Source organism: Pelodiscus sinensis, chromosome 1 (genome assembly GCF_052426305.1).
Source record: "Pelodiscus sinensis isolate ZL-2025 chromosome 1, ASM5242630v1, whole genome shotgun sequence".
NCBI lineage: Eukaryota > Metazoa > Chordata > Testudines > Trionychidae > Pelodiscus > Pelodiscus sinensis.
In genome coordinates this window covers 292,027,029-292,171,207 of record NC_143052.1, presented here as the reverse complement: position 1 = coordinate 292,171,207, position 144,179 = coordinate 292,027,029, and the positions used below count along the sequence as shown (strand labels likewise).

The window sequence follows — 144,179 nt, the reverse complement described above, 5'->3', positions numbered from 1 at the left end:
GTTGAAAGGAAGCAGATATTATCTCCTAATGCTCCCATAGACAGTACCAGGCAGGTGGTAATGCATGGTGCCAGGCCTAACCTGTAGAAAGAAAAGCAGTACTACAGCAGCAGGCATCAGATTTGTGTTCACTTTGAGATCTACTTTTTTATTTTGGTTGTTGTTACCCTAAGAGCTGGAGACCAACTATTCCACATTATGAACGATTTATTTGACTCCTTTCCTGAGTTTCAGGTCATAATGGAGCTTTGTTATCTTTAATAGATTCGTGTAGTCCTTCCCCAGTGCCTTGTCAAATAACAACACATGCAAAGCAATAAAAGGAGAAAGAGAGGGGGGAAAAAACCAAACTCAAATATCTAATATGTCCAGATTGGAGTGGAGATGCAGAGGAGGGAAAGTGTTTATTGCCCTGTCCTGAGCAGAATGAAATAATTTATGTACCATCTACATGCAAATGCATTTTTCATTTAGGTAATAAACTGCATCCTTGTATAATTTAGCCAAACAATGGAGCTGGAAGGACAACACTGCTAATCTTCAAAAATCAACCGTGCCTTTTCAAAAGGGATTTTGTCTTTCTGCGAATTGATCAAACTTGACAAGTAATTTCAACCTAATGTTCACGGCCACCCTCCTCCCTCCTCACCATCTGTAGGTGAGAAATCCTATTTTCTGGTAGTGACAAGGTAATGGAGGAGGCTGCAGACATCTGTAAAAGAGGGAAGAAGTAGTTTTCTCAGCTCTACAGAAAAAAACAAAATGTATTCAGAAGGAAATGAGTGGATTTATTTTAAAAGGAATGATAAATCCCCTTCTCCTTTGTCTGTCCATTAGGTCTCTGACTTTTGTAGCTGTCAGGCTAACAAAAAGTAGTACAAAATTAAAATGTCTCTGGATTTAAAATACAATGGTGGAAATGCTCCAGTGGCATTTCCTTGTTCTCATTAACAAATACAGTAAAAGCCTTCAGAATACATCCATTCTACCAACTGACTGCGTCAATGAAAACTGAATTACAGGCAAAGAGACTGAATTTAAACTCAATTTGCTTCAAGATTTATTATAAAAACAGCTTTGACTGAATATGATTCTGTCCTATACCAAACAATGGCTAAGAAATTGGAAAAAAGGTGAGTTATCGCCTTTCATCCAGGGTCACAAATGTGAGTGATTTTAAGCAAAAGCAATTGCACAGTTGCAAGGCTCTCTAGTGAATTCTGTTTTCTTTGAGAAAGTATGTTGCTAACCTTTTAGGGCCCAATGACACCCATTGCTCTGAGGCTGCTGCAGACTGCTCTAGTGAGGCAAAGCAGCCAATGAATCGGGTTCCTAAAATCCACTAGCCGGGGTTATGCCATACCTCAATGAGTACAGTCAATATAAACAGCCAAATCCAGAGGCCTTTACTCCCTTTCTATGTGAACACACTACTTGTAGATGTTGTGGCCTCCTCCTTGCCCACCCCTACCTCTACTCCCCAGAGATAAGACATAGGAATTTTTTCAATGGGAGGTAGGGGTTGCACACAGATCAGCAGGGACACCAGAGGTGAAATAATTGTTTCCTATGTCCATTCTGTGCTTGGAGTGTGAAGGGACTGGAATCTGGCCACTGGTCAGGCTCTATCGGACTGGGAGCTTGCTTTTCTGTGTACTTTTGGCCCTTTTTGATTTTGCAGTCCCATTATTTTTATTATTTACAATTATTTATGCAAAAGATGCTAATGGCTGGTACATCAAGTGGTCTGATGTACTGAATCCTAGAATGCTCCAGGAAAGCTGCAGATATCTGTGCCACTAGCAATTATCTTTAACAGTCATCGAAAGATGGGAGAAATCCCAGAGGACGGGAAAATGGCAAATAAAGTGCCCATCTATAAACTTGGGAATAAGGACAACCTGGGGAATTACAGACCAGTCATCTTAACTTCAGTCTCTGAAAAGATAATGGAGCAAATAATTAAGCAATCAATTTGCAAAAACCTAGAAGATAATAAGATGATAAGTAACAGTCAGCATGGATTTGTAAAGAACACATTATGTCAAACCAACTTAATAAAAATCTGCCTAGTTCCAAAATCTGATACTACTCGACAAAGGGGCAACAATGCATATTGTACAGTAGCTCCAAAGGGTTATATTTAGGCCCAGGGCTCCACTGTGTTAGGTGCAGTACAAACACATAAGAAAACACAATCCCTGTAGGTTACAGCTTTCGATGCATTTCTACCTAACCTCAGGTGTGCAGCAGAGATGCAGTTTTGCTCCAGCACTATTCTGTCAAGCCATCCACTGTCTGTGAGGACTTGTCACTCCTTACATTGGAATCAAAGTTATTCAAGAAGTGTTTACCAAACAAGACTACACAGATGACAATATCCTGTTTGTGGAGACGTCAGAACAATTCAGCCCCACTCTCCAAGTCGCTGGGGTTGAACATCTGGTATTAGAAGTCCAAGGACCAGAACCTTAGAGCTGGACGACCAGAATTTTCACTGCAGGTGGGTTCAAGTACCATGGAAACCAGTGACCTACCTAGGCTGCAAGCTTAACTCAAGCAGTGACAGCAAACGGGACATTCTTTGATGAATAGGTTTGAGCCTCTAAAGTGGGGAGCATGCTCAGTTCTCGCTGAGATGACTGGGAGTACGCTGTTATAAAATAAAATAAAAAAGTACAACAGAAATTTCTAGAAATACATTTCTACCTTATGATCTACCTCTTTTTCTTCTTTAATCACATTGGGACAGGATTAGAACAGCACATATTTTGTGATGTTCCAGATTTATGGAGGGTTTATAGCCAGAAATTGGCTTCCGCTATTATATGAGGATGGCGGGTTTCAGTGCAATCTTGTTCAGGCTTGTAGCTGAGGTTTGGACAGATATGAGTAATTAACACATGGAGGGAAGCTTTATTTGTGCAAGACAGAATTGGGGATATGAATGAATCATCAGATTGAAAACAGAATGTTTGTGCTAAATAAGATAAGTAAATAAGTCAATAGGCTAAGAAGGCAGAATGTCTAAGCCAACTAAGACAAGAGGAAGAACATGCCGGGAACTATTTACTATGACCTAGATAACAAGGAATAAACTACATTAGAAATGTAGAGATGATGTAAAGGGGAAGTCGAACCATGGTCAGTGTGTGGACAGCACGAGCTGCACAGGGATTGGTTCCTGCAAATAACTAAGCCAATCCAAAAATGCACGATGCAATGTATAGTAAAAGCAATGAGATACTTAACGTGCATAAAAGGAGAGTCTCTGAGTAACTTTGGAGCTGTGATGTACCCTGCATCCATCCCCACTGCATTTAAATCAGATCAACACACGTTCCATGGCTGTATGCCTAATAAAGATACGTTAATGAGGAAGGCTGGAGTTAGATTGAGTTCCTAGGATGGTGAACATCTGATATCTGGGAAAGAAGTCTGGGAGAGAATTCCAAGCAGGCTTTCATCCTGGTGAATGAAAATTTCTTTGATACTGTAAGTGCATGGGGTGGGGAACCTCTTTGGGGCCAGGGGCTACTGACCCACAAAAAAATCAGTTGGGGGCTGCACACAAGTGAGAAGAAAAAAAAAACCAAACCCAAAAAACTACCCCTCACTGATGTGGCCACAGTCTATGACAAGACTGTTTGCTGGTCACTCAGAAAAGGAATTGAACCAGGAATGCAATCTTAAGTATTTAGATCAGATTAGACTAGAACAGCAGTCCCAATGCTCCATAGAAAATCTTCCTTCATTAAATCTCAAAATCCTCTGGTATATTGTGAGGAGAAACTATCATAGAATCGTAGAGTTGGAAGAGAATGTAGGAGGTCATGGAGTCCAACCCCCTGCCCAAAGCAGGACCAATCCCAACTAAATAATCCCAGCCAGGGCTTTGTCAAGATGGGACTTAAAAACCTCTAGGGATGGAGATTCTACCACTTCCCTAGGGAACCCATTCCAGTGCTTCACCACCCTCCTAGTGAAATAGTTGCTCCTTGTTCTGCCATCCGTCTCTACTGAGAACAGCCTCTCTCCAGCCTCTTTAGAACCCCCCTTCAGGAAGTTGTAGGCTGCTATCAAATCCCCCCTCATTCTTCTCTTCTGTAGACTACACAAGCCTTTATTATGTTCTGAGCTAAGAGTCAGCATCTGAAATTACTGCAGATTTGCATAAAGTCATAAAGTCCTAAAAGCCTGGAAGTATCAGTGAGATGGGATTCAATCAAAATGCTCATAATTATTCTGAGGGATAGGGGCACATGGAGTGGCCGGAATAATCCAAAATAGATGATGAAATTTCCAGTGGCTCCTCTGATTAAAACTGTAAATCCGTAACTCCAGCCCTAATCCCTCTGTGCAAAATTAAGATTAGAAGGGGTTTCAGAACCAATAACGCTGTCTTCCTCTCAGGTTACATGTTAAATTTCTGTCTCCTCCCAGGAGACAGACACATGGATATTGCTTTTGCCCTCATGCTACTTAGAAAGGTATGGGAAAGTAAACATTACTGATTGTACAATAATTTGAATAATAGAACAGGCTTCCTTTGTGTTCCTGGATTATTGTATTAGTTTACTGGATGCACTTACACATCTTGAAAGGATGGATGAATGAGGCTATTTGAAGTTCTCAGGGTCACTACCTTTTTCCATTATGTTAAGACAGTGGATGAAACTCTGCTTTCATTTACATCAATGTAAATCTCTGTGTAATTCCGCTGACCACACTAGATTAGCTCTAGATTCACGTCAGTGTTGGTACAAATGTAGTTTGGCTCAGTAACTCCCTACATTGTGCAACATTTTTCTCCCTCAGCCCCCCACACTTTTATCAGTGGGAGCATGTTCAAAATGGAAGCGCTTCTTTCAATAGCTAAACACATTGGGCCTGAGGGTATGTCTACACTACAGCACTAATTCGAACTAACTTAATTCGAATTATTTAATTCGAACTAAACTAATTCGAACTAGTGCATCTAGACCTAAAAACTAGTTCGAATTAGCATTTTGCTAATTCGAACTAGCATGTCCACATTGAGTGGACCCTGAACCGGGGTTAAGGATGGCCGGAAGCAGTGCCGGCAGGGTATCAGATTAGGACTTAGAGCGTGGATCTGTGGTCTCAGGCTAGCCGAGGGCTGTGCTTAAAGGGACCCCACCCCCACCCCGGACAGACAGTTCTCAGGGGTTCCCCGCTTGCAAAGCAGTCCTGGCTTGGAGTGCCCTGAGTGCCCACACTCGGCACATCACAGCACTCGGCCATCAGCCCGGCTGCACTTGCTGCAGGCTGCCATCCGGGGGGGGGGGGTTAATCGGGGGGCTGCAGGAGAGTTTCCACCCCGAGGAGACCGCAGAGCCACTCCAGTCCTCCCCATCGGGGCTCGTACCCCATTCCTCCCTCACCTTCTTCCACTTACCCCTCCCTAGCCCCCCTTCCTGATGTACAAAATAAAGGACACGTGTGGTCAAAAATAGAAACTCTCTTTATTTAACAAAACTCGAGGAGACTGGGGAAAGGAGGTGGGAGGGGGGAAGAGAGAGGGTGGAAGAGGGGAGGGCAACTAAAATGATCAGGGGTTTGGAACAGGTCCCATATGAAGAGAGGCTAAAGAGACTGGGACTTTTCAGCTTAGAAAAGAGGAGACTGAGGGGGGATATGATAGAGGTCTATAAAATCATGAGTGGTGTAGAGAGGGTGCATAAAGAAAAGTTCTTCATTAGTTCCCATAATAGAAGGACTAGAGGACACCAACTGAAATGAATGGGTAGCAGGCTTCAAACTAATAACACAAAGAAAATAGTCAACCTGTGGGACTCCTTGCTGCAGGAGGCTGTGAAGGCTAGAACTATGACAGAGTTTAAAGAGAAGTTAGATAAATTCATGGAGGTTGGGTCCATGGAGTGCTATTAGTCATGGGGTAGGAACGGTGTCCCTGGTCTCTGTTTGTGGAAGGCTGGAGATGGATGGCACGAGACAAATGGCTTGGTCATTGTCTTTGGTCCACCCCCGCCAGTGTACCTAGTGTTGGCCGCTGTTGGCAGACAGGCTACTGGGCTAGATGGACCTTTGGTCTGACCCCGTATGGCCATTCTTATGTTCTTATGTTCTAAGCTCAGGGTCGGGGGTCTCACTGGACCACCTTGATTTTCATGCAAATCTGCTCCTGGGTGGCCAGGCTGCCAGCTATCCTGCCCTAGATGGCCACTTTCCTGTGTCTAGTGTGGAGGTCGTGGACGTTGGAGGCTTCCCCCCAAACCTCGATGAGGTCCACCATCTCTGCATTAGACCAGGCCGGTGCCCGCCTCTTGCAGCCCCGGGCAGGCTTCTGGGAGCCACCAGCCTGGTCCTGGGAAGAGGCGGAGGGCTGGGTGGCAGCGGGTGGCTGGTTCATGCCGTGCCAGGTGCAGGGTCTGCTGGCTGGGTGTTGGCAGAATTGCACCTGGCATGGGCACCATAGCCAGACCGTGGCCCTTTAAGGGCGCCGGGGCCGGGAGGGGGGCAGACAAGTTTCCCTGGTGGTGCCCAGAGTGGCCACCAGGGCAAGCTGGGAAGGGCTAGCCTCCCACTAGTTCGAATTAAGTGGCTACACAGTCCTTAATTCGAACTACTTAATTTGAACTATGCGTTAGTCCTCGTGGAATGAGGTTCACCTAGTTCGAATTAAGCGCTCTGCTAGTTCGAATTAAGTTCGAACTAGCAGTTTGTATGTGTAGCGCCTATTAAAGTTAATTCGAACTAACAGCTGTTAGTTTGAATTAACTTTGTAGTGTAGACATACCCTGAGACAGATGTTGTTCTAGCCTTGATGGAGCAAGATGTAAGCATGTGAGAAGCCCCATTGATTTCAGAGTGAGTAATCACATGCTTAAAGTTAAGTACATGCCTACATGGTTTGCTTGAGTGGAGTCTTATCATGGTTTTACACTGGCATAATTCAAGTAATGAAATTACTTCTGGTTTGCAATGGACTGAGATCAGAACCAGGCCTATAAGGTTTCTTTAGGCAACCAACAACATAATTAAATAAGTGAATAAAATTTAAGAAACAGGCCTGACTCAACTTTCATTGATGTCAATGAGTTTTTTTCTTGAACTTTACCAGGAATTGGATTATACCCTTTAAGATGTGCACTGAGGGGACATTTCTCCTGTTTCACAATTCAAACTGTTTCATTCACTCTGCAGCGCTGCAGGATGGAGCTGTCATTACGAAGAGAGAAACTGAGTTTCAGAGGGGTATACTGGGATTTGGGAGGGAGCCTGTTCATCAAGCAGAGGATTGCATGTCACAGAGTTGATGTGATCAATGTCTAGGGGCAGAGGGTCTTAGCTGCATTGCCCTTTTAGAAACCTCTGCCGACAGGTCTACCAAACAAGTTCCAAAGAGAGTCACTCGCATGAACGCCTGTCCTACCAGCTGATGAAAGGTACTGCAATGGGCAGCTCCCAGTGGAACAGGGAAAAAGATGAGAAAACAAAGGAGAGAGAGAGGAGAAATAGCCATTTGACTGCATCCACTTAGTACATTTTTTTTGTCAGCCAAATCCTGATTGTGCTCAATAATAGTGTCTTAGTGCTATTTTGTTTCCAAACAAGTGAGAACTTTGAAAACAGGTCAGAATCCTGCTGATATCTTTACGGTATGCTTCTGGGAAGAATACAAAGCATATTAATGCCTACTTAGTTTGCACAGCAGAGCTGTGTTTTTGGATTATTTTTCTCATTAACAGCACAGACGTACTAGTGCGTATTTCAGAGCTATTTATATGATGGGCAATGTTAATGGAAATATAATAGAGTGAGATGCTTTTAAAAATACCAGATTTAGCAGAGTCAGAAAAAAGACATTAATGAAATTTTAATGAAGTCAGCTTGCAGGAATCTTGCAAGTAATGATTATTCTTATTCCATAGTCAGGCTAAATAACTTTGTCACTACTGTTTTGTGTTTGCCAGGTGTTTATTAATAGGATGAGCAATGCACTGGAGGATGATTTTCCAGAAGGAGAAACAAACATTGTGGGCTATTAACTGTCTGCTTTGACTAAGATCTTACACACACATAATGCATGGGCACACAAATATTCAGACACATATGTGAGTAGGTTTCGAGTTTGCTATTAAATGATCTATACATCAAATCTCTGACATGCTGACACAAGCAAGGGAGATCTTCATAGCTTTTAAAAAGTAAGGATTGAACTATACTAATAACACTTACCTGGAGTTTGTCTAGCTGTTTTACAAACAGTAATTAACAAATTCTCACAACATCCCTATGAGGTGGACAGGTATTGTAATGAAGTAGCTCAGCGTGTGCATATATCACTTCTCTCTACTGGACAGTAGTCCTATGCTGTCAAGCTCTCCTTTAACTCAACTGATAAAGGAATATGTTTTAGAGTAGGAGGATCTGAGTTCTCTCACTATAGCTCCTGTAAAGTTCTCAATGCCCATGCAGCATAATGAAAGGGTTTGCTATCATATTATTACCTGTGAGTTATATGGGAGGAAACTGAGGAAGAAAGATTTCACTGAACCAAGGCCAAAGCGGGAATCACTGTCACTGTGTAGGTTTGCAGTTCAGAAGTTCCTGTCTGCCGGTCCTCTGTCAGTTCACACTTCCGTTGGGCCCACTGTACTACCTTTCAAATCTGTAACGCATTGATCAAAAAATTGCATCACAATAGTTTATAGTAGCGAAAACAATGGAAATCTTATAAGAGGCAGCTTGAAAAGAGAGAGATTTCTAGTGATTCCTTAACCTGAAGATGCCTAAAGATCTTCCCACACTGGTCCAGTCTTGTAACCCTTTTATACAAACATAATTTCTACTGAAGTCAATAAGGGCCAGGTTTTCTGATCTGCCAATGATACTTGGCACCACTGGAGAAGTCCAGTAAAGAATTCCCGTGTGCAGGAGATCTCTTGGTAGACATAAAGCCACCTGCACCAGCCACCCCATCACCCCTGTATTAGATTAATAGATTAGTAGATTTTAAAGCCAGAAAGGACCAGTATATTCATCCAGTCTGAGCTCCTGGGGGAGAAAAAAAAGGCCATGCAATTTCACCCAGTAATTCTTGCATCAAGCCCCAAACTCCTTGCTGAGCTGGAGCGTATCTTTCAGAAAGACATCCAATCACTCAGAGTTTTGCCAGCGAGACGATGAAGTACTCAGGTGTGGTGTTGCTATGGGGATCTGCTTTCATTATAGGTCATTCTTGCTAGTATACATAAGCGCTGTCAAACTTTAATGTATTAATTTCATGCTCAGTATTTTCCCACATTGTTACTGCTTATTCAGAGAAATGATACAAGTTTAGGTATATTTTGTGTGTGTGTACTTTGGCAGACTAAAGCTCAGACAATATGCTTACATTTTACAGGTTATTGCTTGATTTTTTTTTCCATGTTTTGCAGTATGGGATTTCAAAGGGTTAATGTGAAAATTGGAAGAGAGATCTGGCCACATAGAGTTTGTAACACACATGAAATCAAGTGGACCTCTCTGACATGTGGAAGTCCAGCTAGAGACTGTCATTTTATTTCCCCTCCTCCCCTGATTTATATTGTCATTTGTTTGTTTTTTGTTTTGTTTTTTTGTTTTTTTGTTCTCCAATATACTGTGAAATTTAAAATTAAAATTCCATTCTGAGGGGAAAGGGAAGATACCATAATTTAGCCAAGCTGCTGGGGCAGCAGAGAATCCCCCAGCAAAGAGACTGTTTGAATCTGCCCTTTAAACTAGACTATGTTATTCCAAAAGGTGTACAGTATTGTAAGTAACCTCTAGTGCCATTTGCAATATTGCTTCAGGCTTGGTTGCATGCAGCTTAATTTCACCAGCTACTTCTAGCTAAAAGCAAATTGCATATTAGGAAATAACACTGCAGACATGGATCACAAAGAAAATATTTTCCTTGTCAGCTGTAGCCTCATATACAGAAGTTGATTAAAACTATGGGGTCCTGTTGGATGACTACTTATCAATGCATGCAATAGCAAAAGCTGGTTAAGCATATATCATTGTATTACAATGATTTTCATGCTGTTTCCCGTCATAGTTTTGTTTTTACTAAATCTGATAGGCTTTCATTTTAGCCAAATGATATCATTCTCTTAGGTAATGCAAATGAAATGGATTAATTTAAATCCTCATTACATTGAATTTCCCTAGCTGAGTTCTCTGTGGTTCTTGGACTAGTTTGCTTTGGGTCCCAATTCAGCAAAGCACTCAAATATTTGCTAAAAAGATTTAAAAAAATAGTATGGGCTGAGCATAAAACTTGTGGCCAGGAGAACATGTGTTTCTGTCAGCAGTTACCTGTAAGTTTTCAACTCTGATTTTAAGATATTTTCAAGCTGGGGTGTATTTCCCTGATGTAAAGCCAATTACTCTTTCTGCAGCCTTCTCCAAGGCATAGAATATGGGATGATTGGCAATTCTGTGACAATTTTTACCCCAGAATTGAGGGTTTCAACTAATCAAAAAGCCCAGTAATTGTCTTCTCTCCTCAAACATCTTCAGGTCTTCCTGGAGAAGCTGAAAATTTTCATTCACAAACCAAATTATTTTAATTGTTTTCATTAAAAGTCAAAATTTCTCTCACATTAAGCAAATCAGCCAACCATTGTCTGACCTGCTCTATATGCCACCTTGCTGTTTCTGTTCTCCCCTGAAAAAAAAGAAGATAATAATGCTAACTTGGCTATTTCACGGGATTAATTACCATCTTTAACATGCTGGGCAGGAGGAAAAAGTTCTGTGTCAGTGTTATTAAGCACAATGTTTAAAAGACTGTTCTTCATCAAAAGCCTAATGGCTGCACTTTGGCTAATAGGAATCACATAATGAGTCATGGTATCGTTCTGTCCTGTGTAACCTCCGTGAAAATTGCTCTTTAAGAAGGCATGCATTGTTCACTCGGAGAGACCTTAAACAAGGAATTTCATGCTGGAATAAACTTGGGGAAAGTTAAACAAGAGAATTAACTTGAGCATTAATTGTCCCTCTTCCCCTTTCTCTTACTTCAGATAAGTGTTTGAATCAGAATACTTTCATTGCCAGTTTCTCCACCTTGATCCAGCAGTGAATTCATATGTCCGTCATTGTAGAATGGCAGTCTGTTGCCATGTGAGTGATCTTGATGTCACAATGTTAGCAGTAAGTTCAATGTAAGGTCAGAGAGGAAAGGGAGAGTTTCTGATTGTAATTAATATATATATATTAATATATATAATCACCAAATAGTGATCTTTAAAGCACTGCCCAGATATAAAATTTGTATCTGCATCAACAAAAATGAGCTGTGGACATCTGCATCCGTATTGGTGGAGGTGGTTACCCATGGATATAAAGTGGATATCTGCTGATTTGCAGGGCTCTAGAGAAATTACATTGGTGGCCTGAGGATCAAGGTCGACTGAAGGACAGGAGGCTGATCTGTAATTTATGAGTACCGTATGTGTCCAGGTTATTGGGATAGTTACTGTTCGGTTATATTGCATCATTGGGATGTTTATTGTATGCACACATTGATTTAGTTAGCAGCAGAGCTGTTAGGAAAGTAGGAAGGCAACACAACAGCTCCACATAAGCAGCCTCCTGGGAAACATGGCGTATGTGGAGAGGATCACATAGTGCCTGGACTATTAACTTGGGAGACTGATATTTCCGGGCTCCAGCCAAAAGTTGCAGGATTTATTTTACCACAGCTGGGAGCCAGATGCTCAAAAGTATACGAGGCAGTGAAAATGTTACTCTGTAGAGAGAAGGGCGAGGCAGTCACTGGGGTGCTGTTTGCAGAGAACAGACTGACAGAGAGAGATACAGACAATCTGTCTATATGTATATGTTGTTCCTTGGTGTTGCAATCTCTTTTGGTAGAACTTAAAAAACAACAAATAGACTAGTAGCACCTTAAAGACTAACACTAAAGGTGCTACTAGTCTAGTTGTTTTTTAAGTTTTTCCTGTTACAGACTAACTTGGCTACTCCTCTGAATCTTTTGGTAAAGTCCATCTTTTTTTGTATGGCACGTAGTAGAGTGATATCATAAGTAAATAAATAAGTACATACATTAATAATAATACTATGATGGATGGTCTGAAGAAGCAACACCTGCCATGCCCAGTTCCTCCGGATGGTTGAGTTTAAGGTAAGATAGACACCAGCGTAAACCTATAGTTGTGTTAAAATTATTTTTTCCATTATGTTATGCTGTGCATTCCTCACCTACAGACAACCCCCTAAACTGAAACAAATTATTTCCAACAACTATGCAACACACCTCAAACATACTCACCCAGGAACTCACCCCCGCAATAAACTTCAGTGCCAACTCTGTCCATACATCTACACAAGCAGCATTGTCACAAGACCTAACATATAAGCCACCACGTCAGACTCATACAACTGCACATTCACTAATGTGATCTGTGCCACCAAGTGCCAGCAATGCCCCTCTGCCATGTATATTGGCCAAACTGGACAATCTTTATGACGAAGGAATCATGGACACAATTCAGATGTTCAAAAGGGTAACACACAGAAACCTGCTGGAGAACATTTTAACTTGCCCGGCACTCATTAGTGGATTTAAAAATGGCTCTCCTCTTACAAAGCAATTTCAGGAATCAACTAGAGAGAGAGAGACTGTGGAACTGACCTTCATATGCGAATTTGAAACATTTAACCAGGGATTGAATAAAGTCATTTATATTCAACACCCAAATGACATCAAAAGCTAAATATTGGGCACTTGCAGCCCATTCTGTTAGCTTCATTTAGCACGGACACTTCAATTGACTTGGGTTTTTTTTTCTTTCCCTCCTCCTCTCCATTCTTTTTCTGTTATTTATTTATACCTCTGAACCTCTTGCTCCATTCATCTGAAGAAGTGGGTTGTGCCCATGAAAGCTCATGATACCATCTACGTTTTTTGTTAGTCTCTAAGGCTATGTCTAGACTGCAGGCTTCTTTCGAAAGAGGCTCTTTCGAAAGTATCTTTCGAAAGAGCCTCTTTCAAAAGAGAGCGTCTAGACTGCACGTTGAAATTTCGAAAAAGCGGCTTGCTTTTTCGAAAGAAAGCATCCAGTGAGTCTGGATGCTCTCTTTTGAAGAAGCCCTATTTACATTGAAGAACGCCTTCTTTCGAAAGAGGAACTTTCGAAAGAAGGCGTTCTTCCTCGTAAATTGAGGTTTACCGCCATCGAAAGAAAAGCCGCATTCTTTCGAATTAATTTCAAAAGAACGCGGCTTGAGTCTGGACGCAGGGGAAGTTTTTTCGGGAAAAGGCTACTTTTCCCGAAAAAACCCCTGAGTCTGGACACAGCCTAAGGTGCTACAGGACCATTCATGGTTTTTAAAGATTTTTTTTGGTTTAAGGAGGTTATCTGGCCACTGTATTCACCATTGGTCAGAAGCACCCAAAGGAAAGAACAGCAATACTTAACCAAGTTGAGCTTGCTGAGTAGTCATGGTTGGTACCCAGAACACTCTAACACTGGGCCCAGGCTAAGAGTGGGAGAATTCTGGGATTCCACCTCAGAAGAGATGAAGGCATGAGGCTTGACCCATGGAGGGAATATACCAGAGGCCAGAAGCATTAGTGAACAGAAATAGCAAACAGGAGTTTTGCAACGGAGTTTAGCGATGGAGAATGAAAACCAGATACACCTAATAAATGTTCTCCAGATGTAGGCCTGAGCAGCACACCTGACCATGAATTCTAAGGGTTGCAGATGAGTACCAGCATAGAGCATGCAGGAGATCCTTCAATACTGTGTGGGGAGAGAAATTTGTTCTTAGAAAACTATGAACGAGCAAAAGGCATGCAGATATCTATATCGCAAAGCACATGGAGGAGAAAGGATGCACCAGGGATGCCCAGCAGCGCCATGTGAAAATAAAGGAGCTGAGGCAGTTGTGCCAGAAGACAAAGGAGGCAAATGGATGCTCTGGATCCTCGCCACAAACATGCCACTTCTATGAGCAGCTGCATGCAATCATTGCTGGGGAATCCGACCAACTTCCCTAGCCAGTCTGTGGATTCCTCCCAAGACACTCCTCTGGCAGCCTCAACCAGCAGTGTGGAGGATCGCATGGATGAGTAAGAGGAGGAGGAAGTGGTCAGCAGGCAAGTAAGGCAACCGATGTCATCAACAGACCAGACCTTTTATAACTTTGGTGACAATGCCATCCTCTTAGGATGTCTCACAGCCGTGCACTGATACCGGGGAGGGAACTTGGGGTGAGCTCACATTTTTTATCATGCTACAAGTTGGTTAAGAGATTTGGGTGTGATCTATGGTGGCCACTGGGCCTACACAGTGTGTGTGGGGGGGTGTCCACAAAACAGTTTATTATCGTGTCTGGAAACAATGTAGGAATCCTCCCAGCACATCATAAAGGAACTCTTTAATCTTTCTCACAAGGTTCCTGGGGAGCTGTGCCTTCTTCCATCCTCCACGGTAGGATACCTTTCCACTCCAAGCCAGCCGTAAGTGGTCTGGATTCATTGCAGCACAGGGCATTGCAGCATAAAGTCCAGGTCTGGCCACAATCAGTCAGTATCTGCTCCCTATCTCTGTGTGTGATCTGGAGAAGACTGAAACCTATATGGAGCAGGGGAAGCTATTAGCAAACCTGTTTGCTCATCTCCAAGAAAGCATGGGTTGAGCCCCTGCCCTGCCACACTTGAAACCCCTCCTCCCTTGCACCCGCCTGCTTCTGTGGGAAGGGAACATTGCACTCTCCTGGCAAATGGGAGGTTTCTCAACTCCTGGGCGCTGCGTGAGCACCTGCTTTGCCCGGCTGCCACTCACAGACTCCTCCCCACATCACACATGCTCCTGTGGGAAGAGAAAGTTGTACTCTCCTAGAAAATCAGGAGGTGCTAAACACATGGTGACTGTGTGAGCCCCCGTCCTGTTGCCATTCCCTGGTTCCCTCCCACCAGCAGGCTTGAGCACTGGCTTTTCATTACCATGCCTGCCACCAAACCAGGTTCAGCTGCTTCCCTAAGAACTCTGCTGCATAGTGGCTGCATAAAAGCATAACGGTGGCCTTGTCCATAACACATCTCTATTGTTTCTAGACAGACTTTCCTTTTTGGCTAACAGATTAGGTTTTATGCTCTACAATGTATCCCCTGTAGAGACTGCCCTTCACTTTTCATTGCAGTGGGAACAGCAGTGAGACTACTGTACACGTCCCTGGCTCTGCCAGCTCCCCGGTAGCACAAATCTACAGGTGAAAATGGACAAGGAGCAAATGCAATCCGCCCACTTGGACAAGGAATGCTTAAGCAAGTGGAGGAATACACTGCTGCTGGAGATATGAACAGAGTGTGAGGAAAGCGTGCAGGGAACTTCAAGTGAAGAACCAGGAGAGAGTCTTGAAGACCATGGTAGATGTGATGAATCACCTGGTGGCCTTTCAGGCTAGCTACGTGCACAGGCCACCCCCTCCAGCCCTTGCGGAACCACATTCCCTCCTCACCAAGTTCCACTGCTTCCTCTTCTAGGGGCCTGAGAATGTGTATGTGGGGGGGGGGGAGAATCAAGGGCAGCTTCACACTCAACCTCCAGGGACTGCAGCATAAAGCAAAAGGCTGTTCTTCTCACAATTGTGATCACCCTCCCAATCAAGGTCCCTTCTACAGTGCGCGGCAGCACCAGCATGGCCCCTCCCAGGGGCTCCGGGCTGCTGTGCACGGATCTGTCTGGCTGAGGGAGTGGCTCTTCTCCCTCATCTACAGCAGCAGCTCCCAGATGAGGACAGAACCTCTAGTCTCTCCCAGTGTTGATAAATGCACAATAATTCACCCTGGAAACCATAATCCCAATGATACATACAAAGTGATAGGATCTAAATTAGCTGTGAGCACTCAAGAAATGGTCCAAAAAGCTAATAGAATATTAGCAATTATTCTGAAAGGGAAAGACAATAAGAGAGAAAATATCATAATACCACTGTATAAATCCATGCTATGTCCACGCCCTGAATAATGCATGCAGTTCTGGTCACCCCATCTCAAAACAGATATATTAGAATTGGAAAAAGTACAAAGAAAGACAACAAAAATTTAGGGAATGGAATAGCTTTTATATGAAGACAGATGAAAAAGAATAGGGTTCTTTATCTTGGAAAAGAGACAGTTCAGGAGGAATATGACAGAGGTCTAGGAAATCATAAATGATGCACAGAAAGTGAATAAGGAAGTGATACTTACCCTTTCACAAAACACGTAAACCAGAGGTCACCCAATGAAGTTAATTGGTGGCAGACTGAAAAACAAACATAAGGGCAGTATTTCTTCACTCACACAGTTAACCTATGAAACTTGTTGCCAGGGGATGTTGTGAAGTCTAAGATTATAATGGTGTTCAAAAATAATTAGATAAGTTCATGAAGGATAGGTCCATTACTGGCTATTAGCCAAGATGGTCACAGATGCAAAACCATGCCCTGGGTGTCCTAAATTGCTTACTGCAAGAAGCTGGAAGTGGACAACAGTCACTTGATAATTAGAATCATAGAATCATAGAAATTTAGGGTTAGAAGAGACCTCAAGAATCATCTAATCCAACCCTCTGCTTAAAGTAGGACCAATCCCAACTAAATCACCCCAGCCAGGGCTTTGTCAAGCCTGACCTTAAAAACCTCTAAGAATGATAATTCCACCACTTCACTTCACAATTGCCCTGTTCTGTTATCTCCCTCTGAATCACCTGGAACTTGCCATTGGTGCAAGACAGGATACTGGGCCATTGGTCTGAACCAGTATGGCTATCGGAGAGGACAATGATACAGCTAACTCTCAAATGGTGACATTGACAACCTTGAAACCGTAGCTTCTAATCATAATTGGATTAACTTCGAAGTTACTTCTGAAGAAATAGATAAAACGGGTATTGTGTATGATACTTCTGTCTTCTGTTTTGTGATTTCTCAGCATGCCCTTGACCAATAAAAATTAAACACTTACTCTTAAACTTTAAGTTAAACATTTAACTTCCTTAAATGGAAGAGTAAGCCTACTATACATTACAACAGCAAAAATCAAGGGTTAATTTTTTTTAAAGGCTGGGGTCTGACTTATTAAAGGTAAAATTTTTGCCTCCAAAATTTGCATCTAGACTTTTGCACTTGCAAAATAAAATGTGGGTGCATATCTGAGTATATGAGCTTCTAACTATGTGATTTACTCCTGCAACTTGTCAGAAGATTTATTACTCTGATTTGTGCCTGCAATTCAATTCCACGTGCAAAGTGTACATCCAAAATTAGAGGCTAACTTTCTGACTATTAGGTCCTAAATTATTTCCTGCTTCTCTTGCATTTATTTTCAGATTTATGATAAGATAGATATGAAACTCTGCTCATTACTATAATATATAATCATGGATAACTCACCCCTTTAGATCTCTGAAAAAACTGACATGTAGTCTTTCTGCGTTCCAGCTTAATGGCATCTTCATCATTATACAAGGAGAGGAGGGAGAGATGACCAGTCTAGCCAACCAAATCAAGAAAAGCAACCTGCAGAGTAGAGTGCTTTCTATCTAATGCAGTGGTCCCCAACGCAGTGCCCCCGGGTACACGGTGCAAGGGCTGTGCCGGCCCTGGACATGCGGCATATGGGCGGTGCCAGCCCTGGGCGCGTGGCACAGGGGCGGCACCAGCACCGAGAGGGCACCATATGGGTGGCCCCACTCCCAGGCATGTGCACAGCCCCACCCCTGGGTGTGTGTGTGTGGCCCCGCCCCCAGGTGCCTGGCACGTGAGCAGCCCCACCCCCGGGCGCCCAACAGCCCCAAAAAGTTGGGGACTGCTGATCTAATGCATTTAAGTCATACTCAAAGCTTGCCAAGGATCCCTGTCCTTTGTGCTGAAAGATCACAGCAGCATCTGATTAGAATACTATCTATCTCCTGAAATCCTATTTTGGAAGGATGTTTATTCTAAACAACCAAGATCAGGGTATGGTTTTTGAAAGGCACTGTGGGATGTCACTGGTGTCACAGCTGCTTATAAGGTGAGTCAGAAAATAATCAACCAGTCTAGAAAACTTGTCAGAGTGACATAGACCCAAAAACACCTGATATTGCTTTATAAGCAATATTTGACTGTGAAACTTCAAGGATATGTTGTACAAGAAGGCCCAACATCTGCAATACACACTCCAACAAGTAATTCTTACTCATGTTAGTAATTCTACTTGCCTAACAAGACCTTTTGATGGAGTAAGAATTACAGATGTTAAATTGAGATTAATCAACTAATTGAATAGACGATGTAATTTGCATCGACTATTTGATTAGTTGATAAGGGGCCTGCTCGCTCTTGCTACATTTCAAAGGCAGAAGCACCGTGGGGATCACGGCCAGCAAGGGACTCAAGCAGTTCTCTGCTGACTCGCGATCCCTGCTTGTACATTTCAAAAGTAAGGAGCACGGGGCTAGCGAGGGACTTTTTGAGTCCCCAAGCTTCCCATAGCACTTCTGCTTTTGAAATGTAGCAAGAGCCAGCTTGCATTTCAAAGGCGGAAGCATCGCCAGTTCCTTGCTGCGCCCCGCCCCTTTTCCCCATGAATAAGTATTTGCTTATTGGATAGTTGCCTAGTCGCTTACATCCCTAGTAAGAATGAACCACTGTTAATTATTTATTTCCAAGAGGAAGTTTGATTTCTTACCAACTTTAGTAGCTCATGTCCATGTCAACAAGCAATATTCTGTATTTACAGCTCAGGCAAAGCTAAAATTGCAGTGAACACATGGAAGCTGTCTGGCAAAATTGGTGAATTAGCTCAGTCTTTTTGCTTTCTTTTACCATGGCTTATCAGCTCTAATAATGGGGCAAATGAGGTGAGAAGAATCCAGGAGAGGGATTTTGCTCATGTGTTGTATTTTACATGTGGTATGTCATGCTGCTAGAAAGATGAAGACACTCAGGTCCTTTCAGCCTATGGGAGAAAGCTCGTTCTGGAGGTTGGAGCCCTGCCCATAGCCTCAGACATGTAAATCTGGGGAAAAACACCCCAGCTGACCCCAACTACCAAGCACAGACTTCTCTATAGTAGTACCGTATGAATGTTAATGAAGTAAATGGGCCCAGAGAATCAGAGGTAACATGAGCTCGTCAGTGTACATTAATAGTTTAAAACATGATTTGGAGTTCCAAGTACAGAAACCTCAGCCTACTTAGTATGATAGCAAACACCATTAAAAATACTTTTAACCTTTTATTAAAGATAAAGAAAGAGAAGGGAAGCCAGTTTAAACGTCTCTTGCACCTAGCTGTGCTGAGTTTTTAGAAGCCAAACGTCCTTTTGACGGTCGTTTAGATGGCATTAAAGACCACAGAATCGTAGAATCACAAAAATGGAAGAAACCTTGAGAGGTCATCAAGCCCAGTCCCCTCCCTCACCATCTATACCAGTGTTTCTGAAAGTGTACCGTGGAAACACTTTCAGAAACACTTAAACTGTCCGCCCCTGTTTGTTTATGTACCGGCACCGCAGCCACGTAGCCTCACTGCTCCCATTGGCTCCGTTTTGTCCTTTGCAGCCAAGGGGAACTGCGGGAAACAGCGTAGGTCAGGCCACCACTTCCCATGGCTCCCTTTGGCTGCAAAGGATGAAATGGAGCCAATGGGAGCTGCGAGGCTTCATGGCGACGGTGCCGGTACATAAACAAACCAGAGCAGCCAGTTAAAGTGTTTCTGAAAGTATTTCTGCAGTATGCTTTCAGAAACACTGATCTAGATCATCCCTTACAGGTGTTTGTCTAACCTGCTCTTAAAAATCTGCAGCGATGGAGTTTCCACAACCTCCCTAGGCAATTTATTCCTGTGTTTAACCACCCTGACAGTTAGGAAGTTTTTGCTAAAGTCCAGCCTAAACCTCCCTTGCTGCAATTTAAGCCCATTGCTTCTTGTCCTATCCTCAGAGGTTAAGGAGAATAATTTTTCTCCCTCCTCCTTGTAAAAACCTTTTATGTACTTGAAAGCTATGTCATGTCCCTCTTTTTCCAGATGAAGCAAGCCCAGTTCTTTCAATCTTGCCTCATCTGCCATGTTTTCTAAACATTTAATCATTTTGTTGCTCTTCTTTTCATTTCTTCCAGTTTGTCCACATCTTTCCTGAAATGTGGTGCCCAGAACTGGACACAATACTCCAACTGAGGCCTGATCAGAGCAGAAGAATGATTTCTCATGTCCTCCTTAGAACACTCCTGCTAATACATCCCAGGACAAAGTTTGTTTTGCAACAGTATTACACAGTTGACACCTATTTAGCTTGTGGTTCACTGTGACCCCTAGATCCCTTTCTGCAGTGCTCCTCCCTAGATGGTCATTTCTCATTTTGAATCTGTTCCTTCCTAAGTGGACTTCTTTGGATTCTGCTTATTGAATTTCATCCTGTTTACCTCAGATCATTTCTCTAGTCTATCCAGATCATTTTGCATTATGACCCTATCCTGCAAAGTATAACCTTTGCATGGACTACACTTCACTGTTCTTCTCCAGTGTCTTTAAAAAAAAAAAGAAGAAGAAAAAACAAAACCCTTCAACTCCATTTAAAGTAGCTGGAGACCCAGAGTTCAGTCTCTCAAGGAATTTTAGCAAGGTTTGCACATTGTCAGACTCCCTATATTCAAATTATTATTATTATTATTATTATTAATTAATCCCCTTCACTCCTAATGGAGCATAAGGCGCCAATGAATCTTCTCCAGCATTCACAGTCCTGAGAAAACCAGCTGACTTTTTCCCAGGTCATGCCCTTCCTTTTCATGTCCTCCTCCACAGTCTTCCTCCAGGTGCCTAACGATCTCCGTCTTTTACGCTTTCCAGGTGGAGTCCATCTGAGTGCCATATGAGGGAGTCTTGTTTCGCTCATACAAAGGACATGCCCCAGCCATCTCCAGTGTCTTTGCTTGATCTCGTCCACAACATTGTTGATGCCAGTGCGTTGGCTTATCCCCTTATTGGTGACATGCTGTTTCCAGAGGACTCTGATGATAAGATGAAGGCACCGTCCTTCAAAGCCTCTGAGTCTGCTCTCAATCTTCTTGTTAGGCCTCCAAGTCTCTACAACATACAGCAGGACTGAGCGCACATTCGACCTATAGATCTTCAGTTTAGTCCTGGTCTGCAACAGTGACGACTTCCAAAATATTCAAATTAGGGTTGTAAAATTTTGATTATTTGGCTAATCGAATAGTCGATGCAATTTGCATTGACTATTCGATTAGTCGATAATGGCACTTCGAAAGGCGAAAGCGCTGCAGGGAGCATGGAGCCAGCGGGGGACTCAAACAGTCATCCCTTGGTCCTGTGTTCCCTGTGGCATTTCAAAGTGGCAGCGCCGCATGGAGCCTGGGGTCAACTGGAGACTCCCCCACTGACCCCAGGCTCCATGTGGCACTGCTGCTTTGACAATGCCATGTGGAGTCCCCAGCTGGCCTCAGGCTGCAGTGGCATTTCAAAGCAGCAACACCACGTGGAGCCTGGGGTCAGCTGGGAACTGACCCCAGGCTTCAGGAAGCACTGACACTTTGAAACACCCCCCACCCTTGCTGCCTCTTTCTGCTAGAGGCAGCAAGGGGTGGGGAAGCGACTAGTTTACTAGCCTGTTGACTATCTGATAAGCATTTGCTTCTAGTCATTCACATCCTTAATTCAAATCCCGAAAGAAATGAATTTAATTAGATAACTTTTTAAAATCTTATGATGAAGAAACAAGTAATATTTTTACAACATAACATAACCATTTTATTACCCACAGACATTGTCTTCACTATTACAACAAACATAAGTAAAGAGAAAACCAAAAGTAAAATATGAAGAGTTCAATCCACGCAAAACACAGTGGCTGTGTCTACATTGGCACCCTTTTCCGGAAAAGGGATGCTAATGAGACAAGTCGGAATTGCAAATGCCGCGGAGGCCACTGAAGAGTTTTTAAGTCAAAACTGTTTTTTGTTTAGAAAATGTTCATTTCAAATATTATTTATTTTGAACTGAAGGTAGGTATGTTTACCAAAAAATTAACATGGTAAAAAACACCCAAAAATGTAAAAGAAAAAAATGTTTTGAGTCAAACAAATTGTTTTGTTCAATGGAAATTAATATTTTTAAGTGTGTGTGTATATATACATATTGATATGCATATATAATGAAAAATTGAAAAGTGAGTTTGGGATTGATCTGAAAAGATTTTATTTGTTTTCAGTTCAGCCTCTGAAAGAAAAACTCAGTTATTTGCTATTCCTGCTTTCTAGCCCAATTATGAAAATGATTTCTCTGTGGCCCCTCAGGCAATCACTTAAGCAGTTTATGCCTCAGTTTCTTCATCTATAAAATGGGATCAATATTTCCCCATGGAGAATTTGTTAAGATAAGTTAATTCAAGTTTTCAAAGCCGCTTAGAAACATTAGGGAACTAAATACACCATGTGGATTTACCCTCGTGTTACTGGGGATCAGAATCTGGAACACAGTATGATATAGATTCTTATTGGACCAACAGTTATACCTTATAATTCACATACTTTTTAGTCCTAAAATTAGCCTGCTTCAAGTGATGCTGGCTTGCATAAAGGGCACAGATTTCATAAAGGTAAGATCTGGCATGTTTACTACGATTTAAGAGGTTTATATTGTAAAGCAGGGCATGGGAAAGTTGTAACGAAGTCTGATGGTCATTGATAGAGCTGACAGCTGAAAGTCAAAATTCCTTTCCTGGATTGCTCTCTCACAGCTATGCATTTCCTTTTACTGTGCACTAGGAGCAATGCCTCAATGTAGACCTTGATAATATGCTGCTCTTCTATATTGCATAAAGAATTAAAATAGCACCACGAGAACATACCTCATGATATTAAAGTAAAACTTCAGGCGCCTATTTCTGATCTCAGCTGAGGTAAATCCAAAGTAATTCCACTGATATAAAGTCTCTGAGGGGTAGCAGCGTTAGTCTGTAACTTTAAAAACAATAAACAATCTTGTGGCACCTCAGACACTAACATGACCTAGTAAATTTGTTAGTCTCTAAGGTGCCACAAGCACTGTCTACTGATTCAGTGTAAATGTAACAAAGTCTAGCCCAGATAATCTCTGTTGCCAAATGCTCATTTGTGGAGTTCATAAACTTCTTTGTTATTTAAAATTAAGATAAGAATAGCTCTGGGTTATGGGTTCTTGAACCTTTTTTTCTCCTCCAAGTGTATTTAGGAAACATAATACGGTTCATCATTTTATTCCCGATCTACATAATCTTTTCCAATTTTGGCAGTGGAAAGTCAAACAGACCAGAAAAAGATTCTACTCAGACGTAAACTGTGGAAATAAAATGCCTTTAAACAAAAAGCTTGCAGATAATTTAGTGCTGACCTCTTCATCAGCTGAATTTTTTTTTAATCTTTAAGCGAATTCACAAACTATAATTATTGATCTGTGACAGCAATCAGAGAAAGCATTTTGTGCTATACAAACAGCTAGGCCACAAATAGCATCATTCCCTGTCTTAAATAATCAGAAAGATTTCTGTTAAAAATAAATGTTATAGCCTTTTGTCTATTTTAAGAATTTGCTTCATGCTTTGTACTTTGACATGGTAATATCACCTCCCTTTCCCTCTTCATGGTACATTCACATCCGCCACAACAATGTAGTTTTTGAAAATGTCTTACCTGACTTTTAACAGATGGATGTTAATGGGATATTTATTTACAGAATAAAATTAAATCAAAGCTGAATCTCAATGTGTAATTTACATAATCAGCTTTGTTCTAAGCTGATGAGCTGTTTTCCCCAACACTTGGGAATCTTCAGTCACAGCTGCATCAAAGAAACAGCCACTGAGAATGAAGATTAAACAATTTCCTTGAGCTAGAAGTCTTGATGAGAATCTATTATTCCATATTAGAATCCCATAATTTCTCCAAACACTGCCACAGGATCAGAGATGTATGTTAGAGCTTTAGCATAGCCCAGATCAAAAGGAAGAGATGTTCAATTTACATTTTAAAAACATTTCTGTCATTTATAATTTTCTAGAAATGTACCATTGAGTGTTGGCATTATAACACCTTTGCCCCAACATCACCATCACCACTTATTAACCCAGAGGCTCAGAAGCTTTAAAAGGTCTACCATGAATATGTTTGCAATTGTTTTAAGATTTGTTCCCATGTTTAGGCATATACAAACACGCAGCCCAATCACGTGCCCATTGAAATCAGAGGGAATTTTGTGATTGATTTCAGTGGGAGCAAGATTAAACAAATAGGCCTGAGTATATAAACACAGAATCAAAGCACAGACACCCCAGGGGGATGAACGTGGGGGCACATGCACCCATATGTGCCCCTTCCAAGGTGGGAGGGGCTGATGCCGGTGGCAGGAGTCCACAGTGTAGTGTGGCCCCTCCTCTTTCCACTCACTGGAAGCAGCTGCAGGAAAGGCTCAGGCCGGGTGGCTCCAGCCCACATGGCACTGCTCCTCGACGTGCCGCTCTGGGGAGTGCTGGGAAGAGGTGGGTGGGGAGCAACAGAACAAGGGCAGGGCAGGGGCAGAGCAAGAAGGCAGAGAGCGGTAGGGCCGGTGCCTCCCCTCTTCTCCTGCAACACGTTGCCATTGAATCATAGAACATTAAAACTGGAAGGGACCTTGAGAGGTCCAGTCCCCGGCCCTTACAGCAGGACCAAGTATAACCCACACAGCTAGTGTGGTTCACTGTCCCATGTAGTGGCACTTAGACCACTTACAGCAAGAGATAAGAAGAAGGGAGTTCCGCAGTGTGAGCTGAAAAGCAGCTGGCTTTATAGCACAAGCTGCAGAGGCTCCTAGACTAAGCTTTAAAGATCCCAAGTTCAAATCCATCTACCCATGGTTACACAAGCACTGACTAGATCAAGGCTACCTAAAACATGGGCAGCTTGCAGCTGGTGCTACAATTTGGGTTTACATAGGGCTCAACAGGTGGCCTGTGGGTGGGATTCTTTGAACATGGCCTCTGTTGGGAACATGTTCCACAATGGCAAGGCATTTCCTAGGTGGGGTGAGCACTGAAAGATGCAAGTGAATGGACTGGCTGGAACAGATGGGTGCAGGGTGTTGGCATTACTAGCCCCCAGGGAGAAGGTGCTGGGTCATTGTGGGAAGTGCTTGGTATTCATGCCATGCCCATTAGTGTGAAAGAAGCCATTTGCATGTTCGTGCAACCACACTTAAGTTGCAGCCCTTGGCATGTGCTGGTGAGTATCATTGTGGCCCCTGGGGCTTCCAAAGTTGAGTACCCCAGTATAGATCATCTCTAATAGATATCTATCCAACCTGTTCTTAAATATCTCCAGTGATGGAAATTCCACAACTTCTCTAAGGAATGTATTCCAGTGTTTAGAGCCACCCTGACAGAAAGTTTTTCCTAATGGCCAACCTAAACCTCCCTTGTTGCAGTTTAAATCCATTGCTTCTTGTCCTATCATCAGAGATCAAGGAGAATAATTTTTCTCTCTCTTCCTTGTAACACCCTTTTAACTAACGGGTTTCAATAGGGCATATCTATAATCCCACAGATGGGGGGGGGGATGAGTATATGCACTTCTATAAACATTTTGGGCCAGATTCTGATCTAAAAGGGTGGTAACTTCATTAGCTACAGTAAAGTTATGCTGAATGTGCACTAGAGCACCTTGTATCAGAATCATCAGTCTATGTGAGGCACATTGAATGTTTGAAGTTGTGGTACGTTACCTACTAGGGTGAGAAGAATAATCTAGCGGGGAGGACCCCGGGTTTAGCTATCAGGAGACCTGCATTCACTTCCTGGCTTAGGCACAGGCATCCAGTGTGATCCTGGGTCATTTAATTGCCATTGAGCTTCAATTCCTCATTTGTAAAAAGAGATGCACACTTCCCTACCTTGCAACGGTTTTGTCAGGATAAATACTTTCAAGATGGACAGGTGCTCAAAAGCTAGAGTAATGGGGCCCACATAAGCAGATAAATAACTGTTTAAAACAGTGATCAGTCTCTCTCGATCCATTTTATACAAATATTTTATAATTAAGAATTCCTGACTCACCTTCTCTGCATTTGTCTGGACATTACCCCTGTATGGGAATAGTATCATGAATACCATGGAATAGGGAAGTCTGCTTTAGAACCAGAATGTCACAGACAGAGCAAAGTTATCAGTGACACCACCCCCTTCAGCAAGATACTTAAGTACATTCATAGCTTTAAGAACATCAATAGTTGCACTGAAATCAACAGGCCTGTTCACATCCTTAAGTATCTTGTGGAATCAGGATCTTTGTTAGGAGCATTGAAATGAGTGACTCAGACTTTGAGACCGTACAATAGAGGGAGATGATGGATTGTCTCTAGTGACCAGAGATCAGCATTTATTTCATAGAGCCTGCTCCTGCTCCCATTTAAATCAATGGCAAAACTCTTCTTTACTTCAATGAGAGCAGACAGAAGGAGACCGGTCAAAAGGGGAGAGTCAAAGAGCCCTGGCCACACTTTTACTTGTCATTTTCCCTCTATTATGGTGTAATTGGAAAGGAGATGTATGTGGGTTTTCACAAAAGAGGTGTACAAAGAAGACCTGAGTGTCATCGGCATGAAGAATCCATGGCAGCCCGCCCAATAAGAACGCGAAAGCCAGGACTCACACCTAGCCCTGCTTTAGTCAGTTTACAAAAAGCCAAGAGGGTGCTGATGACCTGCCTGTCTTCGGGCTTTCCAAAAGTATTGCACAAGATGAAAAGTGGAAAAAACAAGGTGCTAATGAGCTACAATATGAACAGGCAGACAAATATATTATCTCTCTGTAAAGGGTAAATTGCGTAGGCAAATATCAGCACACTTCAGGAAAGGACAGCTCTTTTATCATCTTCCAGGAACATTTAAATCAATAAACAACTTGAACATCATTAAAATGTTTTAAAAAATCCTTAGCCTGCCTTAGTTTTTTCAAAGAGCTGCTCCTGCAAATATCTGTCTCTACATGGACCACTGCAATGTTCTTCCATTCACATGACCAGCAGACTAAAAGCATTGCAGCGCATGCATCTTTCTCAGCCTTCCCTACCTTATGGTGAACAAAAGAGAGACAAGATGGGGCCTTGTGGAACACACAACAGACTCAGCACCAAGAGATGAAGGGCAATTGCTTAGCATCTCTAGCTGCGAACAGTCAGCCTGGCAGCAATGGGCACCCTCCAAGAGTTGCCTCACCCACTCCTCTTGCTGCAGGAAAATCAGCAAAATCACATAGTTAACAAAACTGATGGCCACTGATAGACCCACTTGCATAAACTCTGATCTCTGCCCATTGGCAGGAAGAGACATTCTGGGGAAGCTTGCATACTGAACCCCTCATCTCCAGCCCCACCCCAGAACAATGATTTAAAAGACAAAAAACAAAACTTATTTGAATTAAGGATCCGAGCAACAGTGGGTAAATCTTCTAGAACTAAATAAATAATTAAAAATATGAGAGAGAGAGAGAGTCTCTGAGGAGATATAGACATAAACATGACCCACAGCATGAAAACGAGGTGTTTAACTACATGCTCCCCACTTTAGCTATGCTACTGTCACTAGGCAAGAGCAAACGTGTGTCTGTGAGTGCTCTCATTATAGTAGGATAATTTTCCAGTCCCTCACTTTTTTACTCTGTAATTAGAGATGTAATACTATATATCTGCATTCTGTAGAGCCAAATCCTGTATCTTCAGCAAACTTTCCCCTCAACATTTAGATGAACAAAAAGCAAAAACTGATGCTCTATCCTTAGTACTTTGAAATAAGCAGTTATTATTGGTATTTGGCCAGATGTTATCTGAGTGAAATACGAGGTGAAAGATAATTCATCCTTTCGGTAACGTGATGCTTAATCATTTAGATACTTATAAACTGTAGTGACAAGATGTTTCTCAGGCCACCCTGCAAGATGTAACTCTCACTGTGACCTTTCCTTTTCTCTATAATGATGCTCCCTTCAATTACATTGCAGAAACCTTCTTGTCGCTGTCTTGTTAGATTATCTAAAGGTTTCATTGTTCTGTCTGAAAGATTTTGCCAAATTACTCTGCATCACAGTAGTCCAAGACAGAGAGAGGTTTTCAGATCATACCAATTGGGAGACTAGGTTCAGTTTCCAAACGTGGAAGCTTTGTTAGGATACCCAGATCCTATATGTGGATAACTCAAATTGGCAAGTGGATACATAAAAGGGGCATTTACATACCAAAAGGCCAGTTTGAGCAATAAGATGTTGGATTTGAATGAGATGTTGGAGATGTTGAATGAGATGTTTTAGGGACCAGCTCTCACCGAGTCTGCCACCTTCTTCCATCAGTTACTTAGCTGTGTGGCCCTCCCCCCTTTCACAATTCAGGGTGTTCCCACTTCCCATAGACTCAATTCTATGGACAGTCACTATAGAGTGCTGGGATTACCAAATCTCTCTAGACCAGTAGGTATCTCCAGTGTTCCTGTGCCATTTTTCAATGGCTGGTAGGGGAACCCAGACCCATCCTCTACACTGGGCTCTAGCCGCAGAACCCTATAGCAAGCAGCCAATGTCTCCACAGTCCTACCGCTTGCTACTGTTTCCTTGGGTGGGCTTCTTTCTAATTAGTTCTCTTGGGCTTCCTTTCCCCACCACTCCTCTTTCTTCCAGGGCTAGAATCTCAAGGATTATTCTCCCTCTTAGGTTTTCTCCTCCCTTCCTCTCAGGTGTCAGAGAGTGAGTACAGGCACTCTCCCTGCAGCTCTTTTCTGCAGCAAACCATGGCTTTATGAACCAGCCTACCCCTACCCAGCTGGGTTTCTTGTTCAGTTAGGCGTAGCTAGCCCTCTGCATGCAGTACCCTAATTTGCCCCACAGTCCCAATTCAATCCCTGTGCAGAGACACACACCATGTTACAGGTGGTTACATGTTTACTTCTTTGCAAAAAATATGTTTATTCATCAACAATCTTATTTATAGTAGGATATATACTTACTATTGAATCGCTAGTGACTTGGGGTATGTCTACACTACAAAGTTAGTTCGAACTAACGGACGTTAGTTCGAACTAACTTTCACAGGCGCTACACTAGCGCTCCTTTAGTTCGAACTTAATTCGAACTAACGGAGCGCTTAGTTCGAACTAGGTAATCCTCATTCCACGAGGATTAAGCCTAGTTCGAACTTACTAGTTCGAATTAAGGGTTGTGTAGACCCTTAATTCAAACTAGTGGGAGGCTAGCCCTCCCCAGGTTTCCCTGGTGGCCACTCTGGCCAACACCAGGGAAACTCGTCTGCCCCCCTCCCGGCCCCGGATCCCTTAAAGGGGCATGGGCTGGCTACGGTGCCCGTGCCAGGTGCAAGCCTGCCAGCACCCAGCCAGCAGACCCTGCACCTGGCACAGCACAGAGCCACCCGCCCGATGCCCCCCAGCCCTCCCCCTCTTCCCGGGACCAGGCTGGCGGCTCCTGGGAGCTTGCCCCGGACCGCAAGAGGCGGGCACCCGCCTGGGCTAGTGCAGACATCGTGGACCTCGTCCACGATCTCTGCACTAGGCACAGGAAAGTGGCCAGCTAGGGCAGGAGAGCTGCCAGCCTGGCCACCCAGGAGCAGGTATGCATGAAAATCAAGGGGGTCCACTGAGACCCCCGACCCTGGGCCCTGAGCTTACAATGGCCGTCCTGGGTCAGACCAAAGGTCCATCTAGCCCAGTAGCCTGTCTGCCGACAGCGGCCAACACTAGGGACCCTGGAGGGGATGGACCGAAGACAGTGACCAAGCCATTTGTCTCGTGCCATCCCTCTCCAGCCTTCCACAAACTTTGGGCAGGGACACCACTCCTACCCCCTGGCTAATAGCACTCCATGGACCCAACCTCCATGACTTGATCTCACGTCCCTTTAAACTCTGTTCTAGTTGTAGCCTTCACAGCCTCCTGCAGCAAGGAGTTCCACAGGTTGACTCTTTGCTTTGTGAAGAACAACTTTCTGTTACTAGTTTGAAGCCTGCTACCCAATCCTTTCCTTTGGTGTCCTCTAGTCCTTCTTTATGGGAACTAATGAAGACCTTTTCTGTATGCACCCTCTCCACCCAACTCCTGCTTTTATATACCTCCATCCTGTCCCCCCTCCGTCTCCTCTTTTCTAAGCTGAAAAGTCCCAGTCTCTTTAGCCTCTCTTCATATGGGACCTGTTCCCAACCCCTGATCATTGTAGTTGCCCTCCCCTCTCCCACCCTCTCTCTTCCCCTCTCCCACTTCCTTTTCCCAGTCTCCCCCAGTTTTGTTCAATAAAGACAGATTCCATTTTTGAACACAATTGTCCTTTATTTTGTACATCAAGAAAAGGGGCTAGGGAAGGGTAAGTAGAAGGAGGTGAGGGAGGAATGGGGTACGAGCCCCCGATGGGGAGGACTGGGCTGGCTCTGCGGGCTTCTGGGGGTGGAAGCTCTCCTGCAGCCCCCCAATTGCCCCCTCTCCCCAGATGGCAGCCTGCGGCAAGTGCAGCCGGGCTGATGGCCGAGTGGTGTGATGTGCCCAGTGTGGGTACTCCGGGCACTCCAAGCCAGGACTGCTTTGCAAGCGGGGCACCCCTGAGAACTGTCTGTCCGGGGTGGGGGTCGGAACCCTTTAAGCACAGCCCTCGGCTAGCCTGAGACAGCATCTCCACGCTCTAAGTCCTCATCTGATGCCCTGCCGGCACTGCTTCCGGCCAGCCTTAAGCCCGGTTCAGGGTCCACTTAATGTGGACATGCTAGTTCGAATTAGCAAAACGCTAATTCGAACTAGTTTTTAGTTCTAGACGCGTTAGTTCGAATTAGCTTAGTTCGAATTAACTAATTCGAACTAAGTTAGTTCGAATTAGCGCTGTAGTGTAGACGTACCCTTGGATACTTGCCCATTCAAGGGAATTGGAAGGGACAAAAGCTCCCTTAATGCCCTAAGGAAGCTATCTAGACCTTACATCTGGGCACATAAGAATAAGTGAAAATGTTGTGTCTCCCCTTACACTCAGGCAAGCCTCTGAGGGTGTGTCTACACTACAGAGTTTTGTCCGAAAAGCAGCCTTATTTCCGACAAAACCTGCGTGACGTCCACACAGCAATTGTGTTCTTCCGAAAGTAAATCAAAAGAACAGAGAGATTTTTCTGGCATTGGTAATCCTCTTTTTACAAGGAAGAAGCCTTTTTCTGAAAGAACATTTTCGAAACAAGGCATGTGTGGACGGGGAGGATGGTTTTTTTGGGAGGGTTTTTTTTGAAAGAGGAGGCCTCCAGGAAATAACACAGGTGCCCTGCTGGACACTCCATCCAAATTAATCAGGACTCTATAGTTCCTGTCTCCTGGCCCCTCTTAAAGCTGCAGGCACCCTGGACAAGCCTTGTGGCAGGAAGCCGGCCTGAGAGCAGCACTTCACCGCCACAGGCCTTGCTACACATAGAAGAGGCTCAAGCCCTCCGCAACCCTCCTGGCCCTCACAGGGAGCAGCCCCAGAGGTTCCAGGACCCACCCAGAGGGACCAAGAGGTGAGCACCCTCCTGGTCCGGAGTAGAGCTCCTGCCCCTCCTCGAGCTGTGGAGCGAGAAGGAGACATTGCAGGATCTCCGCTCCAAGCACGGAAATGCTGACATATTCAAGCACATGGCCGAGTCCCTGGCGGAGCATGGACACCCACCCTGGACCCTGGAACAGGTCCGGAGTAAGGTTAAGCAGGGATATGTCCTGGCCAGAGAGCACAGCTTGCGCTCAGGGGCAGGACCCCACACCTGCCCCTATTACAAGGAGCTGCACCAAATTCTGGGGGGTAGGGAAACGTCTTCCCCACCCATCATCATGGACTCCAGCCTCGAGACCCCCGTCGTCGCCCAGCTGGAGGTCATGGTGGAGGAGGAGCAAGAGGATTAGGGCCAGCTGGAGCAGGAGAAGGAGACGGAGACCATGACCCTGTCCCTGGAGCCGGTGCCTGTGAGCCAGGATGTCTTTCAGGCTTTGTTGGGCGCTGGGGAGGGATCTTCAGGTGAGTGGTCTTAGCTTTTCACACACACAGGGCAGAGGAGGCTGACCCATAAGGGGTGGGGGGCAAGTGTGGTTCGGGCTGCTCGGGCTGGACATCGTGCTGCATTCTGCACATGTGAAACCACATGCAGCATTAGTGTGCGCCACGTGGATACAGCAGGCAGCCCCTGAGCATGGGTGGGATCCAGCTGCCAGGCTCAGGGGAGGCCACACACGTCCTGTCCCTGGAGCCAGTGCCTGTGAGCCAGGATGTGTTCCAGGCCTTGTTGGATGCCAGGGAGGAATCTTCAGGAGCGTGGTCTTAGTTTTTCTCTTAGGCTGTGTCTAGACTACATGCCTCTGTCGGCAGAGGCATGTAGATTAGACACATAGGCAAAGGCAAATGAAGCCGCGATTTAAATGGTCGCGGCTTCATTTACATTTACATGGCTGCCGCGCTGAGCCGACAAACAGCTGATCAGCTGTTTGTCGGCTCGCGCGCTAGTCTGGACGCTCCCCTGCCGACATCAAAGCCCTTTGTCGGCAGCCCCGTTATTCCTCGTGGAATGAGGTTTACCGGGGCTGCCGACAAAGGGCTTTGATGTCGACAGGGGGAACGTCCAGACTAGCGCGCGAGCCGACAAACAGCTGATCAGCTGTTTGTCGGCTCAGCGCGGCAGCCATGTAAATGTAAATGAAGCCGCGACCATTTAAATCACGGCTTCATTTGCCTTTGCCAAAACAACAAATCTACATGGCTCCGTCGACGGAGCCATGTAGTCTAGACGTACCCTTAGTGATCTCTTCTGAAAAAAAGCTTCTTCTGAAAGAAGCCTGCAGTCTAGATGTAGCCTGGATCTCACAGGCTACTCCTAGAGAATCACATCTTGTACACCACAATCTAGCACCAAACCAATAGTGCAACTGACATCCGGATCGAGCCCATTGTGAATATTTATATAGCTCTATAAATATGCATGGCCCTTTTCAGGCAAATAAAAGATAACATACTTGTCTCAAGATCTTTCAATAAAAGTCTGATCCAAAGTGCAGCAAAGTCAATAGGAGTCTTTCTACTGGCTCCACTGGGTTTGCCACAAACATGTGTTAGCTTTCTGATTGTTGTTGTTGCATGATTTGCTAAATGTAAATGTTAGCTTATACACGGTGAACAGCTCATTCCGCTTTAGACAGAGATTTTCTTCACTTCTTGTCCTGAGCTATTAAGATAGTTTGAGAGCCCTTCTCCTCCAGCTCTTCACAGAACATTGCATCAGAGACAAGGTTCATTTACCACGTCAATTCTTATGAAACGTTTCCTTCTAAAGAATCACAACATTCCAATACAGCTTTGTTTTGTCATTCAAGAACAGAATAAACCATGACCTGTACCTACAGATTTTAAAATGTTTAACTTTAGTTGTTCCTGTTTAACTTCCTCCCAAGATACTAATGGAATAGAAAGAGTGTTATCATAACAGCTGCTTTTTTCTAAACACAGAACAGAAATATGTATTGAAGACTTGTGCCTTTTCTGCATTATTATTGATAATTCTGTAATTTCCATTAAATAAAGAACTAATATAATTTTCAGGATTCTTTTTGTTCCAAACACTTTAAAAATGCCTCCTGATTGTCCTTAAATCTGTTGGCCATTGATTTCTCCTAGTTTCTCCTGGCTTTCCTTATCAATATTTTATAATTCCTAGATTGTGATATACATTCATTACTATCAACTACCATTTCTTTCTTTTTTTTAATTTTTATAGCTACCTTTACTTCCCCTCTAAATTAGATCATTTTTTACCAGTTCAACCTACTTCCTTGATTATGAGATTGTGGCTTTTTGAGCATCTAGTAAATTGTTATTACTGATTCTCAAATATAATTTACATTTTTCTGATTAATTTTTTTCTCCCAGCTGATCTGACATTTTTTTTTCAGTTTTGTGAAAATGGCCACTTTACAGTAATATCGATTGTGAAATTAGCTGATGAAAGTATAACCATATAGATCGCAGTTGCAACCACCATTGTGTATTTGCAGCTAATCTTGAACAAAGTGTACCAAGCGAAGTGTCTATGAAAAACCTATAATTCACCAGTCATGATTATGCCATTTGCATGCCTGTATCATTTTTGTATTTGAAGCTATCAGTGTTGGCTATGTACTTGTATTTCAATAGTTTTGACTCTGAGTAGCACTAGTGAAGCTTTTGGTGTACATATTGTGAAGGGACTGTTCAATTTGGATGGCCTATTGAAGAATAATTGACTCACTTTGGGGATTGCCGATCCACATTGCATAAGCCTCCCTGAGAAAGTTCAGACTAGCATGGGGGCAATGTCATTCACCAGCAAAGAACTGACTTGCCCAGCTGCCTCCAAACACTGTCTTGTTGCTGTTCTTTTCTACCACAAGAACCATGGGATTCCCTCCATATGGCAGAATATATAAAGGTCCTAGAAACCCCTCCTTTTTGTCTCCAATCCTGCTTTTTACCTCTGGAGGATTTTTGCTACAAACTGAAGCTCTAAACAAAGGACTAAATGACCCATTCATGCTGTGGTTATACTCCAGGGTATGTCTACACTACAAAGTTAATTCGAACTAATAGACGTTAGGTCGAATTAACTTTGACAGGCGCTACACACGTGAACCGCTAGTTCGAACTTAATTCGAACTAGCGGAACGCTTAATTCAAACTAGGTAAACCTCATTCTATGAGGACTAATGCCTAGTTCGAATTAAGTAGTTCGAATTAAGGGCTGTGTAGCCACTTAATTCGAACTAGTGGGAGGCTAGCCCTCCCCAGCTTTCCCTGGTGGCCACTCTGGGCACTACCAGGGAAACTCTTCTGCCCTCCTCCCGGCCCCGGAGCCCTTAAAGGGGCACGGTCTGGCTACAGTGCCCGTGCCAGGTGCAAGCCTGCCAGCACCCAGCCAGCAGACCCTGCACCTGGCATGGCACGAACCAGCCACCCGCTGCCACCCAGCCCTCCGCCTCTTCCCGGGACCAGGCTGGCAGCTCCCAGGAGCCTGCCCGGGGCCGCAAGAGGCGGGCGCCCGCCTGATCTAGTGCGGACATCGTGGACCTCATCCACAACCTCTGCACTAGGCACAGGAAAGTGGCCGGCTAGGGCAGGATAGCTGCCAGCCTGGCCACCCAGGAGCAGGTTTGCATGAAAATCAAGGTGGTCCAGTGAGACCCCTGACCCTGAGCCCTGAGCTTAGAACGGCCATACTGGGTCAGACCAAAGGTCCATCTACTCCAGTAGCCTGTCTGCCGACAGCAGCCAACACCAGCTACCCCAGAGGGGATGCACCGAAGACAATGACCAAGCCATTTGTCTCGTGCCATCCATCTCCAGCCTTCCAAAACAGAGGCCAGGGACACCATTTCTATCCCCTGGATAATACCACTCCATGGACCCAACCTCCATGAATTGATCTCACTTCTCTTTAAACTCTGTTCTAGTTCTAGCCTTCACAGCCTCCTGCAGCAAGGAGTTCCACAGGCTGACTATTTGCTTTGTGAAGAAGAACTTTCTGTTATTAGTTTGAAGCCTGCTACCCATTCATTTCAGTTGGTGTCCTCTAGTCCTTCTATTATGGGAACTAATGAAGAACTTTTCTTTATGCACCCTCTCCACAGCACTCATGCTTTTATAGACCTCTATCATATCCCCCCTCAGTCTCTTCTTTTCTAAGCTGAGAAGTCCCAGTCTCTTTAACCTCTCTTCATATGGGACCTGTTCCAAACCCCTGATCATTTTAGTTGCCCTCCCCTCTCCCACCTCCTTTTCCCAGTCTCCCCGAGTTTTGTTCAATAAAGAGAGTTTCTATTTTTGAACACACGTGTCCTTTATTTTGTACATCAGGAAGGTGGGCTAGGGAGGGATAAGTGGAAGGAGGTGAGGGAGGAATGGGGTACGAGCCCCCGATGGGGAGGACTGGGCTGGCTCTCGGGCTCCTCGGGGTGGAAGCTCTCCTGAAGCCCCTTGATTGACCCCGCCTCTGGATGGCAGCCTGCGGCAAGTGCAGCCGGTCTGATGGCCGAGTGCTGTGATGTGCTGAGTGTGGGCACTCAGGGCACTCCAAGCCAGGACTGCTTTGCAACTGGGAAACCCCTGAGAACTGTCTGTCCGGGGTGGGGGTTGGGTCCCTTTAAGCACAGCCCTCGGCTAGCCTGAGACAGCAGCTCCACGCTCTAAATCCTAATCTGATGCCCTGCCGGCACTGCTTCCGGCCATATTTAACCCCGGTTCAGGGTCCACTCAGTGTGGACATGCTAGTTCGAATTAGCAAAACGCTAATTCGAACTAGTGTTTAAGTCTAGATGCGCTAATTCGAATTAGCTTAGTTCAAATTAGTTCGAATTAGTGCTGTAGTGTAGACATACCCCCAGAGACTTGACTTAACCAGCAGTTTATTCCACCTCTGCTACAAGCCTGAACCAAAGAACTTTGTAATTGTGTCTATTTGATTCCTATAATCATTTCTAACACTCACTTTTCTTTCTTTTGTGAATAAACCTTTAGATTTTAGATGCTAAATGATTGGCAACAGCATGATTTTTGGGTAAGAGTCTAAATTAGGGTATGTCTACACTACCCTCCTAGTTCGAACTAGGAGGGTAATGTAGGCATACCGAACTTGCAAATGAAGCCCGGGATTTGAATTTCCCGGGCTTCATTTTCATAAGCGGGGAGCCGCCATTTTTAAAACCCCGCTGGTTCGAACCCCGTGTAGCCGCGCTGCACGGGGTTCGAACCAGCAGGGTTTTAAAAATGGTGGCTCCCCGCTATGCAAATGAAGCCCGGGAAATTCAAATCCCGGGCTTCATTTGCAAGTGCGGTATGCATACATTACCCTCCTAGTTCGAACTAGGAGGGTAGTGTAGACATACCCTTATATATTAATCTGGAGGGAGGTTGGTCCTTTGGGATCGGTTGAGATGAGATTGTTATTGGATGAGACTGGCTTTCATAACCAAATGTCCCTGTAAGACAGGGGTTCCCAACCTTTTTCAGTCCCCGTACCTCTTGGCTTTTAGTAAACATTCCCATACCCACTATTCAATATGAAAGGAAATAAATTCTAGACTCCAGAATCCGCAACTTTTTTCACTAACACTACTACTTTTGGAATATTTCAATTAGGATAATCTAGTTATTTACCAAATATTCCCCGTACCCCCTTGACAAGCTTCTCATACCCCCTGGGTGTGTGCGTACCCCAGCTTGGGAACCCCTGCTGTAAGAAGTAGTACTATTGATGATGCAGGAGAACTAGAGTGTTTGAGGGAATTGCTTGTATGACTTCTTGTTAGTAAGTGTGGTGAGACAGAAGTTCTCTTTTGGTCTGGTTTGGAGTACCTCGTAAGTGAAGGATCCCCATGTAGGACTGTAGGAGCCCTGTTTCTAAGCAGTTTTTCTTGAATTAGATACTCTCAGTAGTGTCCCATGAGAGCACGCTATTTTCTGATTTTTTTTCTCCCAGCTAATTTGGCCCACAATTGTTTTCATCTTTGTTACAATACCCCTTTAATTTATATATAAAAATAAACTGGTTTGAACTTTATTTCTGTTTGAACATTACAAATGTGAGTAAGTCATGATCACTTATACTTATGTTGCCATTCATTTTTAGTACCATGATCCATTCTTCGGCTATGAAAATGAGATCTGAGATAAAATTCCCTTATGCTAAATGAAATACTTGAGTTAGGACATTATCAACTATATTTAGAAATTCGTGGAAGAGCCCTGATTTTCAGAAAGTGGTGAGCAGCCATCCTCTGAAAAACAAGATTCTTTAAGGCATCTTATATTTAGTGCCAAAGCACATGCCACTTTTCAAAGTTTAGGCCTTATTATTTATCCTTAGAGTTACAATTAAAACAGCACTTGGTTGGTAATCCCATGAGCTCCTCAGAGCTAAAAATCTATCATCAGATAAAATTTTTGCTCATGTGAATCTAGAAAATATAGCTGACAGGGCAACTTCATGACACATACGAATATGCATGGTCTCACGGGAGGACACAAGAAGATAAAGCATTACATGCAAGCCTCAGAATAAATCAATACCCCCATCTGTTTGTTTGTTTGTTTTTTTCTGAATCCCTCCCAGGACTTTATTGGAAACAAGGAGAGAGCTTTTTCATCAAATGTTAACTAGCAGGCCTTTCGTACCATGCTGCATATTTCTCCTGGTTGATATTCATTTACCAGCACCTGTCTGGCTTCCTCATCTCATTATGCTGTACAGGAGAAAGGGAATTGAGCTCCTTCTGCAATATTTCCATCCGGGCCATAATCTCTGACACTGTGCCTTTCATTACAGTTAGCTGCAGCTTTAACTGATTGTTCTCGTCCCAGAAGACTTTATTCTCTTCCTGAAGAATCTGGATTGCCTTTTTCTCTTCCAGAAGGGCCTGGTTCTCTTTTAGCAGAGCTTGTAGGGTTTGGTTTAGCTTCTGGACAGCCTGGAGGGCCACATTTTCCTCCTGACTGCCTGGGGCAACATTGTTCTCCTCCTGGCCTGGGACAGCTTTGCTTTCCTCCCAGATGTCCTGGACAGCATTACTCTTCATTTGGAAGGATGGACTAGCCTTGATATCATTTTGGACCAGGTTGGCTTTGCTGTCCTCCTGGAAGGCAGGGACATCGTCCTTGCTCTCCTCCTCAATTGGGGTGGCTTTGGTCTGCTTCTGGAAGACTGGGACAGGTTTGGTCTCCCTCTGGAAGAATGGGAAAGCTTCAGCCTCCTTCTGAAATACTGGGACAGCTTTGGTCTCCTTCTGAAAGAGTGGAAGAGCTTCAGCCTCCTTCTGAAAGATTGGGACAGCTTTGGTCTCCTTCTGAAAGACTGGAAGAGCTTTGTTCTCCTTTTGAAAGACTGGGACAGCTTTGTTCTCCTTGTGGAGTATCTGTAAAGCCATATTCTTTTCCTGAACAACCTGAAGGGCCTTGTTCTCTTGGAAGCCTATGTTCCTTTCTTGGAAGACTGGGAAAGGATTGTGCTCCTTCTGGAGAACCTGCTGGAGGGTGTCATCATAAATAACCTGGATGGCTTTGTTCTGTGTCCGTAGGCACTGGAGAGCTTTGTTCTCCTCCCGGAGGGCTTTGTTTTCAATCCGAAGGGCCTTGTTCTCCTCCCAGAGTGCTTTGTTCTCCTCCCAGAGAGTCCAGTCTTTCTGCATCTTCTTGCTGAAATGTTTCTGTTGGTAAGCAAAGGGTGGCTGATTGTAGGTCTCACTCACCCATTTGCCATCTACAAAGACAAATGTCTCGTCACTTAGCTTGACACGAGGGGCAATATAATCCATGTCAGGCTCTGCCTGTTGCATAAAGTGATTCATTGGATCAAAAGCAAATGTAGGGATGACTTAGCAAAGTGAAGAAGTCTGTGTGAAAAGACTCTCTTCAGAAGTTATGCAGGCAATTGCTGTTCTTGGTGAGGAGTAGCTAGTGAGGGGTCTGCAGAGACACTCACTCAGAACTGCTGGAATAGGGAACACAAATAAATAGGATTAGTTATGAAGTTCAAAGACAGAACTAAACTCAATTGGACAAGAAACCAGCAAATAAATCTATTTTCCAAAGTCTGTTCTGTGATAAGCCTCCGATTGAATGGATATGTTGGATGAAAATGATTTTACAGACATTATCTAAACTAAAACAACCTATATCTACTAGCTTTTTAATGTACAATACAGATTCATCCAACACCTCTATCCTCATTTTCTCCTGAAGCTCCTCTGTTGGTGCATTCCTCCCAGTCTGCTTCGTCTTTCTCCTTTCCTCTCCTTCTCTCAGTCTCTCCTTTGCATCTTATAAAAGGTTGTCTCTTCTACTGCCAATCCAAGCAGTCCCTCTCATGGCACCTTCAAAATTCACTAGTAAACCTCATCTTCTTCTACTCTCCAGATCCTGTGTACCTCCTCTTGATGAACTCTGTCTTATCTTATGAGCCCTTTAGAGCAGGGAACATCTCTCATTATAAGTTTGTAAGTCACAGTGTAGGTTTATGGCAATAAAGTGTGATTTTATATCTGTAGCAAGAACTCATTCTGCCCAGCTTAAGGTTTCTTCTCCGCATTACTTTTCCTTTCATTTCACAGTAGAGCTCTGAATGATACAGATTTCACAAAGAACGTTGTCAAGATTTTCAAAAGTGGGAGTCTAGAAATGGGTAAAACCCTACATAGGCATCTTAATATAAATGGCCTCGTTTTCAGAATTGTTCTGCTCTCACAAATGCCACCACACACAGTGAGTGCTAGGGCTGCTCAGCACCTCTGAAAACATGGATCACCTATATTTAGGTGCCAGCATGTGGATTTAAGAACCTAATTTTAAACATCCAAAATGTTTAAAAATGTTGGCCTTTCCCAGAAAGTTCCAAAAATCACACGTAGCACACTGAGTTCTCTTTGCACTCAAGAAAAAGAAAATATGCTCATTTTTAACTTTTCAGTGGTCTGTATTGCTGCTTCCAGTGGGAACTGAGATCAGCATAATTGCCTCTGTCAGCAGCAGAACAAGCTTGTCTTTTGAGAATGAGCCCAGAGCATCACTGTGGTCAAGCTGGAGCTGTGGGATTAGTAATGTCTGGCTATTGCAAGCAAATTCTCAGCACAACCTTTCATAATTTTTATTTATGTCTAGGGTAAGTTAAACCCTTTTTAGGGCCAGATATTATTGTAGGCTTTAAAACCTTTTCCTCAGCTAATTCTAACATAATTCTACTAGACTTTACATTACTGTTAACTGAATCAATATAGTCAAGTGCTTGTGATGATATCTGGGAATGAAAAGATCCCAATAATTTAGCATCTTTCACATAATCTCTTTTATCTCCTTTTCCCCCCATAGGTTTCTCCTTCACTAAGACTATCAACAGTTACCACATAAATTACAGGAATTTCTTTGACTTCTAAGGTTGTTTAATCTTTTTTCTAATAAATGCTTGATTCTAAATCTGTGACTAATGCATGTTTCATTTCTATACATTATTTCTTTTTCTTAATTTTGTATAGGCCTCAGCTTTCTTATTTGACCCCTTGTGTGTATCAGCTAAGAGTTGAGTCTTGGCTTTTTGTCTAATGGATCATTTAATAAGATGATCTCAATATCAGAGGAAAGATAGGGGGTTGAATTCTGACTAATTTTCGATAGCGTAGCATAAACACATTACCAAAGATCAGAGTGGATTCCCCATTGCTGATGCTTTTTAAATCAAGATTGGATATTTTTCTAAAAGATCTATTCCAGGAATTATCTGGGGAAAATTCCATGGCCTGAGTTATACTGGCGGGCATCTTAGATTATTACAGTTGTCCATTCTGGCTTTGGGATCTAAGAATCTATGAATCTTCTGTATATACTAAATGTCCATGTCAAATTTACTGCTATTATCTCTGTGTCTCTCTGTCTCACTGATTCTCCATCTCTTTTCAAATCTCATTTAACATGGGATTGAATTATTACTGGGTTACTCCAGTTTTACACTGATTTCCATGGTATTACATCAATGTAAAACCTGAATAATGTCAAGTGGTGAACCATACCCATCTTTTCTCCCTTGCAGAAGCCTTTTAATTTCTCTTAATCTCAGTTATCATTTTCTTTCAGATCTGTATTAAACAGTCCTTATGCAGTTTGGGGCTACAGATTACATGAGCAAAGCTAGCTAAAAATCAAGTTGACTAGTATTCTACAGTAATAGTGGGTACATCTGCTCACCTCTGTTTAAAATATAATTCTAGTGATGTCCTGTTTCTTTTGTCTTTATCTTCTCCAAACTCTCAGCTGGTTTATAACTGTAGTGTATCCAATGCTGAGGCCAAATGCCAGAAGCTGCCTCGATCTCTCTCTGCTCAAAACTGATTTTCAGCATGGCCAGAGACAGGACCATGCTTTTCAAACTGAGGCATGTAACAAGAAAGCCCCTTTATGACATAGACAGTATCTAAGTACATCCAGAGTAACAGTGTAATTGATGTAAATGAAAGGCATCTGCTCCCCAGGCCTGTTAAACTTCAGTAGGCTCTCAAGTGTTTCTCATCAAAGGTTTCCTATTATTATATTCTCATGACTTAGCCTCCACTGTTCCCACTATAATCTCTGAAGACTATCTGGGGTTTTTTCAGATCCCTAAGTCAGATGTGAATAGAAGTTACTTCTTTTTCCTTATAACAAATCAAGTAGAGAATTCTCAAGCTCCTTCCCAAATCACATTCTTCTTTTGCCTTCTCTCCTCATGTATGATCTTAGGGGCAGTTAAAATGAATTATTTTCCCAGTACTGTACTTTCTTTTTATAGAACATGATTTGCTCCATCCCCGATATTCAGACTAAGACCACTACTGAATTGACACTAAAGGTAACAAAACACCTCCCTTTTATCCAGTACGAGGCCTGGAGTAATTTTCCAGAATTAACTTTGAGGTTGGTGTTTTTCTTTGACTCCAAATTAAAAGAACTAGGACATTGCCAATTCTTGTTAACAAGAAAATAGACTGCTGAGAGTATCTGGGCATTACACCCAATGCCATTATCCAAAGCAGTTATTTGCACTTCCACATCTTTCCATTTTTAATTCTCTCTTATTATTTCTTATTTGCTGCATCTTTAAAAGTAGAATTAAGTGTTTTCTAATTTGAGTGTTCCTAAGTCACAAACACTACAGTTAATTTCTTTCCAAGTGAAAACTTGGCCTTAGCCCTAATGTGGTAGTTCATGTTTTAGAAAAATTGTAGGTAAACAGTTCAGCAATTTTTGAGTTATGGAAGGATGATAAACTTTGGCATACAAATTCTCACTGTAATTTCTTCCCATTTCTATTTAATCTCAGACAACACTAAAGCATCACTAATCACTATGGCAACTTCCTGAAGAGCATTCTGTTTACTTTCTTATTCAAGTATTCTACAGTGAAGAGCAGGAAAATCAGTTTCCTGAAGAGAGTTTGTCCTTTGAAAGAAGGGGGTGGTTGAAGTTTACTTACTGGTTGTAGGGAGCTTTAGGAAAGATGACCGTTGAATTGGGTGATCCTTCTCAATGCCTGGAGAATCAAGGGTGTACAATATACTAAAGCAGAAAAGCTTTAGGGCTCATACTAGAGCCAAAGTTAGTGAAGATAAGAACAATCCAGTAAAAAGTACTGATCAAAAGAGAAAAACCTGATTCTTCTGAATTCATAATTACTGCTAGGGTTAAAGTTTTGTTGTGTTTTATGTTTTTCTTTTCTTAATTTTTCTGCATATTTTCCTGCCTTTATTCCTAACTATACAACCTGGTGTGAATGAATCACCTTTCTATATGCTACTCTAGAATTTAAGACTTGAGCATACCTGATCTTAAGTCAATAGAAAAACTAAAACACACTTCAAAGGGCTTTTTATCAGCTCCAGAATTGGTTAATTTGGGGAGGTACAGCAAGGTATTTGTAGCCTATTTTGTCTATGTTCCTGGCACACTGATTGATCAGAAGGAGTTACAGGGGATATCAAGGAATTCCTTCTGCTCTGAAAAGGACACAAGTGAATTGGGATAGCAGTGTACAAATTAGGGCTGTCAGCAATTAACACAAAACAAATTAATCACAATTTAAAAAATTAATCAAGATGAATTACAGTTTTGATCACGCTGTTAGTACTAATTGTTGTTACCTTTTCTTGAATATCCCATCCTTTCACAACATCCAAAAATGCCCTATGAATGTTTCAGCATAATGTTTCTCTTCAGAATGCGTTACTGTTAAAGCAAATGGCTGCACTGTCCAGGTAGTATCAATCAGGCGTGCTAGGATTCCAAGAGAGCTGTGATTGCTCAAGGATGCCCAGTGATCACCAGTCAAAGCAACAGCTAGTACATTTTTCAGAAGCTCCAACTTTGTACTCTTCTCATTGTGACATAGATCATACATTCATGGTTCAATGTTTCCTGGAGAAGGCAAGGGTATGTCTGATTAGCAGATACAATTTGTATAGTACCTCTTAGACCTCAGTAATTTTCCATGGTAAGTGCTCTGTAGTTCATAGTTACCCATTTTTCAATAGCACTGGTTAAGCTGTTGTACTTTGATCCATGGGCTTGTACCCATCCTGAAACTCTGTAAGCATATTCTTCCATGGCTGGCAAGCTTCATTTGCTGTCACTGGATTATGTGTAGCATATGAACTGGAGGTGAAAGCTTGTGTAGTGTGTAAATGGTACTGCAGACTTGAAGTACATCAATGTTATTGAAATTTAGCCTTGAAAAAATTGTAGCTACGGTATTTTTTTAAATCACTTCACAGCCCTACTTATCAAGCTCAGGTTTGAAACAAGGTTTTTTGTCCCTATTGCTCTTCTTGGAAGGCTGTTGTGAAAGGACCTTCCCTTTTGTCCCATGGCAGCTATTTTGCTTAAGAGCCTTTGGTGAGGGACCTTGTCAAAGGCTTTCTGAAAATCTAAGAACACTATATCCACTGGATCCCCTTTATCCACATGCTTGTTGAGCCCCTGAAAGAATTCTAATAGCTTGGTGAGGCATGATTTTCCTTTACAAAAATCATATTGAATTTTCCCTACCAAGTATAAATTAAGTGCATCTATATAGCTGATAATTTTGTTCTGTACTATAGTTTCAACTGGTTTGCCCAGTATTGAAGTCAGACTTATCGGACTCTAATTGCTGGGATCACCTCTGTAGTGATCCTCCTGTCATTTGGCACAGAAGCTGATTTAAAGGATAGGTTACAAACCACAGTGAGTAATTCTGCAATTTCATATTTGAGTTCCTCTAGAACTCTTGAGTGAATATCATCTGGTTCTGATGACTTATTACTGTTATTTTATCAGTTTGTTCCAAAATCCTTTCTAAAGGAACAGTTCCTCAGATTTGCCACCTAAAAGGAATGGCTCAGGTTTGGAAATCTCTCTCACACCCTCAGTTATGAAAACCAATGCAAATAATTCATGTAGTTTCTCTGTAATGATTTTTATCATGCTTGAGTGCTCTGTTATCATCTCGATTGTCCAGTGGTTCCACTGGTTGTTTAGCAGGCTTCCTGCTTCTGATGTACTTAACAATTTTTTTTGTATTACTTTTTGAGTCTTTGACTAGCTGTTCTTCAAATTCTTTTTTGGCCTTCCTATTTATTTATATTCCTACACTTCATTTGCCTGAGTTTATGTTCCTTTCTATTTCTCTCACTAAGATTTAACTTCCATTTTTTAAAGAATGCATTTTTATCTCTCACTGTTTCTTTTACTTTCTTTAATTTAGCCCTGGTAGTAATTTTTTGGTTATCATACTACAATTTTTAATTTGGGTATATATTTAAGTTGGGTTTCTATTATGATATCTTTTAAAAGTTTCCATGCTTCTTGCTGAGATTTCACTTTTGGCACTGTACCTTTTAATTTCTATTCTACTAACTTCCTCATTTTTATCTAGCCCCCTTTCTGACATTAAAATGTACAGTGTCGGGTTGCTGGAGTGTTTTCCTCACCACAAGGATGTTCAATGTAAGTAAATTATGGTCGCTATTTTTACCAAGCAGTCTAGCTATATTCACCTCTTGGACTAGATCCTATGATCCACTTAGGAATAAATCAAGAGTTGTCTTTCCTCTTGTGGGTTCCAGGACTAGCTACTCTAACAAACAGTCATTCAAGATGTCAAGAAACTGTCTCTACATCCTGTCCTGAGGTGACCTGTACCCAGTCAATAAGGGGACATTGAAATCCTCCATTATTACTGAGTATTTTGTTTTTATAGATTCTCCAATCTTCTTAAGCATTTCACAGTCACTATCACCATGCTAATCAGGTGGTCAGCAATATGTCCTTACTGCTATATTCAAATGATCTGAGCATGGAATTACTATCCATACAGATTCTATGTTACAATTTGGATCATTTAAGATTTTATTTCATTTGACTCAATGCTTTCTTTCTACAGGATTAGCCACAGTGTAATTTTGGGGTAAGATGTGAATTGTATATTAACTTGGGTGTGTGGCTGGTCCTTAGAGAGGCTCAGAAGAACCTTTTCTTTGATGAGGCTGGTTGCACAGAACCACTTATCTCTGAATTCAGTGTTTCGGGGTGTGAAACAAAGCTAGGAATACTTCAGGAACTGCTTTTATGACATCTTGTTAGCCAGTGTGGTGAAACAGAAATTTCCCTCTTTGCAGTTGCTTTGATATATTTTCTGGCACAATGCCCACCAACATTTTGAGGTGTATTGGCTTTATTTCTGCAGTATGACTGGAATTTGGTGTTCTCAGTGGTGTCCCATGAAGGCCCTGTTACAACCAGGTCTGTTCTTAAAGCCTCTGCCACACTGAGGAGGAATAGCTTGGTGAAATGGAGGTCTTAACACTGGCAGAGGGATTAAGAAGGGGGGTACGTCTACACTACAACGTTAATTCGAACTAACTTAGTTCGAATTAGTTAATTCGAACTAAGCTAATTCGAACTAACGCATCTAGAACTAAAAACTAGTTCGAATTAGCGTTTTGCTAATTCGAACTAGCACGTCCACATTAAGTGGACCCTGAACCGGGGTTAAGGATGGCCGGAAGCAGTGCCGGCAGGGCATCAGAGGAGGACTTAGAGCGTGGAGATGCTGTCTCAGGCTAGCCAAGGGCTGTGCTTAAAGGGACCCGACCCCCACCCCGGACAGACAGTTCTCAGGGGTGCCCCGCTTGCAAAGCAGTCCTGGCTTGGATTGCCCAGAGTACCCACACTGGGCACATCACAGCACTCGGCCATCAGCCCGGCTGCACTTGCCGCAGGCTGCCATCTCGGGAGAGAGGGCAATTGGGGGGCTGCAGGAGAGCTTCCACCCCCAGAAGCCCGTAGAGCCAGCCCAGTCCTCCCCATCGGGGCGCATACCCCATTCCTCCCTCACCTCCTTCCACTTACCCTTCCCTAGCCCCTCTTCTTGATGTACAAAATAAAGGACAATTGTGTTCAAAAATGGAATCTGTCTTTATTGAACAAAACTGGGGGAGACTGGGAAAAGGAGGTGGGAGAGGGGAAGAGAGAGGGTGGGAGAGGGGAGGGCAACTACAATGATCAGGGGTTGGGAACAGGAAACGTAGAGTAGTGGTGGTTGGAGACTCTCTTCTGAGGGGAACGGAGGCACCCATCTGTCGCCCTGACAGCTCATCTCGAGAGGTATGCTGTCTGCCAGGGGCCCGTATCCGAGATGTTACGGAGGCATTGTCGAGGATTATCCGGCCCTCTGACTACTACCCCATGCTACTCATCCACGTGGGCACAAATGATACTGCCAGGTGTGACACTGAGCGGATCAAGTGTGACTACAGGGCTTTGGGAGTACGGGTGAAGGAGTTTGGAGCGCAGGTGGTATTCTCTTCTATCCTTCCTGTCAAAGGTAGGGGCCCGGGCAGAGAGAGGTGCATCCTGGAGGTGAATGCCTGGCTGCGACGATGGTGTCGCCAGGAGGGATTCGGCTTCCTTGATCACGGGGTGCTCTTCCAGGAAGGACTGCTTGGCGGAGATGGAGTTCACCTTTCCAGGAGCGGGAAGGCCTTGTTTGGACACAGACTGGCTAACCTTGTGAGGAGGGCTTTAAACTAGGTTTGTCGGGGGCAGGTGAGCAAAGCCCACAGGTAAGTGCTGAATGTGCGGGACTGGGAGATGGGTTGGAAATGGGGGGGACTACGGCCTATAATGGCAAGGAGAAAGGAGGGTCAGGGCACAACAGGGAGGCAAGATCAAATCAGTATCTTAGATGCCTATATACAAATGCGAGAAGTATGGGTAATAAGCAGGAAGAACTGGAATTGCTAACCAATAAATACAACTATGATATCATTGGTATTACAGAAACCTGGTGGGATGGGACGCATGATTGGAATATTGGTATGGAAGGGTACGGCTTGCTCAGGAAGGACAGACAGGGAAAAAAGGGAGGAGGGGTTGCCTTGTATATTAAAAATGTACACACTTGGACTGAAGTGGAGATGAACGTAGGAGATAGCTGTGTAGAGAGTCTCTGGGTTAAGCTAAAAGGGGTAAAAAACGAGGGTGATATCATGCTAGGAGTCTACTACAGGCCACCTAGCCAGGTGGAAGAGGTGGATGAGGCCTTTTTTAAACAATTAACAAAACTATCCAAAGCCCAAGATTTGGTGGTGATGGGAGACTTCAACTATCCAGACATATGTTGGGAAACTAACACAGCGAGGCACAGGCTATCCAATAAGTTTCTGGACTGCATTGGAGACAACTTTCTGTTTCAGAAGGTTGAAAAAGCTACCAGAGGAGAAGCTGTTCTGGATTTGGTTTTAACAAATAGGGAGGAACTAGTTGAGAACTTGAAAGTGGAAGACAGTATAGGGGACAGTGATCACGAAATAATAGAGTTCATGATCTTAAGGAAAGGTAGAAGGGAGACCAGCACAATTGAGGTTATGGATTTCAGGAAGGCAGATTTTGATAAGCTCAGAGAACTTGTAGGTAAGGTCCCATGGGAAGCAAGACTGAAGGGAAAAACAACTGAGGAGAGTTGGAAGTATTTCAAAGGGACGTTGTTAAGGGCCCAAAAGCAAACAATTCCGCTGTGTAGGAAAGATAGAAAATATGGCAAAAGACCAGCTTGGCTTAACAAGGAGATCTTGCATGATCTCAAAATAAAAAAGGAGTCATATAAAAAATGGAAACTAGGACAACTAACAAAGGATGAATATAGGCAAGCAACACGGGAATGCAGGGGCAAGATTAGAAAGGCAAAGGCACAAAATGAGATCAAACTAGCTACAGGCATAAAGGGAAACAAGAAGACCTTTTATAAATACATTAAAAGCAAGAGGAAGACCAAGGACAGGGTAGGCCCACTGCTTAGCGAGGAGGGAGAAGCAGTAACAGGAAACTTGGAAATGGCGGAGATGCTCAATGACTTCTTTGTTTCGGTCTTCACCGAGAAGTCTGGAGGTGTGCCTAACGTAGTGAATACAAGCAGAGAGAGGGTAAGTTTAGAAGATAGGATACACAAAGAACAAGTTAAAAATCACTTAGGAAAGTTAGATGTCAGCAAGTCACCAGGTCCTGATGAAATGCATCCCAGGATACTCAAGGAGCTGATAGAGGAGGTATCTGAGCCTTCAGCTATGATCTTTGAAAAATCATGGCAGACAGGGGAGATTCCAGAAGACTGGAAAAGGGCAAATATTGTGCCCATCTATAAAAAGGGGAATAAGAACAACCCAGGAAATTATAGACCGGTCAGTTTAACGTCTGTCCCAGGGAAGATAATGGAGCAGGTAATTAAGGAAATCGTATGCAAACACTTGGAAAGTAATAAAGTGATAGGGAATAGCCAGCATGGGTTTGTGAAGAACAAGTCATGCCAAACTAATCTGATAGCTTTCTTTGATAAGATAACGAGCCTTGTGGATAAGGGAGAAGCGGTGGATGTCATATACCTAGACTTTAGTAAGGCATTTGATACGGTCTCGCATGATATTCTTATTGATAAACTAGGCAAATATAACTTAGATAGGGCCACGATAAGGTGGGTGCATAATTGGCTGGATAACCGTAGTCAGAGAGTTGTTGTTAACGGTTCTAAATCCTGCTGGAAAGGGATAACAAGTGGAGTTCCTCAAGGGTCTGTTTTGGGACCCGTACTATTCAATATCTTCATCAATGATGTAGATATTGGGATAGAGAGTACTCTTATTAAGTTTGCAGATGATACCAAACTGGGTGGGGTTGCGACTTCTTTGGAGGATAGGGACATAATTCAAAATGACCTTAGCAAGTTAGAGAAATGGTCAGAGGTAAACAGGATGAGGTTTAATAAAGAGAAATGCAAAGTGCTCCACTTAGGAAGGAACAATCAGTTCCATACATACAAGATGGGAAGCGACTGTCTAGGAAGGAGCATGGCGGAAAGGGATCTAGGGGTCATAGTGGACCACAAGTTGAATATGAGTCAACAGTGTGATGCTGTTGCAAAAAAAGCAAATATGATTCTAGGTTGTATCAACAGGTGTGTTGTAAGCAAAACTCGTGAAGTCATTCTGCCGCTCTACTCTGCACTAGTTAGGCCTCAGCTGGAGTACTGTGTCCAGTTCTGGGCGCCACATTTCAAGAAAGATGTGGAGAAATTGGAAAGGGTACAGAGAAGAGCGACAAGAATGATTAAAGGTTTAGAGAACATGACCTATGAAGCCAGGCTTCATGAACTGGGCTTGTTTAGTTTGGAAAAAAGAAGATTAAGGGGGGACATGATAGCGGTTTTCAAATATCTAAAAGGGTGTCACAAGGAGGAAGGCGAAAATTTGTTCCTCTTGGTTTCTGAGGACAGGACAAGGAGTAATGGGCTTAAAGTGCAGCAGGGGAGGTTTAGATTGGACATTAGGAAAAAATTCCTAACTGTCAGGGTGGTCAAATATTGGAATAAATTGCCAAGGGAGGTGGTGGAATCTCCCTCTCTGGAGATATTTAAGAACAGGTTAGATAGACATCTGTCAGGGATGGTGTAGGTGGAGCTTGGTCCTGCCTTGAGGGCGGGGGGCTGGACTCGATGACCTCTCGAGGTCCCTTCCAGTCCTATTATTCTATGATTCTATGAAGAGAGGCTAAAGAGACTGGGACTTTTCAGCTAAGAAAAGAGGAGACGGAGGGGGGACAGGATAGAGGTCTCTAAAAGAGGGAGTTAGGTGGAGAGGGTGCATACAGAAAAATTCTTCATTAGTTCCCATAAAGAAGGACTAGAGGACACCAAAGGAAAGGAATGGGTAGCAGGCATCAAAGGCTTCAACTTAAGAAAGTTGTTCTTCACAAAGCAAAGAGTCAACCTGTGGAACTCCTTGCTGCAGGAGGCTGTGAAGGCTAGAACTAGAACAGAGTTTAAAGGGACGTGAGATCAAGTCATGGAGGTTGGGTCCATGGAGTGCTATTAGCCAGGGGGTAGGAGTGGTGTCCCTGCCCAAGGTTTGTGGAAGGCTGGAGAGGGATGGCACGAGACAAATGGCTTGGTCACTGTTTTCGGTCCACCCCCTCCAGGGTCCCTAGGGTTGGCCGCTGTCGGCAGACAGGCTACTGGGCTAGATGGACCTTTGGTCTGACCCAGTACGGCCATTGTAAGCTCAGGGCTCAGGGTCGGGGGTCTCAGTGGACCACCTTGATTTTCATGCACACCTGCTCCTGGGTGGCCAGGCTGGCAGCTCTCCTGACCTAGCCGGCCACTTTCCTGTGCCTAGTGCGGAGGTCATGGACAAGGTCCACGATGTCTGCACTAGCCCAGGCGGGTGCCTACCTCTTGCAGTCCCGGGCAAGCTCCCAGGAGCCACCAGCCTGGTCCCGGGAAGAGGGGGAGGTCTGTGGGGCATCGGGTGGGTGGCTCGATCCATGCCAGGTGCAGGGTCTGCTGGCTGGGTGCTGGCAGGCTTGCACCGGGGCCGGGAGGGGGGCAGACGAGTTTCCCTGGTGTTGGCCAGAGTGGCCACCAGGGAAAGCTGGGGAGGGCTAGCCTCCCACTAGTTCGAATTAAGGGGCTACACAGCCCTTAATTCGAACTAGTAAGTTCGAACTAGGCTTAATCCTCGTGGAATGAGGATTACCTAGTTCGAACTAAGCGCTCCGTTAGTTCGAATTAAGTTCGAACTAACGGAGAGCTAGTGTAGGGCCTATGAAAGTTAGTTCGAACTAACGTCCGTTAGTTCGAACTAACTTTGTAGTGTAGACAAACCCGGGGTATGTTTACACTAGCCCCCTAGTTCGAACTAGGGAGGCTAATGTAGGCATTCGAAGTTGTAAATCAAGCCCAAGATTTAAATATCCCGCGCTTGATTTGCATCTTTCCGGCTGGTTGCCATTTTTTGAAATTTACAAGTCGGGACTAACTGCCCACATCTACACGTGGCAGGGACCTGGTATTTCGAATTAAAGCCCTTCGAACTACCTGTTAAAGCTCCTTGCAGCAGGAATAACAGGTAGTTCAATTTAGGGCTTTAATTCGAAATACCGGGTCCCTGCTGCGTGTAGACGCGGGCAGTTTGTCCGGACTTGTAAATTTCAAAAATGGCGACCAGCCGGGAAGATGCAAATCAAGCGCGGGATATTTAAATCTCGGGCTTGATTTACAACTTCGAATTCCTACATTAGCCTCCCTAGTTCGAACTAGGGGGCTAGTGTAGACATACCCAAGAGTCCCTGCTCTTCTGTTTAACAGTCTGGAAGTAAAGCGAGGGGAAAGCAAGGGAAGGCACTAGCACCCCTCTCCAAAGAGATAGAGGCAAAACAATGGAAGTCTCATTTCCATAGAAATTAGCAGAATGATGAGAAGAGCAGAGGAAGGGAATAAGTGCACAAGGTCATCATCCTGCTTCTTGAAAGAAGCTCATTCAAGCTTCTTCCTAGACAGGAGGGAAGGCACTAGTCTGGATCTTCAAGATGTCCTGGAATTTCTTGTTGAAACATAGTCTGAAAGCTTTACATTATTTTGGTTTTGAGTGTCATTATTGATATACAGGGAGTCCCCGACTTACGCGGATCCGACTTATGTCGGATCCGCAGTTACGAACGGGGCTGCCCCGGAGTACACGGACTGCGGGACCTCGCGGTCCCGCCGCCCGTGTACTCCGGGCGAGAAAAGCTGCTCCGCGTCTCCCTGGTCTGCAGACCAGGAAGACGCGGAGCAAAGCCACTGCCCGAGCCACCACCACCCATCCCCCCCCCCCCCCCCCGCGGCTTTGCAAAGCCTCGGGGAAGCCGGCAGCGAGGCAGCCCAGACGCCCCGCGGCTGTCCCGCTGCCGGCGTCCTCAGAGGCTTTGCTCCCCGTCTCCCTGGTCTGCTGGTCTCCAGCAGACCAGGGAGACTGGGAGGAAAGCCGCGGAGGACCCAGGCGGCGGGACCGCGTTGCATCTCAGTCCGCCGCCCGCGTCTTCCTGGTCTGCTGGGGTGGGGGGGTGCAGCTAGTACACACCCCCCCCCCCAGCAGACTAGGCTTTTCTCTGGACGCCTGTGGCAGAGCAGCTGGGGCCCTGCCGGTTGGTCCCGCAGCGCCGCTCTGGGCGCTACTGAACCAACCCAGCAGCACCCCAGCTGCTCTGGTCCTGATTCAGCCGCTGCTGGTCAGTTTCAGCAGCGGCTGAATCAGGACGCCTGGGGCAGAGCAGATGGGGTGCTGCTGGGTTGGTCCAGTAGCACCGAGGAGCGGCGCTACTGGAGCAACCCAGCAGCACCCCAGCTGCTCTGCCCCAGGCGTCCTGATTTAGCCGCTGCTGAAACTGACCAGCGCTGACTACAGGAAGCCCGAGGCAGAGTTGCTCTGCCTCGGGCTTCCTGGAATCAGCTGCTGATCAGTTTCAGCAGCAGCTGACTTGGGGACGCTTGGGGTTCTTAAGTTGATTCTGTATGTAAGTCAGAACTGGCGGTCAGTTTCAGCAGCGGCTGAATCTGGACGCCAGTTCTGACTTACATACAGATTCAACTTAAGAACAAACCTACAGTCCCTATCTTGTACGTAACCCGGGGACTGCCTGTACTTTAAATTTTACTTTCACAATAAATAGATTGAAGTTCTTGTATGAATGGAATTAAAATATTTTCTTTTGTTTATCTTTTTTACAGTGCAAATATTTCTAATAAAATAATATAAGGTGAGTACTGTACTGATGTTATTCTTTATACTTTATACACCCAATATACTTTAAAAAATGCTTTTCTATTCATGTTTAATGATGCAATTAAAATTAGATTAATCACAATTTTTTTAAAACGCTTTACAGCCATACTATAAATCCATAATTGAAACCTCCATAACAATATGCTCACAACTCATCAAATGCTTGAGGGAGCTTTCCATGCCACAGTCTAATCAGAGAAATTCTCCTTTCAGGGGTGTAACATAGTGATGTTGGTGATGTTCCCTTGTAGCCTTTACAGCTTACGTAGTGCAAAATATTGACCTTCCATTCTCTCATGCGAGGGAAAGCCAGAGTCAAAGTGAACTGAGTGCTGTAATGGGAACATCTTTGTTTTAACCTCATCTCTACCATTTGTGACCTTTGGCAACATGCTTCCATGTCTTTTTCCTCACCTATGCAATGGGTATTATAATTATTTATCAAAAGTACTGTGAAGATTAGTTCACATTTAGAACGTGCTTTGAAAATAAAAACCACCATGGTAGGTAAGTGCTACACATTTATCCTCTTAGGTGTAAAATATACTGTGTTCACAAACTGAAGGAAAATGTGTGATGTCCACTATGCAGTGACACATCTTTTGGAGATCTCATTGTGTTTGCTGTCACATCTCATATCTTGTGCTCATAGGTTCCGTCAGTTTAGTTGGTTTGTGAATGGATATTGTAGAATATGCCTCAATTCTTCTGAAAGCAGCAAAAGAGGGCTAGAGGAATAGGTATCAGTGGATTGATGAGAAATGTCACCAGTTCCAGTTTTGATTGACATTGAGTAAATTGAGGTTTCAGCTTATTAAGATACCCCTAATAATGATTTATGTGATCCTGTACATTCTAATCCAACAAACATTTTAAAATCATCAAATTAGCTAAGTGTGTAATCCTCTCTATTAATTACCCATTAGCTACTTCTTAATTAAAATGGAACATTTATCAAACAACATGTGAAGGCCACACAGTACCAATTTAATTCATTATCATACCGATTCCAGAAATAATAAGGACAGGTTTACAAAAATCTAAACATTTTATTTTATCCAGGATGTAAAGCTAGAGAGACCTTAAAATGTAGTCTCACATTAGGATCTGCTAGCAACATACTATAAACAGTGCTTCTTCTAAAATTGTTAAGCAAAGAAACGTGACGGCAAACTACAAACCCATGAAAGTACTGAGGTAACACAATTAAATGACAACACATGATGGAAACCTGTCGAAAACGAGATACTGCTGTTATTTAGAAGTACAGGCAATCTTAATTCTGGTATCTCCTGATTTTCAATTTGACTTTGCAACCTTAACATTCTTCTTAAGTAGGGTTTGGTTTGTTAAATGTAATTTCCTAAGTTTTAGGAAAAGCAAAATGAAGGATATATATTCCATGTGACATCTATATGCGAATCCTACATAAATCAACAGTAGGTTTAGGTCCTTAGAACTACAGTCATATTCTACCATTTCAGACTAGCTGGTAATAGCAGTAGGCTGTTGACCTTTATGTGAAACAGCACTACAGAGGAATGAAATAAGAGTTTACCAGTGGGTTTCACAGTTATTTGCTAACAGAAGAGGAAGGTCCAATTCCAAGTTCTGAAAGGGAGTGTTCTCCAGAGGATACAGACCCTGGACCATCCCCATGGCCTGGCCCCTCAACAGGGTCATCCTTAGGTGCAACCCCCTAGTATTCCAGGCACAGGGCACTCCTCCACCACAGGAGTTGCTCAGACTCTGCTCCACCCCTTCCTCCAGGCCTCACTCCTGCTCTGGCCCTTTCCCGCCCCTGCTCTGCCCTTTTATCCCCTCCCCTGAGCAACATGAGCCAAAGGATTACTAGGAGGCCTGTCACAAGGCAGCAGCAGGGGTCGCCTCACCCATCCACTCACCGTGGACGCGGGAGCCAGAATGGCCTGGCAGCCTGCTCTCTGCACTCCACTCTGCCGCTCTCTCCTGGCCTGCTGTACTCTACTTCTTTGTAGCGATGGGAAGTAGAGCAGCCCGGGGCCTAGGCACTCTGCTTCCTGCTACTGCAGAAAAGCTGAATGCAGTGAGCCAGGAGAGAGTGGCTGGGTGGAGCAGAGCAAGTGCTGGCTGCTCTGGCTCCCGCCACTGTGGTGAATGGAAGGGATCCCTACCACTCTACACCAGACCCCCAGGTAATCCCTTGGGTTCTGTACATAGGACAGTTGAGGTGGCTACCACTGGGCTCCCCAAAGCACGGGGCTTGGGGTAGCCACCCCAAATCATTCTATGAACAGGATGGCTCCACCCCTCAACCTTCCACCCCCACTCCCAGTGCCTATCCTCATTCTATCCCTCCAGCTTCTGTCTTCTGTATCAGAGATAGTGGGGTGGGGGAAGAGGGAGGTGGGAGCCTGTGCCCATGAGCAACTGGCTTTTAAGCCAGCTCCCCATGTGTAGCAGCTCACATGGAGCCACTTTTCCCTCCCCTCCCCACTGCACTGCTGCCTCTCTATCAGATGCATCAGCACGGAAGGGAAGCCGGGGAGGCTGCCATGGAGCTGCCTCTGTCCGCCACAGGCCCAGGCTCACCACAGACAGAGGCTGCTCTGTGGGATGCCGGCACCATCGCTGTCCGTGGGGAGCTTTGCTCCCCCCCCACCCTCCATGGATAGGGGTTGCTGCTGCCCTGAACTGCTGACTGTATCAGAGTCAGCAGTGCAGAGTGGCAGACAGGAGACAGTCTGTGCGGGAAGCTGGTTTTTAAACTGGCTCCCCTCACGGACCTGCTCCCGTCTGCCACCCTATGCTGCTGCCTCTGATACAGAGGCAGCTGTGCAGGGTGGCAAAGCTGTCCCTGGGAACAGTGCCAGGAGTGCACTGGCTGCTGGCCCTACCCCTGCAGACTATCAAATAATCATGTAACCGCAAAATTTTGATGTGGTTACACAATTACTCAATTAAGTGATATCTAACATCCCTACTTGATGTGAGACTCCATCAACATCATACTGGTCCTGATCCTTGACTAAGGCTTCTAGCTGTTAGTACAATATACATTAATCAATAATAGCAATAGATATAGGGCATCACATGCATTTGCAGTGCCAGATCCATCAATAATAACACAGTAAAAATGAATATAGAGTCACAACAAAAATCAAATCATGGAGTGAAGCAAATATAAGATGACTTCAAACTCTGCAGTTGTCACTGTTTTACCTCCTGATTGCCTTTTTAATACTGACATTGGTTTGCCAGTATATTCCTTGCTCCAGTGAACACTGTTTTAACACTCGTTACAGCCCATGCTTCAGATTGCTTGAAAATTCTTTAGAGAGATTTCAACAATAAGAGAATAAACATTTGGGCCCCAGTTCCCATTATCAGCAGTCACACGAGCAATCGTGGACATGTTAGCTAAACCTGAAGAAAGATTTGTAGCCAGGAAAGCTGCTACTCTTAAGTCGTGTCTTTCAGTCTTTCATCGATGATCAAACCCTATGTCCCAGATCCCCAAAGGTTCCTAACCTCCATTCGTTTCATCATTCAGCTACCTTTGAGGATCTCGCGCTATGTAACTTGATGTTGCAAAAGGAATAGTTTATAAATGGAATGTACTAATTGCAACTTCTACTAAATTATCTACAGAACATCTATACAAAATACCCAGACACACTTGGGTCACGCTAAGAAAAACATCAGGCTCTCAAACTTCACACAAACTATACAGTGAGATAGAAATTGGATAAATAGTCTTCACATGCAGCAGGAGGGGATCATTAGCATTAATGTAGTCATAAAGAAACATCTGCTGGCATAGCAAACCTTCACTTACTGCCAATTAACACTCAGACAATAACACATTTCTCACTTCCCTCCCCACAAGCAATAATACGTTTTCTGCTAAGTATTATTAATTATAATGAACCTAATTCTGCTACCCTTTCTCACCTTACTCCATGAGTAAAGTGGACATTTTGTATTGTCACATATGCTGCAACATGAGTAATGGTGCAAGACATCCCCTCTATAATTAATTGTTGTTCCTTGATGAATCTAGCTTTTTGTTTCTTAGCTCTCCAAATGAGAAGCTACACATACAACCTCTACAAAGCCCAAATCTAATTGTGGTAAATAAAAACAATTCACTGAAGTTTAGTGATTTTTTTTCCTTTAATGACTTAGGCCCAATTCCTGAGTAGGCAGCTTGGAAATCCCCCCATTCCCTTTAGACTGGGTCCAGCATTTCCTCCCAGTTCAATCTTTGTTCCTCAAGTGTTTCCAGGAGTCTTCTTGTGTGAGGAATGAAGAACCCCAGATGATGTCACTCTCTGCCGTCTATTGCTTTTTCTGCAGCTTCTATTGCTTTTGGAATGGTGGGAACCCTTTGTCTCAAAGCTTGGTCCCCAGACCAGTCTGTGTAAAAACATTGGATATCCCAAGATGGAGTCCAGAGACATGTTTCTACATGTCTTTGTAGAGTCATGGAAGCCATTACACTTCAGCTGGGTATAGCATTCTCAGGAAGGATCCCCAAACAGGAAATAAGTTTCTCCTAAGTCTTATAGTTTTTTCATAATGGTTCATTGACCTGAATAGGCCCTTCACCACCTAGCTATCTAGCATGAAAGTATCTTCTGTAGTGGGCATTCCCCAGATATGACTACATTTTGAAATACAGATATATAGTCATTCACTTCAGGTACAAAAATGATACATGCATACAAACAGGATAATCATATTCAGCAAATCATAACCTTTTCAATGACATTGCACATGAGCAGTCTTGCCTAAAATACATGACCAATCTTACATAAAATGATGTAATAGTCACATCATAACAATATCACTATGAAGAATATGGGGCGCAGCATCACACCATCATCAGGTGTATTGTACAGTCCCATTGCCAGAATTCAGTATTGCTGACCCCAGTGCTCTCAAAAATTTTAGCCTGCCACAAAATAAAATAAAAAATATCTAAAAATCATGAGATTTGTAATAAATTTTAAAATATTATTTTTATTTGCCTTTGAGTCATATTTTCAAGCCTTTAACCAACATCATGAAAACTACAAACTTACTTTTTTGGAGATTTTCTTAGAATCACATGCTTCCAGGAGCTGGGGCTTCAAATTAACCATCAGATACTGTGAGATTCATGATAAAGTCGTCAGAGTTAACAACACTGAAAATTGTATTGGAAATCATGTGAAGATTTACAAAATGATTGCATCTATCCAGTATGAAACAATGAGCCTGTTTTCTGTAACTTGCCTTCTTCAATGGCCCTTTCCTTATAAAAGGGAGCCATTTAAATATTAATAGAACATTCCTTCCTGTGAGAAAGCAAAGTGTTGTCCTGTTTTGAAGAGGGACTCTGTAAAAATGTCACCATGGACTTCCACGTTTCTTGTGTCTCAATGGCTTATGTATGAAATTTGCTCTGTTTGTAAGTAAAAGAGATTTTTTTTCATTTTTCTCTTTTTAAAACTATAATAAAATATGGCAAAAATATAGTTAAATGAGAAGTTTTTGGGAATACAAACAAGCATCTGAGGAGAGTTCTAACAGGGGAGAGAAACTGGTAAGCAATCAGAATTTTGTTAACAGTTCTGTTGACGAGTCAGACTGGAATCCAGCTCGCTCTTCCAAACTCTTCCTCAGGGGAAATAGGAAGAGGGACTGACAACTATCTGTATACCCACTCTGTGCATGGGAGATGGATGAAGATTTGTTCTGGAACAGAATTAAAGAGTAGTTTGGAAGAACTACTGTGGTAGGGCATAACTGGTAGGTGCAAAGTGTTTCACAGTGTCTTTTGACTAGCCCCCAAATTAGGATTCTATTCAACATGATGCTGAGCCCCTTCAGCTCCCATTAAATTAACAGAAGTTGAAAGTGTTCTGCAGTAGAATACCTTGAGGAAAAGGATCAGGCCTGGGGAACATTTTTCAATAGGAAATTCATTGGTGAAATCTGGCACATTCCAAAGCAAACACAAACTGCACACACACAAAACCAAAAAACCTTCTCTTCACAAGTATCTGTAAGGTAGATTGTATTCCTTTCATTTCCTGCCTTGAAAACCCTCACCCCACAAAAATTCCCTGTCATTTATCACCCTCCCAAAAGTCCACCTACCCATCTTCATAAAAACTTCAGTCATTCATTCCATTTTCCCCAAACGCCACTACTACAACTTTGAGCCCCCAAAAACCATTACTTCCCTTTCAAATACTACACACACACATGTTATAATGTTTCCTGGAAGGCCATGGTACCTTTTTGTCGACTCCTTCATACATATTTGCAAATAAAGCAACAACTGGTTTTTAGATAGATAGATGGGACTACAGATATCTGCAATGAAATTTGGTCATTCTAATCCAACGTGTCCAATAACTAACCAGCTCAGTAACCATGCAAGCCAGGATCTAGTGAAGAAACAGCTGAGTGCTCTGAAATGGGATTTCACCCAGTTATGTCCAAGTGTGACTATGTCTACACCATGTGTAATAGTGAGTGTATATTTGTATGACAGGATGTAATGTTAGCAGGAGACTGGTTATACTAATAGCACATCCAGTGCATGCTAGATGACACAGGCATCTGAGCACCTTTCTTAAGACGGGCGCTATGCCTTCTCCCCTAACAATCCTGCCTCCTCCTCCTGAGTGCTTATTACATCTACTGGATTTGCAAGGAACCATCACAGAAACAAGGAGGCTGAAGAGAATTTTTTAAAGTTCAGAGTTGACAAATTTCTGTGTGGTTGTCCCAGCTGTGTCTTAAGTCTACAAGGCTTTTACATGGAGCAATAGGAAGTTAAAGAGGATTTGGGACAGATGATAGATTAATTGTAATTGCACTGGATCACCAGAGGCATTTGGGTTTTAGACATAACCAAGGGCAATAAGACACAGTTTATGTCTATATGACTTAAAACTCAAAGTGAATTTGGGGTACAACTCCTTCATAAAACTAGGCAGATAGATGGAACAGGAAATCAAATCATTGTACCAAGTGCAAAGTGCAAGGCACTGTAAGAAGCTGATTTAATTTAATATGAGCCATAGGCACTGGTGGAGCCAGTGAACTTAGTGCAGGGGTGGGCAATAAGACAGCAGCAGTTCACCAGGGTTAGCCCTTGGCAGGCTGCTGCCACTATATTTACCTGCGCCTCCCATTGGTCATGGATTACCATTCATGGCCCATGGGATCTACAGGAAGCAGTGTGGACTGGGACACCACTTCCCGCAGCTCCCATTGGCCAGGAAAGGTGATCTGTGGCCAAAGGGAGCTGCAATTGCCTATATCTGTGGAGGTACAGGTATATATAGTGGCAGTGGCCTGTTAGGGGCTAACCCTGGCAAACCTGATTTGGCCCATAAGCCGGCATTTGCCCACCACTGACTTAGTGCAAGGCACTTTTGATCTTTATGGACTAGAGTCAAAGACCATTGAAATCAGCTGGGTTATTTCCATTGACTTCAGCGAGTGTTGAATCAGACCCTACGTGAACCAATATCAAATGAGCATCTATTGCATGTGGCACTATTTCTTAAAAAGAAAATTAGAAACTGGTGAGGCAGATGGCCACCTGTGACTACTATGACTAAGACTATTATATAATGCAAACAGACTTCTCTTTTCAGTTATCTGACCTCATCTCCACTTTTCTCTTGAACCTTATCCTCCTTTTTACCTGCCCCTGTTTTACACATGTGTACAAAGCCCAGAAAATGGGGCCCTGATCCCTAATGAGAGGCCTGGAGGGACTACTGCAAAAAAAGAATAGGAGGAAATGAAAGAAACAAGGGAGTTTCTGACAGGCAGCCTTTCCTGGGCAATAAATGTGCTTAAGAACGTGAACCTGCTCAGCATTTGGTCAAATGTGCCATTTATGATGCACAGTTGAAGCCATGAGCATTTGTGCACTGGTTGATCACCAAGCCCATGATGCAGGTCTCTTGGCAGGTACAATGATTCAAAAGGAAACTTCTTCCAATTGGAAAATACAAGTAAACATGAATGACTAGCAAAATTGTGTCCTATCAACTCAATACTTGAATCCAATCTGTTCAAAGGAAAATACATACTCCTGCAGCCAAGGCTACTGACAGAAATCTAAACCAAAGCTTGTTTCTTATTCAGCATAGATAATACCAGTCAATAGCAAAAAACACAACTTTTTCTTAAAATAAATAGTATCACTAATGAACTTTCTGAATATGAAAGGCAAATGTGTCACCTCTGGTTGAACTGACATTCTGCCTAGCCATTAAGTTTGTTAAAAAGCTTTTATGTAAATGCTCATAGCAGCATACATATATAAAATAACTGGTATAAATAGTTATATTTCACTATAAAGGCATCTACTCATATTACTTTATGGAAAACACAAGTACAACATTGCATAAGTCTATCTGGGCAAAATATATTGTGCTAATCGTTTTCCTGGGAAAGAAATCAAGCACCCACAGCCTCTCATATTTTATGTCAGAACTTGCGGTAATGCCCACATCAATCAGGTTGTCAAAGCTTTTCATTGCCCTTTCAGAGATATTTCTAACTTGATACCTCTGTTATCTCAAGGAGAAACAGAACCCTGGACACATAATTTGGTCATTCTCTGCCTCCATTCCTGCTCTTTTCTTGTCTTTGATCGTCTCACTCGCTCTTTATATCATTTTCAGCTGCTTCAGAATCCCACAGCAGGGCTGCTCATTAGAGGTGTTAAGATTACATTATACCTCTTCTGAGAGACTTCCACCAGTTTCCAAATGATCTTTAAAATCTTTGACGTGTTGCACCTACCAGGCTCTTCTTAGGCGACTCCATTCTCATCTTATACCCTACACCACGCTCCATACATTTTTGTCTTATTCAGAGAACACACTAGTCTCATCTTCACATTTAATGCTTGAAAGCTTGGGGAGCCCTCTTTTGCTACTTATGCTTATTGTCTCTTCTGAGCCTCTGATGGCCACACGCCTAACACTGACTAATTATTAGGGGTGGGGAGGCAAGGGTTGCCATATTAAAAGAATTCTTAGTTTTATTCATAAGATAATAGACAATGGCTGGAAATTAAAGGGAATGTTTCCTCCAGATTTTTGTGCACATGAAATTCACTATGCAGTCTAAAGGTTTTGCTACGTACTTACCATATATTCTTTAATAAAAGCTCAGAAGGCAATTTTGTTAGGAGAAATGGCACAATCCTGCAATACAGACTGAGTATTCTCAGACTAGAAACACTGATTCTGAGGATGGAGGGAGAAGAAATGAGCCCAGGCGTGCTTACTCAGGGTATAATAACTCTCAGTAAATGGGTTTGGTGTGGTCTGAGGAAATGCTCTTAACAGGATTTGAAAACCAGGCAATGTGAAACAGAAAGGTGTGATCTATAGGGACAAAGGACAGAGTATCTACTGATATTTTTGCAGGGGCAGGGAGAAGTGAATAAAAACCAAACAAGCTATGAGTTCCAAGGAACAGCCAAAAACTGAATGAGAGACACCTGAAGCACAAAACCAAAATGCTCTGTGCTTATAACATTGATAATAAAGTTTCACTGCATGTAATCTTTGTGAGGTCTTACGACGCATAGGAAAAAGTCAATGCTTTCTTCATTTATGACTTTATATTTTATGTTTTGTTTGTTGGTTGGTTTATATGTGTGTATCCCCTCCATCTCTTTCTTAAACAAACAGTTTATCTGTTTTAAATGCAACTATACTTTAGATGTGGACCGAATAAGGACAAAAGTTAATTGAGAAAGAGAAACTGGTGGATTCCTCTACCTCCTTGTGAGTTCATTCCCCATGAGGTGAGTTCCACAGTTTCATTTGAAAGAGATGTGATGGCCTTGTCTACACTGAAGCCTGTAAGGAAATATCCCACCATCGCAGGATTAGATGACCTGAGGACTAAAACATTAGCAGTCAATTTAAGCAGTGTCCCTATTTCTACAATGGTGGGAGATTTCCCTAAAAATCTCATCAATTTAGACAAGGCTGTAGATGATGGAGAGTTGTCTGTACTGACATAAAGTTAGATCTCAAGCCTTTGACATGTGAAATATTTACTTTTAAGATTTCTGTAGAACTTTGAATTATAAAATACCTGGGATGTTTGTATAATCTGATAATTTGTATAGAACAGACATGGTATACAGATTTCCATATCCTCTTCTAGATTTAGTTTCAACAAAAGCTAAAGAAAGGGATTCCAATGTCTTCTGAATCTCACTGAAAACAGGCTCCAGAGCAGTTGTAATGGGAAAAAAATTACTTGAATTCCAACAGATCCCGTTTATTCAGTTAAAGTAGTGATTTGAGATGTCTGATCCTTTTTTTCTACTTACAACCTGTAGGCCTATCATCTCTCACACTCTTTAATAATACAAGCCCAGTAATTCTGCATCAGTCCTTCATAATCATTGTTACAGTCTTCTGTTCATACTAGAAAGATTAAAGGGAAAACCACCCAAGAAAATAGGGAGAAACTATCACCTATGTAATATGTATGGTTAATTGTTACAGAATTGTTATCAGAAAAGAACAGTGCTTTAATTTGCACATGCAGTGTGGTAACAAAAATACTCTAATTGATTTATATCTTTGAATAAATTCAGCTTACGTTTTTTTATTCAAACTTATGTTCTGAGTCTGCAGAACGTCTAGCTAAGAAATGAGTTATTACTCATTTCTTCTCTTACATATCCATAAGCTATTCAGCTGAATGGTTGACTCATAAATTGTTACTGTTCATTAAAGCTAGCCAGAATTTTGTTAAGGGTTTTCTATTTCAATTAAATATAGAAAGAAATGCTGGCGAATTTTTGTCTAGTATTTTTTTTGTTTTAACCAGTTTGCAACCAGTTGCACCCACATATATGTGAATGCAAACCAGCTAAATGTGAATGCAATTTACAGGTTTGCTTTGTTTGATTTGCAGTTTGGATGATCTAATACTAGCAAAAAATGAAGCTCAGTAGGCTCCAAGTTTCAGAAAGTTACAAGCAACTGAAAATAAGCTCGCAAGGTAAAATCCTGGTCCCACTGAAGTTAATGGCAAAACTCTTTTTTACTTCAGTGGAGCCAGAATTTCACACACAGAGTCAAAACATTTTGCCAACCTCTACTTTAGCTGTTACTATGCATGTCAAAGAAATGCAAAGAGGATTTCACTAGCTAGCCATTTGCATGAGACACAAATTTCTGTTGTCCATTATGCAACAGCGAAAATCCAGAGTAAATCTATAAATGGCTCCCATGTAGTTCCTCTAGGCTTGCTCTGGTATACATAAGAACTGAACTTTGCCCAAGAAATTACATTTGACTTTGTTTTGCAATAAATTCCATCCTGATGTAGAGTCCAATTCTTCACTCAAGCTAAATTCCCTTGTGAGTGAGCAATGACAAGATTTCTGAGATAATCTGCTGTTCAATACTTAAGCAACATTATCTTCACCTCTGAGGTTTCAAAAGCCTCAAGGGTTATTTTCAGAGCCTCATATGTTAAATGAATACTAAACCAAAAGTACTGCCTGCCATGAAACTTGATTGGACTTGGACAAAGAATGGAGCTTTTTGGAGTCATCTGGGCTGTAGATCACTTTTTCACCGTGTAATCATGACTATGAGGACATAAATCATGAGAATTACAATAAGGAGACTGATGAATGTGCACCAGAAGAACCCACACTTTAATCCACTTTTAGATCATCGCTGCAGAAAGTCAATTCCTTAGTTGTGTTTCCCCCTTCCAGACCTACAGGAGTGTGCTCTCTGATAAGAGGCTAAAGTGTCCCGTTTTTCTTTGTTTTGTATCCAAAAATGCTTTTTTTCCTTTTAACTGTAAAATAATGTCTTCTAATTGTCTTTGATTTAACATCTTCGGGTGTGTCTAGACTACTGAGTTTTGTCGACAAAAGTGGACTTTTGTCGACAAAACTATACCAGCGTCTACACTACTGCTGAGTTCTGTCGACATAATGTCGACAGAACTCAGCAGTTTTGTCGACGCTGGTATACCTAATTTTACGAGGTATACCTAATTGCCTGTAGGGTTGTGTCTAGACTACAGGGTTGGGTTCTGTCGACAAAGCAGCTTGCTTTGTCGACAGAACTCAATGTGTCTGGACGCTCTTTGTCGACAGAAGTTTTGTCGACAGATACTGTCGACAAAACTTCTGTCGACAAAACCCGGTAGTCTAGACGTACCCTTCCTATCATCAGTTTTCTATTCACTTAAGATCATGTTCTTAATAATTGGATGTGAAGCAAGTTCTGGAGTGTAAGTGTAAAGTCTAGAAGGGCCTGGGAATTCAGTTCTCTCAATATTTATATTTAGCATTAAACAGTTCATGCAAAAATAATGACTTTGGCTCCAGAGGTCTCAGAAACTGTTCTCATATATGCTGCAGGAGGGAGCTTTATCTAAATACAAAAAGGGATTAAGGTGTAGGTGCAGTCAAGTCTGTTTTAGATCAAGTACATGGAGCTGAGATTGATTTGATCTCTTTGCCTGCTTACTGAATAGTCTTTTAAAAAGAGTAGTCCTGTGGCACCCAAGTTTTCCTCCTCTCAGCGGTCATTAGATGATAAGAACTGACTTTTTTCTAAAAAAACAACCCTACGCCAGGGACTCCTTAATTTTTCTCCCCCCAAAACCGCTTATCTTGAATCAAAATTACAAGCCTTCTTCACCTTGTTAAAGAAACATCATCATATTTTCTAATAATTTTGCTGTACATAACTGTTGGTCTAGGAGTCTGACTTTAACAAGTCCTCCATGTTGTCAGATTTAAATCTTAAACTGGCACAAGGGAAGCTGTCCAGGTTGCTGAAGTAGGTAAAGGGATGCAAGCTACTACAAAACTACTCTGTCTCCAACTTTCCTGTTATCAATATCAACTCCTTGCAAAGGTCAGATCCACTGACATTTTGTTCAATTTCCATTGCCATTTCACAATGAGAAAAGCAAGGATGTGTTGGCAAGCCGAAGAGCACGCAGACCAAGGGACTTTGCTGGCAACATGGCATTATGGCCATTGACCTTATCACATTTAGTTTTGTTTCAGGTATTGTCATTTTTCTCATTGAAAAACCCAGAATAACAAAATGTAATAAAATTTCTTCCTCCTGTCATGAATTAGTGAAGGTCACCCCCTTGGACCACCCCATCAGAATAATAGCAAAGATGAAAAACACTCTTCTAAGGAATATACAGGGTTTGGGACCAACAAAACCATTTATAAAAGACAAAGCCAGATCTGCCAGTGAGTTCTCTGAAGCAAAAGACTCCAAGAAAATGCAACAGAGTTCTTGGTCCCATCTGTCCACATCAGCACTAGATGCTAAAAAACCACTCAATTAAATGTGGTTTTCTCTCTTCTTTACGAAGAAGCATCTTGAGTGATGCACAGAACCAGCCTTTGCCTATTGCAATGGTGTCCAAGTGTTTCCAAACACAGAGGCACTGCAAAATTGGCTGTTCAGATGCCAGGCTAATGGGCAACCTTATAAAAACCCCAGCGAATAAATAGATCTACACTAGGTGTGGCATATTAAGGATGTATGAGGATATATCACTCACCACTGAATTGTAGCTTTCTTTGGTGCATGACAACACCGCACCAGGGGTAACTCCAGAAATGTTTCACATGGCACATCCCAGCACTGCCCCACTCCTGGCTGGCTCCCCAGTGCAGGCACTCACTTTAGCTCTCCGTACTTGCAGCAAAACTTCAGGCTGAGATCTGTGGGCACAACAAAGGGGATAGGGACCAATGCCAGTAGGGCAAGGTTAGACTGTCCCAGGGGAAGCCCTAATGCAGGAGCCAGTCCCACAAAAGCAGCTAGGAGGAACAGTACTGGTGACCATACCACTCCTGCAGATTTGGCCATACTGTTCACTATGATGACAACTGGTGGAGGGGCCAAAACAGAGTGAGTGGGACTGCAACCTAGTGCACGGGGGTTGCAATGTTGCTGTCCAGCGGGCACAAGATAAAACTTGTGTCTCCTCACTGCTATCATTGGTTGGGGCCAGCTCTGAAGGCTTGATGTCCCTGCTAGGGAAATGTGCAGTGAGTAACAAGTACAGCTGCAGGCATCCCTGCATTGCACAGCAGTTTAGGGAGGAAAGGAAGAGGGAGATCTTGCTCTGTGGAAAATCAGAGGGCAGAAAGCCACACTTAGAAATGGGCCAATATCCTTGCACTGAAGAAAGGTGTCACTGGCCTCTTCCTGAACAGAGGACTTTGTCTTCCGGGAACACAGCATCTCCCAAGCCCCATCCTTCTCCAGTCTATATGCCTATTTCAGCCAGGGTAAAAATCCAGTGCAAGGTTTCATATTAAGGGATGAGAAATACAAGACTTGTGCCAAGCCACTGACACAGGCTAGCTACGGAATTTCCTCAGTCAGGGAGATAAGTTGCAAGCAATCCTCCAACCAGACTATTTGCTGCTCTCTTGGCCAAGCATCCAGCAGAGCAAAGCTTCCGGGGCTCGGGTTGCCATGGGAGTAGAAAACGCAACCTACTAACAGCAGGGGGCCGCCTGAGGGCCGGATTCGAAGCGAGGACCCGCTAGTCCCGGAGGCTAAGAGAACGCTGGGATAATGTGTTGCGAACGTTGGAGTGCTGAAGGTTCGAAAGAATAGGGGGCGGGGATTGTTGAGCCACGGTGATGGAATCCGCGCTAGAAATTGACCGGGAGCAGCGCTGGTAGGTCAGGAGAGATGGGGGGGAAAGGAGAGGCCTGAATTCTAGCCCGAGTGTGTTTTATTTCTCACAACCAGGAGCTTCTCTCCTGCTCTGATTAGTTCCTGTTGTCACTGAAAGACAGACAAAGCTGCAAACCAAGAGCAGTACGTTTCCAGTGGAGGGGGGCGGGGGAGTAAGAGAGGAAAATCAAAGTGAGCAGAGAAAGGCTTTTTGGGCGTTTTGTCTGTTTTTGAGCTATTGCTGAGTTTGTTGAGAGGGTCTGTGTGTCTTGGCCAGCATGGCTCAGGCAGACAGTGGTTCTCTTTCTTTCATGCCAATGTTTCCTCAGAAAGAATAGATAAAAGTTGTACTGTACCTCCTTGTGACAGCGCTCTGAGATTTTATTACTGGAAGAGGTTTATGGGAGTCTAGCTGGGAATATTAAACACTGTGGCTGCTGTAATATTGCTTAATATTTTATACTTTCTCTAGCTTGTATTGACCTCCACATTTTCCCTTCCACAATCTGGATTAAAAACAAACAAAACCTTCTCAAAATACTGGCAGCAGGCCTGAAAACAAAGGTAACGGCTTCTCCAAGGGCAAGCCATTTTTCAGCAGACGTGTATAGAGGAGAACATAGGTGTTGGAACTAGGAGTGCTGGGGCTGTTACAGCATCTTCTTGCTCGAAATGGTTTCCTTTTTATATAGGATTTACAGTTTGGTTCAATGGCTTTCAGCTCCCCCACTATACAAATTGTTCCAGTGCTTCTGGAGGGGAAAGCTTGATGGAAAGAGATAAGGGGTGTGTGATATAGAACTTTAGCACCTTGCCTACACTTACCCTTCTACAGTTCAGACGGATACATTTCTGTTGCTGAAACTCTACTTATAATACAAGTTGAAACTCTCTTAACTGGGATTCTCTGGTCCATCAACATCCATGGTCCAGCTTGGATGTTGCAGGACCAGAGTCCCGGTGGAGGGCCAAAGGTAAGGATCCCTGTGGGGGTGGGCAGGACAGTGGGCTGCCTACAGGGAGCTGACAGTGGGGCTACCAAGCATGTGGCAACAGGGCTGCCCAGCAAGGTTGGGAGACCTGGCGTGTGGCTGCCTGGTGGGGCTGGGAGCCCTGGTGCATGCACCAGCCTGGAGCCCCAGAGCAGAGCTGCACAGCGGGTCCCGGAATAACAGCAGTGATGGCTGCCCAGTAGGGTTGGAAGGGCAGCAGGAGTTGGGGAGCCAGCTGGGAGGCCAGCAGTCGAGCCGGTTTGCTGGTGGCAGGAGTACAAAAATGACCTCCCCTGGTCCAGCAAAATCCTTCATCTGTGACCGATCAGGTCCAAATGGTGTTGGACCAGGGAAGTCCAACCTATAGCAATTTATGGAAGTGTTTCTTCTGTTATTTTTTCCCCCTGAGATCTACCCTTAGTACTAGAATTGTAGATGTTTATTTTGGGGACTATGAATAAGCAGGTGGCTCATTTATTCCAGTATAAATCTGGAATAACCACATTTATGTCTTTCAGTGTTAGTGCACATTTACCCAGTATGAATGACCCTGGAATCTGGAGTCTTAAATTTGGTTCTTATCCCTGATATATTTTAGCTTAGCTTCTAACTTCTGTTCCTGCATGTTATAAGGTACATGGTGAAGCTTATTTTTAGATATGTGTTTAGGACCATTAGGGCCCATATATAGACCCCCCCAGGGCTAATAGACAAATTTTATTTGCCATGTGTAAAGGTTGCAGAACTGGGACCTCTTAAAATACTTTCCCTCTGTAAAGCAAAGGGCCTCATGCACTGTTACATGGGCTTGATTCTCCTTTCATATGGGTGAATCAGGAATAATTCAGCTGAAGTTAATGGAGTTACACTGTCGTGAAATTCATGTAAGTGATTGGAGAATTGGGCCCTGTATATATAAATGGGTCAAAAAAAATTCTGTCTGAAGCCCACTGAAGTGTTGGCAATGAAAATCCAACTATTTTTTCTGACTCAAACTCGAAATATTATTAAAGCTGAATATAATAATTCTTCTGTGGTATCATCAGGACAATTATTTCTACTTTCAAAGCCGGAAGGATCCAGTATAACTAGAATGATATATTCTGGGAATTTTTTGCATTCGGACTAGCTAGTAACACTTTATCTCTGTTCTTTTATGACAAGAATCCATAAATATGCCCTGATAACTGCAATTTATGGACTGACCCATTATTTTTTATTATGTCATATAACTGCTTTCCTGTTGAATGATAAAGCTTTTTAGAGAGTATTTCAGAAATAGAAGTCCTTGTTAATAGAATATCCAGCCTGCCCTGGGATGCACTGGTGTAACTTGCCATTTAAATATCAACATGATAGGGGAGTAAAAAACATCAAAGATAGAAACGTATGGCCTTATTCTTCCCTCCTCTGGAGTTGGGATAGCCATTTATCCCTGTGCAATGTGAATGAAGAGAAGTAACTATTCTGATTTACTAGCATTTATGCCTATTTGGCACAGATGTCAAAGACTGCACGAGGTGCCAGGTGATAAAAGACTCCATCCCAGATATAGAAACTTCCATTGAGCTCAGTTTCTCTCTGAATAACATCGGTCTCATTTTTGGATAGAAGCCAGATTTTGATATCTTTACTGATGTTGAATGCACCTGATTCCATGCGTGGTGCGTCACTGGCTTCAATAAGAATAATCAGGTATTACAGGTTGAGTCAGGTACTACAGGTTGGACCTCGTTGCTCCAGCACCCTTGGGACCTGACTGGTCCCTAATGAGGGGACTTGCCGGATCAGGGTAGGTTTCTCCCCTCATGCTCATGCTGTCACCAGGCTAGGGCTTCAGCCTGTCCTCACTGCTACCTCAGCCACCTAGGGCTCTCGACAGCCCCGCTTTTGCACACCACAGCCAGAGCTCTGCATTCGGGACTGGAACTCTGGGTCCCGGGCCAGAGCTCCCTGGCTGCCACTGAGGCTGGAGTTCCCCGGCCGCTGGAGCCAAAACACAGCTGGAACTCTGCGGCTGGGGATGGGGCCAGAGCTCCCTGGCTTCTGCTGGGGCCAGAACTCCCCGCCATACTGCCTGTCCTCCACCCCCCCACACAGACACTCTGGGCTCCCTGCTGAGTCGCCAGTGCCCCTTAGGGTTCTCCTGCCCCGCTGCCAGACCTCCCTTTTTCTGAGCTCTGCGATCCAGGAACATCCGTGGTCCATGCCAGACCATGGATATTGCCGGACACGGAAGTCCCTGTTAAGGGAAGTACAGCCTGTAAGCAACATAAGTAACACTGTGAGAATGTGATCCAGGAGGGATCTAGACACTATGGGCTAGATGGGCTGCTAAGCAAGGCAATGGCAGAGCAGCTGGCTGGGCACACAGAGAGGAGAAACCTGCTGCACTAAAGAGAATGAAGCAGTTTTTTCACCAACCCAGAGCACAGAGCAAGGGTGGGGAACCTAAACCGCAGGGGATGGATACAGCCCCTGGCTTGCTTGAATCCAGCTCCTGAGGCTGGCACTCTAGTCACCCCCCTGCCATCCTCCCACGGGGCTGGAGCACACAAAATCTACTAAGCAGGGTCCCTCTAGACTCTAGTGTACAGGGGAAGGTGGGGAGTGTCTTTCTCCTCAGTCGGCCCCTGACTGATTTTTCTGTGGGTCCGTGGTTCCCACAGAAAAGTTCCCACCCCGGCATAGAGGAAAGAAGCAGAGGTGGTATTTGGCTGTGAGTCATAGTGTGCTCTACCGTCCTAAGAGCAGACAAGAGAACAACGTTGCCTCTTTCCTACAGCAGACAGTAACTTTGCTTATCTGAGCATCTGCAGGCATGGGGCTCCACAGCTCCCAGTGGCCACGGTTCACTGTTCCCAGCCAATGGGAGCTGCGAAAATGGCACAGCCCCAATCACTGCTTCCTGCAGCTGGCCAGGAATGACCAGCCGGGGCCACTCGGAGCCACGAGTGGCTGTGCCTACAGCCACGCAGGTAAAACAAAATTGGCAACCCACCAGCATCTATCCCTGATGGACCGTGTGCAGCCAGCATGCTGGAGATTCCCTCACCCCTGCTTTACACTGAGGTGCACTGTCATGAGAACTGATATTGACTCCGATAGAGCTGTTGGTGCTTGTCTGAGCAAGTGCTACTGAGCATCAGTGTGGATGATAGAATTGGATCCCTCTATAAGACTTGCATGTTATTTGCAATAGGTCACTATTGTACAAACACCTAATACAGTGCTGAATAGAACTGGTAGTTGTCATAACATCAGCTGTGGTAGGGAAAACTGCAGACCCTGGAAAGCAAATCAGACCAGAAATGTGATGGAGAACTGTGTGCCATCATTTTGTTTTAAGATGTGTTTATTATCTTAAAGCCTGCATACCTGACGCTCCATTCTGTTACTCCACTTCTGCACTGCTGTACCTCATTTGATTTCAGTTGGAGTACAGAGAAAATAAATAGTTTAAAATGTATACAGCACTTTTACATGTTTTCTTTACAAAAGCGTTGTTGGTTACTTCTCCAAAGCTTCCTACCACCATGGGACATGTAGGGTACGTCTATATTGCAACACTATTTTGAAATAACTAGCGCTATTCCAAAATAACTTAGTCCGTGTCTACACAGAAGGCAGTTATTTCAATATAATGTCTAAAACCTGTCAAGCTGGAGGACTTCTGACTCCAACTCCTGTAACCCTCATTGTACAAGGAATAAGGGAAGTTGAAGAAAGAGTGCTGTATTTCAAAATAAGTGCTGTGTAGACGCTTGCTCTTTTGAAATAAGCTATTTCGAAATAAGATTTGCAAATGATGCAGCACTGCATTTTATTCCTAGTGGACAGAGAGGCTCAATTAAGGATGGGTCCTGAAAGGGAGTGGAATAACAAACTGGGGCTTAAACAACCAGGAGTCCTGTGACACCTTAAAGACTAAGTATGTCTACACTTGCACCCTCTTTCGAGAGAGGGATGCAAATGAAGAACACTCTTCTTCTGAAATAACCCTTATTCCTCATAAAATGAGGTTCAACAGTTATTTCAGAAAAAGGGTGTTCTCCTGAAATAACCTCATCTACACCGCATTTTGTATTTGGAAATAGCACTATTTTGAAATAGCGCCAAAATGCGATTATACAAATGAAGTGCAGGATATTTAAATCCCGGCTTCATTTTCAATTTCGAATATCTTCATTTGTATCCCTCTCTCGAAAGAGGGTGCAAGTGTAGACATACCCTAACAGATTTATATGGGCATAAGCTCTCGTGGGTTAAAAACTACGTCATTGTGTGCAACTGGGGCTTGCCTGTGACTAAATTCTTAGGGCACAACCATTTACTTTTGTGGCCATCTGGGATGTGAGTCTACCCTGCACTGACCTGACATTCGCTAAGGCTTTGTCTACTCTACGCAGTGCCACAAATATACTTCAGTGTCTTGTATGCAGTAAGGCCAGTGGGGGCTGCTCTCCTGTCAACACCAGCTGCTCTTCTAGTCTTGGTGGAGGACCAGCATTGATGTGAGTGCGCTCAGGGATCAATTTATTGGGTCTACAGCAGATGCAATAAATTGATAGCCAGTGGGTTGATTACTGCAGGATTGGATTCACCATGTAATGTAGACAAGACCTAACTATCCATGTGGACGCTGATGACGTGATCTACCCTGCTTTTAGAACAGGAGCAGATTAAAGTGCTCTAACAAGCTGTTAACGCACATCAACAGGGTCCATCCAGACAATTAGTACAGGGTAGATTCACATTTCAGACTGCCACAAATTAAATGCTCATATAGACAAGCCCTTATTTTTCAACTTTCTTTCCTGAAGAGGCTCTTACACACATGGGGGACACTAACCAATAAGTTGAACCAAAATCAAGTGTGTCCAAACAGTTAATGAATTTATTAATTTTAGTTCATTTTGTTCATTGTGGAAGATACTAGGCCCTGATTCCCCTCTTGCACAGGGATAACTTTGCTGGGTTCAACCTTGCTGTCATTACTCCAGTGTAAATCTGAGGAAACTCTATTGAAATAAGTGCAATTACTCCAGATTTACCCCTGAGTAACCGAGAGCAGAACCTGGCCTGGTGGAATTCCCTTTGATTCATACTGGTGTACATAAGAGGAGAAGCATGCGCATTTGTTATTTGCTCCCTCATAGCACATCTTGCCTTTCCACTTACTGGTACAGTAATGTCACAATTCTGCATTAAAGGCTCTTCCTCTGGGTTTCTCAGGGCATTTCATATTGTCCATCTGTTGAGGATTATGAATAGCGGGGGATCAAGAAGTCACTGCTTAGGAGGAAAGATCAGCTATGCAAACACAACTTTCTTTGAATATAACAAAGGAAAACACAGGCTGAGTAAAATTCATTTTACAGAGTATTATTCCCAACCTTCCTGCTGTGTGAAAATTCTTCTTTAGAGCCTAAGTTGCTAAATACAGAAGTCTCTTTAGCACTGCATACATATTAGGTCTCTATCTTTCGGGATGTGTATAGGGAGTTTACAATTAGAAATAATTTTGCTGGCAGTTCTCAGTACGATATGTTGTGTTTAACCTCATTTAAGAGGATTACATTTTTCTCCTCCTGCAACTGGCTTGGGACGTGCAGTAATACAAACAATAAACACCAAATAATAAGATTCCCTCTCCTGTCCTTGGATAATCCCGGGGGAAGGAGTCTTTTCTGTGCACTCACAGCGTGCGCTGGATCTTGATGCCGTTTTGTTCAGCTCTCATGCCTGCTAGGGATTCCCTCTGAGAAATGCTTCCAAATGCACATATTGCCTACAACACGCAGTGCTCCCAGGGGCGGCACCTGGCTCAATTCACTACAGAGCTTATTGCCAGAGACTCTGGGCCTGAGTATTCCCCCCAGCTGGTATATATCAGAAATATCTTAGCAGAGGTTCACCAAAATAAGCCTGATGGGAGAAGAGGATCAGGCCTTATCTATGGTCAGGAACAGACTTGATCAGGCCCACCGATGGGGTGGAGGAGTCTCCAAGGGGGCAGTTGCCCTGGGGCCTGGAGATTCAAAGGGACCCAGAGTTCCTGGCCACGGCTGCTTCTGAGACAGTGTTGGCAACCAGAGCCCCAGGCCCTTTTGAATTGCCACCCAAGCACCACTCCATGCAGCAATGAGGGCACGGGAGAGAGTCGTGCGCTGCAGTCTGGGCAGCACTAACAGCTGCCTCTCCTGCCTAAGGTCCTGCTCCTTCCAGGGCGTGGAGCTGCCCCCCCCCCACACACACACACACTTTGCCCCATGGCCCTCAGTGGCTGTCAGCCAGCTGGGCCTGATTCAGCAATCAGTGGCCAACAGTCTATGTAGCGACACCCCAATGTGTAGGAAAAGCAAGCTGGAGTGTTTTTCAAATGACGTAATTTATTCTGGTGGCAAAAAGGGGTAAATCTCAATTAGCTCAGTCAGCGTAAACCCCAGGCATAACGTTGTCTATGCTATAGAGGTCAGCACCAGTGCTGAATCAAGGCTCTGCTCAAGTACAGACAAGGCCTCAGGCATTCTCTTAATTTTTTTCCCGATGAAAGCTAAGGTAGGAAGGTCATGGAAAGGTCATCAAGGAGTGTCAGGGCACATGCAAAAGCCATGTCACTCACCCCATCCCTGAACATAAAGATCCACTTTCTGCCTTCCTTCTTGGATCATTCTCTAGGGCCCATAGCACTTCCCCCACTGTAACGTCTGATTCACAAAGGGTGATTTTCCTCCAAGCCCAAATCTTGAGGATGTGTGAACTGGAATGAATGCGGTTTGATTTGTGTGAGCTCTGATTAAAGTGCTCAGAGTACGGGAAACATGTTTTTAATAGTGAACCAAGCAGATGTGACGGGAATGTATAGTAGAACTGTAGGCCGTGCTTAGTCACTTGCTTCACTGGGGGGACTCTGAGCTCACTTGAGTGGTCAATTTTATCCAGGCAAGATTGTCAGTGACCAGATGTTTTGTTTTGTTTTGTTTTTAATGAGGGAAGGCTGCTCTGACACTCACTTCACTGCCTGAAGGCCTGGGATCAAACAAGGTCCTTCTGCTGCTTCTAGCAAATATGTCAGTTCTGATTGCCATGGAGAATTGAAGTGCACTGGTGGGGAGACAGAAGATGAAAAGGAAGAAGAAATAAATGCGAGGGGCAACTATGCCAGCGAGGCAATTCCACTTTTATTAAAATGAATATAATCATCTCTTTTCCTGTGTCCCCTGATGAACCAAAGCAGATTGCCTCATAAGCTGGCAATCATCAAACCACTTCAGATGTATTTGTTTCCTTAAGAGTCAAGTATTGTGACTAGATTTCAGCATCGAAGAGCTGCAAGGAATATAAAGCCAAGTAAAGGAATAGCAGATAAACATCACTTTTGCTGCCTGTTCTAAATCCAGCTGTGAGGCCATGTCATGGCTTGATTTGGTTCCACTTAGTTGCAGGAGAGGAATAGCTGCATGCAAATGTTTGTATATACTAACCAGGTGATCCCGTGTGATGTTTTCAATGGCAATTTAACCTTCTGTAGTATATTGTATAGTCTCTAATTTCAGTGTGACTGGATAATTAGTTGGTATTTTCATTCATGGCCCCCCGGACCATGAGCTTTATTAGGCAAAGACTGTCATATATATTTGTAGAGAACAGATCCTTTATCAAGATCCCTAGAAACTATGGTAATATGCATTGTATTAATAGCAGTACTTTCCAGATGCTCGGATCCGGATGAAATCCTCACTATGGCAGGAGGCAGACAGTCCTTTGCCCTACAGAAGCTTCAGGGGGTAGCCAAGTTAGTCTGTACAGGATAAAGTTAAAAAACAACAAAAGGTCTAGTAGCATTTTATAGACATGATACCAGCTACATGTTTTGTTAGTCTATAAAGTGCTACCAGATCTTTTGTTGTTCTTTAAACTCTGCCCTACAATTTAGGATGTTAGATTTGTGTAGAGTTATGCTCAGCACTTGCATGGCGTGGAGAAAAACTCTTTAGAAATGGCTCCCCATTATGAGTTCTTTGTGAAAGGATAGCACTCTGTCCCTCTCTGGTGGTAGGTAAGTCAACTAGTAATGAATGAGTCTGCTGCAGCAGAAGAGGGTTGCGTTAGCTTAGGTAGCAGTAGCTCACATACTAGATTCCAGGTTCCACCCACAAAAGGATGTTAGGGTTGCAAACCAGTTGCTGTATATTAGGGATGGATATTGTCATGAGGCTCTGCTATTGTTGTACAGAGCTAATTAAAAAAAATGAAAATTAAGAATTGACTCCATTTTGTAGGGTTCAAAATGGGCCTATTTTCCATTTTTCACTAAGGTTTCTATGACATTTGTATCTTAATAACAATATTTTTAACCACAAGCAAACATATTCAGTAAAAGAATAGATGGTAGATATCAATAAGAATGTCACTCAGGGAGTAGAAAACATTTAAAGACTTCAGCAATTTTTTTGTGAAAAGTTACATTGGTTGAAAAAAGACCATTTTTAATCAGAAAAAATATTGACTGCCTGTAGTGTAGTAACCTTGTTCAGAGCTGCCAAAGAGCAGGGATGGGTTGTTAGAAAAGTCATCTTCCTCTCCAGTAAAACAAAAGTGTATTGTGGTAGGCTCTACAGGTTGAACTTCCGTGGTCCGGCACCCTTGGAACCTGATGGTCCTAGACTAGGGGTGGTTAATGCACTCGGGTGTCTACATTTCCTCCTGGTTGCCCTCTGCCCTCTGGGACCCTATTTAGACCGTAAACTCTATGAGGCATGGACAGTCTCTTACTATGTGTTAGTACAACACCTAGCAAAATAAGACACTTTAAAAAAGATGTTGACATAATCCTTGCGATTAATTTTTCCTTTCTTACACTTGTTTTTGTTACATATAAATAAAAACAAGTGGAAGAAGGGGAAAATTAATAGCAATGATTATGAATCAGAAGTTAGGAATTATAGACAATTGATAAAGGAAGCACAAGGATACAGAGTATTTCTTATTGTCCTTAACTCTGGGGCTTTTGTCAGCAGAGTTAAGGACAATAAGAAAAAGTTTTTTAAATGTATTAGGAACAAAAATAATCGTAAAAATTGTATCTGTCCATTACTATATGCAAATAATAATGTAGAAAAGGCAGGAGTATTCAATAAATATTTCAGGTCTATATTTGGGGATAAAAGAGTATCACCATGTGATGAGAGTATAACACTATTTCTATTCCAGTAATATATCTGGAGGCTATGAAACAGAAGCTATGAAACTTAGAATCTTTAAAATCAGCAGATCCAGATAACTTGCATCCAAGAGTTTTAAAAAAGCAGGCAGAGGAACTTGTTGGACTTGTAATGTTGATTTTCAATAAGTCTTGGAGTACTGAAAAAATTCCAGAAGAATGATATAGTTGTACCAGTATTTTAAAGGGGTAAATGGTTTTGACATGGATTCTGGACAATATAATGGAGTGGCTGATATGGGACTCAATTAACAAAGAATTAGAGGAGGGTAACAAAAATCAACATAATTTTATATGTATAAGATTACGAGTTTGGTTGGTAAAAGCAATAGTGTTGATGTAATATACATAGACTTTGCCAAGGCATTTGATTTGGTACCCCATGATATATTGATTAAAAACAATAGTGACATAAAATTAATGTGGCACTTATTACAAGACTTAAAACTGGCTCACTGATGGGTCTCAAAGTTCCCTCAAACAAAATTTTCAGACCTAGGTTCCCTCTAAGCTATGTGGCCGCCCCACAGCTGCTTCATGAGCCTTACCCAATGGCTCAGGGATGCTGCTCACAAAGCTGCCTGGCTGGGGAAGGGGCATGTCTGACGAAAGAACATCAAGTCTCCCCCAACCTCCCCCAGTCAGGCAATTCCATGAGCGGCAGCCCTGAGCCTCTGGACAGGGCTCATTAAGAGCTAAGGGGCCATTCGATCAGATAGCTTAGAGGAAACCTTGGTCTCAAAATGTAATTCTAAAGGGAAAATCCTCACTGAGCAGGTGTGTTTTTAGTGGGGTTCTGCTGGGATCAGTTCTTGGCCCCATGCTATTTAACATTTTGATCAATGACCTAGATTGGGGAGTGGTAAACAGTAAATAGGATAGGTCCCTGGTGGCAGGTATAAAAAGCCTGGGAAGGCTTTGGTGCAGCTGCTGACCTGCAGCTGGACAACTGGCCCATGGTGCTTACTCCTTCCCCAAGATCCCCACCACCTCCCCCATGCCATCCTCCACCCCACAGCTCACTGTGTCTCTCCTCTGTGGGAGAGGGGAGTGAGGAGTGACACAGAGAGCCAATGGCTGGCGGACAGAGGAGGATTGGCTGGGTGCTGCTGGAGCCGGTGGTTCAGTGTGGGGAGACAGGGCCTTCCAGGGAGGGAGGAGCTGGTACTCAGAGAGGCTGCTGATTTGGCCCAGTTCTGGGGCCAGTCTGACTCTGGTGGCACTGGGATCAGCCCAAATCTCTTCAGCCCAGCATTCATGAAAACTTCTGGCTCAGCCTGACACTAGGGCCTGTCTGACTCTGGTGGCACTGAGGCTGGTCCCGTGCTCAGGAGGGCTGGAAGCTTGGCTTAGCGCTCAAGAGGCTTCCAGCTCAGCCCGATATTAGGGCTGATCCAGTGCTCGGAGAGACTGGAGTCTCAGCCTGGTGCTGTGGAAGGGTGGTGGGTCAGGGGAGCCGGCGGCGGTTCCTCAGCCTAATGTGATTGAGGAGACCAGCTGGGGCTCCTCTGGTTGGGGGGGGCTCCTTAGAGCTTTTTTTTTTTTTTTTTTTTTTTTTTTAACTGGAGAAGGGTCAGGGCTCCAGCGAGCAGAGGGAGGAGCTTTAGGCAGAAAGGGCAGGATTAGCAGGCTAGCTTCCCAAAGCAGAGTCTCATCCACTATCACTAATTCAGACAAGTCTAGTCGCTTGGTTAACTGGGTACATTTTAATATGGCTAAATGTAAAATGTATACCTCAAGGAACAAAGAATGTGTGCCATACTTACGCAATGGGGGACTCTATGCAGGGAAACAGCAACTCTGAAAAAGATTATTGGGTCATGGGTTATAATTAAGAGTACAGATAGACTAAAGAGCTTTTCTGGGATATGAAAGGTATCCCAGTAAAGCTCTGCCATGTCCAAGGAACGCATCTGCTTTTCCAAAAAATTTTTGGAAAAGCAGACACATTTTTTCAGCATCTCTGTGAACCTCTTTCTGTGAGGAAGAAGGGATGTTCTGAAAGAGGGTTTTTTTTTCCGACATTTGGCTCCATGAAGACAATTCAAATGTCGGAAAAGCCTCTTTCGGAAGAAAAGTGGAAAAAGATACGCAAATTGCTGTTCAGTTTGTCTGTCTTTTTTCGACTTTTCTTTCTAGTGTAGACACAGCCTAAGTGTACAGGAGCTCTGAGTGTGCTGTTGTGGCCAAAAAGCTAATACAGTCTTAAGATGAATAAATGGGGGGGGTCTCAGTTAGAAGGAGAGAACTATTTTACGGTTATATTTGGCAGTGGTTTGACCACTGCTGGAAAAGTTCTGGTGTCTGTAAATCAAGAAAGATGTTAATTAATTGGTGAGGGTTTAGAAAATATCCACAGAAATGGATAAAGGATTATAAAACATGCCTGTAAGGCTATGTGTAGACTATGTGGAAGATTCGAAAGAGGATATGCAAATTCTCCGGGAATTTGCATATCTTCTTCTGATCTCACTTTCGAAAGCGGAGCTTTCAAAAGTGAAAGTACTCGGAATGTGGCTTTTTCAGCAACCCCCCCCCCTTTTCGAAAAGCCGCTTTTCCTCAAAAAATGAGGTTTAGGCGGCTTTTCGAAAAAAGGGGGATTGCCAAAAAAGCAACGTCCCAACTACTTTCACTTTTTAAAGCTGCACTTTTGAATGTGAGATCGAAAGAAGATATGCAAATTCCCGGTGAATTTGCATATCCTCTTTCAAATCTTCCGCATAGTCTAGACAGGCCCCTAGAGAGAGACTCAAAGAGCTCAATCTATTTAACTCAGCAAAGAGAAGGTTAATGGGTGACTTGATCACAATGTATAAGTACCTGCATTGGAAATACTTAATGATGTGCACTTCAATATATCTGAGACAGGTGTAACACGATCCAAGGGCTAGAAGATGAAGCAAAACAAATGCAGAGTGGAAACAAGGTGTACATTTTTACCAGCGACAGTAATTAACCATTGGAACAATTAGCCAAGGGTTATGATGGATCCTCTACTGCTGACAATTTTAAAATCAAGATTAGATATTTTTACTGAAAGATCTGCTCTAGGAATTACATTGGGGAAGTTCTATAGACTGTGCCACACAGGAGATTAGTCTATGTTATCATTATGGTAAATGGTCCCTTTTAGCCTTGAAATCCGTGGACCAATGAATCTATTCCAGGTGGAGACAAAATACAGTTCATGAGCTGTATCCAGCCCACCACAATACTCTGGGTCATCAACATATTCTGACCCGACAGGGCCCCTGGGCACACTCCCTGCCTGCTGCGCCTCCACACGCCATCCAAAACAGCCTGCCCCCTCCTAGGAGTTGAGGGAGGGACATGTTGCTGCTTCGAGGGAGCCCTGTGGAGCCAGGTAAAGAGCCAGCAGTCCCACCACCCCCCTCACCCAGCATCAGCAGGGGTCCTGGGCTGCATGTTGCCACATTCCCCAGCATGAGCAGGTGTCCTGCACTGGCCTCTTCCCGAGATTTAGTCAGAGACATATAGTACATGTCATGGACAGGTCATGTGCAGTGAATTTTTGTTTACTCTCTGTGACTGGTCCTTGACTTTTACTCAAAATGCCCATGACTAAAACAGAGCCTTAGCTATCATTAATTTTTAGTTCTGTGTTCCATTTCTCTTTATCCATTAGGACAAGGCATAATAAAGAATTCAACCATGATAGCTGCAACCTTTCTTGGGCTGAGAAAATGCCATCTATTGAGAAATTCAGGGATGTTTGACAGCATGTGTCCTCTAGCCTATATCACTCAAATTGAAGTTCCTGAGGATCACACAGCTTTTTTTTTCTGTGCATTATAGATAGGTGCATAAGGAAGTGGTCATACTGTTCCCTAGTGTGAGCTGTAACAGACACCAGCTAATACGCCAATGTGTGCTTTATCTGTTAGGACAGTGACTCATAAGCATTCAAGATAATTTTCTTCCAAGTTATCCATGACTTAGAAACAGGTAAGGCCTTTTTTGACATAGACTGCTATTCCCTCTCTCCTTTTATTCACTTGATCCTTCCTAATTAGATTATAACCATTTATTATAACCTTCCAATTATACAAACCATCCTGCCAAGGTGCAGTCAAATTTATCCTCATAAATGAGCAATTCCAATTCCTGTTGTTTATTACCCTGGCTACTAGTGTTGATGTAAAGGCAATTAAATAATTTGTTTTCCTCATGCTGTTTGGATCCTTGATTAATTTTGTTCTCCTCATCTCAGCTTTGTGCTGAATGCTCAGATCTTCCCTCTTTTTATGCTTTTCTTTTGCTAATGGTTTACTGCCTCCTGACTACTCTAGCCAGTCTGTCCCTGGGTAGATTGATCCCCTTTCTTCTAAAGTAGAGGCCATCCAAGCTATATAGCTAGTTCTCCTCACAGAAGGTGGATAACCGTTCCACAGAGTCAAAACTTTCACTGCTTACTTAGCAAGTGGTTCACTTCCATAATCTTCTGCCTTCTCACTTCCTTCTCTTGTGGGACAGCAAGGATCTCAGAGAAGACTGCCTGAACAATCTTCTTCTTCAGCAAGTTTGAGTTCCCTGGAGTCATCTACTGTCTGTGGGTACATCTACACTAGCCCCCAGGTCGATCTATGGAGGCTAATGAGGGCGACCGAAATTGCAAATCAAGCCCAGGATTTAAATATCCCGCGCTTGATTTGCATGTTCCCGGCCGGTCGCCATTTTAGAAATTGACTAGCCCGAAGTAACTGCCCACATCTACACGCGGCAGTGAAACGGGATTCTGATTTAAAGCCCCTAAATCGAATTAGCTGGTAAACCTCATTGCAGGACTTCGAGTTAGGGCTTTAAATCGGAATCCTGCCATCTATATGTGTGTGCCATACATCTCTGTATCCCCTTAGATCGACTGGATCTGGAGAGGTATCTTCCATAGTTTTCATGTTTGTGACCTGGTATCAATTTGAAACTTCTGTGTGGAATTCCTGCTGGTCCTCTTCTCTGTAGTGCGCCCATCCTCATCTGGCTACAGCTATGCTGATTGCCTCCAAGACTTCTTGCCTCTTGAGATTATGAACTCCAAGACCTCTTCTTTGACTTCCTCTTTCTCTGATTCCGTGGTGGCCAGCCCCAGTCTTCTTTGAAACTGGGGTTCTAATAGTGGCTGGCAAGAAAGGCCCCAACAAACTCATGTAAGATGTGGACATCGAGTGTAGTCTGCTGCACTTGAAAAGATCCCCAAGAGCAATTTACCAGCAAGAGCCATGATAATGAATATTCTCTGCCTGCTCTGAAACAAACAAGAGCCATGGTAACAGAACCTCTCACTTGCACATGAAAGCAAGGCTCCCAAGTCTTCCTCCAGCTACATCATAGACCTAGAAAGGCTGCATTGCTTGACCTCCTCCCAAGTCTTGAAGAGAGACAATGCACTACATCAACCCTCTCAGCACAGACTACAGCAAAAGGCACCTGCAATAATAAGGAAACCTGCCCAGGAAAATGTGGGTCCCTTTAATGTCCTTAGACAGAGGAACCTGTCCCAAAATCCGTTTAGGCAAATGTCCATATTACCACATAAAATATCAAACACCTTGTGTCCGCTTAGCTTGATAAGAGTCAACCATGTGCTGCAGAGGTTGAACTGGGGGTAGGCCAGTGTAGCCAAGGCCCTTGTGATTTTACCACCAGATTATATAAAGTGGTGGTAAAAACCAGTCTTGCGTATAGTAAGGCTCCCCATAGTGAAAATATTTTTGTAATAAGCAGAGCAAGTCCCTCTGCTTGACTAGTGAGTTTTCATGAACATCTGTACAAAATTAAAAATCTAAAAGCCATACGAGGTATACAAAGGTGGGTTCACTTTGGCTGTGTCTAGACTGGCAAGTTTTTCCGCAAAATCATCTGCTTTTGCGGAAAAACTTGCCAGCTGTCTACAGTGGCCGCTTGAATTTCCGGAAGAGCACTGACGATCTCATGTAAGATTGTCAGTGCTTTTCCAGAAATACTATGCTGCTCCCGTTCGGGCAAAAGTCTTTTTCCGAAAGACTTTTGCGCAAAAGGGCCAGTATAGACAGCACAATACTATTTTCCACAAAAAAGCCCCAATCGCGAAAATGGCGATCGGGGCTTTTTGGCGGAAAACCGCGTCTAGATTGGCCACGGATGCTTTTCCGCATAAAGTGCTTTTGCGGAAAAGCATCCTGCCAATCTAGACGCGCTTTTCCGAATATGCTTTTAACGGAAAACTTTTCCGTTAAAAGCATTTTCGGAAAATCATGCCAGTGTAGACGTAGCCTTTAAGTCTTTCTTGGGCTGTCTTATTTTTCATCTCTTAATTGTCATGTTAAATGGACCACCAGAAGGGTCAATTAAGCACATTCCTCTGTATATTTGTTTTCTTTACCAACATGTAGCATAAAATACCTAAACTTATTTGTTTGGATGCGGGTAATAAATATAAAGTGCTTTTGGAGCCAGACTTCCTATGTTAAGTTTGAACCAGACCATGTTTTATAGTCAATTACAAAGCCCTTGGAAAAGTGGGTTAATAATGAAATCACAGATACAATCATAAGTGTAGTACTAGTGGGTATCATGGTAACTGTGTATTATGAAGCAAGGTATTTGACTCTAGTGTATTTGGGCATAAGTATATGGAGTTCTCTAGGTATTTTGTTTGAAAGATATCCCAAACCCTAGTTCAGCAAAGCACTTAAGCGCATGCTTTAAAAAAGCCCTGCTGACCTCCATGGGTCTTAGCACATGCTTAGTATTAAAGTCGTGCTTAAGTGCTTTGTTGGATTGGCGCCCGAGTAGATCCTCCTGAAAAGAAAGTGATTTTCAATCTAATAAGGTTATCTCGGTGTGAATATTTTAACTACATAAATCAATGTGCCCAGCAGTAGTAGATGACTAATGGGATTATTCTTTCTTTCTTTGTTACCAGAATGATGAATTGACTTTGCCTGTTGCTGAAGATTTTCATCTCCTTAATGCATTGCAGATATGTCGAGAGGACACCAGCTGTCAGAGGCCAGCAGCAGCCATCCCCAACCGAGACCATCTCCGTCTCTCTCTAGGGGTGTTTCATCCGATTCTCAGTCTGCTAGTATGCGCCTCACTGTAGAAAATGTTAAAAGGCTAGAAAAAGAGTATTTGTCTGTAAAAGGAGTTCTTAGTAACCAGTCCATAGAGGAATATGTTAAGCAGAGTAATCTCAGTTTGCTGGAGAGAGCTAGAAGTGGGGAAGTCAACAGCAGACACGTCCCAGATGATGAAAATGCAGACAGAGCCACATCCTTCCTTTCAAGAGACCTGGATAAAAAGTGCAGAGAAACTCACTTGGAAAAGACTGAAGAAACCTCACACAAAGGCAACTTATTGACAGGTATTTTGGCTGGGTGTGGGATTTTTTTTTTTTTTTTGTCCTTTTAAAGAATTTCTTCAAACACAGAAAACAGGGTTATCAAATGTGGGTGTTGAAACAGAGAAGGCTTTTTGCACGTGCTCAGTGCTGATCTAAATGTTCCCAGTGTTAACACCAGTAAAACTTGTCTACACTACAAGTTTTTGCAGCAGAAAATATGCTAATGAGGGACTCATTAGTATGAGCCATGATGTAATTAGCATATTTTCTGCTGTTTCTTTAGGAGAGGCATAAGGATCTTTAGAAAGCGGCTACACTGCTTCCTTTTGCGCAAAAAACCCTTGGGGAAAAAGAAACAGCAGAAAATATGCTAATGACATCGTGACTCATGCTAATGAGTCCCTCATTAGCATATTTTCTGCCACAAAAACTTATAATGTAAATGTAACCCCCATGATTTGGGTGGGAGGAGCAGAGTTAGGCCAACGCTAAGTACTTTAGAAATCCCACCTATGAGCACTTATATCCAGATTTAGGCACCTCACTTTAGGTAGTCAGCTCTGGGAAATGGACCCAGAGTTGCTACATAAACAGATGGATTCTTTGCATCAGATGTATTAGGTAGAGAAGGGTGTTGGGCTATGAGGGCAGGGTCAGAATCTAAACCTGAACCCAAATCTGAATTTCACATAGAGTGATTTTCAAAAGTGCTCTGTGCTAGCTGAGTTAGGGCAAATCCCATCTCATCCATACAAAGGGCCGAACTGACACCTTGGAACTCTCAAAGGGCTTGAAATCCAGATGTGAATTTTGTGGCTTATGACCATTTGGAACTTAACAAGTCATTCTGTTTCATGCAACCACCAGCAAATTCATAAAAAAAATAATGTCAGGTGATGATACTATCCTAAATCTGTTTGATTGCATTCTTTTGCTTTATACCCAGCCGTCAGCAGTATTTTATTGCCTGTCAGGCAATCCAGCCAACCATATAAGGCAGAAAGCTGAGGGAATACGAGTTGTTAATCTTTATTTATTATTAAAGTACCTCTTCTGTCATACAAATCTAGTTTTCTTTTACTCACTACTGTGTGACACTACTTTCAACCCCTTTTATTTCACTGTAGTCCCCATTCTGGAGTCACTTACCTGTATCTTATTGTCTTTAAAACTGGTAGTAAGAAATACCCAATTCTCTGCTCCCTTATACCAGTGTAAATCAGAAGCAACTTCATTGAATTAATTGGTTTTCAACAAGTGAAACCCAGAGAGCTAATGAAAAACCAGGTCCTGCATTATAAATGCACCAGCTCACATACAATAATATTTTACAGATATGGGATTAAAATTCCAAATTTATTTTGCAGTGGGTTGGTCACATATGGTCGATTACTACACTTCTATGTAATTGTACCTACTAAATCAGTTAAAATAAACATGATTAAGATTGCAAAGTCAATCACTCAAAAATTAGAAAATGTGGTAAAAATGGTATGTGATCACATAATTAAAGACTGTATCATAATGCATATATATACACATATGCCAAATTAAAGCGGCAGAGTCAACCTTAATTCTGGCATTTCCTGATTTTTGAGAGTTTAACTTTACAATATTAATAAAGTTCTTTACATGTAGAGGTGGAGTATATAATTTGGGAGAAGGGTATATAATTTTCCAGATTTTTTAAAGAGCAATTAAAAAACATAAATTTAACACTCACTTGGGTTGATGTCAGGACTGCAACTTGCAAGTTCCCTGCACAAACCTCTGCCACTTGGGGTAATGGAATAACTGATATCAATGGTAAGTTGTTACCTTTTAGTGGACCAGCACTAGAGGAGAATGAGAGAGACATTTTGCCAGTGAATTTCAAGACATTTGATGGGAGCAGAGGAATAGTGAGATTCAGAATCCTTGTTCAGTTCCAGGCTCTGTAGGGAAGTGTTCAGTAAGGACATGTCTACACAGCAGGGCTAAAGCCAAAATAAGCTATACAACCTGACTTATGTCAATTGTACAGCTTAAGTCGAAAGAGCTTATTTCAACTTTTGGTACTGTCTACAAAGCAGGAAATCGGAGAAAGAGCAGTCTTCCTCCAACTTCCCTTACTCCTAATAAAATGAGGGTTATAAGAGTCAGAGTAAGAAGTCCTCCAGCTCAACATTATTTTGACATTATGTTGAAATAACTGCTTGTAGTGTAGACACGGACTATGTTATTTCAGAATAACATCAGTTATTCCAAAAAAAAACCCACTGCTGTGTAGACATACCTTAATAGGCCCAGACTTTTCTGTCTGTTTCCTTCAAACTTGACCCTTTCTGTCCTATCCCCTTCAACCTGTCCATGCCCTATCTTATCTCTTCTCCACTTCTGGTTCCTCATCCCAGTCTGTTCTCAAGGCTGCTCAGCCAACATCTCCTAGTTGCACCCTCAGCAAGTTTGCGGACGTCACTAAGCTAGGGGGAGAGGTAGATATGTTGGAGGGCAGGGATAGGGTACAGAGTGACCTAGACAGATTAGAGGATTGGGCCAAAAGAAACAATTGTCTTGCCTCCACCTTCAAAGGGGCATTCCTGCTCATCTCTGTCATCTTTCCCTCCCTCCCTGTACAAGTTCCTCTGGTTAGAGCACCCATACTTGGGGAGTTTACATTGGTGCTAGTGTGATGGCCTTGTCCACTACCAAGAATTGACCCAATGATCTTTAAAGCAGAGCATCTACTGCTTGAACTAAGGAGCCAGACTCTCTAGCTGTGGGGGCATATGTTCTGTGGCAGGGGTGTTGCCCTATGCTACATACAAGGGACATTGGAGTGGGTTGCCACAGGCTCCGCACCCCCCTCAGGCTGGCCCTAGCCATAGTCATGGCTCCACTGCTGCTGCCCCTGCTACTATATTTATCCACTGCTATTTACACTGAGCAACCACAGGGGTCTCTCAGTCTTAGCCTCTCTATGCTCCTCACAATACCACGCCCTCCTCCTCAGCACCACTAACAATTGTTTTCAACTAGAAAGAATTGATTGTGCAATTCTAATTAGTTTCAGATTAGTCACACACACACACACCCTGAAGAACACGCTACCGGGCAGAAGTACAGGCATGATTGGATTGAGTGAGAAGTCCACAGGAGTCTGCTATTTTGATAAGTGGGCAAAACATGGGGTTCCTGCCAACTGACATTCAATTTAATTCCTTAGACATAAGATTTTTACATGGCACTTTGAAAGATTTAGACAAACATTTTCAAAACATATTGGTTTAGACTGTATGCAAGGAATTTACTTGGCATGCTGTCAGTGGGAGTTTAAAAGGCGCATTGCTGTAGGTTGGTATTTGTGTGTGTATTATTGGAATTTACATAACGCTGCTAATTGTGTACCTGTGGCATATTGCTAGGTTTGCAGAGTAATTTACATGGCACACTGTCATGGCTTTATCTCTTAAAAATGCTTTGAGTCTGGGAACAGCATATGGCAGAGTATGACTACACTTCATACTCTGTAGTGTAGTTGTAATCATCACTGAAGAGGAAGGCAAAGTAAATTTGCATGTAAAACTTATTTTTTGAAAATTCTGTCCTCAGACTCCAAAGGCTTTCTATATCTGAATGAAAAAGCTTCCCCCATACAATGTATTGTATCATTAAAATACAAAAGCTTCCAATTAAAGCAGCAATGCTGGTGAAATACAAAATAGAGGAATAGCAAGACAATTCAATACTCCTGTTTCATAAAAAAAAAAGCCCCATTTTTCCACAGGACAAGACATGTATTTAAAGAAAACTTTTCTTCCCCTTCTTCTCTAGAATTTCAGGCAGATTCTCCATCAACTCTGCATGTTGGTTGTAAGTCGAAGGAATCAAAGTAAGGAGAGTAACTGGTAACATTTTTCGTTACGATTCAGTCAAATTATTGTACATTTGTACTATACATATGCTAGGACTTTGAACATCCAACAACTGGAGATATATTGTATGTCTCCAGCATCTACCGTCTGGCAGGATTTGCTGTATCTGTGCTATTAATAATCTGGAAGTTACTTCTGTCTAAGTAATTGTCTCATAGCCTGCATTGCTTGCTAGATTAAAAGGGACATTGTCAACCTGTGCAGACATCAATGTGATTTTCTTAAAGGAAAATACATTCTGGGAGTTGTGTGTATATGCATGTATTTATATGATTTTATTTGACAAAATATTTTTATCTCTTGGGTGAAATAATGGGCCAGATCCTCTTCTGGCATAAATCAGCCCAGTTCATTTCATTGACTTTAATGGCGCAATGCTTGTTTACATGATCTGAGGATCTGTCCCAGTGTTTTAGGTCCTCCTCTATAGATGTCAGACCTATTTAATCTCAGAGAGAGAGGGAAATAACAGGGTTGCTGTGAAAGAAGGTACAATTTAGGCTCCAAATAAACTGGACCAAATTAATCTCTGTTGTGCTTTACTTGTCTCTAAGGGGGAATGTGGCCCATGGATGTTATTTAATATTTAAGTAATATTTTCCAATAGTAAAATAATAAGCCTGTGTGCCCAATGATCAGTGGCTAGTTTATAGAGAGAGCCTTATTGTATTACTGCATGTAGACACAGTGAAATGTCGCATTCTGGGGTATCAACACCGGCTGTAATGTGCAACCTGGAAGAACAGAGACATCATTGATTCCAACATTCTGAAAAACTGGGAAAACAGCTTATATCCTGGGACAATTTCTTCTCTGTGATACACATGGCTGCATCTCTATCACTTCCCTGTGATATGTGAGAGATTAGCTACACAACACCCCAGAAGACTAGTAGGAGATCACAAGAGTAAGCAAATGGTCTGTTAAAATGGAAGAAAAATCTGGTGCCTTAGGGTCTGTGTACACAATAGGGCTAAAGTCAAATTAAGCTACGCAACTTCAACTACATCAATTGCGTAGCTTAAGGAGAAATAACTTAACTCGGCTTTAGGTACTGTCTACACAACAGGAAGTGGAAGGAAGAGCACTCTTCCTTCAACTTCCCTTACTCCTTGTAAAATGAGAGTTTCTGTGAGTCAGAGTAAGAAGTTCTCCAGCTCACCATTATTTCGAAATAAAGGCTTGTAGTGTAGATGCGCACTGTGTTAACGTTGCAGTGTAGATGAACCCTAATGTGGTAGGATTGAAGCCAGCGATCTGGCTCAGTGTTACCATCTGTTCCAGTGATTCAAGCACTAGCCTGAGCCTTGGAGGACATGGTTCAATTTCCTGCTCTGCAGCAAACTTTGTGTGTGTGACACTGGGCAAGTTAATTAGCGTCTCTGTGCTTCTTTCTGTTCCTCCTCTCTAAGTGGAAGCTGAGAGCACTTCCCTGCTGCACAGCCTGCACTACGAGGGTCAAAATGTTGAAAGAGAGTGAGGTGCTCAGATACTACAGTAATGGGGCCATGTAAATACCTCTAATAGGTCATTCCTGCACTTCCCTGGGGCTTTCGTCAGTTAATATGTAAATTTCAGTGTGTACTGTGCCCAGAATCTTTTAAAATTCTGATCCATAAGACACCTAATACAAAGGCAGCGATGTGTAACCAGCCTCAGAGAATCACTAATGCGAGGGGAAAACAAATCCACTGGCTTCCTGGGGTCACATTCAATCAGCCACTGGTGCCACTCTGCTCATCCTCATTTCTCATAGGCAGCAGCATGCTCATGAAGACTGTGAACACCTTTCAGTTTTCATTGAGGAATCCAACCAAATTAACTATCTATCTCACAGGGATGTCAGGTGGAGATGGCTGGACAGGAACCATGTCAGCTCTTTGACATGAGTTCAAAATGATTCCCCTGATTGGCAGTCAATTTTCAGTGGAAAGAAAGTGCAGAAAATGACAGGCCAATCCCTCAGACCTCATTGGTGGCTAATTCAAACTTAGGTTCATGAGACCCACCTCCTTCTCTCCCATACACCCAGCCCCTGTGTCGGACTGCGGGGCACACACAACACAGAGCGAATGCTGAAGTGAAACTGAGCTGAGCAATCAGCACGATCGGAAGACGCAGCCGAATTCCCTGAGATAAAAGGATCAGAGCATCAATCATGCCCAACTGAGGACAGGCGTGAGGCACACATGCCAGTCATGCTTAGTTTAGAAATCCCCAGGGAACGGCAGCAAGGAATGTGACAAGTCTGGAAGCTTGCTCCTTGGCCCTTTATACAATGGATCTCTACTAAGGCTACTGAGGTATTTTGGGTGCCGGGGACTCATAGTTGCCCCACGTTTTCATTCACTTGAAAGTGTGGCTTTCTTCTGACAGCTGCCTCTCATATAACAGATCCATTCCCTTTTGTGAGTCCAAAGTGACTGGTAATGTGGGTGCCCAAGTTAAGACTCCTAAAAGGGATTTGGCTTTCAGAAAGTGCAGCCTCCCTCCCTCTACACGCTCCCCCTCCCCAACACACATCATGAAAATCCGGGCCTGTTAAGGTGTCTCAAGCTGAAGCACCCAAAATCTAGGGGTGGCACTCGGGGATGGCTTGTACAGGTAATATCCACCCCAAAATTTGCCTTGGCCTCCCTATAATCACTCCTCCCAGTGCAAATGTCAAACATCATGCGGAGGTAAGGGTATCATGGAAAGAGACTGCTACCCTTACATCGCTGCTGCTGGCAGTGGTGATGCCTTTAGGGCTGGATAGCTGGGCTGCTGACTGCAGAACTGCAGAAGTCAGAGTGGTATTGCTCACAAAACGTATAGCCCAGGCCCACCACCCTTCAATTTACTGTCTTATCCATCTCAGCCTCCACCAATGGAAAGAAGCTGGTGACACCCCCTGCTGAAATCACTTGTCATTTCTGAAAATTTTGGCTTGTGTCTTACTTCAATGAACACTTCTGATGCTTTTTCTACCCTGGTCACTAGTAGTAATGTAAAAACCAGCCTGCTGTGTCCTGTCTGCAGAAAGTCTGTTGGTGGATCTTCTGCCTCTCTCAGAAGATGTGAGGTTGAAGATCTGGGGACCCAGACGGAATGGAGTTATTCAGACAAAACCCTGTCAGCCATTGAAAATGGTGAGCATCAAACAGCAGCTCTGTACTTAACATCCAAACCACTCTGCTTTCCAAAGAGTGCACTTTGGGAAAATGAAACAGTGGCTTTGCTGTCAAAAATGTCTTTGTGGCATCAGTAAAAAAAAAAAAAAGCAAAATTTTATTCAGCATGAACTTTGATATATTTGAAGCATTTTGACAGGAGGATAAATGTCTCTCATTCCTGATTTGCCACTTTGCTGCTATTCAGTGCAGGGCATCTGTACTTGAACAACTGCTTTTCTGCAGCTAGGTTTGTTTTGCCTTGTAGTTTATTAGGATGTTATGCAAAGATTGGCTCAGATAGCAGCATCCAGATCCAACACTTGATTGGCATTGGATATAGGCTAGAGTTCAGACCCAAGGCTGAATCAGAGCCAAGGATCCACTTGAGATCTGATGCAGTGTGAATGACTTGTGAGTAGCAGCACCAATGTCGTGAGTCATAATGACCCTCTGAATATAGAATCAAATTGCCATTGGTTCAGAAGGCCCACCGGAAATGTGTAGGCTTCCCTGAAAGACCCCATAGGAGTCAGAAGGCAGGGCTGCAATATATGAGAGACCTTAATGGGAGGTGATCCTTGGACCTGTATGTTCTCAGCCAGACTGCTGTCAGTTTCACTGCCTCAGCTGGCCCATGGCTCCCTCCTGTGGCCAGCCTGCAGGGGTGTGGTGGAAATCTAGATAAACCAACAAGCACATGTCTAGGCTGCAATTAAAAACCTGCGGCTGGCTGACTCAAACTCACGGGACTTGGGCTATGGGCTGGTTTAATTGAGGTGTAGATTTTACGGCTTGGACTGGCACCTGATCTGCGGGACACTCCCACCTCACTGTGACATACAGACCAGACTGCATCTAGAGCCTGACCATCTATTCTACACACTACAATTGAACACCTCCAGGAGACCGAGTCAGCTGTGGGGGGCTACTTCCAGTGTAGACGTAGCCTACGACAGACCTTAAACCTAGGAGCATTCTAGTTATGGGGAGCTTCTTTTGTCTCACATTCCCATCCCTATCCCCATGATCAATACAGGTCGCCTCAGGCTAATGGGTCCCTTCTCCCTCACTGATATCTCCTGCTCCATTATGGGGTTGTTGGCTGGGAACGTTCACTTCACGTGGGAGTGCCTTAAAACGTCTACCACAATGGACTCCCAGTCAGCTGGTTAAAAAATGGTCCCACCTTTTTCTTGCAGAAGGAGGTGGTTTCTCCTGGATACCTAGGAACAGGATAGGTCTCTTAAATAACTGATAAGGGCCTTCTTGTCCTCCTACACTACTGTAACGCCAGTCGTTTCAGTAGATTTACTCTGGCTTACACTGGTATGAGATTAGGGCCTGTGTGTCTCCCTTTCAGAGGAATGAGCCTCTTCAAAGAAGGATGTTCCTTCTGTAAGCCTGGGGGTGGAATTCAGAATGCACAGGGCCTCTGTGAGCTAGGATGTCTGTCATGCCACTGGGAACGTATCGTGTAGTATTTTCATGCACTCCAACAGAAAATACACTACTGGCGCCAACCTACCACAGCCCATCTCAGAATCTACTAAATGCTTAGCAAGCAAAACAAAGGACATTAACTTATTAACTATTGCTTTTGCCAAAGAGGATGCAGGGGGTGCTTTGATACAGATATCTTGGGAGAAAATGTACAGGACGTCAAAGCACTGGGATTCATAGAATAATTATGCTCATTTCTCATAGTTTATTAATAATTTAAACCCAATCTAGGTGTTATTGATCTATCATTGAATCTAAGATTTATTTCATATCTCTAGTCACAGAAGCAGTAAATTGAATTTCCCTCCCATCTCCTAAGCTTACTTCATAACTAAAACATGATCTTTAAGCTATATCAGCAGTCAGAGAAGAGAAGGCGAGCCGAGAAGATGTGGATGGCAAGGACAGTCCTGTGTACATTTCAAGTCAAGGTGAGGAGCTCTAGGGGTCAGATTCCAATACACTTTCTTATGTTATATCTTATTCCATGTAAAGCCACAGATGGAGATGTGATCCCCGATGGAGTGAAATGCTACTCAACAGGAGTATCAGAATTAGGCCCTCAGGACCAGACCCTCAAAGGCATTTAAGCATCTAACTCCCTTTGATTTTATTGGGATTTAGGTACCTAAATATATCTCGGTATCTGGGCCTATATGATTCTTACTTATTAACTTGGTTCTCTTTGGTCACTGGGCATTCCACACTGGTAATGCCAGCCTTACAAACAGTATTTCTGGGACCCAGCCAGTTATACTACTGGTAGATAAACTGCCAGTAGTATCTACCTGTAATCTCACAAAAGCTCATGCTGTTTTAGGGGGCATCTACACTGCACCATAGGTCGAAATAAGATATGCAATGTGAGCTACGCACATTGCATATCTTATTTCGATCTTATTTCAAAATAGCTTATTTCGTAATTTGGCGCTGTCTACACAGCGCCAAATTTTGAAATAACCCACTATTCCAAAATGTCCCTTACTCCTCGTGGAATGAGATTTACAGGGACTTTGGAATAGCAAGCCTGTTATATTTCGAAATAACAGGCTTGATGTGAAGACGCGGGATAGCTATTTCAGGATTCCTCCAATATCCTGAAATAGTGCTGCAGTGTAGACATAGCCTTAATGTATAGGTCGATAAGTGAAGTACACACATGGCAATGGGCCTGATTTTGATCTGACTTAGGCAAGTGAAAATCAGGAGTAACTCCACTCACTTTACTGGTGTGGAACCAATTCAAACAAGGCCCAGGAAATCCAAAAGGACAGGTTCCTACAACAGTATTAATTTGGCCATGTTGCACATCCAGTGTATTTACAATATGCATTTAACAGCATAAGCAGCAGTGTAGTAAGGCCTCCTTTCATAATAAACCTGGGTTAGACACTACCACATTTAACTGTGCTGTGCCTAGCACAGTGGGGTCATCATCCAGGACTGGGGCCCTGCTTGCTCTGGCAATGCACATAGTATGTGTGCTAAGGCCAAGTGCACACAGCACTGTAAGCATTTGGGGACGGATTCACCAGCAGGCTCCAGTTGCTAGTTCACCCTAACTAACACTACTCACCGGTGAAGCTGGGTTTATTGCTGTTTTGCCTGTTGATAGTGGTGGAAAGCACTAGAGCATGCATACCAGTGATTTTGGACAGTATGGGAAACAGTCAGTGAGATAAGTACCAAAAAATCCTATCTGCTTAGAACTAAAATGTCCTGCAATATAAACTGGTGATTGTTCATAAAATATACTCTTAAAAAATAAACGTAGCTAAATCTGGAACAAACAGGGATTAAACATAGATATTTGTTAATCTCCTAGGGCAGCAGAAATTTTAATCAGAAACACAGCAGGATATAAGGCATGTGACAGGGTATTGAATGGGTTAGTGAGTGGCTAGGGAGCTCTGGGACAAAGAGCCAAGGGAATCCAGGGTTAGAAATCCCTCTCACTCTGGGACACATTCATAGATTTTTAAGGCCAGAGGGTCCACTATGGTCATCTAGTGCTGAGGTCTCTGTGGGAGGAAGGGGGAGGGGATGCCACCCAGCTCTGCTCCTGGCCAGAGCTCTACTCCCAGGCCTGCCCCCACCCCCAGCTATAGGCCCTGCCTCAGTCCCCTTATCCCCATCCACAACCCCACCTCCCAGAGCCACAGCCCCACTCCCAGCCCTGGATCTGGGGGAGAGAACACCACCAGGGTAAGTGGGGCATGAGGTAAAAAGTTTGAGGACCGCTGATCTAGTGTGACCTCCTGCAAAACACAGACTACTAAGTAGTTCCTGCAATGTCTATAACTTCTGGCTGAGCTGGGGCCTAACAGGGTCAGGCAATAAACCAAATGTACTTGAGAGAGAAAATGACAGTAAATTTCCACACACTGAGATCACAGTCACATGTTCAAAAACAGGCACCTGTGAAACAGGTGTGCCTGGAAAATAGGTGACCACATGCACAAGAAAGCAGTGTGAGGTGGGGCCACATTGCTCTGTTTTCCCTGCCACTGCTGGTGAGTGTGGGGGGCCCAACTCCTGTTACAGGCACCAGGTGGCCTCACTAGTTTACCTGGATGCTCAGGACTTTGGTCCTGCTGGCTGCTGGCCAGCGCCTAACCCTTCCTGCTCATGGCATTTGGGGAACATGTGTTCCCTCATGTCCCTCCGTGCATCACCCATGTGTGAGGGAGACTTGTCTGTCACTGCTGTGGGTCAGCTCCTTGACTTCACCTGCCATGGGCAACACAAGCTTCAAGAGTCTCCCTGGAGCATCCAGCCCATGTTCCACTGGACACTTGCAGTATCCACAGATTTACTGTTTGCAAAGAAGCCATACTCTCCGGCTAATCAGTTCCACCTCAGATCACCACTCTGCCAAGCACGCAGTCCACAGACATGTTTAAAGTAAAAATCAGTATAAGCTTAACAAAGCATAGCAATTCAAGGGCAGCAAGTAGATGTCTTGGAAACAAAGGAGCACATATAAAATAAAACCATAATACACATTCTAAAACCTAGACTTCATTAACTAGATACTTTCCCGTCTTACAGAGAAATGATCACCCAAATCCTTCCAGCATTTTACAGCCAGGCTTGGTTGTGATCATCCATGTGTGAGCCAAGATCCAGCGTATCTGCACCCCCAGATATAGCAGAGCAATTCTGTGTCCTTTTTCATAGGCAGGACGCCCACTGCTGGTTGCCTTGTCCTGTATATTCCTTACTTGTAGATTTCACAACCCCCTTAATCAGCATCTGGCTCAGTATACAAATAGGCCTGCATTGATATTAGCACAGTATCCAATGACGAGAGGGAGAGAGGCATCTGTTACCCACTGCCTTGAAAGGGACTGTCTGAGCCATGCCTATGCCTGTTTATCTGCCTTAAGAACTTAACTATAGAACTCCTTAAACATTAGGGCTGTGTCTAGAGTGGCAAGTTTTTCCGCAAAAGCAGCTGCTTTTGCGGAAAAACTTGCCAGCTGTCTACACTGGCCGCTTGAATTTCCGCAAGAACACTGACGATCTCATGTAAGAAATCAGTGCTTCTTGCGGAAATACTATGCTGCTCCCATTCGGGCACAAGTCCTTTTGCACAAAAGGGCCAGTGTAGACAGCTCAGATTTGTTTTGCGCAAAAAAGCCCCGTCCGTGCCGATCTAGACGCTCTTTTCCACAAATGCTTTTAACGGAAAACTTTTCCATTAAAAGCATTTGCGGAAAATCATGCCAGTCTAGACGTAGCCTAGGTGTACATACATTTGCAATGGTTACGGCAACCAGTGGGCAACTGGCTCTCGATAGAGACTTCACATGCTACCTGTTGTTGAATCAATATGCATATCTCCAACTCAGAGGATTCCTGTTTAAAAAAAAAAAACTATGCACTTTTCTGTCCTCTCTGAACTGGGTCAGTCTGATTTGATACCAACAAAGCTACATTAATTACCTAGTTATATGCCTAGGAACATAAAATGGTTCCCTGCTGAGATTAGGAAGTAACTTCCATCCTAATGCTTCATGGTTACTGAACGTCAGCCCACAAAACAGGTGTATTCAAGTCATGTGGAAAAGTACAATTCCCATTCCCATCACAAGGGTGCAGCACTGCTCTGGGAGTTCCAAGAACCGTGAAATAATGTTCGTTTCATTCTGATAGCACCAGCAAACTTTTCACAGTGAAAAGTTGGAGGTCACCTGTCATGCTGCTCCTTCCCATGTCTATGTTACTCAGGTACAATGTCCAGGGTTTTCTCTTTCCCCTGAAGCACCCAATTAAAACAAAACTAAATGGATCATCATCCTGTTCCAATATAATTTTTCTGTGTGAGACAAGGGTTTTGGCCACACATCACATGGCTCTGGTTAAGGATGAGCCTACTTACAGTCAGCACAGTCAGTGCATTATCAGACCAACTGCTTTTCTGTTTCAGACATTGTGGTACTCTTCGCTGACAGTTATGAAGAAATTGAGATGAAAAAAGCTGAAGAAGGGAGTGAAGAAAATAAGCAAACAAAACCTGAAGATCAAGGTTGTAGAATCGCCGTCATTGGCAATTTTTAAATCCAGATTGGGCTTTTTTCTAAAAGAGAGGCTCTAGTTCAAAAGCAATTATGTTGAGGAAGTTCTATGACCTGTGTTATACAGGAGGGTGAACAGGCCTGGGAAACCATGAATAATTCTGGTCACTGTAAATTAAAGTGGGTTTTTTAAGGGTGATGGGTACCTGACTCCCACTAGGCTAGCCTCCTTTTGAAATTCAATTTTTGTTGCTATAGAGATGGCTAACATGCTACAATAATAGAGAGAAATCACCCTGTCCAGGAATATTGTCTGAGGCAGCAACCAAAGTGAGAGAGGTTTTAGCACCTGGGCAGGAGGGTTCTGGCTAATGGGGGGAGGACGGGTGATTTGAGTTAGGTTGGTGGTACTTTGGGCTTGCCTATTTGATGATGTAACATTTCATTTTTCATTTCTGTCCACACAATCATCTTCCAACTTTACTCCTCTCCCATCTGTACCTGTCCCTCTAGCCTCCAGACTCCCACCAGGGGATGCTCAATGGAATTCCACGGATAACATTAAATACCTTTAACTAGACAGTCTAAGTAACCTATGGAACTCACTGCTGCAGGTTATTGAGGCAGCTAGAGTAGCAAGAGTCAAAGGCCACATCTATACTACACGGAAGACTGATGCTCCAGAGGTCAATCTTCTGGTGTTCGATTTAGCAGGTCTAATATAGGCCCATAAATAGAATGCTGAGAGCAGCTCCTGCCGACATCTGGTATTCCTTCTTTTGTGAAGAGTAAGGGAAGCTGATGTGGATGGCATGGAAATGTGATTTAAGATATGTTGACTCCCGCTACGTAATTAAACATAACTGAAGTAGTGTATCTTAATTCGACCTTCTGCTGTAGTGTAGACCAGATAGTTATATGTCACTATCAGAACCAAACTACCTGATTAACATAACAAATAGCCAGTTCCACTGTGATATTGCTTATGTCTCCATTCAGTCTCCATGAGTCTAACACTTCAGCCACTCCTGAATCTGGCCATAGGACACGTAGGTCAGCTAACTACCATTGCTCAAGCAGGTTAACCACTATCACATGCCATACTTGCCCTTTACCTCATCTTGGTTGAGAGAGCTGAAGGTGATGCAGGCACAGGAGGAGAAGCGAAGGCGTGAGATGATGAAAGAATGCCAGGATGTGTGGCCATTTGGGCTGGTGGGAGATAATTGTTCTCTCCGTGCAATTAAGAGACCCAATCAGGCATAAACCTTGAGTTCTTTGTTACTGCTTTTCTGTAGGGATGTGCCAGCGCTGAGTAGTTACAGAGGCCAAATAGCTGTTTTCTAATATGTCTGAAACAGGAAATATAAGGGCCACATTGTATAAACAGGTGAGTGCCTCTTGCAAGGAACTGGGATGTATTTCTCTTGAGGTTAATGTGAGTTGGAGGAGCTCAGGACCTTGCAGGAGGCACGGAGCTCTGTGCAAGGACAAGCCCCGCACTGAGAGGGGGCTCAACATGGCAGGAAGGAAGCTTTTCAGTGGGAGGGATAGAAAAAGTTGACAGGGCAGAAATGGATGGTTTGAGGACAGGCCAATGGGGGGCAGTTGCAATATATTCCAGGGGTACCACTGATTAAGGAAGGTCCTTGATCCTGCAAGAGTTGAAAACAATGATCAGGCTGGGCCCACCAGAGATTTTCAGACCTGCTGAGAGCTCTGATGGATCTAGAATCTATAGCTGCAAAGGCCTGGGTACAGACCAGAAGCCAGAGTGGAAAAGAGGGGCCTTGCTGGGCAGGAAATGGAATGAATCACTGGGTCCTGGTAGGTCTCAGGCTGATGTACAGCAGAGGGGGCTTGGGTGAGATTAAAGCACACCTGGGCTACGTCTAGACTGGCATGATTTTCCGCAAATGCTTTTAACTGAAAAGTTTTCCGTTAAAAGCATTTTCGGAAAAGAGCATCTAGATTGGCACGGACACTTTTCCGCAAAAGCACTTTTTGCGGAAAAGCGTCCGTGGCCAATTTAGGCGCGCTTTTGCGCAAAAAAGCCCCGATCGCCATTTTTGCGATCGGGGCTTTTTTGCGCAAAACAAATCTAAGCTGTCTACACTGGCCCTTTTGCACAAAAGGACTTTTGCCTGAACGGGAGCAGCATAGTATTTCTGCCAGAAGCACTGATTTCAGACAGTAGGAAGTCAGTGTTCTTGCGGAAATTCAAGCGGCCAGTGTAGACAACTGGCAAGTTTTTCCGCTTTTGCGGAAAAACTTGCCAGTCTATACACAGCCCTGTAGTTTTTGATCCTTTGAAATGCTTGTGAGTGAGGTTCAGCCAAGTTCTTATTTTCTGTGCACAAATTTGCTTAGCCTCAGTTTTCTGAGCATTTTGGCAGCCAATGATTCTCTTATTGGAATGAAAACAAAAAGTAAGAATTCACAGAAATCTAAAATAAGGAGCATAATTAGCAGCAAAACTTTTAATTTGCCATCCGGAGCCATTTCTAAATGAGTTAGTGGCTCATTTATCGGACCTGACTTGACATTTAGACAGTTCCTTTTAATACTAGAGGGGGCTGATTACCGGCTTGAATCCTCCTGCTCTGCAGAAACTGCTGTTCGGTATTCAGAGCTGCCAAATTCTTCCCACACAATAACACCTTCCTTTCTTCGCAGTAAATATGTATTATTCAATGCACCCATATTACAATAAGGCGCTCGCTGGTGTGAGGTCTTTGCTGAGATAATTAAAGCAGGAGCCACCAGCTTTCTAGAAATCTAAATTGTGGGAAGCACGAGGTACTAATTGTGCTGTCTCTTGTCATAGAGTGTTCTGGCCCTGCAGTCTCCAGTTACAGCACCACTGATTTCTCACGGCCCTTCCCCACGCCAGCTCAACCCTCTGCAACCTTAAGTGTAGTTGGGAGACTGAACTAAAGCCCATTCAAATCAGTGGGGGAAACCTTCCATTGAGTTCAATGAGCTTTGGATTGGGTCTTTGTAGGGTTTCACTGCTCTTTGTCCCTTACATTCGTCTGCCTATTACTGTACTGTCTTTTATACCTTAATCTCTCCAGGGTAAGGATTGTCATTATCATGAGTTTGTACAACCTCTGTCGCAAAGGGGGCTGACCTTACTGTGACTCTCATCAGAAGGAGAGCGTTGATTCATAAAATCCCCCCGGGCAGCTAACACTGGCAGAGCTGGTTCAACCAACGCATTGGTGAGGCCCATAGGCAGATAACTGAGCCCAAGAATGTTAAGGATCATGAATTTGTCCCTATCCCTACCTCATGGTGCTGGCACATAAGGCGTAAGCAGGCTGCTGGTGTGTCAGTTTGGCCCTGGTGGGCTGGGGAAGAACCCCCAAGATCAAGATTCATCATTATTATGGATTATTAGTTTGACAATAATGCTTAGAAGCCTTCATTGTGAACCAAGACCTCGATGTGTTAGGCTCTGTACAAACACAGAACAAAACAACTGGTCCCTGCTCTCAAGAGCCAAGAATCAAGGTGGGGGGGGGGGGACTGTTTGACTTGCAGGGGCTTACATTGCTTTAATCATTGACATCCCTTTCTTTCTTCTTTTTCACCCCCACCCTCCCGCCCTCTGAATTGTACGGAAGGGGACACTTTGAGATAGCAGACTGGCTAAGCACCTAGAAAGAGAGAGGGGAAGGGCTGTCACTAACAAGGCATGTACCCAGTGTCACAGAACATCATCTCAGACACATTGTTTGAACTTTGTGTATTGTTTCTCTGTCTTGTATTTTTGGATTGTAAACTCTTCAGGAGAGACCCTTGTCTTCCTCTGGGATTATATAGCACAAGGGAGACCTGATCTTGATTGGAGCCTTTGGACGCTTCCATAACAGAAATAATTACAACTACTACTAATAGGTGAAGGAAAGGAAGATCTATTGCTGTTTTCTGTGTATGTATTATGCCCTGCAGAGATCCTTTCTTTGGGGGACCCGTCAGCCTTAAAGAGGACCTGGGTTCTCTTGCATCAGTGTAAATCAGCCGTAGGTCCAGTGAAGTCAGTTCAGAATGGCACTGGAGAAATATGTACAGAATTGCGTCCCATATTGGTTAAATTATTACTTTTGGTAGATTTAAAATGATCCATTTGAGGAGATAAACATCGTGTCTGTGTTATAAACGTTGGCACAAAATGCCAAATGAGGAAACTCGTGAAATCCAGAGAGTCTTATAAACTAGGCAAGCCTGGTAAGCATTTTGAATGGCAAGGACGTGACAAGCCTAGCTGGATTAACAAGCTTTCCTGATGGCTAACCAACCCCAATGTGATTATCATGATCTGCGGAACAGAGATACGTGGGCCTGGTAATTTCCCCAGGAGTGTGACTATTTGTAATATCTGGATCCCTGATGCTCATTTCTTATACCATGAACAAAATGAGGGCTGAAGTTGCAATGCTAGTTTGTACCATTCAGACGCAGCCAAGACGTACAGTTTTAAACCAATTCTACAAAAGCACACAGGCAAATAGGCGCATGAGAAGAAGGTGAAGCTTTGTCTCACAGAAGCACTTGCGTGTTGTCTGGGGAGAGCCTCTGCATGCGTGTTTGTGTTAATTTGCTAGGGGGAAAGCTGCAATGAGTAATACAGCTTCAAATAGCCTAGTGAAGCCAGTCTGATTTATGTTCTTTCCACCTCCTCTGCCATCATTCATGTAACCATGAATACGAAGCTGATCAGGAATGCGTTCTGTCTGGATGCTACTTTGCCGAGATGGCAAACAGGATGATACAAGCAGGAATGAGGGAATGTAACTTGATTTCTAAAAAACATGCTCGGTTGGAAATACAGGCACTCCCAGGGCACGCATCTACTCACAAAAAGGAGATACCTGTTAAAGACCTGCATGTAGTGTAATGCAACATTCCCTCTAATCTTTTCCCTCCACGTGTGGAATAAATTGTATGTTCACTAATGTGCACCACCAGTAAAACCAAAACCTAGCTGTGGGTACACTACTAATCATCTGGGCGGAATCTAAATCTCTTCTGAGTAGCTGCACAAGTACACAGCTTACAGGGAATACTGGAATGTAAAGTGTAAACTCCTGGATTACCAATGGGTCTGTTTCAGAGTTGTTTTTCCACTAATACAGCGAGGCCACTGTGTCTGCGAGGGTGGTTTGGTTTTTATGGCTTTTCTCTGATCCACTGGGTTTGTTTGGATACTTTTAATGCATCGTTTGCTGAAGCTACAGGGAGCATACAGAACATGCAGGAGTTGGATACTTCATTCAGAGGAGCCAAAGTCTGCTCAGGGGCTCCCGTTAATTACTATAGCACACCACACTGCTGCCCTCTTCATCTTCCATACAAAGTGTGGCCTGGACAGATTACAGAACCCAGTGTTAAGTAGTGTACTGTGAGGAAGCGGTGCTGTTCTTGAATCATAGAATCCTAGAGCTGGAAGAGACCTCCGGAGGTCATCAAGTCCAGCCCCATGCCCAAGGCAGGACCAATCCCAACTAAATCAACCCAGCCAGGGCTTTGTCAAGCCGAGACTTAAACAGCTCTAGGGATGGAGATTCCACCACTTCCCTAGGTAACCCATTGCAGTGCTCCACCACCCTCCTAGTGAAATAGTTTTTCCTAATATCCAACCTCCCCCACTGTAACTTGAGACCACTGCTCCTTGTTCTGCCATCTGTCACCACTGAGAACAGCCTTTCTCCATCCTCTTTGGAACCTCCCTTCAGGAAGTTGAGGCTGCTATCAAATCCCCCTTCATTCTTCTCTTCTGCAGACTAAACAAACCCAAATCCCTCAGTCTCTCCTCATAGGTCATGTGCTCCAGCCCCTTAATCATTTTGGTCGCCTTCCACTGGACCCTCTCCAGTGCATCCACATCCTTTCTATAGTGGGGGGCCCAGAAATGGACACAATATTCCAGATGTGGCCTCGCCAGAGCCAAATAAAGGGGAATAATCGCTCCTCTGGATCTGCTGGCAATGGTCCTCCTAATGCACCCTAATATGCCATTAACCTTCTTGGCTACAAGGGCACACTGTTGACTCATATCCAGCTTCTCATCCACTGTAATCCCCAGGTCCTTTTCTGCAGAATTGCTACTTAGCCATTCAGTCCCCAGCCTGTTACGATGCTTGGGATTATTCCATCCCAAGTGCAGGACTTAACACTTGTCCTTGTTGAACCTCATCAGATTTCTTTTGGCCCAATCCTCTAATCTGTCTAGGTCACTCTGGACCCTATCCCTGCCCTCCAGCATATCTACCTCTCCCCCTAGCTTAGTGTCATCAGCAAACTTGCTGAGGGTGCAATCCATCCCCTCATCCAGGTCATTAATAAAGATATTGAACAAAACCGGTCCAAGAACAGATCCTTGGGGCACTCTGCTAGAAACTGACTGCCAACCTGACATCGAGCCATTGATCACTACCCATTGGGCCTGACAGTCTAGCCAGCTTTCTATCCACCTTACAGTCCATTTATCCAATCCACACTCCCTTAACTTGCTGGCAAGAATATTGTGGGAGACCATATCAAAAGCTTTGCTAAAGTTAAGGTATATCACATCCACTGACTTTCCCATATCCACAAAGCCAGTTACCTCATCATAGAAGCTAATCGGATTAGTCAGGTGTGACTTGCCCTTCGTGAATCCATGTTGACTATTCCTGATCACTTTCCCCTCTTCCAAGAGCTTCAAAATGGATTCCTTCAGGATCCCCTCCATGATTTTTCTGGGATTGAGGTAAGGCTGACTGGTCTGTAGTTCCGTGGCTTGTCCTTCCCTTTTTTAAAGATGGTCACTACATTTACCTTTTTCCAATCATCAGGGATCTCTCCCGATCTCCACGAGTTTTCAAAGATAATGGCCAAAGGCTCTGCAATGACATTTGCCAACTCCCTCAGTACCCTTGAATGCATTAAATCCGGGCCCATGGATTTGTGTACGTTTAGCTTTTCTAAATAGTTCCTAACTTGTTCTTTCCCTACCGAGGGCTGTCCACCTCCTTCCCATACTGTATTGCCTAGTGCATTTGTCTAGGAGCTGACCTTGTCTGTGAAGACAGAGGCAAAGAAAGCAGTGAGTACTTCAGCTTTTCCCACATCACCTGTCACTAGGTTACCTCCCTCATCCAGTAAGGGCCCCACACCCTCTCTGATCACCCTCTTATTGCTAACATGTCCGTAGAAATCTTTCTTGTTACCCTTCATATCCCTTGCCAGCTGCAATTCCAATTGAGCTTTCGCCTTCCTAATAACTCCCCTGCATTCTCGAGCAATAGATTTATACTCCTCCCTAGTCATCTGTCCAAGTTTCCACTTCTTGTAAGCTTCCTTTTTGTGTTTAAGATCACCATGGATGTCTCCAGTAAGCCAATCTGGTCGCCTATCATATTTGCTTTTCTTGCTGTGGCTGGACTAGTGTGAGGTGAGGCCTCCCAAATTGGCTTCACGAGGCTATTCTGCCCATAGCAGCTCCCAGGGTTTTCCTTTAGCTCCTTTGGTAGAGATCTTGGGTGGGGGTGGCGGGGAGTTAAAGGAAAGCAAGAGGTCTAGTCCCAGCTTCCTCTGTGTCTGTGGGTGGCAACGTTTCTGTATCACTGCGTCTGCTATTTCTACCTATGGATTCACTGCAGTGGAACACTCCATCTGGATCTGAGAAGCCATATTTTCTTGATCCAGGATGTTGCATTAAAGCTGACGGTGCTGATAGATGCTGCCTTAATATGGAAATTATCTGTCTTGAAACCAGCTGAGAATGTATATGAAATATCCATCCTCTCTCCAGGTTATGAAAAGCTGGCAGAGAGGCACTAGAAAGTGGCATTTGGATGCTATCATAGCTATTTCTTAATCTGGGGAAAGTTACTGCTAACTTATTTTTGTTCTTGACACCAGGTTTTTTAATTTTTCTGTGTATCATCATGCTGTTGTTTGGGCTGCCATAATAAGATATTTGTATTACACTGTGTAGCTAATTTTTACCAATTATTTCAACCTAGTCTACAGTTTATTACTATGGAACACTTTTATAATACTTCTTCTATTCTATGCACAGTAGGGATGTGATAGTGTAAATGGTTAAATGCAGCCTCTCCCCTCCAGAGGCAACAGCGCAACAGGGGGAGGCATAGATGGGAGCTAGTATTCGCAGGGAGCTGCCTTTTCAGCAGGCTACCTGTGAGCATAAGGTCCCAGAGAGCTGTCTGTTCCCCCTGTGCTGCTGCCTCCCTCCTTCTCCGTGTAAACATGTACCCCATGAACATTTCAGCAGGTGCACATTTAACAAACTAAACACATTTTAACATCGCTAAAATGTGCACAGACAAATTTATTACATCCTCTTTGCAAAGGTTCTTTATATGTTACTTGTCAACTCCAGAATGTCTACACCTGGGTTCCTAAAAGTAGGTGTCTAAATCCATGTGACAAGTGGCTTTGCTAAGGCAGGGCCAGGTTTTCAAAGGAGGTGCAGGTGTTCTGCAGATTTTGCACATCAGGCCCTGTTAACATGTCATCATATCTGAAACCCTATACATTCACTTGTAGATGGCTCCACGTGGATTTAAATGGACTGAAGCTTGGAGCACCCACAGATCCTATAGAAACCAACAGACGCCCCTCAGCACAATTGAAATGTAGGCGGCTTCTATTGAGCTGCCTAAGAATAGATGTGGGAGCCTAAACTGTAAGCAGTCAGGTTTGAAATTTTTGACTCCAGAGCCTCTAAGGGTGAATTGAAAATGCAAATGTCAAAACATTTCTACACATTGAGTGAAGGCTAATTCACAACTTTGTTTTGTTTGTACAAAAAGCCCTGGGATCCTATTAAGATAGTAAGAACAGCCATTCTTGGTCAGACCAAAGATCCATCTAGCTTAGTATCCTGCCTTCTAACAATGGTCAATGCCAGGTGCCCCAGAGGGAACGAAGAGAACAGGTAATCATCAAGTGATCCCTCTCCTGTCATCCATTCCCAGCTTCTGACAAACAGAGCTTAGGGACAGCATCCCTATCCATCCTAGCTAAAAGCCATTGATGAACCTATCCCACATAATCTCAAGTTGAGAACTTGAAAGTGGAAGACAGTATGGGGGACAGTGATCATGAAATAATAGAGTTCATGATCTTAAGGAAAGGTAGAAGGGAGACCAGCACAATTGAGGTAATGGATTTCAGGAAGGCAGATTTTGATAAGCTCAGAGAACTTGTAGGTAAGGTCCCATGGGAAGCAAGACTGAAGGGAAAAACAACTGAGGAGAGTTGGAAGTATTTCAAAGGGACGTTGTTAAGGGCCCAAAAGCAAACAATTCCGCTGTGTAGGAAAGATAGAAAATACGGCAAAAGACCAGCTTGGCTTAACAAGGAGATCTTGCATGATCTCAAAATAAAAAAGAAGTCCTATAAAAAATGGAAACTAGGACAAATAACAAAGGATGAATATAGGCAAGCAACACGGGAATGCAGGGGCAAGATTAGAAAGGCAAAGGCACAAAATGAGATCAAACTAGCTACAGGCATAAAGGGAAACAAGAAGACCTTTTATAAATACATTAGAAGCAAGAGGAAGACCAAGGACAGGGTAAGCCCACTGCTCAGTGAGGAGGGAGAAGCAGTAACAGGAAACTTGGAAATGGCAGAGATGCTCAATGACTTCTTTGTTTCGGTCTTCACTGAGAAGTCTGGAGGTGTGCCTAACGTAGTGAATACAAGCAGAGAGAGGGTAAGTTTAGAAGATAGGATACACAAAGAACAAGTTAAAAATCACTTAGGAAAGTTAGATGTCAGCAAGTCACCAGGTCCTGATGAAATGCATCCCAGGATACTCAAGGAGTTGATAGAGGAGGTATCTGAGCCTTTAGCTATGATCTTTGAAAAATCATGGCAGACAGGGGAGATTCCAGAAGACTGGAAAAGGGCAAATATTGTGCCCATCTATAAAAAGGGGAATAAGAACAACCCAGGAAACTACAGACCGGTCAGTTTAACGTCTGTCCCAGGGAAGATAATGGAGCAGGTAATTTAAGGAAATCATATGCAAACACTTGGAAGGTAATAAAGTGATAGGGAATAGCCAGCATGGGTTTGTGAAGAACAAGTCATGCCAAACTAATCTGATAGCTTTCTTTGATAGGATAACGAGCCTTGTGGATAAGGGAGAAGCGGTGGATGTCATATACCTAGACTTTAGTAAGGCACTTGATACGGTCTCGCATGATATTCTTATTGATAAACTAGGCAAATATAACTTAGATAGAGCCACGATAAGGTGGGTGCATAATTGGCTGGATAACCATAGTCAGAGAGTTGTTAATGGTGCTAAATCCTGCTGGAAAGGGATAACAAGTGGAGTTCCGCAAGGGTCTGTTTTGGGACCCGTACTGTTCAATATCTTCATCAATGATGTAGATATTGGGATAGAGAGTACGCTTATTAAGTTTGCAGATGATACCAAACTGGGTGGGGTTGCAACTTCTTTGGAGGATAGGGACATAATTCAAAATGACCTCAGCAAGTTAGAGAAATGGTCAGAGGTAAACAGGATGAAGTATAATAAAGAGAAATGCAAAGTGCTCCACTTAGGAAGGAACAATCAGTTCCATACATACAAGATGGGAAGCGACAGTCTAGGAAGGAGCATGGCGGAAAGGGATCTAGGGGTCATAGTGGACCACAAGTTGAATATGAGTCGACAGTGTGATGCTGTTGCAAAAAAAGCAAATATGATTCTAGGTTGTATCAACAGGTGTGTTGTAAGCAAAACTCGTGAAGTCATTCTGCCGCTCTACTCTGCACTAGTTAGGCCTCAGCTGGAGTACTGTGTCCAGTTCTGGACGCCACATTTCAAGAAAGATGTGGAGAAATTGGAAAGGGTACAGAGAAGAGCTACAAGAATGATTAAAGGTCTAGAGAACATGACCTATGAAGCCAGGCTTCATGAACTGGGCTTGTTTAGTTTGGAAAAAAGAAGATTAAGGGGGGACATGATAGCGGTTTTCAAATATCTAAAAGGGTGTCACAAGGAGGAAGGAGAAAATTTGTTCCTCTTGGTTTCTGAGGACAGGACAAGGAGTAATGGGCTTAAAGTGCAGCAAGGGAGGTTTAGATTGGACATTAGGAAAAAATTCCTAACTGTCAGGGTGGTCAAATATTGGAATAAATTGCCAAGGGAGGTGGTGGAATCTCCCTCTCTGGAGATATTTAAGAACAGGTTAGATAGACATCTGTCAGGGATGGTGTAGACAGAGCTTGGTCCTGCCTTGAGGGTGGGGGGCTGGACTCGATGACCTCTCGAGGTCCCTTCCAGTCCTATGATTCTATGATAACCTTATCTAGTTATTTTTGAACCCTGTTGTAGTCTTGGACTTCACAGCATCCTCTGGCAGGGAGTTCCACAGGTTGACTGTGAGCTGTGTGGAAAAAAAACTTCCTTTTGTTTGTTTTAAACCAGCTGCTTATTAATTTCATTTGGTGATCCCCAGTTCTTTTGTTATGAGGAGTAACAATTCCTTATTTACTTTCTCCACACCAGATTCAGAAGAGATTACTGATAACCTGAAAATAACCACCCTGTTCCTGGATGAGGTAAAGCCTACAGAAAGATTAAAATAAATTACAACAGTCATTCATAAAGAGGAAACTGCATGGCTCAAGAGAGTGGTAACTAGACAGTGGCCTTTCACCTATAGGTCATTATTCTACACCCAGCCTGTGCTAGTACAGACTCAGATCCAACGGGTGTAAATTGACGTGTTTTTTTCACTTGGCGGAACTCTGCTAATTTACATCAGCTGAGGTTGCAGTAGTGACAGCATTTTCCCTGATGCTGCTTGGTGGCCTGTCTGAAGTGAGTGGGTGGATCTGAGCCCAGTCTGTGCTGGGTACATGTTCACATTAAAAAATCCTCTCGCAGGCAACATTTTCATCCGTCTCAGCACCGAGGGAAACAGACAACTGAATGAGCATTAAAACTGAGTGATCCTCTCCTTCACGGAGGTTCTGTCCCTTCTGGTTAAGGTGGAGACGTGTATTTTTACATTTTTTGTGGGTGGGCTTTGGGAGATGCCTGGAGTGTTTCTGGATAAATGAGATTCTGGAGGGCATCACTTCACTTCTGACAAGTACTAAATTCTCTCAGAACAAAGAGGGACAAAGGAAGGCAGCCCCTCCATGAAAATCAGAGGGAAGTTTGTGGAAAACTCCTTGCGGTTGACACATAGAAACAGAGGGCCAAATTAATCACTGGTGTAACTCCATTAATCTCCACAGAGTTACACCAAAAGTGTATGTAATATATGGACTCTTGGGTAACAGAAAGGATTTAGGCAGGGCTTGTTTTCTCTGACCCCACTAGTACCATGAGGTTATGTTTTCAGTCAGGTAATAAAAGATTTGTCAGGTCTGTGGTGACATACCTTTTAGAAATGACATTTGGCTTCCGGAAAAGTGCTCTCTTGGGATGTTTTGACACTGTGAGCAGTGTCTGGGGGGAAGGAAGTTAGCTTCGCTTTTCTGACAGTAGACCAAAAATTGCTGAAGAGGCAAATGTTATTCCATTTAAGAGAGATTTATGTTTGACCATCACAACAACAGGAGCCGTTTGACAAGAAAAGCGCAGGTGCTGCTGTTTCAGACAGCAGATGGCTCTTGAGCCATGGTAAGACCTGATGGAAAACGTGGGTGTGTGATGTGTCAAATGGTTTTCCTTCTCTTCCTGCTAGTTCTGCAGCTTCTCAAAGTGAAACCAAATTCAAGAGGAGACTAATGTCAGACCCATTGGTACTTCGGCCTGTCAGACTCAATCTTATTTGCCTCAACTGCCATGTAATGCGCTTAGTCATTAGCCAAAGACAAGGAGTAGAGCTAGTTGAGCCTCTCTCTGTTTCTGTTTCCACCAGTCCTTCAACTGGGGAGCAGGGAAGGAGATATGCCTGGAAGCTTACATTACTCTAGTTCAGAGATGGCCAAGGCGGGAGCTACATCAGACCCATGCAGTGCAAAGAAGCTGCACCATTAATATGGAGGTTCTGATCTCAGCATGCAATGCTTAAACTGTAGCCTCTCAGCTATGTAGTTTGCTGTGGCCTTCACTCTTCAGTCAGCTTCCCATTACAGCCTTCTATTGCACAAAGTTGGGCTCCCCTGCTGAATTGATAGTGATTCCTGCCAGCGTGTTGTATATCAACTCCCTCTTCATCCCTTACTTTTAGGGGCTTATAGCTATGACTTGGCTGTTAAAAAGGGCTGTGAGCTTACTGCTAAACAGAGACACACGCAGACCAAAAGGGAATGTCCATCTATGCTGTGTATATATGAAAATCAGATTTGAAAGCTGTCTCCTGTTCCTGACAGTAACTTATTTCAACGGATATTTGGAAAGGATTTTAGTACATTGATTTTGTTTGCCTGCAGAGCAGACACATTAGCATGATGGACTGTACAGGCAATACGCTGATGACAATAATAATACTTCATTAACATATTCATCTAAACGTCAAGACTCGTATGATAGATCATCACAGCTCTTTCCGAGCCATGTGCAATCTGTCTTGTCAGTTCTCATTTCTTGAAAGATGAGTATTTCTAGGAACAAAGAACATCGGCCATAAGTATAGGATGGGGACATGATCCTGAGCAACAATGATTCTGAAAGATTTGGGCATCCTGGTGGATAATCAACTGAACATGAGCTCCTTAGGGGATGGTGAAGCCGAAAAGACTAATTCCCCCTTTGGATGCTTTGGTGGTTTGGAGGTAGTGGTCCTTCCCCCTTCAGGTCAGTGGGAGGCCTTCCCACCTCACTACATCCATTGGGAATTAGGGGGACAACGGGAGCCTCTAGCTCGGGTCAAGCAGCAAACACAGGTAGGGAGCCCAGGCTCTTAGTCAGGAATGTGGCAACAAGAGTCTCAGGCTTGGGCTTGTATTCAGGGTTGCGCCGCAAGGGGGTCAGGCATCCTAGCTCTGGCGGACAGCCAACAAATAAAGGGTTCCTGGCCTAGAGAAAGGAGACTGCCACTCCAGAGTAGAGGTGGCATGGGGTGGGGGCAAGAGATGCAGGCCCATCCACTCTACTGCGAGCTGTCCCAGGGCGCAACACCCTGACTAGGTCATGAGTGATAATGCAGCTGGAGGAAGGCTGGCTGTGTCTGGGTCACACACACACACGCTGTACCTGGATCCATAGGGGGTCCTCTGGGTCATCAGTACAGAAGGCCCAAGACAATCCCAGCCACTCCTCCATGGCTTGGTCATCAGGTGTCTCTGGCAGTTCTGGCCTGCAGCAGTCTCCCAGCTCGGGAACAGGCAGGAGGCATCTGGCACTTTCAGAGGGAGCAACCCAACTGAGCTCCAAGTCCCACCTTAGCTACTTCCTGTTACACCCACAGGGGTGAGCTTGACTGGGCTCTGCCCACCAGGGCTCAGTGGGTGGTCCCTCCCTCTCTGGGTTGGTGGGAGGTCACCTCACCTGACTACAGATGTATGAGCAGAGGAATCTCAAGTAGAAGTCGAGAGGTTAATTTACCGCTCTATTTGGCACGTGTGTGTACACTGCTGGAATACCGTGTCCAGTTCTGGTGTCCACAATGCAAGAAAGATGTTGCTAATTTGGAGAGGTTTCTGAGAAGAGCTGGGGAAAACAATTTCTGTCTGGGGCCACGGACCCACAACAAAAATCCATTGTGGCTGCACACAGCCCCACGGGGAACACAGGGATGCAGGGCTTTCCATACGCTCCAGGATGGGACCAGAAATGAGGGATTCAGGGTGGAGGTGGGAACTCTGGAGTGGGGCTAAGGAGACTGGAGTGCAGGAGTGGGCATATGACCGTGACAGCGGATGGGGGTGCAGGTTCTGGGAGGAGTAGGATGGGGAAGGGGGTTCTGACCCTGAGCAAGGGGGGTGCAGATGGAGATGCAGAGTGTGGGAGGATGCGGGAGGAGGTTCCGAACGTGACAAGGAGGCGTGGGTTCTGGGAGGGATTTAGGGTGCAGGAGGGCCTTCTGATTTTGGATAGGGTTTCATGGTGGGGATGGGTGGGGAATATGGGAGGGGGCTCAAGGATGAGGCCAAGGATGAAGGGGGTCAGGGGTGCTGACTCTGGCTGGTGCCACTTACCTCAGGCAGCTCCCAGTCAGCAACACAGCAGGGCTCAGGCAGGCTCCTCCCCTGTCCTGATTTTGCACCGCTCCCAGAAGCTACCACAGCAGCTCTGCACACACCCTGCATGCTGCTCTGCGCCCGCAGCTCCCATTGGCCATAGTTCCCAGCACCTACAAGCTGTGGGGGTAGGGTGTTGAATGGGATCTTGGAACTTCCCTGTTCCCTCCCTGATTGTCTGTTGACATGCTTGAGCCTATGGTGATAATAAGGCAACTCTGCTGCGGGGCGAGACAGTGCTCACAGTTCTAGCCCCACAAAGGACACTCAGGGCTTATGGCCTGAGGTAAATCTCCATGCCATGTGCTGGATTAAATTAAGCAGGAGGCCAGATGTGACAGACACAATGAGCTCAATCTATTTAGTTTAACAAATAGAAGGTTAAGGGACTTGGTCATAGTTCAAAAGTATCTATAAAATATTTGGGAACACATTTAGTAAGGGGCGCTTCAGGTGAGCAGAGAAAGGTATAATGTGATCCAATGGCTGGAAGATGAAACTAAACAAATTCAGACAGGAAACAGTGTACATTTTAAACTGTGAGGGTGAGGAACCATTGGGACTATTAGGGTTGTCATGGATTCTCCATAACTGAATTCTTAAATCAAAATTGGATTTTTTTTCCTAAAAGATCTGCTCTAGCAATTATGTTGGTAAAGTTCTCTGGCCTGTGTCATAAAGGAGGTCACACCAGTTACTTCTGGCCTGGGAATCTATTAATCTGTTCTTTGTAGAAATTTCCTTTAAAATCATCAGGTTTTTTTCAATCCGTTTCCTCTGTCCCCATCAAAACCTAAAAATAAGGGCTTTTAAAAAAAATTCTTTTCAAAATCTCCCATGAAACACAATTAATACTTTTCATCCAGCTCTGATGAAGGAGTAAAAATCACCAGTGAATACAGAAAACAGATTTGTAAAGTGATGTCATGAGGACATCCAGGAAATTCTAAATGTAATCTAGAACTTCCTGGATATTCTCATATATATCAATTTCCTGACAGTGGTAATTCTGGAGTTGTGCAAATTGGACTCTTTTCAGATAAATGTGATTTTTCTTTTGTGAACAGCTAGGCTTTATGCACAATCTTTTTTTTTTTTTTTTTTAGTTAAGTTAACGCTCTTTACCATTTTCCTGTGTCCTCTCAGGAAGATTACATTGATGAAGAAGGTGATTACTGTGAGTTTTGCAAAAGCCCTTCAAAGCCCATTCCATCAGCAGAAGATCTGGACACAGACCCACTGGAAATAGTGAGTAGTCTAAACAATTAAGCTACATTTCCCTGATAAAATTCCAGCCGGAAAACCAATATGTTAACATGCTTTAGCAGTGCTTCATAACTAGCACCAAACATACGTGATTAGAAGCGAGGGAACTGCTTAGTCTTTTGCAATATATTCAGGATTAGACTTTGGTCAAATAATACCCTGGAAGGAACAAAATTTGGCATCCCTGAGCATTCCTGCTGCTGTCAACAGTTGGACAGAAGACCAGGTCACACAAAAAACATTGTGAAATATACCACTGGAGAGAAAATCCACAACAAAAAATGGGGACCAGTTTGATCCAGTGACCGAGGTGCAAGGTTTGCAATTTAGGACTTCTGTGATCTGTTCCAGATTCTACTTTGGACTTGTGGTGTGACCATGAGCAAGTCAGGTTTTTCTCTGAGCCTGAGTTTCTGTAAATGTAGGATGGTATATTATGGAAAGGGGAAGGAGACATAGGAAGAAAGTTCCTTCTTAATGCTGTAGTGATAACCGTTATGTGGAAAATAGAGCATCAACCAGCCATCAGAGGTGGGGAAGAAGGCAGAAGCAGGGCTAAAGGGGCAGTACACTGAGAGGACTGAGAGAAGTTGGATGGCAAGCAATTTGGGATGGAAAGGAAATTGGATTAAGGTGGCAAGGAGACATGGGTATTAAGGTGGAAATGGGAAGAAACTCCTGAAGGAGTGGATGGTCACAGACACAGTGGGAAGGAGACAGACTGGCTTGAAATGAGGGCAAGAGCAGTAGCTTGTGAGACAGAAGTGCGGATCCTTGAAAATGGAACCGGTGGTCAGTCAATGGGTCAGATTCTCAGCTGTTGGAATGGAGCTAAGCAGAGAACCTGGTTCACTGACATTAGTAAAGCCCATGTGAAGAGGGAAAATCCTGCAGCACTCCTGAGAGGATATTGCCTAATCTCAGACTGCTTGCCTAGCAGGAGGAATGTGAAATGTTCCACTTTCTGCTGGTTCCCTATAGGCTGGTCCCACTGTGTTCCCACGTATGGTGTATTTTCCAGTTTTTGTGCTGCAGAACGTACAAGGAGGTTTTTGAGTGTGTGATGAGGGACCTGATGGAACGCGCCTTTTCTGATGAGATCGATATTGCTCCTCATCCTCACCTGTCGCAATCAGTGATGGAGAGTGACACCAGAAAGAAACTTGAGCAAAAGTAAGTGTCTGTGTGGGATGGAGGAGAGGGGCAGGTGCAGACAGAGTAAGCCTGACTCAACAGCCCGTTCAGAGGGTATGTCTACACTCGCCCTCTAGTTTGAACTAGGAGGCTATTGTAGGCATTCGAAGTTGCAAATGAAGCCCGGGATTTAAATATCCCAGGCTTTATTTGCATCCTCCCATCCGGCCACCATTTTTAAATCCCCTTAGTCTGGACTAACTGCCCACGGCTACACGCAGCAGTTAAACAGTAATTTGAACTAAGTCCTTAGTTCGAATTACCTGTTATATCTCATTCCAGGAGGAGTAACAGGTAATTCGAACTCAGGACTTAGTTCAAATTACCATTTAACTGCCGCGTGTAGCCGCGGGCAGTTAGTCCAAACTAGTGGCATTTAAAATTGGCAGCCGGACAGGAAGATGCAAATAAAGCCTGGGATGTTTAAATCCTGGGCTTCATTTGCAACTTCGAATGCCTACATTAGCCTCCCTAGTTCGAATTAGGGGGCTAGTGTAGACATACCCAGAGAGACTTCTCAAAGCCCACTCAGTAAATGCTGTTTCGTTGCCTGCAGTGTGGACTCTATTGCACCAACCCTGTGAGAAGTGCTAGGAATACGATGACCAGACATTGTTTGTAAAGGGATAGTCCCATATTACGCCTTTCTGCAGGTGCCTCTACTTTAGGGATGTAAAAGTCCATTTAATTAGTTAACTGATTACATTTTATGTTTCACAGGTTAATCGATTTAACGGGGGCAGGCAGGAGGGCTGGGCTGGATGCCTCCTGCCTGTGGTGGGCCCCACGGGGCTGGAGTGGGAGGCTGCACCCTCTCCCCTGGTTAACTATAACCAATAAGCGAATGAGGCTTACGGTTAACTGGTTAATCTTTCACTTCCCTACCCTACATTTTCTGAAAAATGGGCAAATTGCCCTGGATTGTCTGTCTCCCTCCTAGTCAGTGGTGGCGGGTCCTGCCAGTGTCCAGATCCTTGTTCACCAGCCACACCCCCATCAGCGGTGAGTGAGGGGGTCGAGTGGCCAATGACAGTAGCGGTTTGCAAAGCTGGAGGCTGGGCAAAGCTGCAGCTTGCAGGGCCAGCCACCCCCTCAGCGAGTCCATCAGCGCAGTCTATGCTGCATATCAGCTCTCGGCCAGCAGGGCTCTGCTCCCATCGCATTTGCAGCTGGCACTGACTGCAGCCGGTAGTAGTGGTGGCTGTGAGTGCAAGCAGGTGCCAGACAACGGCCAATTCCTTGTCACTCTGTTACCCACCTGTTAGCCCGTTCCATGCTCCCCCTCTTGCTGTCGTCTCCCTGTTATGCCCCGGCATGTTCCCCCAGCCCTGCTGCTGCTCTGTATCCTCTCTGGTGGGATGTGTTGCCTTCCAGTGCTTTGCAGAGAGCCCATGGTTGGAGTGTTCAGTTCACCAACAGCCTGGCTGGCAGGCTCCTTCCTTCCCCCAGGTCTCTGGCTGGGCCGGTGCCATGGGAAAGCCCAATACCCTCCATCCCGGGACACTGGCCAGGAGGAGCCAAGCCCTGCATGTGCCAGAGCCCTGCACAGCACTGGCATGGGGCAGCCCCTCTTATGGGGAAAAGTGAGTCCCAACTTGTTCATGTTCCGACCCTGCAGGCTTCACAGCAGCCCCCCAAACAGGGACTTAGCACCCTTTCCATCTGCCCCCAGCGAGCACAGAGCTGCTTTGTCCCCTACGCACCCTTCACCACCCACTCTGGTTGGGACAAGCTGCTTCCAGCCACAGGGGAGTGTGTATGGGGGGCGATGAGCTCTGCAAAGACATGGACTAGGTCATCCCTCCATTCTCTCACCCACACCCTCCGTGGCTGGAAGAAACTCGTGTCCCTTTTCTCCCACACAGTGCCAAATGGCTTCTGTCAGCCACACTGTGGTGTGAACCCTGGCAGAAATCTGCCTGTTCCCCCATGTGTTGCCTTGGGAAGTCACAGCACCAAGTACCGGGAGAAGTGGTTCTGTCCTGGGGAACCAGTCAGGCGTGGAGGGTGGAGATTGCCAGCCAGGGAGGGTCTGGTCAGTTGGTCTCCCATGTGAGAGGTGTACGGGAGAGTACGTCGCTTCTCCCATGTGTGTGTGTGTCACCTGTCCCCCATGCAATCCCTACAACCTTTACAATCAGAAGATAAATAAAAAGACTCAACTCTGTCATTTTTAACAGAGACTCAGTCAACTTCAAGTGAATTTGAATGTTTGTACTGAATAGTTCTGATTGAACTCACTTGAATAGAGTAATTTTGTTAGGTGTTCTGTTTTCAGCCAAGGGAAATAGGGTCACCTTAGCTAAGAAGGGAGTGCTGTAGAGTGTGTTGGCGCATTTAACTTTCCTTCTGACCACCCATCAGGAGAGACTTAAAAAGGCCCACAAAGGGCAGGGCCTCCTTGCAAGAAATAAGGCACTGGGGCCTATTCTGGAGCCATTCAGTGTAAATAACTGGATGTGGCCAGGTTTTGCCCACCATCTGGGCAAAAATTTCAGGGGACTCCTTTACTATCTTCACTTACCTAGAACACTTTGCTGGGATCTGGAATCCCTTTCTACTGAGTTTCTTGATCAATTGGAGCATAACTGATGGAGCCTATAGTAGAATTCTATGTTCTCCTCACTTACTTAGTGCTCATAAAATCGTAGAACTTTGAGAGGTCATCAAGTATTGAATTCATGGCAAGACCAAGCACCATCTAGACCATCCCTGGCTGGTGTTTGTCTAACCTGCGCTTAAAAATCTCCAGTGATTCCACAAGCTCCCTAGCCAATTTATTCTATAGCTTAGCAACCCTAACAGGAAGTTTTTGTTAATATCCAATCTAAACCTCCCTTGCTGAAATTTAAACCCATTGCTTTTTATTCTAGCCTCAGAGGTAAAAGACAATAATTTTTCTCCCTCCCTTTTAGGCACTTGAATGCTATTATCATGCCCTCTCTCAGTCTTCTCTTTTCCAGACTTTACTGCATGTACATGGACAAGCAATTAAGCCTCTTCTTTTGGACCCAGAGGTGGTGGCTCTTGGAGAGGTCAGAGTAGCCCAGAGCCCAGGTGAACTCCACCTCAGGCCACACTAGCAGAAAAAAATCAATGTAAGATACAGAATTCCAGCTAAGACAATTGCATAGTTGGAGTCAACGTATCTTACATCAATTTTCTGGGGCAGTCCTGGGGAGGTTGATGGGAGAAACCACAATCAACAGGAGCACCCTCAGCATTTGATTTAGTGGGTTTTTACTAGACCCACTAAATTGAACCATGGAAGATCAATCGCTAGAACAGTGGTCTCCAACCTTTTTACACCCAAGATCACTTTTTAAGTCTCAGAACAGGCGAAGATCTACTGCTCCGCCCCTTCCTTGAAGCTCCGCCTACATTTCATGAGGAAATCTAATGTAAATGTACTGCGCAGGTGCGCAGTTCAGAGAGGGCTCAAGAGCTACTCTTAGCGCCCCTGAGATCTACCGGTAGATCGCGATCTACTGGTTGGTGACCACGGCGCTAGAATGTCGATCCTCCGGTAAATATAGACAAGCCCTCAATGTTGCCTCACGGAGAAGACATCAACACTTGTTTGCCCTGTGATATTACTTGGGATGTTCAGCTGGAGTAGTTATTTATATATATCAAGGGTGGTCAAGATTACTGACCGTCCTTGAGAGCTGGGGCATGCCTTCTGGGACTCTGAGCTTCAGTCCCACTCCTGTTGAAACCTCTTGTCCCAGCAGGTGCACCCTGCAGAAACCCTGAGACCCCAATGGGCAGAAGACCCTAACCTACCATTCTGTTGTAAGGCAAAGCTCCTGAGCTCCCCTCCCCTCTAGTCTGGTTGGTGGCAAATGTGAGAGGTGCCAAGTCTCATGTTAATGGTAAAAGAGCCACATGTGGTTCCTGAGCCACCATTTGGCCACCCCTGATACATGTAAATGTGCAGGTAATAATATATTATGACCGAATGTCACATGTTTCTGATTTTAAAATATATTTTGTTGTCCTTAGGTTGCAAGAGAGAGGTTTTGATAAATACAGGGAATTATATAATCGGTATATGAAGTTTTGTGCCAGTAAGTACAGTTACCATGGTACTGTTTTAGTCATTGGGTTTGATTTAGAAGCATAGCAAACAGGGGTGGAAGAGACCGCTATGAGGTCACATGTGCACCATCTTCTGGTCAGTACAGGACTGTTCCCTACAGAACATCCATCTAGTTTAACTATCCTAAGAAATGGGGTGCTTTCATCACTCCCCTAGGGAAACTCTCTCATTCAGGAGGTGTGTCTACCACTACCCCTGGGAGTGAATCCAGAGACTTGCATTAGCAGGCTAAACATTGCTATATGGATACTGCAGCTCTGGGTCGCACTCGGTCTCGCATTGTCCACCGTTCCCCCAAGCTTGGAAGCCAAAGGTGCAACATATACACCATTCTTTTTAGTGTACTTGCATGAACTCCGCCAGGCCAAGTCTGTGGACCTTGTCTGGGAGGCTCACTCCCAAATGCAGTGTGGACATACCCATATTGCTCATTGACAGGTTTCCCCTGATGTTTAGACTACATTTTCAGCACAGTCAGATTATCCTTAAACAAAAGCTCCATGATATAGATGAGATTAGGACTAACTCAGAGCTTTGAGAGGCAGAGCTTCACTGAATTCCCTGAACACGGTCATTTTAAAATTCTTTCAGTGACCAAACTTTCATTTAAAATCTCGGACTCTTCAAAAGAGGGCTCAGAGGAGGGATCAGAGATACCTCAAACTCTTGAAGACGAGGATACAGAGTCCGGAACTGAGCTTTTAAAGGTGTGTCATGCTAACCTGTCGGCTGTATTGTCTTTTGATGTTATTACCTATCATTCCAGCTAGATAAATCAGCTGAATGCCCATGACTCATGAGATTTTGTCTATTCAGCAACATGTCTTGAAAGTGCTGTTATAAGGACAACAATGGTGGTGACAGAAAATCTCAGTGGGATTTAGAACAGTAGGGTGGTGACACAAAACCCTCCACTCACTTAGTGAGAAGAATATGCTGAGCTTCTGCTTTAAAGAGAATATCGGTTTCTGTGAGTTTTTGCATCTGTTCAGCCCTGTCACCGCTTACCTCTGGGACTGTGTACTCCACTTTACATGTCTATTCAGGGGCTTGTCCAAGGGCTCAGCAGATAAGGTGAGTACAATGCAAGTATCTGTGGAGCCTGTAAATAGGATACAGAGCCCTCTTTCCAGGCGACAGTACAACCTCAAAGATTCTGGAGGATACAGTCTATTCTATGAACTGCCCAGAGACAGCTTATTATGGTTTATTATTATTAATTTATTTGTGCAGTCATGGCTCTTATGAGTCCCAGCAGAAATCAGGCTTCTATTGTGCTAAGTACAAATCCCTAAGTGATTGTCCCTACTCTGAAAGATATCACAAGTCAACAAGACAGACAACAATTGAGAGAAAGGAATTATCTCCATTTTACAGAGGGAGAAACTGCATCACAACAAAATGATGTGACTTGTCCATGAGACAAGATGGGCGAGATATCTTCTACTGGCCAATTTCTGTTGCGGAAACCAGCTTTCGAGCTACACAGCACTCTTCGGGTGTGTCTAGACTACAGGGTTTTGTTGACAAAAGTGGACTTTTGTTGACAAAACAATACCTGCGTATACACTACTGCCAAGTTCTGTCGACATAACGTTGACAGAACTCGGCAGTTTTGTCGACAGCGGTAAACCTCATTCTACAAGGAATAAAGCCTTTTGTTGACAGAGTTCTGTCGACAGAAGGAGTTATTGCATCTACACTCTCATGTCGACAAAGCGGCTTGCTTTGTCGCCAGAACTGGATGCAGTCTAGACGCTTTTTGTCGACAGAAGCTCTGTCGACAAAAGCCTGTAGTCTAGACGTACCCTTCTTCAGGTCTACGCAGAGCTCTTCTTCACCTAGACATTGAGGAAAATGTCTGTATTGACTCAAAAGCTTTAGAGAGCCAACTTCAAACCTAACATTGCTCATCAGTGGGACTGGTGTCTGAGTCTTGACTCCATTTCTGCACATTAGGCTATTCAGGATTTGACCCCAGTAGTGGTGTCTCTCTCTAGAAATCCAGACAGGAAATAGTATGGATGTTGCCTATTGGTACTGAGAAACACTGGCAGAGAAAGGGCAGGAGGTGGATCGAAGCAGGCCCAGTAGCTGCTCTCAGGAAGTGTGGCTGGTTCAGACCAGTGATCTCATACTCTCAATTTCCCTTCTGAATTCTCACAATTGGAAACAAAATTTCCAATCAGCACAGTAGCTGATTGTTCAGCGTTAAAAAGGATGTTGTATTTTTTCCATCCCCTGGTAAAAGGCCCATCCATTTTACCAAGAATAGACACAGGTAACAGACCTCTCAATCCAGCAGGGGCCAAGTGTGTGACAGAGACCTAGAACAAACCCACCTCTGCCAAACAGCAGAGGAGGGAGCCAGGGCAGTGCAGGATCCATCCTTCAGCATCTCTCTGATTTCCTGTGTTCTGTTTCCCCACTACTTCACCTTGCTGGCATCAGTCATGCAAACAGTGAGATTACAGCAGACTAGGAGTGTTAAAGTGCGTTTATTCAAGTAAACTTGCAACCACTGAACATGTCAGCGGTTATACAGTTACACGCAGAGGGAGGTGGGTGGTGACCGGTGACCAAGAGCCCCAGGACCCTTTGAATTACTGAGTCCCAGAAAAATTACCCCCTCTGCCCTCCCCTCCCCATCAGCAGGCCTGCGTAGAAAACAATAGGAGTGGAAGGCATTTGACACCAAACCTCCATTTTGAACAAGGGTTATGATGTTGGCATCTCTCTTCCTTTCCAAAGCAAAAAGATGTTACAGGGCATGTAAATTGACATAAAATTACCTTGATTTACATCACAAGCGATAGGGTTTCTCTTTTGTAGCTCTAGAAATCCATTATACTACTTCCCCCCGAGCTATGTGCATGACAAAGCCTCCTATCTAGAACCGTCAGCTTTTGCGCTTCATAAAAAAAGCAAGAGCAACATTTGTTTCTCCCTCCACAACCTCCCCTCCCCCGCAACCAGGGGATAATTTTTAGCTAGTTTGCAGAGTCCAAATATGTATCCTCTGGTTATAAATTAGGGCTCTTGTTTGTGGCCAGAATCAGTCACTTCACGCAGGAGAAATGCAAAACCCTGGAAGCTATTGAGACGGAGTTCTAATCTCCTTGAGAGCAACATAGTGGGGGAGGCCTCTTTCTGTATGTAAGAATTAGCTGTTGCTTTAGTAATGCTAAAATGCTAGACTGTAAAAATGCTCACCCCACCCCCACTAACAGAGGCAAATGTTCAGCATTCTTCTAGAAGAGGCAAACGACCCTGCGGTTCATTCTTACGAGGAAGCATGGAGCTCAACTTCATGCAGCGCTTGAAGCCAACCCCTACGTAAAGACCTGTTTATATTTTCTCTGCAATCATCTGCCAGTACATTGCAGAGCAAATTAACTTGTGTGTCTGATGGAAAGAAAGCCTCTTGGCAAAATATTATCAGGGAAAGGCTACTCCTATAAATTAGAGAGAGCCAAGCTTTGTACACAAGATGTGTAAAATGTAAGCTATGAAGAGTGTAGTCTCCTGTGTCAGTTAGCAGACTTTTAATTAAAACCAAACAAAACAAACTTCAAGCATAATATGGGAGATACAGCATCTAAAGATTTATATTCTTGGGCCAAATCCTTTGGTCCCAGTTGGAGATGAACAAATATTGGAGGAGAAATTGTTTGTGACTATCGTATTTGGAATCTAAGCCTCTCTGTCGCATAGTGATGTTTTTTTTTTTAGTTGGAGTGCATGTGCTGCATATACAGTCACAAAAAATTCCTGGTGGGTATTAGGTCTGGAATCTCCCACCCCACTACCATGCCACCACACTTGATTTTGGTTTTTTCACCTCACCAAATCCAAATCATTTTATTTCTACAGTATTGCCACCCTCATGAGCCTATAAGAAGATATTATCCTGACGGGCAGGAATTCTTTCTTCTTTTTCCAGATGGGACAGGTCAGGTTTTGTATCCTACAAAGATGTATTCTATGACATCATGGGTCAAATTTCAGAATGATCTGACTGAGAGGTCTTTCTGGCTGTGAGTTTCCTCCAGTGCTAGCAGATAAACTATGTATTATGAACTAGCTCCACAGCTGACGTAAAGCAGCATAACTTCAGCAACTGCAGTGGTGCTATCTTGATTTAAACCAGCCAAGAATCTGACCCTTTGGTTACATCTAGACAGGCATGATTTTCCGCAAATACTTTTAACAGAAAAAAAAAGAGCGTCTAGATTGGCACGGACGCTTTTCCACAAAAGCACTTTTTGCAGAAAAGCGTCCGTGCCAATCTAGACGCGGTTTTGCGCAAGAAAGCCCCGATCGCCATTTTTGTGATCGGGGCTTTTTTGTGCAAAACAATACCACATTGTCTACACTGGCCCTCTTGTGCAAAAGCATTTGTGCAAGAGGGCTTTTGCCCAAACGGGAGCAGCATAGTATTTCCGCAAGAACACTGACAATCTTACATGAGATCGTCAGTGTTCTTGCAGAAATTCAAGTGGCCAGTGTAGACAGCTGGCAAGTTTTTCCGCAAAAGCAAAACTTGCCATTCTAGATGCAGCCTTTGAGTCTACCATGAGTGGTGTTCCACCAAAATCTGCCTTATTGCAGGGGCAGTATGGGGAGGGGTGTTCGTTTGTTTTGGGGGGGAGGGTTTTCCTTAACTATTTTTCAGTTATCCATCAGGTAACATTGCCATCCTGATCGTGAATGTCAAGGAAGTACAGTTTATATACGTCATCCTAGAGGACGATATCTACTCAGGGATTCGAGGATTCTTCACAAGCTGGGGCTATGCGACATGCAACTATAGGAATGGACTCATCTGGTGAGCACAAGGACTGTTAGACAGTCTTCCAGCCAGTACTAATGATTACCGCCAAGAAGCCTGGGCCTCATGTTCAGTCACGGTGGACACCGCCTTGTTTTTGGGGCTGAGGAAGCCTCCATGGCTAAGCAGGTAGGGGCGGATGGAGATTTGGCACACTTCCACCAGCTGCAGTAAAGCCAGCCTGCCTAGAAAAGGAGCTGAACCTCTTGCTAGCTGTCCATAGAGAAGGAGCAATACACCACTGAACTCGTCCAGCTGTGGGGGTGGAGAAAGGGTAGCAGAGTGACAGAAACCCTGCTGTCCTTTGGAATGCTCCCAGTGCATCCAGTAGCTAAGAATATAGAAGGTGAATGTAGCTAAGTACTGAAACCCATGGGTGCTCATTTGGCCCATCCAGCTAGCTTGATTATTGAGTACTGCAGCAGCACCTATGAGCCCCAATCATAGACTAGGGCCCTGTGCAAGGTGCTGCACAAACACAAGACAAAAGGTGCCCTGAGGAGCTTGCAATGTGCACGTGAGACAGAACACATTCATACACACACAAGCAGGGGAGCACAAGGTACCTCTGAGCTAAAACTGGCACTTAGGAGAGACAGCAACAGTGGACCCAAGGCAGCCCCGTACCCTTAACCCAGTGGTGTAACCTTCACAGACTGTAGGCCACATGGTGCTCCAGTGTAGCTGAGGCGAGGGCCATGCAGACCAAGATCAAGTCTCACACGCTGGTAGTTGTAGTCAGAGTGTCACACCTCTCCTTTAAAGAGGGCAGTAGCTGCTGTCTGCTCTGTTTTATGCATGTTAAATGTAAGCCGACGTCTTTGGACAAGCTGCCTGTACTTTGAGTGTTCAGCAGAGTTTGATTACCCAACTTACGCATATCAGGCCTTGTCTACACTAAAAGGAAGATCACCGCTGGCGCGATGGATCTTCTGGAGTTCGATTCAGCAAATCTAATCGAGAGTTGCTAAATCAGACTCTGCGGTGGCCCCTAGCAGCCTCCAGGATTCCTCCTCTTGTGAGGAGTAAGGGAAGCCAATGGGAGCAAACTGCTGAAAGTAAGCAGACTCTGGCTATGTATTCTGCGTAGCAGGAGTTGGGTACCTTAAGCTGAGCTGCTGGGTCTAGTGCAGACCTGGCCATAGTCCACTGCTACCCCCTTTCTATCAGTTGCCTTAAGCCCAGTTAGGCCACATTCTTGACTTTTGACATCCTCTGTACATTAGTCGGTGCGGCTGAATGACAGTTACAAGGACCAGTACATTTGGCTTCATGGCAACCTTGCATTTGCTTTGTTTCTCATATCCTGTGAATGCTCCAGGCCATAAGGAATTGCTAGGTGACCAATTTCTTCCCTAGAATAAACCCTAATATCCAATGATTTATTGTTTGCATCAGGAATCACCACTTTTTAAGTCATCAAATCTTAATTTCCAACCCCCTAGCTGCTCCTTTCCCTAGAAAGTTTACCTTCTAAAAGCCAGGGAATGAAAGACATCAATGCACCACATAAATATCAGTTTTTCAATTTACTCTCTTACAACTGGGAAGCAAGTATGTGCTGATTTAAATTTTACAAGTCATCCCTCTGTTGAAACTAATTAATGGATACATTAAATGTCTTACTGGCTGTTACAAATCACTGTAAATAGCTTTTGTAATAACATGTCCATAAAGACCACTACCCTCCTAGTGTTTGCCTCCAGACACATTGCGCTTTCATCCATCACGAAGCAGTATGAGTTTTACAACACTCTAACGCAGCAATTCCTAGCAGCAGTAAAATATCACTGACCCATTAGACCCAAGCCTCTGTTTTCTACCTCTCTCTCTCTCCCGCTGACTTTCCATTACTCTTCTTTGTCTCCCTGGTCTGGAAGCGCCCGTGCGATCGCTTTAAGAATGCAATGTGGTTCCTCTTGTTTTCAGAAGTATTCCATCTGTTTGTTTCCCTTATTTCATTCTGTCTCACCCTCGCTTTGTGACTGTAGGGAACATGGTCCCTCCTTTTTAATGTTTTTCCCCACGTGGAGTCATAGCACATAGCACTTGTTCATATTCTGGTAGCAATTGGGCCACAGCAGAATCATGGATCAGCAAGAGAATTATTATAGTGCAGCCATGAACAGTAAATCCCAGAAAGGGCGCATTGCCACAGTCCTGTTTTCACCATGAGAATGAGTTTATTGAAATGAGCTGCCTCTGCATAATCTTAAAACTTAAGATTGCTTAACCACGTGTTTCTCATTCCACAATCACAATGTCTAGTGCTGTTAGCTGAGCTGCTTCTGCCCTTCTTCAGTTAACACAAGCATTCAGTATTTCTTTCAGGACTGGCACTAGTTTTTTGAAGGGAAATATTAGGGTTAAGATCAGCGTTCCCTTTTTGAGGTATGCTTGTATGGGGGCCGCTCAGAAGTTTAAATGCTGCCCGTCTGACTAGCAGAGCACCCACAGCTAGGTGTGTGTTTCTATTGGTGGTGCAAATTCACACATGCCTCGGTGTATATAAAATTTATTCCCCGTATGGATGGAAAAAATCCACACAGGGATAGAAAAGATTAGAGGAACATTGGTCAAGATCCTAAACTGCTATAAATGGTGTAGCTGATTTCTACTAGCCAAGGATCTGGCCCTTGATTTATATCTGAACTGTTGGGAGAGGGGAGACTTTGGGTCAGTGCTTCACTGTAGAAATAAATTAAGGGCTATATAGAATAGATGACTATCACAATCTATTTAAAAATCCCTTGGTTTCAAAATAAAACTAATATACCTTCCTGTCATCTCATTTGAATGTAGACTAGTTCAAACATGTTTTTAATTTGTGCTCCAAAACAGCATAGCTGGGGCATATTATTGTTTTTGCATTTCTTTTCATACTTGACTCACAACATAACATGGCTAAGCCAAGCCACTCACTGACCTTTGCTGTCCTGGTCAGTTTTGGGTAGCAGTGAGGTAAGATTCAATTTTTCTTTATATTTAAACTGGAAAAAATTTAGACAGACAAAGGCGAAAAACTATCTGAACTCATTTTGGGACCATTTCTCAACTCTCTGAGCTGTCACCCTGATTGGCACTCTGCCGGTGTCGTCGTCTTCTGAAATTGTGCTGATTTTTCTATTATATTTGTCTCTTTTTATCCAGCAAGTTAACTCTCATATAGCCAAATGGAGAGAGAACATGTATTTAATTGTAATTGAAATGCTGCACATGCGTAAGATACACATACATATAGCTATTTGTTTGGCAATGAAAGCTTCAGGGTTTGGGGAGAGATATCCGTCCCTGCTGCAGCCCTGACACCTGCACGGGGCTTAATCAGAGGGCCATGCAGCTTAGCGGGAACTTAGTGCCTGAAAGGGTTTTCTCTTTGTTTCTACTACAAGGAGAACTGGCTTGAACATGACACCATTCAGTATGGAAAACAGGTCACGCAAAGCACTTTGGGCCAAAAGACTTGCAGGAGGCCAAACCAGAATACATGAGTCTTGGGCTTACGTAGTGCCTAAGCCTAGTGCAGCCTTCTGCATTAGGGTGACCTTCACCTTCCAGAGCATATAACGTAGCCACGCAACACACAGCACAAGTGCTCAGCCACTCACTGCCTAAGTGGCTGTACTAAACTCCCAAGAAAAGCTGCAGGGGCAGCGTCATTTTGCTCTGTCAGTGGGAATTAGGGATCAAAAGCATTATGACATTGTTTTTTGGGGGGGGGGGCACTAGCCCACAAAGTTACAAAGGAATTAAGTTCCACACATATAAGTAGTTTTTCATCGAACTGCATGTACATCCCCATGATATGTAAGTGCCTTACACTTAGCATCAAAAGACAGTAGAAGGCCTGGTCTAATTTCTTCCCACCGTTTCCACAGACAACTGGAGGAAGCAATTGTGATGCTCCTTTAACAGTTCTTTTGAGGAGTACGTGTGTGACTTTACCACTCAGCTCTGACATTTGCAATGTTCAGTGAAATAATCCCCTTTTGAAGCCACTGAAAAGAATACTCAGGAAACAGCTTTGGGGGCACAGCATTTGAAAGATGGCCGCCTGCTTGGAGGTAGTTAATCTTATAGCCAGAAATGCTGCTGAGAGAGAGGCTACGTGGGAAGCATTCTTCCTCCACAGCTAGCCATAAGCACCCATTGGGAGCAGCACCCCTGCACCTACCCTGTCCCAGCTGCGTTTACAATGATTCCAGTTACTGTTGTATTTTGGATACCAACACCTAAAGTGTATATAGTGGGGAGTAAAAACTGCAACCCTGTATAGTGCCACTGTTGAAAAGCATCAAAGGGATACACCTTGATGGTGAGAGCTCCCTTAGTTCAGGAATATAGACCAGAGTGGAAAATCCCCTGTAAACTTGAATTTAACCAAGTACTTGCTCAGCACTGGAAGATGCACCACACACACTGGATTCCCCTAATGTTTAACAGGCCACAACTAGGAAGTGTCTGATGGCTGTAGAGTAGCTGTTTGCTTAGGATGAAGCCAATATGGTCAGAATGAATCAAGTGAACTTCAGTTAAGTGGGCTCAGATGCAGTGGGGTCAAAAAAGGCTCAGCATCCTCAGCCTGCGTCACATTTTCAAGAACTCAACTCCCAATCCAGCAGCAGATGAAGAACCTCTACATGTTGAGCCCTGAATTCACAAATATCACCAGAGGAGCTAGGTTCTTTTGAAATTCTGGCTGCAACTGGTTCCCAGTGCTCCTTCCCCTTTCCTCACTTTCCCTTCATTGTGGAAGCTGTTGTTAAGTTGGGCTGGTCAGGAACATAACCACAACTGGTTTGAAGGAATAGGGAATTTTCAACACATTTCTGCAGTCAAAACTTTTTTTGAAAACTGCTTTCAATTCTCTAAATGTCCCATTTTAACATTTCCCAACAAATGTCTCTTGTTTTCAGCATGAGCCCACCTTTCCTTTCAAAATTTAAGCAAATTACATTAACAGTTTAAATCAAGTCAAAATTGAAACCAAACTTCACAACTGACCGGAGCAGATTTTTGGGGGGGGAAAGCAGAAGGGTTGTCGGTTCGCAAGAACTTACGATGAAAAACCGATCTCCAAATGGGTGCTGAGAACATTTTTTTCAGAATCTCCAGAATTTTCCTACGATGGGAAAAGTGTTTCCTACCCAGCTCTGCTTACAAGCAAAGTGCATCAATCACTTGAAATGGGTTACTGTACTGTAAACTAAAAGCCTTTGTGTTTGGGTCTGTTCACAAGCACAACGTTGGGCCTGATTCTGATCTCAGGGTATGTCTACACTACAGCACTAATTCGAACTAACTTAGTTCGAATTAGTTAATTCTAACTAAGCTAATTTGAATTAGCGCATCTAGACTTAAAAACTAGTTCGAATTAGCGCTTTGCTAATTCGAACTAGCATGTCCACACTGAGTGGACCCTGAACCGAGGCTAAGGATGGCCGGAAGCAGTGCCGGCAGGGCATCAGGTTAGGACTTAGAGCGTGAAGCTGCTGTCTCAGGCTAGCCGAGGGCTGTGCTTAAAGGGACCCGACCCTCACCCCGGACAGACAGTTCTCAGGGGTTCCCCGCTTGCAAAGCAGTCCTGGCTTGGAGTGCCCTGAGTGCCCACACTCGGCACATCACAGCACTCAGCCATCTGCCCGGCTGCACTTGCTGCAGGCTGCCATCCGGGGGGGGGGGGGGTCAATTGAGGGGCTTCAGGAGAGCTTCTACCCCGAGGAGCCCGCAGAGCCACCCCAGTCCTCCCCATCGGGGGCTCGTACCCCATTCCTCCCTCATCTCCTTCCACTTACCCCTCCCTAGCCCCCCTTCCTGATGTACAAAATAAAGGACACGTCTGTTCAAAAATAGAAACTCTCTTTATTGAACAGAACTTGGGGAGAGGGGAAGACAGAGGGTGGGAGAGGGGAGGGCAACTAAAATGATCAGGGGTTTGGAACAGGTCCCATATGAAGAGAGGCTAAAGAGACTGGGACTTTTCAGCTTAGAAAAGAGGAGACTGAGGGGGGATAGGATAGAGGTCTATAAAAGCATGAGTGGGGTGGAGAGGGTGCATAAAGAAAAGTTCTTCTTTAGTTCCCATAATAGAAGGACTAAAGGACACCAAATGAAAGGAATAGGTAGCAGGCTTCAAACTAATAACAGAAAGTTGTTCTTCACAAACCAAATAGTCAACCTGTGGAACTCCTTGCTGCAGGAGGCTGTGAAGGCTAGGACTATAACAGAATTTAAAGAGAAGTGAGATAAAGTCATGGAGGTTGGGTCCATGGAGTGCTATTAGCCGGGGGGAAGAAATGGTGTCCCTGGTCTCTGTTTGTGGAAGGCTGGAGATGGATGGCACGAGACAAATGGCTTGGTCATTGTCTTCGGTCCATCCCCTCCAAGGTACCTAGTGTTGGCCACTGTCGACAGACAGGCTACTGGGCTGGATGGACCTTTGGTCTGACCCAGTACGGCCATTCTAAGCTCAGGGTCAGGGGTCTCAGTGGACGACCTTGATTTTCATGCAAACCTGCTCCTGGGTGGCCAGGCTGCCAGCTATCCTGCCCTAGACGGCCACTTTCCTGTGCCTAGTGCAGAGGTCGTGGACGAGGTCCACTATATCTGCACTAGACCAGGCGTGCGCCCACCTCTTGCGGACCTGGGCAGGCTCCCGGGAGCCGCCAGCCTGGTCCCGGGAAGAGGAGGAGGGCTGGGTGGCAGCGGGTGGCTGGCTCGAGCCGTGCCAGGTGCAGGGTCTGCTGGCTGGGTGCTGGCAAGCTTGCACCTGGCATGGGCACCGTAGCCAGCCCGTGCCCCTTTAAGGGCTCCGGGGCTGGGAGGGGGGCAAAAGAGTTTCCCTGGTGGTACCCAGAGTGGCCACCAGGGAAAGCTGGGGAGGGCTAGCCTCCCACTAGTTTGAATTAAGTGGCTACACAGCCCTTAATTCGAACTAGTTAATTTGAACTAGGCGTTAGTCCTCGTGGAATGAGGTTTACCTAGTTCGAATTAAGCGCTCCGCTAGTTCGAATGAAGTTCGAACTAGCGGTTCTCGCGTGTGTAACGCCTATCAAAGTTAATTTGAACTAACGTCTGTTAGTTCGAATTAACTTTGTAGTGTAGACATACCCTCAGTCATACTGCAGAACATCAGGAGAAACGACACCGAGGGCAACGATTACACCAGTGAAGCCAAAATGGGCTTGAAGGGGCCAAGGAGAACCATTCTTCATTTTTATATTCCCCAAGCAGTGTGCACATTTGTCTTCTGCATGCCTTAACTCAAGCTCTTTCTCTAGGTTGAATCTGGATCACCACTCTGGCTCCTACTTTGATAAGAAAGGAAGAAGACAGAAGCACTGGAGTTGGAATGACTTCAGCCATCATGTTCATGCGCCTCCTTTCCAGTCCATCTTCATGAAGCTAAACGTTTATATCAAGATTAAAATTGTGGCTCAGGATGAAATCTACTTATTGTTTACTAAAAACCAAAACTGCATCTATTTCAACATGGTGCGTAGGCTAAAAGTAAGTTCTCCTGATTAAGCACCAGCATTATAAATCCCATTTCCAATTAATAAGACTAAGCTGTCCCAATGGACAACACATTAACTTCTTCATAGAAATGGTTTGACTGAGATATGTGACAAAGTCTGGAGTCCTTTGTTAAAAATCCTTACTATTTAGTAAGTGTAATCCACATCTGCAATTGCTGCTAGAGAGAGCTAACTAAAATTTTTATACTGGAACATTTTTCCATCGGAAAATGCTATTTTGGCAAAACTGAATTTTCCCATGGTTCTGATGAAATGTCATTTCAGAAAATAAATGAGAAGTATAGTTAAAAACATTCCATTTTAACATTTTCAGGACAGATGGGCTTTTGTTGTTTCAAAATTATTTCTCATTTTGAAATGCATTCTAAGAAACGCCAAATGAAACAAAAGTTTTTATTTTCCGATCAAAAAATGTTTCAATTGATCTAATACTAATTCCCCTCCCCCCCCCCCATCCTGTTTTTCACAAAACTCAAATGATTTTCTTTCCAATTCAGAACTAATCCTATGAAATGGACATTTTGATCTCTGCTCAGCTGGCCCTGCTTAATAATAGGGTAGCGAACTTGCAGGCAAACGTGTACATCAGTGCCCTCTGCTGGATGGAAACAGAGCTACTGAGCTCTTTACCATTGTTCCTACTATTACCAGCAGCTATGGAAATCTCTTGGCGCTAGTGGTGGGGGTTCTGCAGCTTTGAAGCAGGAAGATCCAAGCTCACACTAAGATTAGGTCTACATGATGGGGGGGGGGGAGTTTCGAAATAAGCTATGCAAATTGCACTCTGCAATTCATGTAGCTTTTTCCAATCGCTTTTCTGGAAGAGGCTTTTTCCGCCATTTGGCCCAGTCTAGACAGAGCCAAATGGTGGAAAAGTCTCCTCTTTCGGCACAGCCCTTAACCCTCGTATAACGAGGTATACAGGGCTCCCCAAAAGAGCGTGTTTGCTCTTCCACAAAAAAAAGCGGAAGAGCAAATGCATTCCTTGGACACAGCAGAGTTTTTCAGGAATACTTCCAGTAGCCCAGAAAACCCCCCCAGTGTTGACATACCCTAATAAATAGCAAATTAGAGACCACAAATCCCAGAACCTTTCCACACTGATGTATTGATCACTGAACAGCTGAAAGTCCCGCTATGGAACCTCCCCACACTCACCTTTAAGAAATTTGCTTGCAGGTGAAAGACAAATTGGAGACGGCAAGATTAGTTTCACCGCCAACTTTATTCAGTGATAGAAATGTAGCCGTGTTAGTCTGGGGTAGTTGAAGCAAAATGCAGGACAATGTAGCACTTTAAAGACTAACAAGATGGTTTATTAGATGATGAGCTTTCGTGGGCCAGACCCACTTCCTCAGATCAAATAGTGGAAGAAAGTAGTCACAACCATATATACCAAAGGATACAATTAAAAAAAATGAACAAATATGAAAAGGACAAATCACATTGCAGAACAGAAGGGGGATGCGGGGGGGGGGTGGGAAGGGGGAGGAAGGAAGGTAAGTGTCTGTGAATTGCTGATATTAAAGGTAGGGAGAGTGGGATGTTTGTGAGTTAATGGTATTACAGGTGATAATTGGGGAAACTGTCTTGGTAATGGGTGAGAAAGTTCAAAGACTTGTTAAGTCCTTGTTGGCAAGTGTCGAATTTTAACATGAATGACAGTTCAGAGGATTCCCTTTCAAGTGCAGATGTAAAAGGTCTTTGTAGCAGAATGCAGGTGGCTAAGTCATTTAGAGAGTGTCCTTTCTGGTTAAAGTGGCAAGAAACTGTTTTCTCTTTGTGATCTTGTCTGATATCTGTTTTGTGGGCATTAATCCTTTGGCGAAGTGTCTGAGATGTTTGTCCAATGTACATAGCAGACGGACACTTTTGGCACATGATAGCGTAGATTATATTTCTGGATGCGCAGGAATATGTGTTCTTGATCTTATAACTCACTTGGTTAGGTCCAATAATTCCTTCTGTTCTGCAATGTGATTTGTCCTTTTCATATTTGTTCATTTTTTTTAATTGTATCCTTTGGTATATATGGTTGTGACTACTTTCTTCCACTATTTGATCTGAGGAAGTGGGTCTGGCCCACGAAAGCTCATCATCTAATAAACCATCTTGTTAGTCTTTAAAGTGCTACATTGTCCTGCATTTTGCTTCAACTTTATTCAGGTTCTCTTTGAAGAAATCAGGATCACTGTTGGTCCTTCCTTAGACTTTTAAGGAGGGTGGCTTTGTAGAAATTACTCTAGAATGTGACAGCAAATAAAATCCAAATGCATTTCTTGCGGCATGCCCTGATAACAGTGAGTCTTCTCACACAATGATTCATTGAGGGATTATTTTCAGTGAAAAAGGATTCACTAGGAGGATTCCACAGTAAAAAAGGTGTGAGTTTAATTTATTTTCTGAGGCAAATAGCCCCTTAACTCACTTGGGCTTCTAGGAACACACAACTTCAAGTTGTATTTAGCTATTTTATGTTTTTCAATTTACAGATGAAGATTTAATGTGGTTTAAATAAAAGCTCAGTCTCATGCAATGTGTTTTACATTGTTAGTGCTGCATTTTTTTACATTCTAGAATGGGACTATAAAAGTATTAATTATGGGGCCTTTTTGGTTAACTTGTAAGATTAAGCTTTCTTTAAATTGACTATTTTACAGGTGAAAGACTCCACCAAGACAGAAGAAAGTCAACTGGGGCTACTGCACTCCAAACGTGTTCAGATCAACAGTCTCCTCACCAAAATGCAGACAATATTGCGAGACCTGCAGAGCATTCCATTAAGCAAAATTCAGGCACTGCCTTTGGTTGTATCACTGCTGCGTAAACTACTGAAATGGAGACGTAAAAAAACTCCTGCCCAGTAGATATACTCGATGTTGCAATGTTAGATTTCTCTCCAGTCAAATAAGGTTATGGGGCAGTTCACTGTGAAACTAATAAAACTCATTTTCAAAGGCGTCATACGTTATTAGTTGTATTTGGATGCAGAACATTTATGGAACTAAACAGCAGGTTTGAAAATATGCAGGTGATTTTATATTCCTATGAATAGATCAATAAATGTGCACTAGTCTGATCAAATTAGAAGGTGTTTTTAAAAGTGGGAGAAAGGACAATAGGGTCACCTGAAATTTGGCAGGAGACTGTCAAGCAATGCCTGTTGTGTGACCCAGTGAGCATTCCTTGCACCCTTTACCTGGCATTTCTACTAATTCATTGTGGGATGAATAAGCATCATGTGCATAGTGCCACAAAACACCCTTCTTGGTTACTACAGTGGAAAGGGTATGAATGAGAATGAAAGGAAAAGGTTGTGAATGAAGATGCTTGGCTGGTAAGAACTCTCTCCAATTCTTAAACCACCTGGAATGATCACTGAGAGAACTGTGGTGTAGGCTTTGCTACAAGGGTTGGTTTTGAGCAAGCAGGTGTGTTTTCCTTTGAAGCCTCCACCTGGCTCATTTAGTAAGACAGGGTGAGGAAGAAAGCAGGCCCACATATCCATAGTGAAACTGCAAGTTAATCAAAGAAATGGAGCTAAGACAGGGGTGGGCAATAATTTTTGATGGGGGCCAACTCCAAGATTTTGGAAAGTGGTTGAGGGCTGCACTCTTCCATTATTTCAATGGAGATGCGAGGTCCGGGATGGAGGTTGGGTGCAGAAGGGAGCTTGGGGTAAGGGACTGTGGTGCAGGTGGGAAACCAGAGTCTGGGAGGGAGTTGGGATGAAGCAGGTGGTTGACACCCAGGGCAGGCGACTGGAGTGCAGGGGTTTGGGATGTGACCTAGAGTAGGAGGGGATTGTGATCTGGGGCAGGAGACTGGGGTGCCAGATCTGGGCGGGCTGGATACGGCAGTATTTTGCCCAGGCCTGAGCTAAGAGGTTTTTCCCTCTATGAACCGGTTTTCTTAAATGAAAGTTGGGCACTGCTATTATTTCAGTTTGTCCCCGTAAGTCGCTCCCTCCAATCTTCATGATTCTTTTGCTCTTCTCTTAAAGGCTTTCACTTTGCCTACAATTTTCTTGAAGTGCCCAGCATGGAATGGAATATATTCTAGGAGTGGTCTGGCTGGTACAGAAATGAAAAAGGACTAAGATCACTGCTCTCCATAATACGTTGTCTCTGTGCACATAGCCTGAGCTCCCTCCTCCCCCCATTTCACAGTACCAGCTCATATTCAATTCACTATGATCAAACTTGGGCCTTTTTATGTTACTGAATGCCAGATTTCTCTCCCTTTGAATACTCGAGTTTCAGATTTCCACCAGCTACAATAGCTTGCACTTTAACAGATTCAGTTTCATTTTTTATTCCCTGACTATATTTCTATCTCTCTAGGACCCTTCATTAGTCACCAATAGTTTCTTTAGTCTTTCAGCTGCCATTCCATCCACATGGCAGCACCCATGACCAAATCAATTTCAATTAGTTTTTCCAAATAAGATTTCAAGATAATATCAAATGATGTACCAGAATTCAGATCTTAGATGTACAGTAACTTCATTCGCTGGTTTAATGAAGTTGTATTAAAAGGTGATCGTGTTCATGTGACCTGACGTTCTTTATAAACCCATTTTGATTTATTGTGTTCTTTATAAACCCATTTTGATTTATTGTGTTAAAGACTTTTACATCCTGTGTGTCTAGGAAGGCATGTTACAGAACTAAATAACATTTATTTAAAAAAATGAACTTAGCAACTAATTTCCTCCATAAACTAAGTGTTTTGTGAAGTGGTTTATGTTGTCCCTGAATCATTCCTCCTGCTTGAAACTTCTTGGCTTTGACTCAAAGGATGCCTGTAATAGTTTTCAGTATCGTACTAGCAAGTGGGGTAAGTCTGGAAATTGGACAGAGACTCAATTCAAATAAATAATACGCAAAAGGCTTCTTTAGGTGCCACTTAGTCACTCAATTTAGTTTTGTATGGTATAATTTTAATAGGTGTTAGAAGCCTTCCTCTTCATTATGGGTTAAGAGTCCAGGGGAGTGATCAGGAAGCAACAGCTGTGAGGCACCACTGTGTGACAATAAGAAACCACTTGAATTCTACAGATGAGATTAGGGAAAACAGGATTGTGTTTTAAAAAAAACAGTTAATTCAAAAGTCACTGACAAAGCCCAGGGATAAATGGGAAGTTTATATCACCATTACAAGGTAGATACCACAACCCTGTGGAAGAAATGCTCCTCCCGGACTCAACACCAGAAGAAAAGAACGGTTACTTACCTGTAACTGTTGTTCTTCGAGATGTGTTGCTCATGTCCATTCGAAGTAGGTGTGCGCACTGCGTGCACCGCGTCTTCCGGAGCGTTTTCCCTAGCGGTACCCGTAGCGCCAGCAGGGCGCCCCCTGGAGTGGCGCCGCCATGGCGGGGCATAAGTACCCCTGTCGGCGCTGCCCCACCTCAGTTCCTTCTTGCCGGACACTCCGACGAAGGGGAGGTAGGGTGGGAGTCGAATGGACATGAGCAACACATCTCGAAGAACAACAGTTACAGGTAAGCAATCATTCTTTTCTTCTTCAAGTGGTTGCTCACGTCCATTCGAAGTAGGTGACTTCCAAGCTAACCCCACGGAGGAGGGGTCAGAGCAGTCATACCACCAGAGTCATGAAGAAAGGTGAACAATAAACGGATTTATTTGAACAATGCAACACTGACAAGGCACCAATCAAGAACAAAGATAACCGGCTATATATTTACATATTTACATCACAGATTCGAGGACTGCAGAGCCCACCCTTGCATCCTCCCTGGCCTGCTGAGGTAGCGCATAGTGTGTTGCAAACGTGTGGAGGGAAGACCAGGTGGCTGCCCTACAAATTTCTATGATCAGTACCTGGGCACCAAAGGCTACCGAGGACTCCTGCACCCTGGTAGAGTGTGCCTTCACCCTGGGTGGGGTTTTACAAGCCAGTTGATAACATTCCGTGATGCATTGCACCACCCATCGTGATAGCCTTTGTGTGGAAATAGGCGACCCTTTCACCCTGTCCCCAAATGCAATAAACAATTGCTGTGATTTACAGAACGGTTTGGTCCTATCAATGTAGAACGCCAGCACCTGCTTGGCGTCCAGGGAGTGCAGGACCCGCTCCTTAGGGGAGACGTGAGGTTTTGGGAAAAAAAACGGGAGATAAATCTCCTGGGACAGGTGAAAAGGAGAAACCACCTTCGGGAGGAAGGCTGGATGAGGCCTTAACCTTACATTGTTATGGGAAAAAACAAGGTAGGGCAGGTCTACAGTTAGCAACCTTAGTTCTGACACCCTTCGAGCTGACGTAATGGCCACGATGAAAGCAACCTTCAATGAAAGGTGCTGCAGGGAACACGTGGCCAGCGGTTCAAAGGGAGGTAGCATAAGCCTGTGGAGGACCACGTTAAGGTCCCAGGCGGGAAGCGGGGCCCTCATTGAGGGGTACAGTTTTTCCAGGCCAGTAAGAAATCTTTTAACCACCGGGTTAGAAAAAAGGGAAACTCCTGCCATACCAACGTGGAAGGCGGAGAGAGATGCCACATGGACTTTGATAGAAGAAAAAGATAGGCCACTAGACCGAAGCTGGAAAAGGTAGTTAAGAATAGTTGGAATAGGAGCCGAGAACGGGTGTACTCCTCTCCGGGACGCCCAAGACAAGAAGCGCTGCCACTTGGCAGCATACGACCGTCTAGTAGAGGGTTTCCTGCTACTGAGGAGAACCATCTGAACCTCTTTGGAACATTCCCTTTCAGGTTGGTTCAACCATGGATAAACCATGCCATTAGGTGGAGAGATCGGAGATCTGGGTGAACCATGATCCCCTTGCCCCAGGGTTGAGTTAGCAGATCCCGGACTAGAGGGAGTGCTATTGGGGCCTGGACAAGCTTGTCTACTAGGATGGGGAACCAGAACTGTCTGGGCCACCTGGGGGCTATGAGAATGATTGAGGACCGAAAGGTCCTTGCCCTGGTCAATACCCTGGAAATTAGGGGAAACGGGGGAAAGGCATAGAGGACGCCCTCTGGCCACACGGTCGTCAGGGCATCCCCCAGGGAATATTTCCCCAGCCCCAGCAGGGAACTGTAGTTCCTGCACTTGGCATTGCTTGCCGAGGTGAACAGGTCTAGGCGGGGATAACTCCACCTGCGGAAAACCTGGCGGAGAGCCGAGTCCTTGAGGGTCCACTCTTGGGTTCCAAAGGATCTGCTCAGCATGTCTGCCAGCAGGTTTTTGCACCCCGGGAGGTACTCCGCTTGAGGTGTGATTCTGTGCTTGACGCACAGGTGCCAAAGCCGCAGGGCCTATTTGCAGAGGGGAGGTGATCGCGCCCCGCCCTGCTTGTTGAGGTAAAAAACCACCGCTGTGTTGTCCATACGAACCAGGATGGAGCGGTGGGCGAGCCTTGGCAGGAAGGTTTCGCAGGCTCTCCTCACCGCCCGCAATTCCCGGACGTTTATGTGCAGGGCTCGCTCGGAGGGGGACCAAAGGCCTTGAGTCCTGTGCCGCCCCAGGTGTGCTCCCCAGCCCAGGTCGGACGCATCGGTGACCAGCGTCAGAGGGGGGGGAGGGGCATTGAAAGGAACCCTGCTGCATACCACAGTTTCCTGGGTCCACCATAGGAGGGAGTCCAGAATTTCTGTGGGCACCGTAATTATTGAGTCCCAAAGACCCCTGGACTGGCTGAAGGCCCTCGCCAACCACGCCTGCAGGGGTCTCATCCTCAATCTGGCATGGTGGACTGTGTACGTACACGCCGCCATATGGCCCAGGAGCCCGGAGCAGACCCGAGGGGTCGTGATAGGGGACCGGGTTAACCCTGAGATCAGCTCCACTATGGAGAGGAATCTGCTCTTGGGCAGGAACGCCCTTGCCACCCTCGAATCGAGGAGGGCTCCCACGAATTCTAACTGTTGGGAGGGAGTCAGGGATGACTTCTTGACATTTATCATGAGTCCCAACCTTAGGAAGAGGGGTCTTGTGAGTGCCATGTGAGCTTCTACCTGCCCGTACAAACGACCTCGGATCAGCCAATCGTTGAAGTACAGGAACACGTGCACGCCTTGTTTGCAGAGATATGCGGCAACCACCGCCATGCATTTCGTGAATACCCTCGGTGCCGTACATAAACCAAAAGGGAGCACCGTAAACTGAAAATGGGATTGGGCCACCATAAACCTGAGGAACCTCCTGTGGCTGGGTCTGATCGCCACGTGGAAGTACGCGTCCTTGAGGTTGAGAGTCGCATACCAGTCTCCCAATTGTAGCACTGGGATGACCGATGCCAAGGTCACCATTCTGAACTTGTGTTTTATGACCGTCTTGTTTAAATCTCGAAGGTCCAAGATGGGGCGGACCCCTCCCTTCGGCTTGGGGACAACAAAATAACGGGAGTAAAAACCCCTTCCTCGCAAATGCGGAGGAACCTCCTCTATTGCTCCTTTTCTGAGGAGCACAGACGCCTCCTGACACAGTATGTGTTCTTGAGAGGTGTCCCTTGCTATGGACGGAGAAGGGGGTTTTGAGGGCGGCGGACCTAGGTACGGGATAAAATAGCCCCCATTCACAATGTTCAGAACCCAGACATCTGATGTTATTATGGCCCATGCCTGGGCAAAAAGGTATAGCCTGGCCCCAAACGGGGGGCCAGGGTGGGAGATTGGTACGGGACCTCTCGAACAGGGCGTCAAAACTGGGGCTTGCCCTGATGGGAAGGACCGTGAGGACCTCCCCGCTGGGCATCGGTTCTGGGGCGACGACATAGACCCCTAGCGCCCTGAAGGTGCGCGGCCGCCCCGGAACCTCCACCGGAGGCCCGGGAGCGATGCCTCCAATAATCCCCACGGGGGGCCTGGGGCTGCGTCCTCCCCTGCTGCCTATAGGGCAGCTGTCGCCGCTGCAGAGCCGGCGTGTGAATGCCCAAGGACTTCAAGGTAGACCTCGTGTCCTTCAAGGGTATGGAGCCTAGAGTCAGTGTGCTCCGAGAACAGAGCTTTGCCCTCAAAGGGCAAGTCCTGTATCATATGCTGCACATCCGGGGGAATTCCCGAGACATGGAGCCATGCCCCCCGACGCAAAACGACCCCAGTCGCCATCGTGCGGGCTGCTGAGTCCATAGTGTCCAGAGCCGCCTAGAGAGCGGTCCGCGCGATGACTTTACCCTCCAAGGCAACAGCCGCAAACTCCTGACGGTCCTCCACAGGGAGTCTGTCGTGGAACTTTTCGGCGGTCTGCCAAGTGTTAAAAGCATACCTGCTTAGCATCGCCTGTTGATTCACGATGCAGAGTTGCAGCGCTCCTGTGGCGTAAACCTTACGGCTCAACAGGTCCAGCCGCTTAGGTTCCCTCGCCTTTGGGGAAGGACCAGGCTGAGGGAGTCTTTCCTTTTGGGCCGCGTCTTGTACGACCAAGGACCCGGGGATGGGTTGTGAATACAGGTATTCATGTCCCGAGTTTGGAACATAATAATGCCTCTCGACCCCTTTTAAGGTAGGGGTCAAGGTTGCCGGTGTTTGCCACAGGGCACTGGTAATCTTTGACACCGTTTTGTTAAGCGGTAAGGCCAATCGTGTAGATGCATCTTCCGTGAGGATGTCCACTATTGGATCCGTGTCCTCGATGACAGGTTCCACCGTAACGGCTAGGTTGGAAGCCATGCGGCGGAGGAGGTCTTGATGCGTGCGGGCATCAATTGACGGCAGACTCGGTGCAGGGTCTGCTAGTGCTTCATCCGGAGACGACGAGGACGACGAGGACTCCTGAACTGGCACAGGAACAGTTGTTGCCAACTGCGGTGCTGTCTGGGCGGCTTGCGCTCCCGATGGGTCCACCTCCGGTGCCGAGGATTGCGGTGCCGCTGGATCGGGTTGCGGCGCCCGAAGAGGGGAGGGCGGGGCCCGGGACAGGCACGCCGACGGTTGGGATCGGTGCCCTGAGGTCCCCGACCCCAGAGAAGGAGGCAGCTGACCTTGCCACTGATGGTAGGCCCAGGGGGTCCAGAAAGGACTGCGGGTGCGGAGGCCATGTCTGTTGAGTGTGGTCCCTTCTATGTCTGGACCTGGACCTGTGGGCCGAGGACGCTCCCGAAGAGCCCGAACGGACTGAGACAGCATCCGAGTCCGAAGAGTAACTGGACTCCAGCCATGGTGGAGCAGAGGAGGAGTGCGGGGCAAACCTTGCCATGGACTCTGGCTTACCCGCATGAGTACGTCGGGGCTGTACTGTCTGTAGGACCGGGGGACCCATGCCTGGTGCCGGGAGGCTCGCTGACGGTTGCGGCACCGGAGGACCCAGACCCGGTGCCGAGGGATCTACGGCACCCAGACTTGGCACAGACTGCGACATCGCAGCTGCGGCACCATGGTGTCCAGGCCCGGTGCCTGATAAGTCATCAGCATCTGCGGCGCCGGGGTGCTCAGGCCTAGTGCCGGTTGAGTTGGCAGCAGCTGTGGCACCAGGGTGCTCAGGCCTGGTGCCAGTTGCGTCGCCAGCAGCTGCGGCACTGGGGTGCTTAGGCCCGGTGCCGGTTGAGTCGCCAGCAGCTGCGGCACCGGGGTGCCCAGGCCCGGTGCCTGATAAGCCATCAGCATCTGCGGCGCCGGGGTGCTCAGGCCCGGTGCCGGTTGAGTTGGCAGCAGCTGTGGCACCCGGGTGCTCAGGCCTGGTGCCAGTTGCGTCGCCAGTAGCTGCGGCACCAGGGTGCCTAGGCCCGGTGCCAGTTGAGTCGCCAGCAGCTGCGGTACCGGGGTGCTCAGGCCTGGTGCCGGTTGAGTTGTGGCCGTCAGTTGCGTCACCTGGGTACCCAGGCCCGGTGCCTGTCGAGACCACTGCGTCGATGCTGGTGCAGATGAAGGCACGGAGATGGACGCCGGCTCCTGGGTGACCTCCATGGGGGAAAGAGATGTCTGAGTGGACGCCACATGGCTACTCAGATACGGCACCGCCAGGCGGGGAGCTGGCAAGGAGCTCAACTGCAGCGAAGTTCACGCATGGCTAGAAGCTCCCTGAGAATGACTGTTCG

At 44.4% G+C, this 144,179-nt stretch overlaps 2 protein-coding genes and 2 long non-coding RNA genes across 17 annotated transcripts; 1 reads left to right on the top strand and 3 right to left on the bottom strand.

Annotated features, from left to right (window-relative positions):
* Positions 1-2,252: 2,252 nt before the first annotated feature.
* LOC112544946 (uncharacterized) lies at positions 2,253-11,092 on the bottom strand. The gene is made up of 3 exons (XR_003088326.3): positions 11,035-11,092; positions 8,496-8,656; positions 2,253-2,653 (listed from the first exon to the last, which is right to left on the bottom strand). It is a non-coding gene; the product is annotated as an uncharacterized LOC112544946 (long non-coding RNA).
* A 27,054-nt stretch (positions 11,093-38,146) lies between these two features.
* On the bottom strand, positions 38,147-41,953 carry CBY2 (chibby family member 2). Of its 2 annotated transcripts, none has more exons than XM_025182105.3 (2): positions 41,786-41,953; positions 38,147-39,539 (listed from the first exon to the last, which is right to left on the bottom strand). In XM_025182105.3, the coding sequence occupies exon 2, from the start codon at positions 39,397-39,399 to the stop codon at positions 38,263-38,265; it is 1,137 nt and encodes a 378-aa protein (XP_025037890.3). In that variant the 5' UTR covers positions 39,400-39,539; positions 41,786-41,953; the 3' UTR covers positions 38,147-38,262. The 2 variants fall into 2 exon arrangements, with proteins under 2 accessions (XP_025037890.3, XP_025037889.3); XM_025182104.3 differs by having other exon boundaries at positions 38,147-39,542; positions 41,786-41,952.
* A 15,559-nt stretch (positions 41,954-57,512) lies between these two features.
* LOC142826489 (uncharacterized) lies at positions 57,513-68,320 on the bottom strand. Of its 2 annotated transcripts, none has more exons than XR_016348474.1 (4): positions 68,241-68,320; positions 67,291-67,453; positions 58,767-58,832; positions 57,513-58,636 (listed from the first exon to the last, which is right to left on the bottom strand). It is a non-coding gene; the product is annotated as an uncharacterized LOC142826489 (long non-coding RNA). The 2 variants fall into 2 exon arrangements; XR_016348473.1 differs by lacking the exon at positions 68,241-68,320 and adding an exon at positions 68,094-68,227.
* ERICH6B (glutamate rich 6B) lies at positions 68,225-136,140 on the top strand. Of its 12 annotated transcripts, none has more exons than XM_075919007.2 (16): positions 68,365-68,424; positions 82,548-82,608; positions 85,622-86,005; positions 89,798-89,855; positions 92,920-93,029; positions 94,904-94,984; positions 98,986-99,084; positions 110,619-110,671; positions 115,394-115,495; positions 116,535-116,686; positions 120,713-120,777; positions 121,401-121,516; positions 124,683-124,771; positions 125,485-125,637; positions 132,921-133,149; positions 135,839-136,140. In XM_075919007.2, exons 3-16 carry the CDS (start codon positions 85,624-85,626, stop codon positions 136,043-136,045), a joined length of 1,896 nt encoding a protein of 631 aa, XP_075775122.2. In that variant the 5' UTR covers positions 68,365-68,424; positions 82,548-82,608; positions 85,622-85,623; the 3' UTR covers positions 136,046-136,140. The 12 variants fall into 12 exon arrangements, with proteins under 12 accessions (XP_089631599.1, XP_089631598.1, XP_025037869.3 ...); XM_075919001.2 differs by having other exon boundaries at positions 85,565-86,005; XM_075919009.2 differs by lacking the exon at positions 68,365-68,424 and adding an exon at positions 68,431-68,615.
* The last annotated feature ends 8,039 nt before the right edge of the window (positions 136,141-144,179 follow it).

What these genes read in the sequence shown, in the direction of transcription:
- CBY2 (XM_025182105.3), bottom strand. Translation starts at nt 39,399, where the DNA reads ATGAATCACTTTATGCAACAGGCAGAGCCTGACATGGATTATATTGCC.
- ERICH6B (XM_025182084.3), top strand. Translation starts at nt 68,319, where the DNA reads ATGTGTTGCGAACGTTGGAGTGCTGAAG. An exon ending in AGAAAGAAACTTGAGCAAAA is followed by an intron (nt 116,687 to 120,712) that starts GTAAGTGTCTGT and finishes TGTTGTCCTTAG; the next exon opens with GTTGCAAGAGAGAGGTTTTG. An exon ending in GATGGGACAGGTCAGGTTTT is followed by an intron (nt 124,772 to 125,484) that starts GTATCCTACAAA and finishes ACTATTTTTCAG; the next exon opens with TTATCCATCAGGTAACATTG.